Raw genomic sequence first — 142,661 nt, forward strand, 5'->3', positions numbered from 1 at the left:
ATCTTGTAGTTTTCAATATACAGGTCTTTCACCTCCTTGGTTAAATTTCTTCCTAGGTTTTTTATTCTTTTTGATGCAATTGTAAATGGGATTATTTTCTAAATTTCTCTTTCTGATAGCTTGTTATTAGTGTATAGAAACACAACAGACTTTTGTGTATTGATTTTATATCCTGCAATTTTACTGAATTTGTTTATTAATTCTAACAGTTTTTTGATGGAGTCTTAGGGGTTTCCTATATTTATGTTATGTCATCTGCAAATAATGATAGTTTTACTTCTTCCTTTCCAATTTTGATTCCTTTTATTTCTTTTTCTTGCCTAATTGCTCTGGCTAGGACTTCCAATAATATGTTGAATAAAAGTGGTGAGAGTAGGATTTCTTGTCTTGTTCCTGACCTTAGAGGAAAAGATTGTCACCACTGAGTATGATGTTAGCTGTAGGCTTGTCAAATATGGCTTTTATTATGTTGAGGCATGTTCCCTCTATAACTGCTTTGTCGAAAGTTTTTATCATAAAGGATGTTTACTTTTGTCAAATACTTTCTCTGCATCTATTGAAATGACTGTATGATTTTTATCCTTCATTTTGTTTAATGTGGTATATCACATTGACTGACTTGAAGATATTGAGCCATCTTTGCATCTCTGGAATAAACTCCACTTGTTCATGGTGTATGATCCTTTTTTAAAAAAATTTTTTTAATTAATTAATTTATTTATTTTTGGCTGCATTGGGTCTTCATTGTTGTGCGCTGGCTTTTCTCTAGTTGCGGTGAGCGAGGGCTACTCTTTGTTGCGGTGCTCAGTCTTCTCATTGCAGTGGCTTCTCTTGTTGCAGAGCACGGGATCTAGGTGCGTGGGCTTCAGCAGTTGTGGCATGAGGGCTCAGTAGTTGCAGTGCATGGGCTTAGTTGCTCCGTGGAGTGTGGAATCTTCCCAGACCAGGGCTCGAACCCATGTCCCCTGCATTGGCAGGCAGATTCTTAACCACTGCACCACTAGGGAAGTCCATGTATGATCCTTTTAATGCATTGTTGAATTTGTTTTTTTAATATTTTGTTGAGAATTTTTCCATCTGTGTTTATCAGGGAAATTGGCCTGTAATTTTCTTTTCTTGTGGCTTCTTTGCCTGGTTTTGATATCAGAGTAATTCTGGTTCCATAAATGAGTTTGAAAGATTACTTTCCTTTTCTGTTTTTTTAAAGAGTTTAGGAAGGATTGGTATTAATTCTTCTTCGAATGTTTGGTAGAATTCATCAGTGAAGTTGTCTGGTCCTGGACTTTTTATTTTTTTTATAAATTTATTTATTTTATTTTTATTTATTTTTGGCTGCATAGGGTCTTCACCGCTGCGTGCGGGCTTTCTCTAGTTGCGGCAGGTGGGGGCTACTCTGCGTTGTGGTGCGCGGGCTTCTCATTGCGGTGGCTTCTCTTGTTGCAGAGCACAGACTCTAGGCATGTGGGCTTCAGTAGTTGTGGCTCGTGGGCTCTAGAGCACAGGCTCAGTAGTTGTGGCTCACGGGCTTAGTTGCTCTGCAGCATGTTGGATCTTCCCGGACCAGGGCTCAAACCTGCATCCCCTGCACTGGCAGGCAGATTCTTAACCACTGCGCCACTAGGGAAGCCCTGGGCTTTTGTTTCTTGGGAGGTTTTGATTACTGATTCAATTTCTTTTATGTGTAATTATGACATATAGGACTGTAACACCCATCTTGTGAGATGCTCTCTCTGCTTTGAAGAAGCCAGCTGCCATGGTGGAACCTGCCCCATGGAGAGGTCCACATGACAAGGAGCTAAAAATGGCCTCCAGATGACTCACAGCAAGACGCTGAAGCCCTCAGCCCTACAACCACAGGAACTTAAGGATGTCAACAACCACACCAGCTTGGAAGCAGATTCTTTCCAATTAGAATCTCTGATGGGATCCCAACCCAGTTGACACCTTGACTGCAGCTTGGTGAGACCCTGTGCAGAGGACCCTGCTAAGCTGTGCCCCCGAGTCCCAACCCTCAGAAACTCTGCGGTCATAAACATGTGTTGTTTTACACCTTAAAGTTTGTGGTACAGTTGTTATGCAGCAATAGATAACTAATACAATTATAAAGAGTATGATGGTTTGCTTTTTTTTTGAAAACCACAATGGACTGAGGATGGAAAACTTTTCAGAACAGCTAAGACAAATGTACACATATCAGGACATCCTCTTAACCTCACAAAGAACCAGAATATTTTGTAATACTGCCTTTTGTCTGTTTGTTCTAGCCCCAGCGCTAACATCAGGTTTGGTCAAAATGTCCTTCCTGCTTTAAGTCATTTCAAAACCCAACTTGTCAGAAGATAGTAAATGGAACTGCTAAGTCAGTAAAATAGTCTTTCTGAACTTCTAGGACCTTGTCCACAGAATGATGGAATCTAATTAACACTATCATTCAACTATGAACCAGTTTAAAAACTGCTGAAAGCAGACCACTTCCTCAGGTTTTTTTTTAATGACATTCTCCACTTTTCCCTGAAGAAAATGGGGCTGGAAAATCATATTTATATTGCCACTGACTAACGGAACTCAAAGGTAATATTTCAGAATGTTCACCTTCATTTATAAAAACCTCACCTTTGTCAAATACAATACGAATGGAATATTAGATTGTTACCTCATCAATTCCCGGGTCTCCTAAAGCAGTCAGTTTTTCCATAAAATGAAGATATGTTTAAAGAAGCAATATAAAAATCCCTCAGCACTTAGTGGTCTATCTAGACGTCTGTTGGCATATGGACAGGTGTCTATCTATAGGGAAGAACAGGAAGGATTAAATACTACTCTCCTGCTTTCAGGAAGGATGATGGGACTCTCTATCCCACCAGAAATGAAACAAGGTGGATTCAACAGGACTGGAGCCTGGAGAGCTGATGGGGTGCTGGGAAGGGCTGCCTTAGCATTAGGCAGAGGACTAGGGGTCTGCATTACCCATGCAGCTAGTCTCCCGGTGAGCATTTGTTCTGCTGCAAATGGAAAAGGGGAGGTGGTATCTCTCTTTTTTTTTTTTTTTCTAAGTAACCCATTAACTTTAATTAATTAATTTATTTATTTTTGGCTGTGTTGGGTCTTCCTTTCTGTGCGAGGGCTTTCTCTAGTTGCAGCAAGCGGGGACCACTCTTCATCGCGGTGCGCGGGCCTCTCACTATCGTGGCCTCTCTTGTTGCGGAGCACAGGCTCCAGACGCGCAGGCTCAGTAGTTGTGGCTCACGGGCGTAGTTGCTCCGCGGCATGTGGGATCTTCCCAGACCAGGGCTCGAACCCGTGTCCCCTGCATTAGCAGGCAGATTCTCAACCACTGCGCCACCAGGGAAGCCCGGGAGGTGGTATCTCTTGAAGACTGTATACATGAAGCCCTCTGGTCAAAGAGATCTGCCCTTTGCCAGGGTACCTCCCTAAGTTTGCATTTCCTCTAGGAAGATACTGGAAACCCAGCTGCTTTATATAGATTACACTGGAAGAGTGGGTTCTTCAGTATCTATGAATGAGTTGGTTGAGGAAGAAGGAATGAATGAGATTGTTAAAACTCTATATTTTGGAGGGAATATTTGGAAAAGTGTTATGTAGTACCCAGTGCAGAGTGAAAACCATGGGAAATGAAGGGCCGCTGGGCTAAAGACAAAGCCCAAGGATGTGAAAGACGTCTCACTTCCCGTCTTCCTTCACAGAGTGACGCTCATCAGAGCTTGGCCAGGATGAGGATGAGTAGCAACGAAGCTCAGAGTCGAGCCCCACAGTTTGGGTGCATTTGGGAAGAGTCTGGCCTGGATTCCTGGAAACACTGACTTAGACATTCCAGAGGACTGACAGTTTGTTATTCCCCAGAGCTTAAGGAGGAAAGCTCAAGCTGTGAGTAGGGGGCCTCTAGGAACCATGGTGCCCACACACGGACCATTGCAAGGACACACTGAGGATCTCAGACAGACAGCCACTGGGCTCTGTCACTCAGTCCCACCAAGAGGAGTTCCTTCTGTGGGGTGGCACGCTTCAGGGCAGACAGCTCCGATTGTCAATGTCAAACTAGGGATAGAAAGAGCTCAAGCATCATGGTCAAGCTGGACGCTGAAACTCCTGGCAGTTGCATTCCTGTTTCTAGATGTTTGCTCTCCAGGCTGTTGTCTGTGTATTAACCCCGTCTTCCCATCAAGGTGACGAGTGAGCCACCACTCTTTGCTCTTTGCGTCTCTCACTGTGGCTGACAGGGTGGTCCTTAAGAGATAATGTTAATGTCTTAATAAATATTGGCTCATGGAGAATTTGCTGGAGCAAGCACACACACTAAATTTAAATTCTTCAGTTTGATAGAACTGAAAACAAGCCAATTCTCTCAAAGAGGTGACAATTGCCTTTCTCTTTTTAAAAATCTAGCTTGCATGACCTAAAATACACAAGTGGGAGGCAGTATTGTAGAACTATCTCAAGTTAATTAGTGTCTAGCTCTTTGCAAAGTATTCAACAGTCTAGATTGGTTGCTTCCGCACATTACAACTCAGCGAGATTTGGTCTCAAAGGCTCCACATGGCTGAGAAAACTCCATTCCTAGCTAGGATCCTCTGGAGAGGGCATCAATTATTCCCCATTGTTTTAACATTGATTGTACTGTCTAATTTGAAAGCGTGTAAAAAAGAAAATGTTACTTGGCATTAGTATCATTTCCCATCACTTTTGAAAGATGTGTTAAGGGAGTGTTTGGCCCAATCAGTCTAGAAAAGTATTTCTCCCATAATGACAAGCCAATTATTTCTGCTTTGAATTACAAGTATCTCCCTTAGGCCCATAGGGAAAAAATGAGTGACAAGCATATGAAAAAATGCTTGATATCATATGTCAGTAGGGAATTGCAAATTAAAACAACGAGATACTACTGCACACCTATTCAAATGGCCAAAGCCCAAAACACTGACAACACCAAATGCTGTTGAGGACGTGGAGCTGCAGGAACTCTCATCATCGCTGGAGGGAACGCAAAACGGTGCAGCCACTTTGGAAGACAGTTCGGTGGTTTCTCACAAAACTGAACACACTCTTACTATACTATCCAGCAGCTATGCTCCTAGATGATTGCCAACCTAGCTGAAATGAGTTGAAAATTTATGTCCACACAAAAACCTGAACATGAATGTTTATAACAGCTTTACTTACAATTGCCTAAACTTGGAAGCAACCAAGATTTTTTTTTAAAATTTATTTATTTATTTATTTTTGGCTGCGTTGGTCTTCGTTGCTGTGCACGGGCTTTCTCTAGTTGCAGCGAGCGGGAGCTACTCTTTGTTGCGGTGCACGGGCTTCTCACTGCAGTGGCTTCTCTTGTTGCAGAGCATGGGCTTTAGATGTGTGGGCTTCAGTAGTTGTGGCACGTGGGCTCAGTAGTTGTGGCACACAGGCTTAGTTGCCCCGCGGCATGTGGGATCTTTCCGGACCAGGGCTTGAACCTGTGTCCCCTGCATTGGCAGGCGGATTCTTAACCACTGCGCCACCAGGGAAGTCCCCAAGATGTTTTTCAAAAGGTAAATGAATAAGGAAATTATGGTACATCCATGCAATGGAATATTATTCAGAGATAAAAAGCTCTCAAACTACAAAAAGACGTGGAGGAAACGTAAGTGCATATTGCTAAGTGAGGCCAATCTGAAAAGTCTACGTATTGTATGATTCCAACTATATGATATTTTGAAGAAGGCAAACTATGGAGACAGTAAAGAGATCAGTGCTCGCCAGGGGTTGGGAGTGAGGGGAGCGTTGAGTAGGCAGAGCACAGAGGATTTTTAGGGCCGTCGAACTATTCTGTATGACACTATCCTAACGGACACATGTCATTATGCATTTGTCCAAACCCATGGAATGTACAACATCAAGTGAACCCTAATGTAAACTATGGACTTTAGTTAATAATAATGTATTATTTTTATTATAATTATTTATTTTAATTCATCATTTAAATAATAATTTAATTGTTAAATGTAAACGCTATTTAGGTTTTACTTTATTTAAATTATATTTTTAATATCATTAATTGTAACAAATGCACCACACTAATGCAGGATGTTAATAATAGGGGAAACTGTGTGTGGAGAGAGGGAAGGATACAGAAACTCCATTTTCCGCTCCATTTTTTTCTGTAAACCTAAAACTGCTCTAAAAAAGTAAAGTCAATTAATTAAAGAAACAATAGCTAAGTGGAAAGAGAGGGCATTTTGCGCATTCGGACAGGCCGTTCAGACGTGTGATGTGTGATGCCTTGGGGCGGTGCCCGCGGTAGGTAAGAGAGGCTGCTGGCACCCTGAGCTTCTGATGCTCTGGTTCTCCCAGGGCTGAGCTCCACTGCCCCCTGCTGAAGGTGCCTGGGGAAAATGGACAGGTAACTCATGAGCTGCTTCGCAGAGCTTTCTGCTGGATGAATTTCTCAAAGGCAGGTGCCTAACTCCAGCCAGGGAGTGCCTTCTCCAGAGCCGGACACATGTGCCCCGATCCGCACAGCTAATCCCCTTTGCAAGCTGGGCTCTGGGGAGGGAGGGCTGGTGGGGATGGCCAGGGCTGGGCAAGTTATAAAAATGTGCCCTTCCTCAAGACATTTCACGTCTACCTGTCAGAACATTGTCACAATGTTCTGATTATTTATTATAATTTATATACCAACAATAGTCACTTATTTTTTTAAGTGTAGTCTGTCTACTCAACACATTTTTTATTTACTTATTTAGTTGTCTATTTAGCCGTTCTGCGGGCATGCGGCATCTTAGTTCCCTGACCAGGGACGGAACCTGCACCCTCTGCAGTGGAAGCGCGGAGTCTTAACCACTGGACCGCCAGTCTTGTTCTTATTTTAGAACAAGACACTTGCATCTGCTAGAAAACTGTCAAGATAAATACAAACCTGCACTGTCCACACCTCTGATGGCACCTCCTAGATGTGGTGCCCCCCTCCGCACTCCCCAACCACCCAACAGCTCCTGGAATATCCATCCTGGCGGCTGGTCCCCTCTGTCCCCCAGGAGGCATCCTCTTCCACACTCACTCGCCCCTGCTTAGGGGCCAGGAGACCTCACAGATGGTGTTCAGAATCCCTTCGTGCAGCTTCCTCAGGAGTCCTTTGTTTCTTAGGTTAATAGCACAAAAATGGGCTACTGTTCCACATTTCTGTTTATTTTCATCAGTTAATTGGATCTGGCTCTGCCTGAATAAGAAGGTTTTCTCTCTTGGGCTCCTTGAGAAGAGAAGCCTTGGGGTGCCATCCTAAATCTTCAGGGCACAGACTCCCCGTATATCACCTTCCCAGTACTGAGTGCAGCGTGGGTCCTGAGAATGTCCAGTGCCCATAATTTACAGCTTTTTTTTCTATTATAAGTAACAATTTAATTCAGGACAAGAGATGTTATTCAAAGACATATAAATAATAGTCTCTACTAAGAATGTTCATTGTGTTGAGAATAAAGCACTGGGAGATGCAAGATTGGCAAGTGAATGCCAAGGCTGGTGGGGCTCGGGGACAATTTTCCCTCTTGAATAAATGAAAAGGAGCATACTGCTGCTTTCATTTTTTTTTAAGAAGCTGAATATTTTATTATTAAACTGTTTCTTGTTTTCCTGCAGGGCTGTTGCTTCATTGTATAAAAATAGCACCAGCAAACACAGTATATTGCAAAATTAAGATAGTAATGCTCTTCATTGGACACTATGCAACTAACAAACTTTTCTCCACTGCATTTATTTCCAGTGGGAATATCATTGGGTATTTTGACCCAAATCCAGGGATGGCTGTAAGCAAGTTACAATATTATATAAGGTTAAGATAACAATGTTATCGGGGCTTCCCTGGTGGCGCAGTGGTTGAGAGTGTGCCTGCCAATGCAGGGGACACGGGTTCGAGCCCTGGTCTGGGAAGATCCCACATGCCGCGGAGCAACTAGGCCCGTGAGCCACAACTACTGGGCCTGCGCGTCTGGAGCCTGTGCTCCGCAACAAGAGAGGCCGCGATAGTGAGAGGCCCGCGCACCGCGATGAAGAGTGGCCCCCACTTGCCGCAACTGGAGAAAGCCCTCGCACAGAAACGAAGACCCAACACAGCCATAAATAAATAAATAAATAAAAATTAAAAAAAAAAAAAAAAGATAACAATGTTATCCTTGAATTACATAATTTTTATAACTAGTTTTACCACAGATAATTTCAGGAATTCTGAATATTATAACTGGAGACTAGCCTAAAAATCATAGGGTGTTGTGAAAAAGATACATAGGGTTTATCTGACGTCATTAGGAAGTTAAGGGGTATTTTCTTCAGGCAACATTGTTGCAAGTAGTTTCTTTTGCTACAAGTTGCTTTTAAAAAATCTATCCACTACTAATTTAAGACAACTATGCTAGATTAAGTTGCTTCAAACTACTTTATTTAGGGGTTCCATTTTCACTCCTCAATAGATTTTATGTATTTTTCATATGCTTCTTCACTCATTAGTTCATCTAGTTCTGAAGGGTTACTCTGTGTCATCTTGATCAGCCAACCATCTTCATAACAAGATTTGTTGACAAGTCCTGGATTTTCTGCTAGAGCCTCGTTAATTTCAGTTACTTCTCCTGATAGAGGAGAATGGAGTTCATTAGCAGCTTTCACATTTTCCAAAGCACCAAATTCCTCTTGTTTGTTCAATTTTGTCCCAGCTTCAGGCAGCCTACCGTAAACAACATCTCCCAAAGCTTCCTGTGCAAAATTGCTGATTCCCACTGTTCCAGCACCGTTTTCTGTTGTTACCCATTCATGTTTGTCAGTGAATTTACTCACCGACGGCAGAGCGGGGCTGGCGCGCAGTGTCCCGACGGCGCCCGCCCGCAGTCCCCAGGGCCACTGCGGGCAGGACACATTGGGCACAGAGATGGCGCGCAGGCTGCAGACCACAGCTGCCACACTCCGCGCCGCTCGCAGCGCCATGTTCGCAGGGGTCACTACTTTCATTTTTATTCGAAAATATGCCTTATAATAGCTCCCAAGTTTTCTCTTTCAAACTGTCAACTGAAAAAAATGCACAACCTAAAAGTTGAGAGTTGTTTTATCCGGTGGACAAAAATGAGGACTTAAGCCGGGTACAAAGAATCTCAGATCACTCTGAAGAGACAAGGTGGGGAGCCAGGTTATATAGGAGTTTTTGCAACAAAGACTGGGTAGTGGGAATGTCAAAAGATTATTGTTAATTAAAGAAAACCAGACATCTCAAGTTAAGGAATTTGGTGCTTTTCTCTGTATGGGAAGATGCAAGAGTCTGGACTCACTGAAATCATTCCTTCGATAAGCACCTCAGCTGTCTGGGGCCAGTATCCTGTGCTTTCTCATCCTGAGTCTCCTCAGGGTGCCTCTTTGTGGGGTGGCTGCAGTAACTGAGGGCTTGATGGCGGGCATCCTGTTTCTATCCTGAGTTCCCTCAGGGCTCACCATCAGGAGACTGTAATGTGATGGCTTGATGGCTGCTACATCCTTTGTTTACTGATATGGCAGGCAGCATTTTTAGTTCACATAATAGAGAACACCCATCCTACCCTGCAGAGAGGACAGATTCAATGTCCACTCTCCTCCACTCGCCTCCCTCCCCTCTCAACATCCTCCTGACAAGCATTCATTCAGCTCTTGCCAAGTGGCAGGCAGAGCTCAGGCTCAGGTGATACAGAGATGAATACAGGACAGTTCTCAACCTTGAGGCACTCATTACCTGATGAGTCAATAAAATAAAATTTTAACACAAGGTGGCAGGTATGTGATACAAATTATGTTCAAGACACGTGTAAGTGGAGGGGGAAATGTTGGATTCTGCAAAGACATCAGGTAACATTTCAGACTAGTCTTTGGCAGAAATAATTCTCATTGTTATCAACCATTTAATTCTCTTCCTGTGCAACCAGGAGGATGACATTTACCAGCTCCATTTACACAAGAGGGGCTCTGAAACTAATTCCAGCCGGTGGGAGGTAGGCAGATATGATAGATGATACTTCTAGGCTGGCCCATAAAATACCTTGCACACCTGATCCTTTCTTCTCTTCTCCTGTAGCAAATCTAGAGCCACATGTTAGAAATGGCAGCACCTCAAGACAGAGGAGCCAGGATTACTGAGTCACTGCCTGAGGGAGGTGCCCCAACTGGAAAATCTGCACTGGATATCAAGTGCATGAGAAAGTTTTACTTTGTCGAGCCACTGAAATTTGGGTGTTGTTTACAACAACTAGCGTAATTTATTTAACACCATGGAAATTGCTGTTTTGCAGTGGGCTGTTTGGGTGACAAAAAATAGGTGGCTATTTTCTTAGCAGTTGGGCAAGAGAGGGTGAAGAAACAGCATGCTGGGTGACTGGACATCTACGTGATGTAGTGACAAATCATTCGACCAAAGCGTCACCTGCAGAGACTTGGAAGGCAGACCCCATCACGATAGGGGGTATACTGGAAAATGGAATGTTAGAAACGTGTTTTAATTGGACTTGGCTCTGTTTGGGAAGGCAATTCAAGGAAGAGATGAGCTCAGGAAATAGTTGGCTGTTTTTAAGCAGAAAATGAAAGGTAATAGAGAGTCCAGAAATTCAGGAACTTGTAAGGCTGCAAAAGGTAACTGTTTCTAGTCCCCAAACAGTAAGATATGGGAATAAAATGTAATTGAGCTGACTTTTCAGTTTTGGTGAACTTTCTGAGTGGAATAACATGACTCGGGACAAAGGTGTGAGTGAGCGGGTAGACTGTCCCCCAAGCCCAACGGCCTCCAAGAGGCTGCCTCTTTGTTGAGAGAGAGTCACAGGAGTGAGGAGGCCAGAAAACAAAGGAGATTCCAGAACAGTGCTTAGGAAAAGTCTTTGGGTGCAGTTATAGGTACCTGAGAGTGACTGGAGGCAAATACATCAGCAGTCACTAAGTTTTTGAGATGATTGCTTTGCCAAGAATACCACGAGGCAGTGAGGTAAACAGGGAAAAGGGGTCTGTCTTTATGCAAAAAGAAGGTTGAGAGATGGTCAAGATTCAGTGTTCTGGACACCTAGGGTCTGATCCTGTCAAACTGGAAGATAGATGCACAAGTCTTGACCTTTTCAGAAGGTAATTGGACTGTGGATCACCACAAACTTAATTACATGGTGACTCCAATATTAGCTGTTCTTTCAGACATGGTACCTTTACTGGAAAATATGAACAGAGCTCCTGGCATTTGATATGCAGCTATTGATCTGACAAATGCTTTCATTTATTATTTTCCAACTTGCAAGTACCAGAAGAAGTTTGCTTTTACTTGGCAGGGCCAACAATATACCTTCACAATCTTGCCTCAGAGTTGTATTCACTTGTCTTCTCTGCCATAATCTAGTCTGTGGAGAACTTGATTATTTTGATATCCTTCAGAATATCACACTGACCCTGTATGTGCCTGGAATTATGCAGATTGGATTTGATCAAGAAATAACAAGTACCTTCAATGCTATCTCAGTCAGCTCAGGCTGCCATAACAAAACAACACACTGGACAGTTTAAACATCAGAAATTTATTTTCTCACTTCTGCAAGCTACAAGTCCAAGATCGAGGGGCCAGCAGGGTTGGTTTCTGGCAAGATCTCTTTTTCTGGTTTGCAGATGGCTGCCTTTTGCTTGTATCCTCACCCAGCCTCTCCTTTGTGCACAGAGAGAGAGAGAGAGCCCTAATGTCTCTTCCTTTTATAAGGACACCGGTCATATAGGATTAGACCCAACCCTTACAACCTCATTTAACCTCAATGACCTCTTTAAAGACCTCATATCCAACTATAGTAATATTGGGGGTTAGGACTTCAATATATGAATCTGGGGGACATAATTCAGTGTATAGCAGATGTCATATAAGAACCATGACAGTTAGAGCAGGTGAGATAAATACAAGGAAAATTCATGGGCCCATTAACTTGATAATGTCCGTAGGCCTCTATAGTCTATAGCCCATCAGGATACTTTTTGAAGGCTAAAGAAAAGTTGCTGCACACAACTTCTACATAAAACTAAAAATAGATTCCATACTTAGGGGCACTTTCGGATTTTGGAGGCAACACATACCACGTTTGTGTGTGCTATTCCAACCTATCTACAGAATAACCAGAAAGACCACCAGTTTTCAGTGAGGTTTCAGAGCAAGAGAAGATTCCGTAGCAGGTACAGATTACAATCCAAACTGCCCTGCCACCTGAGCCTCAGGACAGAGCGGATGAGTGGTGTTCCCTGTGTGTGGCCTCTCTGGGAAGCCCCAACAAGAGGATCATGGGACAGAACCACACACTTTTGGAGCAAAGACCTCTCTTCTGCAGAGCAACAGACTTCTCTTGGAATAAAAACACCTGGCTTGGTAATAGGCCTTGGAAACTATGGAACTTTGACCACAGGATCGGTGTCCTTGAGACCTGAATGCCTCATTCTGGACTAGGTGCTATCTAAGCCACCAAGTGTGGGTGGGTGCATGAGTATTTCATTACCACGTAGATGTTGTGTCTAAGTGCTTGGCCTCTGGCTGGTATAGAAGGCACAAGGAAGTTGCATAAGTATGTGGTTCAGACTCTGACCTCTGTCCCTGCTGAGTTGCCTCATTTTGCTCGTGGGAGATTTGTTATGTCTAGTTGACTGGGGAGAAGCCCTCATGCCTGCTTTATAGTTGGTTCTACACAACGTGGAGAAACCCTTGATGTGGACGCCAGCCCAGCCAGGGGAGCCCCAGCCACAATTGCTCAACTCTGATGTCCTAATACAAAAGCAGCCAGAGACAATATGGCCCCAATACACATGGCTACGTCCCAATAAAACTTTATTTATAAAGACAGGCAGCAGGCTGGAACTGGCCCACAGTCCATAATTCTTGACCCCCTATCCATGGGAGACAGACAGTGAAATGACTGATGAATAAGATGAGTCACTGGCCATCAAAGACTCTCCATAACCTCTCCGAGAATATTAAAAACCACTTTGAGATTTGACATATGCCTGAGGCATCCATTTGCTATGAATTATTTCTTACCTGCATTTAAAAGGAAATCTTAAATTTACTCTTCATTTCTAAGAGGATTTAAAAATACTCTTAACGGACTTCTCTGGTGTTGCAGTGGTTGAGAATCCGCCTGCCAACGCAGGGGACACAGGTTTGAGCCCTGGTCTGGGAAGATCCCACATGCTGCGGAGCAACTAAGCCCGTGAGCCACAACTACTGGGCCCGCGAGCCACAGCTACTGAAGCCCACGCGCCTAGAGCCTGTGCTCTGCAAGAAGAGAAGCCATCGCACTGAGAAGCCCGCACGCCCCAACGAAGAGTAGCCCCCGCTCGCCACAACTAGAGAAAGCCCACGCCTAGCAACAAAGACCCAAACAGCCAAAAATAAATAAATAAATAAATAATAAAATTTTTAAAGGAAATAGGTTTTCTTTAAAAAGTAAATAAAAATACCCTTAAGACATATTTCATTATAAAATAACTTAATCTGTGACCCCCATAATAAATGCAGTAGTGATCGTTCTCAAGGAGTAATTCTTTGCTTTTCAAAGACATTGCTTTTGAATTTCTTTAAATATTTATATCCCTGCCTGAATTCACTGTGTTGGATCTGGCAACTGTAATTTCCAATAGAGGGGGTAAGTAGGTAGGGGAACATTTTTAACCTGATGCATTATAGTTAATTTATTTCAAAATGGCGAAGGGAGAGAACCAACGGAACAGCGGGGCTTCTCTGGGCCTTGAGCTGCTCGGTGTGTGTGTGTGTGTGTGCGTGTTCGAGGGCCCACTCTCTTTTCCTCCCTCTACCGACTGTGTGGCCACCACCGTCCTGGAGCTGGCCTTGGCCACTGCTGCAGGCCACGCAGTGGGCAAGGACGTCAGAGGCCCTGGGGAGGGGTGCACCCCTGCCGTAGCATCTCCCCTCAAGGCCAGGTTGGAATCCCTTTCTCACATCTTGCCCTCCACTGGTGGAGGCCAGTGTGGTGTTACAGTAACAGCCAGGAGCTCTGCACAGACTCCCAGCCCCACGCCTCACCAGCTACGGGATTCCCCACATCCCTTACTGCTCTGCACCTCGGTTTCCTCGTCTGTAAAGTGGGAACGATAGTAGTTCCCTTGCAGAGTTGTTGTTATGATTAAATGAGACAGTATCTGAGCAGCCAAACCAGGGACACCCCGCAGGCAAGGTGGCTCTTGGCCCAGTTCAGGGTCTGCTTCTGATATTTATTAAGCCTTCTTCAGTGAACTTGACCTCTCCTCACTCGCCTTCTTCAAAGTAACACTTGTCATTTGCACAGAGTGATTCAGTGGGTTCTTCCATGGTTGTTTCTCATGTTCTCCCCCTAAGAGAAAAGTGACTGTAAGGGCCGTGCCTCGCACTTCTGTGTGTTCACCAGTAACATGCACAGAACAGCTGTCAGTTTCATATTCAATATTGGTAATAAATATTGATACTTATTTTTATTTCAGGGAGGTGAGCAATTATTTGCCTTCCTTCCTTCCTCCCTTCCATCCTTCCTTCCTTCTTTCCTTCCTTCCTTCCTTCCATCCTTCCTCCCTTCCATCCTTCCTTCCTCCCTCCCTCCTTTCCTTCCTTCTTTCTTTTCTTCCTTCCTTCCATCCTTCCACCCTTCCTTCCTTCTTTCCATCCTTCTTTTCTTCTTTCCTTCCTTCCCTCCTTCCCTCCTTCCCTCTTTCCTTCCTTCCACCTTTTTGGACACAGGGCAGTGGCACAGTGGGCTCTGGCTTCAGCTGTGACAGCTCAGGATGCCCACCTCAGGTCTGGTGCTGCCCTCTGTCCACACAAACAGCTCTCTGCATGTCTGTGGGGACCACATTTGGCCCAAGGATGGAACAGCTCTTCGAAATCTCTGGAGCTGGGGACTGGACTGTCCTCTCTTCCTGCAGTGAACCTAGCATGCAGGCCAATGCTGGGCTCTGTGGTTGCTTCCCTTTGTACTTCGTTGACCCAAGGGGCTCAGGGGGTCAGTGGCAGAGCCTTGGGCTCAAGAACTGCTTTCCCAAAGTGTCTGTTCTTCCCCGACCACCGGGCACTGTGGAGAGGAGGCCACAGGCTGTTGGGCAGGCAGAGGGTGGGGTGCAATATTTCACAACCACAGGTCTGCTTAGGGGAAGTGCAGGACCAGCCACGGGGACAATGTACCAGTCAGAGTGCCACGGAGCAATATCCAACTTGGGATCTTTCTGTCCATCAGCCAAAATAACTAGGCCTCCTGTCCCAGCACCCCTCCTGGTACCCAAAAGCCTCTGCTAGTGGTCAGAGCTTCCTTGGTTGAATGTGAAGTAAGCGCAAAGGGGAGCAGGTGTTCTCTAAGGAGACATCGCTTGGCCTTCGAGAGGCTGGTTGCCAGGGAACTTCCTTTTCCCTTGGTCAGTGCCAACTTCCTCATCTCGTGGAGCCATCCTTCCTTGCTGTCGGCTCCTGGGCTGGTTGACCAGTGCATCCCTGATGATCCATCACACGTGGTTGTAGGAACAGACCCTGTTTGCCCCAGGCCCATGCCAAGTACAAAGTACTCTTACCCTTCATTTATTCACTCAACCAGTAGTTAATGAAGACCTACTGTGTGTGTGTTCCGGGCACTGTGCAAACATCAGTGAACAAAGCTCACATTTGTGGAAGAAGACAGAACAGAAACAATAAACACAGTAAAGAAGTGAATTCTACAGCACGCTGGGAGTTGCACAGTGCTGTAGGGAAAAGAATGACAGACTAGGGCAGGATTGGGGGGCATCAGGAGTGTGGAGGAGAGAAGGGCGTACTGATCAGGGCTACCAAGGCAGGCTTGGCTGAGAAGGAGGGGAGGGAAGGAGCCAAGGGAATATATGGAGGAGGGTTGTGGGCGGAGGGAGGGGCAAAGGTCTAAGGTGGGAGCCTGGAGGGCTTGGGAAGAGCAAGGAAGCCAATGTGGCCAGAGCCTCCAGAGCTGGGGAGAGGAGGGGGGGAGGGCAGAGGGAGCTGGGCCAGCTGCTGTACGAACATGCCACCACTGGGGTGGCTTATAAACGCAGAAATTTACTGCTCACAGTCTGGAGGCTGGAAGTCCGAGATCAGGGTACCAACGTGGTTGGCTGACAGTCCTCTTCTGTGTCATAGACTTCCTCCATCCTCCAATGGCAGAAAGGGCCAGGGAGCTCTCCGGCACCTCTTTTAAGGGCCCTGGCCCCATTCATGAAGGCTCCACCCTTATGACTTAATCATCTCCAAAGGTCCCACCTCCTAATAGGATCACTTTGGGCCTCAGGTTTTCAACATATGAATTTGGGGGGATGCACAGATTCAGTCTGTATGTAACAAGGCTGTTATAGCTGAACTCAAGGCAGAGGTGATGGTGGCTGGGACTGAGGTGCTCGCAGCAGGGATGCTGAAAGGGGGTGGGTCCTGGGTGCACAGGGAAGGAAGAGCCAGAGTGAAACAGAAGGAGAGGAAGAAAGCATGACTCCAAGGTTTTTGATCTGAGCAACTGGAAAGATGGAGGTGCCATTGTTAGCAAAGATGGAGGCTAAAGGAATGGGGGCTTTCTGGGGAGGAATCAGATTTTTTTTTGAAGTAGAGTTAATTTACAATGTTATGTTTCAAGTGTACAGCAAAGTGATTCAGTTATACATATATTCTTTTTCAGATTCTTTTCCATTATAAGTTATCATAAGATATTGAGTAGAGTTCCCTGTGCTACACAGTAGGTCCTGGTGTATAGCACAGTGATTCATATATATATGTATATGTATGTATATATATATATTTTCAGATTCATTTCCATTATAGTTCATTACAAGATATTGAATATAGTTCCCTGTGCTATACAGTAGGACCTTGTTGTTATCTATTTTATATGTAGTAGTTTGTATCTGCTAATCCCAAACTCCTAATTTATCCCTCCCCCCTCCTCCTTTCGTCACCATAAATTTGTTTTCTATGTCTGTGAGTCTGTTTCTGTTTTGTAAATAAGTTCATTTGTATCATTTTTTTTTAGATTCCACATATAAGTGATATCATATGATATTTGTCTTCCTCTGTCTGACTTACTTCACTTAATGTGATAATCTCTAGGTCCACCCATGTTGCTGCAAATGGCAGTATTTCATTCTTTTTTATGGCTGAGTAATATTCCACTGTATATATGTGCCACATCTTCTTTATCCACTCCTCTGTCGATGGACACTTAGGTTGTGTCCGTGTCCTGGCTGTTGTGAACAGTGCTGCAGCTTCAGATTTAAGCATGTTGGATCTGAAGTATCTACTCATAGCTGGTCCCCTCTGCTTTTCATGACTCTGCCTAGATTCCCTCTCAGAGAGTGACTTTATCCCCAGGTCTGCAGACCCCTCTCCAATAACAGTGGAAGGATATTACTTTTCCCCATAAAACTACAGGATTTAGTAATGAAAGTTGTAGCCACGATGTCATATGCATAAGCAATAAAAAGTTAAAAGTCATAGCTTAATATCGTCTATCAAAACTTTTTATAACATGTAGCCAAGAAGCATCAGTTACCTACTAGCAACTTGATTTAATCTCAGCCAGGTTTCTGAGGTATAAGAAAAGCAGAAAGTAAAGCAATTTTCCAGTACATTTTATTCAATTGAGAGAGAAGGTCAACCAGACAGCTCCACCGGAACGTCTATGCCTTGTACAGGTGCACTTGTTTGGAAACCTGCATTATATTTTAAATATGTACCTGTGTCAGTCAGGGTTTTGCAGAGAAATAGAACCACTAGGATGGTTGGATGGATAGACAGACAGACGGACAGACACACACACACACACAGAGAAATAGATACAAAAAGATTTATTTGAACAAATAAGCTTATGCAATCGTGGGGCCGAGAAGTCTGAGCTCCATCGGGCAGGCCAGCAGGCAGGACAGGCTAGAAACGCAGACAGGAGCTGGTGCTGCTGCCTTGAGGCAGGCTTCCTTATTCTCTGGAGAACCAGGTTTTGCTCTTAAGACCTTCAACTGATTGGATGAGGCCCACCCACGTTATCAAGAAGAATGTTTATTTCAAGTCAACTGATTGTAAATGTTAATGACACCTACAAAATACCTTCCCAGGAGCACCTAGATTCATGTTTGACCAAACAACTGGGCGCCGTGGCCTTGCCAAGTTGACACATAAAATTAACCATCCCAGCAAACTTCACAAGCAAGGGTCCTACTCTTCTTAAAAAATTCAGATCTTTTTTTTGTTTTTTGTTTTTTAACTCAGGGCTTTTATTAATGAGAGAACTGCTAAGACGTTACAATCAGCTCAAAGGAGAATCTGCAGAATAGATATATATAGATGAATTTGCCAAATGATGCCCTAGGATATTTGGAATCATCCTTTCTACAGGATAGAAAGCGCTTGAATCTTGACAGGACAAAATTCACCTGCATGTTTAATAAGGGGACTCCTCAGTTCTGCGCATGTTAACTCCTGTCTCTATAGAGTTTCAAAACGGCCCAGCCAGAGACAAGGGTGCTGTCCCTGTGGAGCACCTAAGCCACACATGTCCCCTCGACACACCAGAGTTCCACTGGAGAATTCAGATCTTGAAAAGATGACATATATGCAAAAAAAAAAAAAAAATACTAAGCTTACTTTTTTTTTGGCCACGCTGCACAGCACGCGGGATCTTAGTGCCCCAACCAGGGATCGAACCCATGCCCCCTACAGTGGAAGCACAGAGTCTTAACCACTGGACCGCCAGGGAAGTCCTTAAAATAACACCAAACTTTAATGGAGAGTAATTCATAATAAGAGTTTATAACAGTCCTGGGCCGATCTGAGGCTTCGGGAATTGTGCAGAGGCTGAGCTCAGGGCGGTGCAGGCGGCCCGGAGAAGCAGGGGCGCTTCGGAGGGAAGAGCCAGGGGCACAGGGCACAGGGCTTGCACCTGTTCTGCTTCCTCCACCCCCCATCCCCACTGGGGGGCTGTCATCAATCACACAGGCTTACTGGGTTTCCGCCTGCTGCCACGTACTTGGGGTCGGACCAGAGGGGCGCCAACAGTTAGGAGGGCAGCTTCCTGCTCTCAAGACCCCACCTGTGTCACTCTTCCTTTCACGGTGGATTATTCCATCCTTCATATTCATCGAGCACCTGCTGGGGCCGGGCCTGCAGTGGGCCCTGGGAATGTGAGGACCAGGAAGCCTGAACCCACAGTCAGAAGGGGGAGGCTGCCAGGTGGTGATGGTGGAGTTAGGGTAGCCTCAGGGTGCTGTGGAAGCTCCAGAGTTGGGGGGGGAGGGATGTTCCTACACCCCAGGAAGTTCAGGGAAGTCTTCTCGGAGGAGGTGACCCCTGGACAGTCTTGAGAATCCTCCAGCAATTTTGTAAAGATCAAACCACAGATGACCTGTGCCTGTTTGCTAAGGTTCAAAATGATTGCAGGAAAGACCTAAGAATTTTTCTATAACATGGTTATATAAATCGTCCCAGCTGAGTGTCACAATTTCCAATCCCAGTTGCTTACCCTTTTCCCATTCCTGTGTTTTATTTTTTTGGGGGGCCATACAGCTTGTGGGATCTTAGTTCCCCAATCAGTGATCGAACCCGGGCCACAGCAGTGAAAGTGCCAAGTCCTAACCACTGAACTGCCAGGGAGTTTCCCCATTCTTGTGTTTTTGACTTGGGGTTATCAGAAATTATCTTTAGGAAGGTCATAGAAATCTCTTCAGAAGAATTTAAACTCATTTCATGGTAGTACTATGAGGCCGCTTAAAATTGAACAAGTTGGGGGAAGTGATTAAAAATCAAGCAACATGGCATTTAACATTTCCAAAAAGGATGAAAATCACCGTTACAGATGTAAAGCGGGCCAACGCCACCTGAATTCGCTGAGTATATTTTAAAAAATCAATCGAGACATGTTTGGGAATCAGAGAACTGAAGAACCCACCGGGATTTCTTTGTATATTTCAGGTTTGAGCCTTTATACTTGAGGGAGAATTAATGAGTCGTCACTATGTAACTGTCATCTGTTGAGAGCCTTCTTTGCTGAGTCAGCGGAGGCCCCATTCACAGGGAGTTGTTAATGAGTCAGTACACACGTAAACAGATGTGTGGTTTGCACAAATGTCTGATTCAGGCAGGACTGAAGCTCCCGGGACCAGCGGTGGGATAATAGGTAGGACTCACTCTCTTAGTCAGCTGGGGCTACCCTTGCAAAATACCACATACGGGGCGGCTTGAACAGCAGAAATTCATGCTCTCACAATTCTGGAGCCTGGAAGTCTGAGATCAAAGTGTTTGAGGTTTGAGAACCCGCTGCCTCAGGGCCTTGTTGGTATCTTTTTTTTCCTGCGGAAGGCCAATATTTCATCTTTTTCTCAGGTTTTTGAAATATCACTTCTTTTCATTTCCTAGATTCCGAATCTACCAGGGTCTGTTTTGGCATTCTCTACTTTGCTTATTAATTTACTAGATACAAGATTCTTGGAAGACTATACTCTTACAGTGTCGTTTGATGTCTGGAAGGACAAGTCCCCCGTAATTATTTTTCTTTAAAAATGTTTTTCTTTAAAATTAAAAACAATGCTTCCATAAATTTATTCTTTCTATTATTTCATGTCATTTTAAGTTGATCCCACTTTAATTTTTAGCCAATGGAAGAGCCAAAACCACCCCATAATGCACTTTACCAGTGTGTAGTAAATACTCAGGTTTTCTCAGTGCAGGAAACTGAAGTGAGTTACAGGAAGATGGGCTCCTGCTGGCTGGGACATACAGCCAAAGCTGGGGCCTGAGAACGAGAAAATTGCAGATGTGATGTAGTGAGCACAGGACTCTTAGAATGTAAATAATGAGTTTATTCTCAATAGAGAAGTTTTAGAAAGTGAAAAATGGTGAAATTAAATGAGTGGATATAAGATGCCAGATTATATTTAAAATGTGGAGACATGGATGGGAGAAGATAGGATGACAATCAGTGTGGTGTGTGTTTGTGTATGTGTATGTGTGTGCAAAGGTGTGCATGTGTCCATGTGTGTATGTGTGTACTTGGGGGATTGGGTGAGACGGAGCAATAGATAGTAAATCAAAAAGTAACAGTTAGATCTTTACTCTGAGAATTAGGGAAGGCTAGCTCATGAGCTTATATTAAAAAGCAACAATATAACCATTTCCAGAATTAAAAGTCAGGATATCTAACTTTGAAATATAAAGCCCCTCCTCCATACCATCAAGAAAAAAAAAATTTTAAGGTAAGGAGAAAGAACAAAGACGTAGAAGATAAATCCAAAGAACAAGAAGACAGAAGCAAGCAATTATTTATCAACTAGAATAAAACATATAAATGGTGTAACAACCCAGAATCAGAAAGAAAACTTTCAGAAAGTTCTGAAAATGTAAGTGAGCACTATTCATGAGAGTCATGCCTACAAAATCTGATATTAGCAGATTGAAAGTTAAAGGAAGAAACTAAGCGGAGAAGGACTCCAGCTTTGTTCTGATTCAAGATTTTCTTGCTGCTTCAGCATTATGCATTTCCATATGCATTTAGGAATCAGCTCGCCAAGTTTCACAGTAGTAGACGTGCTGGAATTTTACTTAGGGTTGGATTCAACCCGCAGATCAATTTGAGATGACTGGCATCCTTCGCATATCGGTTTTCCCCGTCTATGGAAATGATGTACCTTTCCACTCACACAGGTCTGCTTTAATTTCCCCCAAAAATGCTTCATCGTTTTCAATGTAAAATTCCTGAACATATTCTGATACATCTACTTCTAGGTATTTTAGTTTTATGTTATTGTCAATGATACATTTTTAAAAATTCTTATTCTGCTTCTTTATTGCTGGTGTATAGAAATACAATTGATTTTTGTGTGCGTGTTGGTTTTGTCTTCAGTCACTCTTCTCCATTTGATTATTAATTTGAATACTTTGTAGATTGCTTTGGCTTATCTATGTACACAATGATGCCATCAGCAGATAATGAGTTTTATTTATTTCTTTATAATTCGTTTGCCTTTTTTTGCTTGGCTTGTCACAAACAGAAGACCTACCATATAATGATGAATGTGTGACAATGGACATCCTTGTCTCATTCCTGATTTTATGGGGGGAGTTTCAATATTTTATCATTAAGAGGTTTACTTCAAGGTTTTGGTTGATGTTTCTTATTAGATTAAAATGGCCCATTATATTCCTGGTTTTCAAGAGTTTAGTTTTTTTTTTTTTTTTTATAATCATGAATGGGTGTTAAATCTCATAAAATGCTTTTTTTTCCTGAATCTATCTAGATGATCATATGCTTTTTCTTCTTTTTAGGCTAATGTAGTAAACTAGGTAGACTGATTTCAAATCTTAAACCTTCTATTGTAATTAACCCAAATTTGACCTGACGTATCATCATGTTTATATGTTGCTAAATTTTGGCTCTGGGTCCAACTCGCGCTCCTGACTGTTGGTCCTGCTGAGAAACTGTGTCCCCAGGCCACCACCAGGCAGTTGGTTGTAGACCTGCACAGATGGCTGGACCCAGAGGCAGCGCCTCCCTTGAGGCAGAAGTATCCCTGGCCCTCACCAAGGGCTCGCCCTTTGTGGTTTCACTTTGGAAGCGAGACCTGCAAGCCCCCGTATGTCCACCAGCTTCAGATGAGCTGGTGAGTGACGGCTTCTCAGATCCTCCCTCCCCCTTCACAGACCTTCACTGCCCGAGCCTCTCCCACACCTGTCAGCCCTGGGTCCTAAAATAAGTCCCTCATTCTCATAACGCTCACAGTGGCTCTGTTATCCTGATAGAATGCTGACTCACCAGCGAGAAGAAGAGGATTGAATGGAGCACAGGGGTGTCATTTTACATTGTCAGATTATACAGTTCAGAACAAATATATAACTTTAATGACTCTTCAGTGACCAAACAACAGAGCTTAAAAAAGGCAACAACTATTTAGAACTACAAAACAGAAATTGATAGAAACACAACTTTATGCTATACAAGTGTGAAAACTGATGTTTTGCTAGAAAGATGCAGATAACTCAAATGGATTCGATAAGAAATAGAAAGCCAGGAAAGAACTCTTGAAATTTTAAAAGTTATCAAAAATCTGTCTTCAATAACATTGCTGTCACAAGATAATTTTACAAATCGTTGTCATGAAATCCTTAAGGAACGAATGTCACTATTTAAACTACATATGAGTCTCACAGATGCAAAAACTTTAATAAAATATTAATGTCTATTGTCTAGTGGTCTATTCCAGTAATAATCTACCATGTCTAAGTATATTTTATTGCTGGAATGTAAGAATGATTTAACATAAATTAAGTTGTTCTACAATTCTTTTTTTTTTTTTCTTTGTCTGCGTTGGGTCTTCGTTGCTGTGCACGGGCTTTCTCTAGTTGTGGCAAGCGGGAGCTACTCTTCGTTGTGGTGCACGGACCTCTCGTTGCAGTGGCTTCTCTTGTTGCAGAGCATGGGCTCTAGGTGTGTGAGCTTCAGTAGTTGCAGCATGCAGGCTCAGTAGTTGTGGCCCACGGGCTTAGTTACTCCATGGCATGTGGGATCTTCCCGGACCAGGGCTTGAACCCCTCTCCCCTGCACTGGCAGGTAGATTCTTAACCACTGCACCACCAGGGAAGTCCTTGTTCTATAATTCTTGAATGAATAAATAGGTCAAAGTAGAAAGGCTTTATGATTTTTTGATAAATATAAAAAAGGTGTTTAATAATATTCACTTCTGAATTTAAAAAAAAAGCTTCTAGAACTAGAAATAGAATGTCATTTTCTTAAAAATCTAACAACCTATTGGAAATAAGCAGGTAAATTTATTTAGCAGTGAAAAAATATGGGCACTCCCTTTAAAATCAAGAACAAGAAAAATGCCTACAATCACTGTTATGGTTAATCATTGATTTGAAAGTTTTAGACAATGAAATAAGATGAAAAAAACACGAAGCTGCATATTGCAAAGTAGGAGACAATGTTATCTCTTTTTACAGGCAATTTGACTGTCTGCCTGAAAAGCCCAAGGGAATCAACTTATTAAAACTATTTTAATTAATGACAAACTCAAACTGAGTGGTTGGTTAGCAATCCAATACACAGAGATCAATATCTTTCTGACATAGCAGCAACAGCAGTAAAGTTAAAAAATCATCTACATATTTTCAATTAAAAAAATAAAGATACTAGCAATAAACAGAATGTGCAGAGTCCCTGTCAAGTCACTACTAGCACTTTACTTCAAGACATAAAATTCTTTTTTTTTTTTTGGCCCACCTCACGTCATGCGGGATCTTAGTTCCCCAACCAGGGATAGAACCTGCACCTCCTGTGTTGGAACATTGGAAACATGGAGTCTTAACCACTGGACCGCCAGGGAAGTCCCAAGATATAAAATTCTTGAATAAGTGAAGAGACATAACATTCTTCGGGGTGGGAAGACTTACATTAATTCTTATATATATTTAATACAATGTAATAGAATTAATTTATAGGATCTAAAAATGTAATATAATTTAATACATTTGAATTTATAGAACTCTATTGGGTCTTTTTTTGACCTTGACAAAATTATTCTAAGATTTACCTGGAACAATACCTTTACTGAAAGATACAAGATAATTTGTTTCTTGTAAAGTAACATAAAATTTTGGAGAGGAACTGCTCCCCTTACCAGACATTAGACATACCAATGTACAATCTAATAATTAAAATGGTATTTTTCTGGTTGAAGAATGGACGGACTAATTATCAATACAGAAAGAAACTTTAGAAACATACTCAAGCGTTTGTAAAAATGTAGTATGTCACAATCACAGTAGTCAGAGAAATATTGGATTGAATGACTAATTATTTGGAAAAACTAAATCAGATTTCCTATCTCACAGTTTACACACAAATCAGTTCAAATGCATTAAAGTTTTAAATGTGAAATATAAATGCACATATTTATTTCCATTGTGTATGCATAATATAAATGCATACATATATGGTGGAAATAAATATATGTATTTGAATGGGTGAAGAAATTCTAAGTGTGACTCACAGTCAGAAAAAGTATTCTATGAATAGTTCATCCCTTCACTGTGGTTGATCATTATTCCCAAAATATTATACTAACCCATTGAATCCATGTTTTATTTTCATGATCCACCAGTTGAAAACAGTATACATGTTCTTCTCTTGAATTATTTTCTCATAAAAAATTCACAAATGTAGAAGATATTTTTCAGTATTGGGCTTAACTTTACCATAAGTATTTTTTCTCCCATGAAATTATACGTCACATTTTAGACGTCAGGAGACTGGGTCCTAAGGGGTCACAATTTGGATTTAAACATGTTTAGCTTTCAAAAATTTTAACTAGCAGCTCTAAGTAATGTGCCAGTGTTGGCAATAATTCTTCACAGCAATTTAAAATTTTTGAATTCCGGAAATGTCTTTGTCTCCACAGCATGTTTGTTTTGCTTTAGACATGTTGCAAACAAGATGCTTTTGGAATAAAACTTTCTAACTCCCCCGGAAAAAAAACTGATTTGTCATTTTATTGTTTAGACATGAAATGCATTCACCTGTCTGTTACTAGACAGGTTTTTATTAAGTAATGCCCTAATTACAGGATTCGTGCATATATTTTCTCTGACACTTTAAATTTTCACAAACTCATTCTTAGAAATTAGTGGTAAAGAAACGAGGTGAAAGTTTCTCCCATCTCCCTCCAATAGCTGTGTGCCTAGTGGAAGACACATACTCTGGTTTGTGTCTCTAAAACATGCTGAGTGCATTGTCCTGAAAAAGAGCCAGCTTCTTTGGGAAAAAACTTAGCCAAGATCACTTGCTAACTTTATGATAAAATGTAGTGTTTCATTATAAAGCACATATTCTGTTTCAAAAGGATGGGAAGTGAATTTTTAAAAAAAATTTTATTGTTGTATAGTTGCTTTACAATATCGTGTTAGTTTCAGGTGTACAGCACAATGATTCAGTTATACATATATATTCTTTTTCAGATTCTTTTCCCTTTGTGGCCGAGAAAGACACGGCCACAAAGACAAAGCAAAGCTTTGACAGTTGAAATGGTTTCTTTCTTGTTCAAATATTAAGTATAGTTCCCTGTGCTATACAGTAGGTCCTTGTTGGTTATCTATTTTATATATAATAGTGTGTATCTGTTAATCCCAACCTCCTAATTTATCCCTCCCCCACCCCCCTTTGCCCTTCGGTAACCATAAATTTGTTTTCTATGTCTGTGTGTCTCTTCCTGCTTTGGAAATAAGTTCATTTGTATCTTTTTTGGGGTTTTTTTTTGTTTTTTTTTTTTTTATGAGATTCCTCATATAAGTGATATCATATATTTATCTTTGTCTGGCTTCTGGAAGTGAATTTTAGAAATATTATTTGATTGAGCTAAGGATGAAAACAAAATAAATTGAGTATCTCCTTTTACTCTGAGACAACTTTTTGAAATTTTAGCACCCAGATAATCCGTGTCAGCAATTGCGTTGAGTTCACTGAATCCTACAAGCGACCCGTTTCAATCTTTTGATTTTTGCTCAATAAGAGCTTATGTTTTCAAACCAGTGTGGAAAAACTTCTCTCTTGTCCACTAAGTTGAGGTCTTCTGGATAGTGGGCAGCTCAGAGCCTGGCACCCTGATGTGGGGTGGTTACTCCTTAAATACTTACAGATTCAAGTGTGTTTCTGTCCTCAGATTCCCCCTTTTGCTGCCTGGAGCACTTGGAGATGAACGGTGTCTGTCTTCTGTTAATTTGAAACTTTTGTAGTTCTTTTAAAAGATCTCTACCCAATTGCGGTTAAGGACATTTCCTCCCCTGTGATACTGGGTTATCCCAGGCAGTGTCAGAAGGACCCGTGCCTGTCCCGTGAATTACAAAGGAGCAGAAAGGCAGCTGGAAACACGTCACACCTGCGTGGATTGAGCGCCTCCTGCCGGCCAGCTGAGGGACTGGGGCCGGTGCAGGGTTCAGATGATCAGGAGGTAAGACTCCTGCTGTGATGAAGCCTATGGTCCACCTGGGACACCGAGTAAAAGGGTGAAAAATCAAGGGATCCCACAGTTACCAAATTCCAGGCAGTGGGAGAAGCCCATCACTCCTTTTCAAAATCACTACGGTAACGTTCAGAATGACTGTAAATCTCCACTTCCTAATTCCATCACTTTAGGTTAATGTGGCCAGGAAAGCCTTGCAAAGGTTTTGGCTGGACCTGGGTCTGGGAGGTTTGAGTTGTACCGGGAGAGGCAAAGATGAGGTTGAGAGAAACTTCCAGAAAATTGGTGCACCCTGAACGCAGGTCAGAGACAAGAAAGACTGCGGCTCGCTCAGCTCAGGGGCTGTGAGCAAAAAACTCTGAGACCCTGGGCACCAGCAAGTGGCGGAATGGTTGGAGGCAAGGCTGGTCTGGAGATTGAGGTCCGGTTGGGAGGATCTTGAACGTCGGTTCCTTTATTCAGTTGACAACTGTGTATGGGACACCCCGCTGAGCTGTGCCAAAGGGTGTGCAGGTTGGCACTCTCCCTGTCCCCAGCCGGGGCAGCAGAAGGGGACGTCACCAAGGTCACCTCACTCTGAGATGTCTCGTGGCCCATCCCCTGCGCACATGGTTGGTCACACTGAGATTTTCTACCCAGAACTTTTAGCTCCTGCTCCCAAGCATTTGCCTTTTGCTCAAGGGTGGGGGTGGGGGTGGGACCTTCCCCGGGGCTGAGGAAGGTGTTTGACCCCGAGTCCTCATTCTGACTTTCTGATGGGAAGATGATCCTTGAGTTATTCTCTGCTGTCCATCCTGTACCCATCACATGGGGGCAAAAGGACTCCAGATAGGTCTGTTCAGTCATTGCATAATGAATGCACAAGTGGATGAATTTATCTACAGAAGAACCGAGAAAGACACGGCCACAAAGACAAAGCAAAGCTTTGACAGTTGAAATGGTTTCTTTCTCGTTTCCAAACATCTTGAGGTCAGAACATCCACTAGTCTTAAATATTTTTAAGATAAAAAGAAATGGACTTGTTAATGGCTGTTTTTAAACTAGCCAAACTGAGGCAATAAACAGCCCTGCATTTATTAGCCCAGAGTCTGCAAACCCCAGCGCCACCTTGGACCACAGAAGCATTGTCTCTGAGTGGGGTGGACCTCTGGTGAGATGTGGCACGTGCAAGGTGGCATCCTTTGTCCAGAGGTGGTATTGGATCTTCTTTATCCCTGATTGTTCTCTGTCCTCTGTCAGAGGATCATGCATTCCATCCTCTCCCTCGGGCGTGGCTTCAGCCAGCGGGGTGTGACTTGATGTGGCATTGCCACATTCCAGCAGAACCCTGAGAGCCAAGGTGTGGCTTGGCTATGTCTTCCTTTTCCCTCGCCGTGTGAGTTGGGGACTGATCCTCCGGCCAGGGTCCCCGAACGAAGAAAGTATGATGTGGAACAGCGCCGGGAGGGGCTGCCGACGTGTGCCGTGTTATTCCTAGAGGCCGCTGAGATGGGGGCTGGGGGGTGTTACTGCAGCATAAACGAGCAGAGCTGACTAATCAAGTGAGCTTTCTTTTCTTTTATTTCATTTTATGGCATTTTATGGCCACGCTGCTCGGCTTCCGGGATCTTAGTTCCCCGACCAGGGATCCGGCAGTGAGAGCTCTGAGTCCTGACCACTGGACCAACAGGGAACTCCCGCGATTTATATTTTAAAACGTTAAACAACATACTGTAGGCCAAAGGAAGCGTGTGTCAGGCCAGCGTGTTCTTTGCAACTCGATGCCCACACCCTCCCCTCCAGAACGGCTAAAGTGACCTCCGGCGCTGCCGGCCCATCTCTACCTTAGGGCACGGTCCTCTTTCAAAGTGTCTGTGCCAGGACAGGCACATGCATCACGCAGAGCCCCCCAGGCTGGAGCACCCTCCTTCCAGCCCCCTTGTGTAGGGGTATTTGCTCACCCTGCCCACTCCCTTCAAATCCCAAACTCTTGAAATGCAACTGTAAGTCCAGAGCAGGAGTCCGGCCCCAAAATACTTCCCATAGAAAGACCATGTTCTCTCTGAGCTGCACTAAGGCACCTCATGGCTAAAATTAAACACTCCTCCAATTCAAGAGAATTAATAAACGGAAAACGGCAGTGATTAGCATCCTGTCCTACACATTTTTTAAACCACGGTACTTCTCATCATTTCTTTGCTGGTGGTGAAACCCATGCCTTTTTCACAACTTGTGGTCTGTTAAGAAAGCACTGTGGCATCGTGTACTGGTTTGAAACTTCAGAAATGGATTCCTTTGATTGCTTCCGCATTTTCGGGGAGGAGGGTGCCCTGTGCTTCAGAGAAGGTGACCGTCCTGTGTCCTGTGACCATCCACCTACCATTTTTCTTTCATGAAGGGCTGTGGCCCTTCGTGATGGGGGGCTCTAGCCATGGTCCTGTCATGGCTCAAGTTCAGAAGGAAGGCGACATTAGGATGAGAACGCTTTCTCAACAAACAGCGGGTTGGTGGACTAGGAGATCCCAGGCACTGCCTGCATCCGCCCTTCTGGCAGCATGGAATTCACTAGAAACGCCTCTGCCGACAAGTCTCCAGGCCCAGCTCTGCCTTCCACCTCCAGGGCTGCTTGGCTGGGCCTGCGAGGCCTCACAGTCAGGAGAAAAGAACCCGCAGGTCTGTAAACATGCTATTTTTAGGCCTCGGTGGACCTAAGCCAGTTACCCGAGTGTATGTAGTAATTGCTGAAATATTTTATTGAATAGGGCCTTGAAAAATGACAACACACATCTTAAATCTACTCAGAAATTTGAACAGGTTTAAAATGCCATGCAGCGAATTCGCACGGCGACGAGCCGCCTTGCCCTGCGCCATCAGGCTGGTCCCACCCCGGCTCGGCGGCCCTGTCACCCACGCCCACCGGGCTGAGCTCACCCATCGGCACTACAGGCCAGCAGTGAAGGGTTCCCTCCCAGACACGCCTCTTCAGACCAGCTTCTCTTCCAAACACAGCACTTATGTGGCCAACCGCCTCCTGGGTATCCCCCGAGGATGTCAGGCAGGGACATCTCAAACCTAACGTTTCCAAAAGGGATGCTTCTTGCTTTCCCTGTGTCTCCATCTGGGAAAGGAAGGCTCTCAGTTGCTCGGGCCACCAACCCGGGTGGACCCTTTACTCTTCCCTCTGCCTCACTCCTCAGTCAATCCTAATAATTCTACCTTCAGACTCCGTGCTGGACCTGCCCCCTGGTCCCCGTCAGCCCCCAACATGCTGGGACCAGCGCCCGTATCTCTTCCGTGGAACTGCCGTGGCCCCAGACTGGTTCCCTGCCTGGATTCCTCCCTCCGCTCGGTTACCCTTCGCAGAGCACACGGGGCGACCTGCTGGGGGTGTAGGCGCCGTCTCCATCGCTCGGCTCAGAATCCTCTCGCCCTGGCCTGTGAGGAAGGACACGTGTCTGTGGGTCTTGAGGCCCCTCTTGTGTCTGGTTATTAAACGTCATATACAGAAGATCTTGACTCAAGTGATGGTTTAGCAATGATTGGAAACAGAGGTGCTTCCAGTCTACCCGCCCAAGTCCTGGTTTGCACAATAGAACAAAACAGACATCCAGAGGGTTTGTCTGGGACTGAAGAGAAATAGAAAAATGAATTAGTTCTTCAGACCTGCAGGGCAATAAACTATTCTCTTCCATCACCAGGGAAGTTGGATCCTGACCAAGAGCCGAAAGCAGGGAGCATGGCCTTTGACTGCACCTTCCCCTCAGTTAGAGGAGGAGATAACTAGGAAACTAAGGATGCCAGGAAAGTTCTAGCTTCTTTAAGAATCTCCGCGAAATAACATTGCGAACACGCATGTAGGACATGTGCTCTGTGCCAGTCACTCCGGTAAGCACTTCACATGTATGACTCTTTTAATCTGCACACAATCCTACGCATAGGTTACAACTATTGTCCCCATTCTGCAGATGAGGAAATCAGGGCCACCAAGGTTAATCAGCTTGCCCAAGGCCTCACCGTCAGGAAATGGCAGAGTGTTTGCAACGTGAGCTGCCTCCACAGCCCCTGTTCTTAACCAGAGAAACAGATCTGGGTTTAAGAATGCACCGTATGCCCCGTTACAGTCCTAAAGCACAGGGAAGTTTCAGCAAACTCCGTGAGACAGAGCGTCTGGGTTTACTTACCTATGACTGCCTCCCTGTATAGAGCTTACGAACGCCAGGGGCTGTGGCAGTAACGTCTGGACCTGGCTGCCAGTGGCCTCTGTCAGCGGCGGGGACAGAGCCCCCGGCGACTTCCGCTGCAGGAAGTGTCTGAGACTCTGGTGTGTAAAGTAAACACTCAGTAGGTGCTTCTGGTTGGAAAGGCTTCTCCAGGGAGTGGGAGAAACAAGAAAGCCAAGGGGCCTCTACTAGGTAAGAATGAGAACTGGAAAACGAGAATTTTCCTGTTTCACGTGCAGGCTGTCTTTTACATCGTAGACTTACATGCATTTATATCTACATTTCTCCCATAATGGGGTGCAGGGCACACACACACAGTAAAACAGGTGGTGCCTGTTAAGTGCTCTGCGGTGCTTTTAGGACAGCCCCGGTCAGACTCGTCGTTAAGGCCGGGCTCCCGCGTTCTCCGTCAGCGGGTCTGTCCTCAGGCTCCTCGCTGGAAACCTGGCAGCTCTCCGGCTCCTCCCCCTTCCCTTCCTCCAGGTGGAATCAATTACAGGGCCGAGGGTTTTACCTCCAAAACATATTCTATGGCAGAGTCAGTGCCGTGTGTTTACCAGACCCGTTTCCTTTCTGTTTGGGGCTCTCGGCTCGACTACACTTTCTAGACCCCCTCCGATTAGGTGGGTCCATGAGCCTGAGTTCTGGCCACCGGGATGTGGGCCAAAGATGCGTCGGCCACCCCAGGCCTGGCCCCAAACCTCCTGCAGGACCCGCCATCCTGCTCCTTCCCTCTCCTGCCGGCCCTCTGCCGAGAACCAGCGGAGCCTGCCAGGCCCCAGGGAACCGCTGGACTCCTGAATTAGACAGCCTGCATCCTTGAGGGACCCCGTGAAGTCCCTTCCCTCCCGACACCCAGGCCCCATCGGGCCCAGCTGGATGGGGATGTGAATGAGAGAGAAACTCACTACGTCCTGCCGCTGCGATCTGAGGGTGTTTCTTACACCATCTACAGCTACTGACCCGAACTAGTTTATCTTCTCCTAAATATTCCTTTGCAAACCTAATACTGTGCCCATTACTGACTTTCTAGTTCTCTCCCCAGGCCATGTTCTCCTAACCTCTGTCCCTCGTGCATCACAATTCCATCTCCTAAGGCAGAGTGAGCCTCTTAAAACACAGCTCAGACCCTGTCACTCCTCAGTGCAAATCTTTCCATGGGGACTCCGATAGCCTCCAAAGTGCTGCAGCGTGGAATATGGTCTTCCCAGGCCTGGCCTTGGTCTGCAGCGCCAGCCTCGTGTTAGATTTCTGTGGCCGTCCCCTGGGCCCAGATGCAGGGAGGGCAGGCGTGTCTGTCCTCAGGGCTGTTTCTCTCCCCAGGCCTGGAACATCCTTCATCTGCCTGCCTCTACCTCCCTCTGCTGGCTTACTTCTCTGCATCCCGCAGGATCGTCTAGCAACACCCCCTCCAGGCTCCCTTTTTCTGTATCCCCCTCAACAACCAGCACGCCATGCACATCACTGTGTTTTCTCCACCCAGAGCGTGTGGTTCAGAGACTGGGTTGGTCATCTTTGTGCCTGACACACAGCAGAGGCTCAGCAGCTACCCCTGAGACCTGACAATCACAAGTGCCTGCAGACGTTGCCAGATGTCTCCTGGGAGGCAAAATCCGCCCCACTTGAGAAGCCCTGCCTCTGAGTCAGGCGGGAGAAGGGACCATCCGCTGATCCTGACAAGAAACCAGAGGGCACGTTATCTCGGTGGGGTCACCCTGGTCAATGTCGACCTGAACCTGGATTTTATCAAAACAAGCTCTCAAGGGACCAAATTCAGAAGAGACTGGGCTGGCAGACACTGGGCTTACACAGTACCCACTGCCTGCTTCTTCTGAGCTAACAGACCCTGGTCTTTGTCAACATGGCCATACGCTCAGCACCAGCAATGTCTCACGATTGGTCTAGGCCTTTCTTGATCATTCTGTGTCTCAATATAATTTCCCAGCCTTTCTTGCAGTTAGGGGTGGCCTTATAATTGGTTCTAGTCAACGAGATATAAGGCGAAATCTAGTTTCTTTTTAGAAATTTCTGCTTTTCTGATAAAAAAGGGCCGCAAGCAGGAGACACCTCCCTGCCTCACCTCCCTCCATCCTTGACTGTGGACATGACGAGTGGGCCTGGGGCAGCCCTGGAGCAAAGGCCAGGGGAACCACGGGCAGGTCAGCTCGGACATCCTCGGATGCTGGACCACCCTGCCAGGGGTGCTTTTTCTCCTGACTCTTAGTTATGGGAGAAAAAGAACTCTTGGCTTTTGTGTAAGCCCCTGCAGTGGGTTGAATAGTATCTTTCCCCCGACCCCCAAATTAATGTCCACCTAGATTCTCAGAATATGACCTCATTTGGAAATAGGGTCTTTGCAGATGTAATTAGTTAAGGATCTTGAGATGAAATGATGCTGAATTTAGCGTGGGCCCTAAATCCAGTGACTGGTGTCCTTATAAGAAGAGGAGAGGGCACAGGGAGACTCACAGGAAGAGGGCTACGTGGAAAGACAGAGGCAGAGGAGGAAACAACGCAGCCACAAGCCACGGGACACCAGGAGCCACAGGAGCTAGAGAAAGCAGGGAGCGCGGCCCTGCCGACACCTTGATTTTTGGGCCTCTGGCCTCCTCAACTATGAGGGAGTGGATTACACTTGTTTTAAACTTCCATGTTTGTGGTGATTTGTTACAGGCAGACCCAGGAAACAAATACAGCCACTGTTAGTGAAGTTTTCCGCTGCTTTAAATGAAACTATTCTTTAAAAAATTTTTTTTAAATTTTATTTTATTGAAGTATAGTTGATGCACAGTGTTGTGTTAATTTCTGCTGTACAGCAAAGTGACTCAGTTTTTTATATATATACATACACACACATTCTTTTTCATATTTTTTTCCATTATGGTTTATCACAGGATATTGAATATAGTTCCCTGTGCTCTACAGTAAGACCTTGTTGTCCATCCATTGTATACATAATAGTTTGCATCTGCTGACCCCAAACTCCCACTCCATCCCTCCCCCCACCATTGGCAACCACAAGTCTGTTCCCTATGCCTGTGAGTTTGTTTCTGTTTCATAGATAAGTTCATTTGTGTCATATTTTAGGTTCCACATATAAGTGATATCCCATGATATTTGTCTTTCTTTGTCTGGCTTATTTCACTTAGTATGATAATCTCTAGGTCCATCCATGTTGCTGCAAATGGCATTATTTTGTTCTTTTTTTATGGCTAAGTAGTATTCCATTGTCTATATGTACCACATCATCTTTATCCATTTAGATGAGACTATTCTCAATGAATACACTAAGACACGGATGGAAAAACCAACTTAAAAATCACATTGGGAGATTTAATTCCAGGGCCCTTGTTTGAAGACAAGGGAAGGAGAGGAGAAGGTCAGCTGTTGTTCTAGGGAAGATGAAGCTGGTTTCTTTCACGTTCTAGGTGGAGCCTTTAAAAAAAATTGGCTCCAAATATTTACCACTGATCTATTTTTTATTATTTATCATAGAGACTTTAAAATGGTGGAGAACAACATTCATGGAATACACTTCATTTATCTTACATTGTGAGGATGTTAGATTTTCCACATAAAATGATTTTGCAGAAAACTGAGGCTTACCATTTTTTATGCTCACACACTTCTAATATTGTCAATTATACATTTATTTAGTGTTAATTTTGAAGCATTTTAAACATACATTTTCTGTTTTCTCAAAATCAAAATTTTTTCAATATGCTTGAACTTACGTATAAAGTTTTAAAAATTCAACCTCATTTCTTTGTTTATTTTACTTCTAAGGAAAAATTGTGCATATTTAAGGTATACAGCGTGGTGACTGGATACACCTGTACACAGTAAAATAATTACTACAGCCAAGCTGACATATCCATCTCGTCACATGGTTACCTTAGGCTTTTTAGGTGGAGCTTTTTGAAAATCTCCCTGCCCCCCTCAAAGCTCATGGTGAAGGACCACGTGTGTCCACCAGGGTCAAGGTGTCCATCCTGGGACAAGAGAGAGTCAAAGCATGATTATGGGGCTCCCTGTTTATAGATTCCCTACAGACCATTTCTCAAATTCTGTTACATATGCCTTACACAGGAATACTCCTTCCGTATTCCGTTATGTCATATTTGTGTGACATATTGAAGTTAATTCGTATGGGGTCTAACTGATGGGACTTGCTTAGCTGAGCCCCCCACTCCAGTCGACCCAATTGGGCCAGAATATTAGAAGTCTGGGTTTCAGGAAAGCCTCAGAGTCCTCATTCGGGGTTGTGAGGAGTTAGACCGGACGATCTGCATGGCATCTTCTGCGTCTCAGGTGGGAAGGGGCGTCTTGGGACGGCTGTGCCTTTGAAATGTGGTGACCCCGCCCTGGTGGAATAATGGACGGAGGGTCTTAGGCGATGCTCATCAAAGGCGCTTGAGGGACACAGATCCACCTCCGCCGTTGACACGCTTGCCAAAAAAGACCGAAGCCGAATGTGATCAAGACTCTAGATCCAACAGACCAATTTGCAGAAAAGAGAGATGACAGGGAACACGTTAGATGTTTACCACAGGGAGATATAACTGCAAGATCCAGACCGTGGGACAAAGGAACCAAATTCTTCAACAACAGACTGTAACCCCCTCAACCCTTGCAGGAGAAAAGAGAAAAAGTTGAGGGAGAAATCATAGATTAAAAACCTGGGAAGATACAAATCAACCATTGCAATATATAGAACTTTGGGGAAAAAACAACCTATTAAAATTTTTGTAAGATAATCAAAGATATTCATTAGATTATGGATCAGACGTTTGATGATATCAAGACATTATTATTACTACCTTGATGGGATAATATCATAGTTTTGTTCTAAAGCAAGTGTGCTTATAACTTAGAAATACCTACTGAAATATTATGGATGAAATGATATATTAGCTGGGATTTGCTTCAACGTATTTGGAAGGGAAGAAAGTGGGTGAGGATATGAGTGAACACAGTTGACCACAAGTTGATAATTACTGGATCCGGGTAATGGGTATACAGGGGTTCATTATATAGATTCTCTCCTACTGTTGTATAAATTTGAAAATTTCCATAATTCATGATAAGAGGAAGGTCATTCATTATACCGAAATGCTCACTTCCAAGATTTCTGTTTTTAGAAAAAAATTGTTGAAGCATAGTTGACTTCCAATGTTGTGTTAGTTTCTGCTGTACAGCAAAGTGATTCCGTTATACATATATATATTCTAGATTTCCTTTAAGGAGTGGCCCCAGTGCTTGCAACTTTCAAAAAGTCCAGCACCCACCTTTGCAGGAATATAGCTCTTTGAAGGAAACCTCTGATCATGAACACAGAATCACTAGGGCACAGCACAGGTGGATCGCTCTCTCGCTTTCTCTCATCTCTTTTTTCTCCATCATATTATTTGCCTGCCAGGGACCAGAGATTACCCGTAAGCTACATGTAACCCACTGACTATTCTAGTCTGGCTCTCACTGTATGGTAGCATTTTCTGAATTAAATTGCTGTATCAAGGTGATTTCTGCAGCAAAGTGTGACCCGTCCAGAAAATGCCTCAACTAGAGAGGGTGGTCATCACCTCAGATGCCAAGGGGTCTGCAGAGGGAGGCGGTGCTGTGGCTGATTCTGTTGCTCAGTGAGGCAACCAAGGGCATCTTCTTTCCATCATTCTGCTCGGCCCCCAGAGCACCGGTCCCCTCTCTTTTCTGGCCTCAGCGTGGCTGCAGCAGTGCCAGGCACCCTATATAACTGTGTCCAGCGGTGAAGAGGGGAGTTTCCTCTTGGATGTCTCTTTTATGTTCACCTTGAAGACTTTCCCAGGGGTGTCCGGCAGCCTTTCCTGCAGGTCTTGTCCTCTAGGACAGAGTCGTGTGCCGTGCTTATATTGGTGCTGGCAGGGAGAATGAGACCCCCAGGAGGGACGTAGATGCGGCATGATTCAGCCTCTGATCCAAGGAAGGTGGGCCCTTCCTGTGTACCTGGCCATGCTGACACCTGGGCAGAAAGGGGGCTCTGCCTGCTACAACAGAGGGGGGCAGCAGGGCCAAACGACTTGAGTGGGTAACCAGCAGCACCTGTCTACAGGTTGACATTTCAAAACAGGACATTTCAGGCTCATTTCTGCATTTCCAGTTTCCTGTGAGAAAGGCCATCTCTGGTACCTTGGGTGAGTCCTGCATTCCTGCCAGCTGGAGAGCAGCATCTGTGGTCCTTTACGGCAGGCAGGTGCTCTCCAGGGTCCCTCGTTCCCACCATTCCTCATTCATGTCACACTGTGGCCCTAATTATTCCCTTCATAGCATGACCCCTGAAATGTGACTTCAGCTCTTCTATCAAGGGGTGAAGGCTACTTCCCCACCCCTTAAATCTTGCCAAGGCCTGGTCACCTGATTGGGCTCATAGATTGGGAGGAAGTGGAGGCATGCCAGTCTGGCCTCATGCATGCCTGCTTGCTTTCTTGAAAGCCTATTCAGCCACCCTGAGAATGAGCTGGGGCCAACCTGAGGGGTAATGAGAGACACACGGGCTAGTCAACCCTGGTGTGCCAATTGCTAGCCAGCCAACTGCCAGCCCTGTGAGTGTGGCTACTCTAGATCAGCCAGCCTTCGGTGTACCCTCTAGCTGACTGAAGCATCTAAGTAAACTTAAGCCAGTTTCAGCTGTATCTGACCCAGACCAGCAGAACCACTCAGTTGATCCACAGACTTGTGAGCAATACCAAACACTTATTTTAAGCTACTGAGTTTGGGGGTGGTTTGTTACTCAGCAGTAGCTGACTAATACACACACGCACACGTGCGCACGCGCACACACACACTGATTTTTTTGTCAGTTACTTATATTACCTAGTCAGTTCCTGTGAGCAATTGAGTTTGGAAATCTTGGATTAGGCAGAGGTTTTCAAACTTTACTGTGCTTAAGAATTGTCCAGGGGCTTCCCTGGCGGCGCAGCGGTTGAGAATCTGCCTGCCAATGCAGGGGACACGGGTTCGAGCCCTGGTCTGGGAAGATCCCACATGCCACAGAGCAACTAGGCCCGTGAGCCACAATTACTGAGCCTGCGCGTCTGGAGCCTGAGCTCCGCAACAAGAGAGACCGCGATAGTGAGAGGCCCGCGCACCGTGATGAAGAATGGCCCCCGCTTGCCGCAACTGGAGAAAGCCCTCGCACAGAAACGAAGACCCAACACAGCCATAAGTAAAAATAAATAAATAAATAAAATTAAAAGAAAAAATTGTCCAGGGAATTTACTTAAAATACTGATTCCTGGGTCTCACTTCTAGAAAGTTTCAGTAGATTGGATGAGCCCCAGATCCCTGCATTTTAACCAGCATGTCTGATTCTGGTACAGAAAGCTCATGAAACATACTTTGGAAACCATTTGTTCGTGAGAACACTAAAACCATAATGTAATCTCAAATATCACCTCTCCTTTAATATCAGGAGAGAGAGAGAAGAGTGGGTTTTGGTCAAAAAGGGTAAATGTTGGGCTTACTGTGAAAATTGATAAGCAAAGAGAAAGACCTCCCCTGCCCAGAGTCGCAGAGACTGCATTTTGCCCTCAGTGTTGTTTCTTGATTTACATAAAGAAATATACTGCTTCTAATTTACATAAAAGATTTCTGATCAAATGCATACTTATCAAAATCTGAATATAATTACAAGAAGTTGACTGGTGGCTGATGAATCAGACTAAGGGGGATTAGCTAGAGGCAAACGGCAAAGACAGAGTGGGAGGTCATGGGGGGGAGCTTGAAATGTTGAAAACAAGTAAACAACGACAACCCGTGTAATAGATCCTGGAAGCTCGGCACGGCAACTTCCTGCTTTCATTCCCATTGGGTCGGTTAGGCGACCATTGGTCACCCCACCAGTGTTCACTGAGGACCTGTCATGTGCCAGACACCGTCCTTGAGTTGGCACCCAGTAGGGAAAAGGACAGATAAAAATTCTTCTCGTTGTGGAGCTTATATTCCAACGAGGTGAGGGGACACAGATGACAAACAAGGTAAACAATGTATATATTAGATGGTATAGTGGGTTGAATTGTGTCCGCCCCCACCCCCCCCCAAAAAAGAGATACGTTCAAGCTCTAACCCTGGGTACCAGTAGAATGTAACCATATTTGGAAATAGGGTCTTTGCAGATGTAGTCAAGTTAAGATGAGGTCAACAGCATGAGTCCCAACCCAATGTAAATGGTATCTTTATAAGAAGAGAAGAGACACACACACAGGGAAAACTCCATGCACCAATGGAGGCAGAGATTGGAGTGATGTACCTACAAGCCGAGGAACACCAAGAATTGCTGGCAGCACCAGAAGTTAAGAGTAAGGTTCTCCCACAGAGCCCTCAGAGAAAGCACGGTCCTGGAAACACCTTGATTTCAGACTTTTAGCCTCCAGGATTGTGAGAGAATAAATTTCTGTTGTTTTAAGACATCTGGTTTGTGGTATTTTGTTATGTGGCCCTAGGAAACTAACGGAGATAAATGCTAAGAAAAATAAAGCAGGGTAGGGTAGTAGGGAGTGTTGAAGGCTAGCTTTGTAGTTTAAACAGAGCCACTTGGAAGTCCTCACTAAGACCTGAGAGTGGGGAGGGACATCTCGGAGAAGAGCATCCCAGGCAGATGTAACAGCAAGTGCAAAGGCCCTGAGGTAGGAGTGTGCCCACTGGCTTGTGACTTGATCAGGCTAGGATAGGGCACCAGACAATGCAGGGACTTGTAGATCATAGTAAGGTTGAGCGAGAAAGAAAGCCACCAGAGGGTTTTGAGCAGAAAAGTGGCATGATCTTTTTTTTTTTTTTAAGTCCACATTCTTTTTTTAAAGGATCACTCAAGTGGCTGTAGGGAGACAATGCCAAAGGGGTAAGAATGGAATGGGGGAAACCAGCTAGAAGGCACTGTTTAAAATAGGCTAAAAATATTGGTGGCTTGAAGGGGGGTGTAGGTAGTGGGTAGGGTGGACTGAGGGTAGCTGTAGGGCTTTGGCTGTTTCCGAAGGTGAAGCCAAGAGGGCGTATTGGTTATGGAGAGAGAGGAGGCTGGGATGACTCCAATGATTTTGGCCTGAGTCACTGGAAGCAAGCAGTTCCAGAATAGTGACTGACTTGCTTGTGTACGATTTTCTGGAGTTTATTTAACTGGACATGTTCTAATCCTTGATCATAATTTCCACATGTACAATACACAGGTACTGAAAAAGTCTGAACCGAAATAGCCACTTTTATCAAGTAACATCATCTGGCAAAAAACCTTAGTATGCAATACACGGACTTCTCATGTCGGTACAAGGTTTGAGGCGTCAAGCACTTAGTAACGTCTACTCATCTCTGACACAGACGAGGAACAGACCATTTGAAATACGCCTTGTTCCCACACATTTAACAGGAATGGCGCCCAGGCGCTGTGGGAGTGAGGCACACAGCCTCAGGGTCCTGGCTCGGTGCCGTGAAGTCGCCTGGCCCGGGAACGCATTCCCCGGACTCAGGCCAGGACGCGGGGAGTGGGGTGGGGAGGGGGGTGCCGCGGGGTCCGGCAGGCAGTCTGGGCTCCCATGGCACCGGCAGGCTTGCTTTGGATCTCACAGACTGCGTGGTTAGCTTTGCATTCCAAACAATACTATTGTCAGACCCGGCTCAGAGCATCCTCTGGACACGGGGAACTCAAAAGAGCAGACAGCTGGGCAGTTCTCCAATGCATCCTGCCAACCCTGTGCCAGCTCGAACAGCCAAGGCCACGCGCCCGACACCCAGGTACACGGGCTGTTTCTCTGATGGGCAGCACTGCCAAGCTTGCCTCGGGAAATCGCTCCAGTGAGCTAAGCTGAACGTTTTAACACCCGTTTCTGCATAGAAAATCATTTTTAAAAGAAACTAAAATAGCCTGTGAGGAAACGGGCAGATTAGGGTTCTGCCAGGGCGCCCCTGGGCCCCGCTCCTGGCAGCCGCTCAGCGGCCGGTGCCGGCCGGGCCGCAGGGTGTGAGACCTGCTCCTCCGGGAGGACGCCCGGCGAGCACTTGTGAGGGCGCCGACACAGGGACCGCAGCGTGACCGGCGGCACGCAGGACCCTGATGGACGGGAGGGGGCTCGGGGCATCTTTGTGCTTTCCCTGGAGCAGCGACGGGACCGCAGTGGGACCCGTCAGTTCCCTACGCAGGTCTGGAGGGTCGGCCGGCTGAGGGCGAGGACCCCGCACGGGGTCGCGGAAACGTCCACCGGCAGCGCCGGCCTTGCGTCCCTGCGCACGCGCGGCGCGGCTAGGCGGCTGCCGGTACTCCAGGGCCAGCGCGCATGTCTCCACGCCTCAGCCTGCGCGCGACGGAGAGAGGTGGGGCTGTCGGCCGCGCCGAGGGCGGCGCGCCGCCTCGCGGCTTCTCCGTGCCCCACCGCAGCCCAGTTTGGTCTAGAAAGGCCCACGAAACCGCCGCCGTCGCCGCCCCCCTCCAGCCCCTCCCTGTCGCGTATCCTTCCGACGCGGTGCCCCCTTGCCCCCCCAGGGCCTCGCCGAGGAGAACCCCAGTACGCAGGCGCGGTAACCAAGGCGGCGGTGTCTAGTGAGGATTTGAAATCGGCCGCGCGTGCGCACTGGCGTCCCGGCCCCGGCAAGGGAGGCCGCGCTTCCTCCCCACCACTCCCCACCCGGCTCCCTCCCCGCCCCTCATTGGAGCGGAGGCGGCGGCGCCCCCTCCTTCCCCCGCGCCCTGTCGCCGCCGAGAGTGTCTTTTCGCCGCCGCCGCCGCCGCTGCCGCTGCAGGAGCGCGGCGCGAGCGTGACCGAGGGTCCGGCGCACGGCGGCGGCCCTCCCGCGGGTCCCGGGCTGCGCGGCGCCTGGGCCCGCCCCCTCGGCCCTGCCTCCCGCCCCCTCCGATGGCCTCTCCCGCCGGCCCGAGTGGAACGCCGCCGCCGCCGCGGCCCCCGCGCCCGCCCCGCGCCGCGTGAAGGGAGCCCGACAGGCCTGAGCAGCCCGCCGCGGCCTGCCCGGGCCCCGCCAGGCGGCCGCGAGCCGGGACCCCGACGGGAGCCGCCGCCGCGAGCCGGCCTGAGCCGCGGCACAGGCCCGCCCGCCCGTCCGTCCGCCCGGCTGCGCGCGGCCCGTCCGTCCGTCCGTGCGCGGCGCGGCCGGGGCTCGGGGCGCGGCGGGGGCGGGGCCGGGGCGGACGGGCGCGCGGGCCCGCGGGGCGGCGCGTGGATGGATCCGCGCGTGGCCTGGATCCAGCCCGAGCAGAAGGGGCCGGCCAATGCCCTGTGGATGCAGATCTGGGAGACCTCGCAGGGCGTGGGCCGCGGCGGCTCGGGCTTCGCGTCCTACTTCTGCCTCAACTCGCCCGCACTGGACACGGCAGCCGCGGCGGGGACGGCCGGGCTGGGTGACGGCGGCCTGGCGGGGCCCGCGTTGCCCGCCGCGTCGCCCCCGCCGCCCGCGCCGGGCCCCGCCGCGCTGCCCCCCGCGCTGCTGACGGCGCTCGGGCCCGCGGCTGAGGGCGCCCGGCGCCTGCACAAGTCGCCGTCTCTGTCGTCGTCGTCGTCGTCCTCGTCCAACGCCGAGTCGGGCACGGAGAGCCCCGGCTGCTCCTCGTCGTCCTCCAGCAGCGCCTCGCTCGGCCGGGCGGGAGGAGGCCGCGGCGGCGCCTTCTTCCACTTCGCCGACGGTCCTTCGAGCGGCCCCGGCGCGGCCAACGGGCACCCCGGGCCGCGCGGCCCCGCGCCCGCCGGCTCCCCGCTGCAGCACCAGTTCCACCCGGGCCGCCGGAAACGCGAGAACAAGGCCAGCACTTATGGCCTCAACTACCTGCTGTCTGGCAGCCGCGCGGCCGCGCTGAGCGGAGGGGGCGGCCCCGGGCCCCAGGCGCCGCGGCCCGGCACGCCGTGGAAGAGCCGCGCTTACAGCCCGGGTATCCAAGGGTGAGTGCGCATGGCGAGGCGCGGGGACCGGGGAGGGGGGCGGGGGCTGGCGCCCTCCCGTGGGGATCCCGGCCCGGCCGGGCGCGCCACCCCGCCGCGGGGCTCCCCGGGCAGCGCCGCGGGAGCTCGGAGGTCCCCATCCAGGCTCCCGTCTTATTTGGAGGATGGATGTTGGAGGCCATCGTCCGACTCCCTGGGAGGTTGTTGTTACTTCCATTTTAGACTCTTAACAAACGAGTGAAATGTCCGGATTCTTGCACTATCAGTGCAGGAAAGGGACCGTTGAGACCGATTTGTGCGGATGTTTTCATTTTCTCCCTGGCGAAACTGGAAAGGAGGTCGCCTAACTTTCTCTCCATCTCCTCCCACCCCACCCCGACAGGTTAGGGACCTTTTGTCAAAGTCGGGTGCAAATAGGTGTGGAGTTTTATGTTACCTTGCAGAGGATTATAGTATTGCCAGGAATTTGAATTACCTGGCAGGTAAATATTGGTTAAATGTAACTTTGTTTCTCAGCGGAAATCCATTTGAAAGAGGATTAGATTTTTGGTAGCGATACAATTTAACCAACAGCGAATTTAGAAATGACATTTTCGGGAGGGGGTTTCAATGTTACGGTTTAATTTTGTGCCAAAAGTGACAAATAGCATTATCTGCAGTTTTTTTTTTTTTAAAACAAGTTAGTTGCATTCAAAGAAAGTAAGGTTTGTAGCAAATACTTATTCTCTGGAAAGCGTCACTTCTGTTTTATGTATTTCCACATCAGCCTAAAGGGGATTAGAAGTTCCTTTTAGGGCTAGTGCAATTACAGACGCAAAGACTGGTAAAAAAGGTGGGTGTGTGTTGTGTTGGAGCAGTCCCAGGTGACGCTGCTCAGGTGTGAGCGCTACTTACCCAGCCCTCTTACCTTCCTGTGCTTTTCTGAGCACCTGGAAACAAGATATCTGTATGTAGGTTTTATGTTGGTATTTCAGGACTTAAATCATAAACTCTCCTTGTACAATCTCATGCTGACTTAAAGGGCACCTAATGATTTTCCTGGGTGTTAGGGTTGGAAAACATTAGAAACTTAGAAATCCCTCAATTGCTAGGTATTGAAATTATCTCTTCAAGTAACTTTTTCTCTTCATAGGTCTATTTATTCTGGTTTGAAGTGTGTTGTAAAACACTTAAGTTGATACTACTTTAGAGAGTGTATGATACCCAGTAACAGCTGCGTTCTGCAACTCGTCTCACCTGGTGTGGGTTGGAAGCATTACTTTCTTAAGTTCCTTGAAGCCTTGAGCATGCACTCAGCCCCAAGGAGGAGCCCAGACTCCTCTTCCCTCTCTTTCTCCAGTTCTTACTTGTAGAACTTTCTAAGAAGAGGTGGTGGGGACAGTTTCTTCCTTTCTTCCTTTCATTTATTTATTTTTTGGGCTGCGTTGGGTCTTCGTTGCTGCACACAGGCTTTCTCTAGTTGCGGCGAGCGGGGGCTACTCTTCATTGCGGTGCACGGGCTTCTCATTGCCGTGGCTTCTCTTGTTGCGGAGCATGGGCTCTAGACGCATGGGCTTCAGTAGTTGCAGCATGCGGGCGCAGTAGTTGTGACTCGCGGGCTCTAGAGCGCAGGCTCAGTAGTTGGTGGCGCACGGGCTTAGTTGCTCCGCGGCATGTGGGATCTTCCCCAACCAGGGCTCGAACCCATGTCCTCTGCATTGGCAGGCGGATTCTTAACCACTGCGCCACCAGGGAAGTCCCGGACACAGTTTCTTGATGTATGGCGTTAAACGTAAAAGTTCTTCGGGGGACCTGTAGGTTTCCAGCCTGTCTTGTAACTGGAATTGACTCTGTGTTTTAGCACTTGGAAAACAGAAGGCACGTGGTCTTTGCTTGTAGAGCATTTTTGGGCCCAGACTGTCTGGAGTCCCGCTTCTTCCTCTCATGAGGTGGTAGCAGTGCCAGTGTGATGCCCTTGTTGAAACTGCTCAGGCTCTGGAAGCTGTTTCCTCATCCATAGTTTCTAGTAAGCCTCAGTACATAGGTTGCTATCGCTTTCCTTAATAAATGAGCCTACCACCTGCCAGGTGCTGCCCTGGGATCTGGGGGAGGGGTCGGCATGGGGGAGACAGCGTCAAGATCCTGACTTGGAAACCTGAGTCCGGGGTGCCCGCACCTAGGGCCCATGAGCCCTGCCTGTTCAGTCTCTCTCTGCCTGTCCTCCTCACCGTCACGTGGCCGGCTGTCGTCTCTAGTGAGGTTGCTCACGAACCCCGAGGTGGTCATCACGCATTCTTGCCCCCCTTGGACTATTCCCGGCGTGGCCAGTGAGCTGCTCTCCTCTGGCAGCAGCTTGGGTCAGGTCCCACCCCCGGGCACCTCCCTCGCCCCCGTTAGGTTAGAGGCAAAGCCTGATACCCGGCCTGTTTCCCGGGTGCTGTCCCTCTGGGCCCTGCCTGGGGTCTCCACTCCCTCTCTGTCAGGGTCCCCCGCTTCCACCCCTACCAGCCTGTTAGAAGTCGGCTCCAAGTCGTGTAGGGCTGAAGAGTGGGCTCCGAAGCGGCCAGGAGTTCTGTGTTTCGGCCCACCTAAATAGGCGGGCTTTGTTGGCCGCCCTTCCTTGCCCGCCTCTATGGGTGGCCCTGGGCCTGTCCACTCTCTGCCGTCCCTGCCTCGAGGAGCAGCCTGCTGGGACTGCCTGTCACGTGCCTGGAAGGGTGAGTACCCTGCGCTTGCTTCGCTGCTCTGAATCCTAGCGGACTGCCCACCTAGAAGGGCGGAGCGGAGGAAGAGTGCACCGGAGGGAGGCGTCCTTCGTGAGCAGACATTTCCACGGGGCCCGCCGGGCTTCTCCAACTAACTTTTTGGTATCGAGAAATAGCTGTGTCTGGAACTTGCTCCAGGCTACCAGCTTACCCAGAGTGATGAGGAAGGCCCCCAGAAGGTCTCTCACTTGCGGCTTAGAAAGGGAAAGAACTGAAATAAGAGATCCTAGGCCAGCCAGCAGAAAAGAAGCTTGTTGATGAGAAGTTGCTCAGCCCATCTAGTGTCAGGACAGCATTTCCGGAAAGACAGTGTCTGCAGTCCTCAAGAAAGGGTAAGCGGTTGCTGGCAGGTGGGAGTGTGAGTAGCGTCAACTGAGCCCCATTGGGCCTTTGCCTGGTAGCCCATGTGGCAGCTGGCACCATCCCTTCTTTCTTGGGGAGGTTTCTGCCCTTGGGAACTTTGCCTGGCGGCCACCTTGTAAGGTGGCCAACCTGTTTTCATCCTTGAGTAAGACGAAGAGAAGGCAGGTGACAGTGGGCAGGAGTTAGTGCGAGAACCTTCGGAGTGGAGAAGGCCAGATTCTTGTTGTGGAGCTGCCGCTGGTTCTACTTCTTAGTCTGTTTCCTTGGTTGAGCTCTCAGTCTCGAGGCTGACCCTGAGCATGTGTCCTGGCCTCTGGCTGCCACCACTTTCTCCGGCCCTTGTCTCCTGACCCAGCAGTACTTTGTGACTTTGCCTGGGTCAGTCTCAACAGCTTCAGAAACCTTCCCAGTTGAAAGGTAAAGAGAAGTCCTGCTAAGTGAGAGTGGGCGCGTGGACCTCAGATACTCTGCCACATCCTTCCTGGTGCCCTGTAGACCCCCAGGAGGGAGATCCTGGAATGGGAGAGGACCCCGCGCCCTGGCGGACGCCTGCAGTCCGGGCCCTGCCCTGGCTTGTGTTCAGCGTTTGTCCTCTCAGGCCTGCCCGCAGTGTGCAGGGTCACACGCAGCACCCTCCCTGCGGGTCCCTTGACAGTATTTCATTTTTTTAACATCTTCTGTTCCCTCAAAGAAAATTCACTTAGCCTGAAGTTTGTGAGAAGCCGACAGATGTCGTTTCAGAGGAGTGGCCAGCGTGCCCCGCCGAGCCCCGGCCTGGGTTCTTTCTGACTCCACGCATGTTCTCTTTTCTCCTCTCTCCCGAGTCAGTGCCTGGAGAAGATTCAGGATCCCTTCTCTCCCTCTGTGCCCCCAGCCTGACGTGGCACTACCTACAGTCCAACGAATGGCCTCCCACGGCTCGTCCTTAGGGGACCAGTGGGAGGGCACAGGTGAAGGTCCAGCAGGACCCGCCATGGACCATGGCTGTCACCACTCTTGTTGCCTTTGTCTCATTCTCATCTCTTCCTGTAAACATCCGGGGATGCACAGGAATGGTTATTGTGAGATGGTGGCACACGTGGGCCTTGTTTTCTGAGTGTTCATCCTTGGAGGCCCCGAGGGTGACGCGCTGGGCACGAGTTTGCTGCTGCACTGACCGTTCATGAAATTAGCTCCCACTCAGACACTCCTCCCTGCGTGAAAGTTGCGTCCTTGTCCCTGCCCCTCGCGCCACGGCCAGTCTCTCTGCAAAGTGAAATTGAAAATCCAGCACAAGATGCTGGCTGTGACAGTCGGGGAAAGTGATGCCTGGGTGCTGGTAAATGAGGATGGGCAAAGCTAGCACGGGGCTGCCGAGGAGGAGGAGGAGGAGGAAGAGGAGGAGGGGCGGGACGGAGCTCTGGAAGTGGAGGGTCAGGATATTAGGAGTCCTCTGAAAAGTGGGCCCTCGAATGATCTTGTAGAAAATGGCCTCCTGACTGCTCCTGCTGTGGAGGTCAGGGTGGGATAAAGCGGACGTCCTGCTGCTGTGAGCTCTGGATGGAAAAGCAGTGCCAAGGCGATGCCATTGCTGCCGCTTAGACGTGACACGTGGTTGTGACTTAATTGCTCCTGAAAGTATTTTTAAGTGTTTTAAAGTAAACAGGATTTTCAGAATTTAAGATCTGTTTTTCAAAGTAAAGTCTCAGACCTTCTTTTGGTCTCTGTTTAATATGAAATTTTGGCCCCCATTTTAAATGGATTCGTGTAAATAGAAGGAGGGATAACAGTCATCCTTGGAAAATAAGGCTTTGTGTGCCGTGGTTAGGTCATTATGGCTTAAGATTTGGGTTTTTGGTTGTGAAGTAGAAGAGGGTTGTAGTCAACAAACAAACAAAAGCCTGTGATGTTCAGATTCAGAAACTTGACTTTGATGGTACAGCCAGAAGGCAGGCTCACCGGGGAGGGGTGACTGAATCTCACTCACTGGAGTCACAGGAGGTTGTCATAAGCCGCAGCGTCACCTGGAAATTGCCACTGGCCAGCACAGCTGTGCAGAGGCCTGCCTAGAGGACTCTGGTCAGCTTGTCAGGGATTTCTTCTCTCAGAAGGCCGCTGAGTGGGTGTGGCGCCCGGGGAAGGGCAGGTGGGTGGTCTCGGTAATCGAGACAGGTGCCCCAGACATCTGCCCCCAGTACGAACGAGCCTCCCAGTGAGGCGCTCACAGGTGCCTCTCCCCGACGGCTTGGGATTTGCACTGAAAATGAAATGTCTTATGCTAGGATTTCCATGCTGCACTGGTTTGCTGCTGCTGTGTAACAAATGTCCACGGGCTCAGTGGCTTTACAACAGCACTCATTGATGTCTCACAGGTTCTGGGGGTCAGAGGTTGGCGCTGGGGGCTGGGTTCTCTGCGCAGGCACGCCGCTGGCTGAAGTCTCGGGGCTGCCCGCTGTGTTCTCTGCCAGGGCTCAGGGTCCTCCTGCGAGCTCACTCCTGTTGTTGGCATGATTCCATTCCTTGCAGTTATAGGACTGAGGTCCCTGATTTCTTGCTGGCTGCCCGCTGGGGCCTCTCTCAGCTCCTTTAAGCCACCTACATCCTTTGGCTCTAGGCCCTTCCATCTTCAAACCCACCACAGGGCTTTGAGTCTCTAGATGGCTCTGCCAGCTGAAGGAAGCCTTCTGCCCTAAGGGCTCATGGAGTTGGGTCAGGTCCACCCACGTGACTGTCTGTGTTTAGGGCACGTAGTCATACAGCATAATCACAGGAGCAGTGACAATTTCATCACGGCCGCAGGTGCCGGGGGTCAGGGTACGGAATCTTCTGGGGGCTGCCTGCTGCACGTGCAGGTGTTCTCTCCTACGTAGACTTCTGTGCTGTGGGAACACAGGTTGTGTTTTGCTTTTCCAACACTTCTCTCCTTTGACTGGACTCCAGCCCATCACGATGACTCTTGCAGATTGTCTGTCCTCTGGTTTGGTTGTCACCCCTGAACTCAGGGACAGCCAGAGTGATCATAGCTGTGAGTGCCTTTCTGTGTCTTTCTCACGTGGACTGTTCTTAAAATATGTCATCTGAGAAGAGGTTATGTGAAAGCCATGTGGATGAACATACGGAAATTACAGTGATTGAGAAGTCCCGTTTGTGAGGTGTCCTGCACTGGTCAGCTTAGGAAAGGTGCCGTTCCTGTGCTGGGGGAGGGAGGTCGGTGACTCACCCAGGTCGCCTCCGGAGTCTGAGTACAGTGGATCCCCACAGTGCATCCTTGCTTTGCAGAGGACCCTGCACCGCTTGTCCTGCAGCGCAGGTTAATGGGAGCGGTGTCTTGCCCAGAAGCCCCGCCTCAGAGCTCCCTTCCCTGTGGAGTCGCTACTGCGCTTTAAAAACTGACCCCTGCTCTCGGGGGGGGGGGTCTCTTCGGGGGACGATGGGCTGCGTCCTAGCCTGCATTCCCAGTGCCAAGCATGCACCAAGCCGCTGCTGAGTAAGTGTCTGGTGAGTGAGTGAATGAAAGGAAGGAAGGAAGAGAGAAGGACTCGGGCAGCTTAGAGGAGCAAGTGAGGTGTGGCCGGTCTGCAGCGTTTAAATAAACCCAATGCTAAAAATAACTTTCGCTGTTTGTCTTCGAATTTCTGCAGACTTGATTGCCAACTCTGAAGTTATTTAAATGCAGAATGAAGTAAAATCTCTTGCAGTGTATCTGCCTGCCTTCCTGAAGAGAGTGGTTAAATCAGTTTTATGCCTTGTGACAGAATGTAAAAACAAAACATTCAACAAAAATTCTATTCTCCGTTAGAAAGGCATCTCCATTTAGTTCCACCTGGTCTTTTTCTTGCTATAAAATTAATACCTGACGTGAAAAGTTAGAAAACTTGGTACCTGGCGAGCGTCCTGTCACCTGTTCGCACGTGGCCTGGGCTTCGGAAGCCTGTGTTCCCTTTGCTGGTGGGAGGGGACGGAGGCTGGACCCCGCCCTGGCCTGCGAGGCTGGTGCAGAAGTTTGTCCTTCTCTGCGCTGACAGGGTGGACTTGACTGAGGGCTCTGAGGTTCCCCATGGTGGGGAGCGGCTTTGATTATCAGTACCATGCCTTATTATTGTGGGCTTGTGCTCTTTTTTAATTCCCAAGTCAGCTGCTCCGCACAATCATTTAAGCTCTCTGTGGTTTGAGATCAGAGTTAATTTCCTAAGTGATAACATGTGGATGTGTAGGTAGTTTATATCTTTTCATGTTTGAAAGAGATTTCAGGTGATCTTAACGTTTCTGGAATCCTGGGAATCTGAAGGAATGGCTAGAATGCTAGTAGTTAAAGGGAAATGAAAAATCGAACCATTTGTGTGTTTTTTCTTCTTCCGGCCCGTTAGCATCGGGAAGCATGCGCGAGGCCTTGAGCTTGCTGGCTAGACTGCATCTCGGGGACCCTGGCTCCCGGGTCTGGGCAGGGCTGGCTCCATCGAGGGTTCTGACTTCCGAGCCTCAGCGTCCCGCCCGTGGAGCGGGGCCTGCCCCATTGCCCTCGCGGGGCCTGCCCCATTGCCCTCGCGGGGCTTATTAGAGAAAGGGGACATGGGCTCGCTGTGTGAGTGGTCAGGTGGGGGAATTAGGAGGGCTGCTCCTTTCCTTTTTCTCCTCTCTTCTCGAAAGAAATGGAAACCAAACTTCTTGTTGCCAACCAGATACAGACAACTTTCCCTCTCAGGCCAAAACTTTTCTCTTGGAGAGACTGCTGAAGACTTGGAGTTGGTGTCTTCAGGGCAGGCAGCGGGCACAGCTGGAGACAGACCCACCTGATGCGTGGAAATGCTTTCTCCTTTTGAGCCAGGACAAACTTTTCTATTTTTAAAAATTTAAACAATGCCTGAGTCATGTGTCCTCTAGGTATGTAAGTAGGAATCTTGTCTTCCCAGAGCTTTCAGGTTTTTCCTGATGCATTTATCAGGTATGTGTGGGCTGCCCTGTGTAACTTGCTTAGAGTTGTTTGGGATTTTGGCCTTGTTCTGTGCAGAGTGGAAGGAGTGGATGTTGTGCTGTTCCTCTGAGCTCTTTGCAGCTTTTAGCACATGTTCTGTGTGTAGTGCAGGGGGCAAACGTGAGGGCCTGGGCAGGTCAGAACTAGAGCAGCACCATCTGTGGAGCGTTCTGTGAGGGTGGGGCTCCAGTCCGTGCTGCCCAGTGTAGTAGTCACCGGCCACGTGTGGCCGCTGAGCGCTTGACTGAGGGATTGAGGAACTGGGTTTTAAGTGTTTTTAATTTTAGTTGAAATTAAAATGGTCTTATGTTTGGACAGCGCCGAACTGCAGTAACTTTACATTCCTTACTTGGAACACAGATTCCTTACTTGATTCGGTAACTGCTGCCTAAATAAATCCAAACTCAAACAGCAGCAAAAGCTGTGCTACTCAGCAAGTTGCCACTGGAAAGCTCCAGAAATTGTGTTTCTGCGTTTCTAGTATAAATCCTTTTCAGAGGGCTGCTGTTTCAGTAGCACGTGAAGCATAACATGGGTTCCTACGGCTCGGGGTGTCTGGTCCAGCAGGCAGGTGGTGGTTCTCTGCACCTCTGCACACGGGCTAATGACGTAATCCGGCCTCTTGCCACCGGCCAGTGTCCTTGGGCAGCAGCAGCAGGGCGCAGGGACTCCAGCACAGGGTCGGCTGTCGGCACCAGGTTCCTCCCGGAGTCCTCAGAGCAGGCCCATGAAACGGGTAGTGTTTCTCTTGTTTTGGAGACAGAAAAGCAAAGCCTAGACAGGCTGATGTGATCTGGCCAAAGGTGCTGCATGTGGAAATGTCAGTCTAGCTCTGACATTGGGGAGCTGCAAACAGTTCTTAAACGAAGAACTTAAACGAAGGAGCCGTCCCCAAGACGCGGGGCTGGAAACTAGCGGCTTGCTCTGCAGACCTGGCTTTCGTGTGTCTGCCGAGGGCCATTTGCTTTTCTGCCTTCCTAGAGAGGGCAGACTGGGGGAGGGGGCCCAGGTCCTCCCGTAAGGACTTTGCCGCTCAGATGACCAATGACAGAGATGCGGGAGGTGGGTGGGGGAGCCCTGGGGGAGGCCCCGGGGACCAGAAGCCCGTCCTGCTGCTGCAGCACACGGAGTTCCCGCTCCCCCGACGCCCGAAGCTGCTCGGGGGCAGTCGTGGCGGAGGCAAGCAGGGCTCCTGCCGTCTGGGTTATTCTTAGAAGTTACACTTTATGGAAACGAAGCATCTGATGAATCGTTGGCTTGTGTTTTTTCTGGAAGACAGTGGAAAGGCCGAGAAGCAGGACCGGCGAGCGTTTGCCGACTGCCTCCTTGGTGTCAGGCGCTGCCTTCGCTGCACAGCCTGCTTTCTCCCAATTCCCCCCAGACAGTAACTCGTTTTAAGTCTTGGTAGATGAAGAAGCGTCTCGCCCAGGGTGCAACCAGAAGATAAAAGAACGGGCGCCTCAGCGCAGGCCTGCTTGACAGAAAAGCCCCTGTGTTCATTGCTGCCTCCCAGGAAGGGGTTGGTGCCCCCAGAGAAGGAGCCAGAAGCAGGAACTTGGTGAACTGGCGGGGGGGAGGGGGCCTTAGCGCCACGCAGTAAGGAGGATTTTGGTTACTGGCGTCTTTTCTAAACGTAAGCAAACAGATCAAAAAATTGAGGTATAACTCTGAAATGACTGAAATAGAAAAGAGGGTACCTTGCATGGCTTGTGAAATGCAAAGAAATTCTGAAGTATTGTTACAAGTATCTCCTATAAAAACGTGGGTGAAGAATCTGTTTAAAGAGTCGGTGTCTCTCAAAGACTGCCTCACAAGAGACAGACGAACTAAACCTAAGTACAAGATGATGGATAGAAATAAGAGTATAGAACTGAGACCAAATGCCAAAGAATGGGGACCTGTGAGAATTGTCACAGGCTAAGGCCTGGAATGAAAGGAAGCTTGCAAGATTGGTAAGAGTAAAAAGGGCCTCTTAGGATCAGAGTGAGCCCGTAGGAAGTAAGTCAGAAGCTGGGCTGGGAAGACGGCTCAGTGTTCCGGAGCCTCCCGTAGCAGCTGGATGCTTCCGCTTTTCCTTTGCTCCCATCAGGCGAGTGGTCCTCAGCACTTGTCATGGTATTAATCGTCACTGGCCCTACAGAGCCCTCGCCCCTCCCAGGAGAGGGAGAGGGTCTTGCCTCCTTACTGTGTAGGAGAGGGTGGTATAGGAGAGGGCGTGAGGCTCACACTGCCCATAGGTGCGGAGCTGGCGTGGGAGCCCAGGCAGTCTGATGCCACAGCCCGTCTTCTTAACTGCTGGACCCTCGGAGCAAAGAGGGGATTGTCCAAAGAGGAATAACAATAGGAAGAAAACACTTGCTTACGTTGAGTTCCAGTCTCTAGGTCAAGAGAAATGACTACTGGCTTCTCAGGAGGGGTAGCAGATGACATCACGAAGCTCCGCCCCATCCCTGTACATCTCTCGGGCACCCCGCAGATGGACCCAAGAGGAATCTGAGTAGCTTCCTGCAGAGCCAGCAGCAGGCCCTGGTCTGTCACCCTGCGGCTCTCCAGTGGCTCCTTTACGAACCGGTGACAGCACGGCTGTGCGTGACACCGTGCCTCTATGGTTCTGTTTGCTCGTTGCTTTAAAATGAGAGACTGATTTGGACTGTGCTTTATGCTGATTTTTAAATAATGGTATTGTTTTTATAAAACAGATTTGTGCGTATTTTTTGGTAAAAAGCAGAAAGCTTTAAAAATCGCTCAACCCCACCACCCAGAAATAACCACGGACCCATTAGGTGACTGCCATTGTAGACATCTCTCTAAGCCCCGTATGGACAGACACATGCATTGATCAACAGAAATACTTCTATTACAGTTTATGTTCTCCTTAAATACAATTTGCTAAATTATTAATTTTGCTTGAAAGCGAAAGTAATGTTCAACTTCAAAAAGAAATAATAGTTTCTAAGAGATGTTGCTGAGACTAAGAATATAAAGAAGATTAAAAACCTTATGTGGGGGCTTCCCTGGTGGCGCAGTGGTTGAGAATCTGCCTGCTAATGCAGGGGACACGGGTTCGAGCCCTGGTCTGGGAAGATCCCACATGCCACGGAGCAACTAGGCCCGTGAGCCACAACTACTGAGCCTGCGCGTCTGGAGCCTGTGCTCCGCAGCAAGAGAGGCCACGATAGTGAGAGGCCCGCGCACCGTGATGAAGAGTGGCCCCCGCTTGCCGCAACTAGAGAAAGCCCTAGCACAGAAACGAAGACCCAACATAGCAATCAATCAATAAATAAATCTTTAAAAAAAAAAAAAAAAAACCTTATGTGGCTAAGTGCAAAGAAAAGTTAAAGTTTTAATGAAATCACTTCAGTTTGTCTGCTGCCATGTAGGGTAGCGATGTTAGCCCTTGCTATCGACTGAGTTGTCTCCACTCAGATCATAGGTTGAAGCCGCAATGTGGTGGCATTAGGAGGTGCGGCCTTTGGGAGGTGATGGGTTTAGATGAGGTCATGGGTGGGGCCTCATCATGGGATTAGTGCCCTTATGAGAAAGATCACAGAGTTCACTCGTTCTCTCTCCACCATGTGAGGGCACATTGAGAAGTTGGCAGTCTGTGAGCCAGGAAGAGGGCCCTCCCCATAACCCAGCCTTGCTGGTGCCTGGATCTTGAACTTCCAGCTTCCAGAACTGTGAGACATAAATGTCTGTTGTTTAAGGCGCCCAGTCTGTGGTATCCCTTTACAGCAGCCCAAGCAGACTAAGACAGCCCTTTATGTAGCCTCCCAGCTCCTGATTTGCATTATGTTGTTTGTCTGCCACCATGAGTTAGGCATTTGTATTTTGTTCTGCAATTATGATCACTACCATTTGTTGAGCTCTTACTGAGTGCTAGACCCCATTTTAAATACTTTGTCTGTATTTGTTAAATCCTCCTGACAATGCCACGTGAGGGGGTGCCATCAGCATCCTCATGTTTCACATGAGGAGACTGAAGCCCAGAGCAGCTGAGGGTCCCGCAGGGTTTTGTAGCGGATTCTGCCATCCTGCCTTGGCCCTGAACACCACAGTTTGCAGTCGATTAGTCAGTCTGGGCTCTCTCTTTGCATAGACTTCATGCTGTGCGCCAGGCTCTCACCGGGACTCCGGCAGCTTTCCACGTTCTGATGGACATCTTCGGCAGGGCTCCGGGGGCCGTACTGCCCGGCCCCACTGTGGGGTGGGCTCTGTGCACGGCCCTTCACTCCACTCTGACCGGCCCGGCCTGGTAGCCCTCAGCCCACTCCATGGGTCCACGCGGCCCTGCTGCATTCCGTCTGTGCTGCGTGTCGAGAGTCGAGTGTGTACGGGAGAGCTCGTGGGCTCCGTGTTCCCCGAAGCCTGCCGGGTGCCTAGAGCATGGGGTCCCCGCTTCATGACCTTGGCGTGCTCCCCAACGTCTCTGGCTGCGAATGTTGTCAGAGATCTGCGGCAACACTGATCCCGCTTCAGGGAGGTGGTTTCTCCTGGATGCCCGCCTGGCCGCGCCTTCCTCTCGTCCTCACCTGGTCGTTTCTGCCGCGTTGGCCCTGCATCAGCCCTTCCTGGACCGCAGCTGCCCTTCCACCCGCAGGCCGGGCTCTGCCTTGCCTTTAGGGGCTGGTCCCCTGTCGGGCCTTCGGCACGGCCCTGGTTTCATCTTCCACCTTTTCCACGTGGACGGCTTGACTCGCTTTCTTTTCCTTTCTGTCCGTCTTCCTTAAACGGGCCCTTCTCAGGTATTGGCACAGCGGCTTCCCTGTCCTCTCCTGCAGCTCCTTGCCTTCTTTTCACCCTGTGTTTACGGCCACGTTCTCACTGAGGTTTTCTGTAGCACGAGGCGTGGGAGTGGGTTTTCCTGATCCCGGCTGGCCTCTCCTCCCACACTGGGGTCCTTGTCCTCATGATGTTCTGGGCCCCTTTCTCTTCCTCTTTGTTTGCTGTGCCACGTTCACGGGTTGCCATCTCTGCTGATGCGACCTGAGGGTGTTCTGAGCCCTCTGACCTCCCCTAGAACTTTCCCTCTCAGGCCAGGCTGCAGGTTTGAGAGACTGCTGTGTCTTTGGCCGACCCTCTGGGACCCGTCGGCCCCCAGGTGGAGAGTCGAGTCTTGGGGCGAGTCCGTGGGCCACCTTGTTGGGGGCCTGAAGTCTGTTCCCTGAATTAGTTCAGCCTCTTAGGGCCCAGCTCATCTGGCCCAGTCCTTTCATGGCCTCGGGGTCCTCAGAAGCCTGGTGTCGTCTGCTCTGAAGTTAGCCCAGGGAACAGAAGACCCTCACTGCTGGTGTGTCAGACTCCGGCTCCCCCTGTCCTCTAGGCCCTGCTGACTTCCTCTCAGGGCCTCCAGGTTCGTCCCCTGATCTTTGCACATCTGGCTGCTGCTTGCCCTTCTGTCTTGGCTCCAGTATCAGCTCTTTGGGAGGCCGTCCCTGACCACACGATATAAAGTAGCCATAAAGGCAGCTGTGGCTACCATTTGGAATCTCTGCATAGTGTGCTAATACTTGAGGTTGATTTTGGTTATTTACTTTGCTCCCTTCTCCGTGCCCCTAACCCAACTCAGCGAGCATGAGGGACCTGCTGATTTTGTCTTGCTCTCTCTATAGCCTGTGTCAGAGCAGCACCTGCTCCATCGTGGGTTGGCAGTAAATAACTGTACGATGATGACTTGCATCTGCTTTCTGTACTTCAGTATTGACTTAAACCTTTGGATCCGTTAAGTTCTGTGCTTTGCCCTCCCTTCCTCCCTGCCTTTCTATTTTTGCTAGTTTTCCAGCGCTGTTGTGTTGTCCTTTTTCTTAACATTTTTTTCTGGTCATCATGGTGGGGTCTTGGGAGGTTGATGTGTGCTCTTCCTGCCATCTTGAGCCAGAACCCTGGAGCCTGTCTCCTGAGACTTGAAGAGGTAGACATGCCTAGTTCGTGCTGAGCAGAATTGGTACAAATGATTTACTTCCTCCTTTACACTGGATGGAGACATTCCTGCTGATTGAATGAGAAGTAAACATTTGATAATTAAAAGTTATGTTTTTATTTTTCTGATACATATGCAAATATTGGATACAGGGAAGTTAAGTAGCTTTAATTACAGCAGACGCTCAGATATGCTGACACTCGGGCGTGTGGGGAGACCTGGCTTTCGTGTGGCCATGTGCACTGGCGCCTGGCGGTGACGAGCGCCCACTCTGGTCACATCTGCAGGCCGCACAGAACTGGACACAGGCTTAACAAGTGCTTTGCCACTCTTGGTGACGTGGAAGGGGATTGGCATGTCCTCCGTCAGGTGCGTTGCACACATGGGCTCTCCTGCCCTGAGGGTCATTGGGATGACTTGTCCTGCCAGGACAGTGTCTCGGGGAGAGGCTGCGCACGTCTCGCGTCCCCTGGCATCACCGCTGAGGGGTCAGGGCCAGGGAGGGCGCAGCCAGCGCCGGGGAAGTGGAGCTGAGGCCCTGGCCGGCTGCAGGAGGCAGATGGGAGGGGCCGTCAGTGGGGTGTGGAGGCTCCGGGGAGCGCTTGGAGCAGTGTGAGCAGAGACACACTGTAGAGCTCCGTGCCAGGGAGCTTCACGGCAGGCGTGAGGCCCAGGCTTCTTGTCCAGCCTCTGAGCATCTGTAAAACGGGAGGTGGTGGTGGTTCTCAGGATCGTGCTCGTGAAGTGTGTCCTACGCTGACTGGACAGAGCGGGCAGGTGGTGCGTGTCAGTTACTTATCATCATCATAAGAATACTGGGAGGATAGTATCACTAATGAATTTTAAGTTTCTAAGTCTGCATATAGCCTCAGAATCCTACTCAACACGGCTCTCTGACAGCACTGCCGTCGATGGGCGCTGGGACGGTGGGGAAGCCTGTTAGCTGCCCCTGGTGTGGTGTGGCCAGAGAGGGTTGGGGGTACTTGAGAGAACACCCCCTTCCTCACAGGTCTCTGGGTTCAGTCATCTACATCTGCAGAGGTTTTTCTGGGGTTGTACGGTAGCTTTTTCAGGAGCCCTGTCTTTTGGCGGGGGTGTATGCTAAACCAGTGACTTGGGGTGGCACTAGAACCAGAACTTTAGGGGTGAAGGGACCTTTAGCTTTGCTGGACCTTGGAGCTGAGCAGAGTCACACGAGTAGTTCCCTTGGCCCCCAGGATGCCGGGCATGGGCCGAGCCAGAAGGGAAAGCCCGCGTGGGTTCGGCCTTAATGTAAAGGCCAACGGCAGCCAGTCTCAAAGAAGACTTAAGCACAGCGATGTCTGCCCTTTGATCGTTGGAATAAAGTCAGTGTCAGTAAAGCTGACATGATGACACTTTTTCTTGGCTATGATTATAAAAGCAATAAAGTACTTACTGAAGAAACTTGGAAAATACAGAAAGGAAACTACCCATAATTTTCCTGTTGTTAACACTTTCCTGTTCTTAACAGAGCATATGTCTCTCTGTTATTTTTAATGTTACTTTAAATGTGTCATTTTTGTATGTTTGTTTAAATCTAACTCTAGATAAGTGATTCTTCCTGTCTTAAAAAGCTCTTTTAAACAATTTTTAAAGATGGAATTGATATATATTATTTCCTAAATAACTAGGGAGAGATGTTTACAACTTTTCACTTTTTGTAAACAGCCCATAGTGCATATTTCTGCATGTTTCTGTATGTTGGGCCACTTCCTGAGCGTGGCTTCACAGCCCTGTGGCTGAACGTCAAGATCGAGAGCTGCACAGCTCTGGGTTTGAGTCCTGGTCGTGGAATCTTGGGCCATTTACCATCTGTCTAATGAACAGTTTTCTTAAAATCTGTAAAATGGAGAAAATATTGACTAGTACTTGCCTCAGGGACTATTTGGGAGACTAACGAAAACGCTGGTAATGTGGGTGGCGTTGTGTAATATCTCAGGGTAGTCATCTTTTCAGGCTCTTACGCATGCTGCTTCCCAGAGGTTATCCAGCTCACCTTCACGAGGGTAAGCATCTCTGGAAACTACGACAGAGGATATAGCTGTTTTCATCTCAAAAAGGATCCAGCTACTGGAGCTAGCGAGCAAGGCCGGGCCACCCTGCTTTCAGACTTGGCGGTTCCCTCCGAGCACCGTGGCCTGCAGGGGTCTGTGCTGTGGCTGTCCGGCGAGGCCGCGTGGCCGGTGGCCTGAAGCAGTGCACGGGGCCCAGCCAGGCGCCTTCTTGGCACCCCCTGCCCCAGCCGCCCTCCCGGCCGTGAGCTCCTCCAGGTTGGGGGTCCCGGAGTGCACGGTGGCTTCCGTAGGACACCAGTGTTGGGAGGCTGAGGCCCACTGGTCGTTCTTGCCCGTGATGGGTTGAGGACGTGCCACGTGAGTGGGCTGCTTCCCTCTAGGTTGCTCCGGCTGTCCTGGCTCTTGGTGGGTCTGAGCCCTGTCTCTCCTGGGCTGGCCGTGGCCTGGGCCCGGAGCAGCAGGGCCGGGGCCCCAGCCCCGCTCCTGCCTGTCGCTCAGCTCTCAGGCCCTTCCCTGTGCAGCAGCTTCCCTGAGGGCCTCCCTCTCCCGTTAACATTTTAGAGGCTCTTCAGAGGCTCTCCCGCCAGAGAAGGAGCTGTGCACAGGTGGGGCGCTGCGGGAGCGGAGAGGGGCTGAGGTGCAGACCCCGCGGGCGGGCTGATGGGAGCGCTGGCTCAGCCACAGGAAGGAACGCTCTGGAAGCACACAGGCTTTCTGCTCTGCGGTTTCAGTCGGCTTCCTCACACTTTTGAGCTTAGATTATAAACAACCTTTGAAGGGCTGATTCAAGACTTTCTAAATAGTGGTACAGACATTAATTGGCCTGTAACAATTAAAGATAAATAAAATGATTTATAATTAGCTCATTAACTGTGTCAGGAAATGGGAGTTTTAAAAAGGATCGTCCATCCCCAAAATAGAAGTGATTCAGTCACTCGCTGCAGGTCTCACTGGTCGCTGCCCAGCAGCCCTTCTTTGCAGCGGCTGGAGAGGCAGCTGCTAACTCGGGACGTCTGGGCCGCCGGGGTGCTCGGACTCTGCCGTCTTAGTGTAAGTGCATCCACGCGGGCTTGAAAATCTACCGTAAAACCCCAGTAGTGAACTCCAAATACTTTCCCCAAGCCATTGTTTTTGGCAGAAATGCAGACAGTGAACATTGTGGAGCTGAGGGGAGGGAGCTCCAATTTCTGAGAAACCACTGGCTTTTTAAGGCTTTTGAGGGTTTTAAGAAGACTTGGAAGGAGTGGGAGAGGGAGAGAATAAATTAACAGTTGAAGTGAGTTTCTAGTGTTTTCTGTGGCATTTTACATTGTAATCAAAAAGCCTGGTTTTCCACAAGCACTTGGAGTTGAGCAGGTTCCTGGAGGGTGTGGAAGGGAGGAGTGACTCATGGTCAGCAGTAGGGCGGGGCCCTGGGGACTGGGAAAGCTGGATGAGTTAATACTTGAGAGCACAGCTCTGACTGACAGGATTGGGTGCTGACAGGTCTCGCGACCACATGGGAGGAGGCTGCCTTCATTCATCTGGCTTTTCTGTTCCGTAAAGCAGTGAATGAAATCTGATCTCTGACCGTGGCTTTCCTTAGAAAAAGCTGCGGGGATTTCAGATCTAGGGGAACAGGCAACCCTCTGTGCTTCCCCCTTGCAGACCCGCATCAGTAACTGCTTGGCCTGTTAGCTTTGCCCCTTTTCTGTCCACGCTGTTTTATTTTAAATGTACTTCATCGTCGTCGCTTCTGGCCCCTTGTGTCATTGTGTCTCTCACCTGCTGTAGTGCGTCTGCCTGTCCTCCTTGTTTGTGTACAGAGATGTCACCGTGGAACAACTTGCAGGTTGCGCTGGGCTGGGAATGGGAGAAGGAGCAGCTTTGCCTGGGGCTGGGCACCGAGGCTCCCACGTGAGAAGGCAGGGAAAAACCGGGGGTGGGCGCCACTTCCCCGGGGCCCGCCCTTCAGAACCAGCCAGCCTTCCCTGGCTTCGGTTCAGATTTAGACAGAGTCGGGAACCCTGCAACCCTGCCAGCCCAACTTCTAAAATCGAAAATCATCCTCCTGAAATGGGTCATCTCTTTTCATGAATAGCTTTGTTAGCTATGAAATTAGATAGTTTGGTTCTCTAACTTAATAATCCATCTTTTGCTCTTTAAAAAAGCTCATTGAGTTGGATTTCATAAATGTTTACAGCAACCAACCGTATACCAGCTGCTGAGATAGATACGGAAACATTGCTGATATTGATAATTTGGGACCAGAAGCAAAAATTAATTTGGGACATGTACTAAAAATTGAAAAGTCAGTCATTACCTTTTGAGTGGGTTTGGCCTCCTACAAGAGAGCAATTGTAAATGAGAAATGTCTTTTTTCATTTTTCAGTGAACTTTATTTTCTAATATCTAGATTAAAAGCATGCTTGTTAATAATGTTCAGAAGTTTGTTTTCCAATAGTTTCATGATGAAAACTAAAATGCACCGAAAACTCTGGTCTCACCATTTTCATCTTTCTTAAAATAGCCAGGAAGGGAATCAGTTCAGGGCTTGCTCCGCTGCGTTGTATCAATTTGAGATTCTTCCAGACTGACTCTCGGAGTTGCGTGTGGTCTGTATGGGCCAGTAGCCAAGGCTAGCGTGTCTCAGAATCCACTGCTCGGAGACAAGGCATCAGGCGTGCTGCGCTTTCCTGCCTCCGCTGCCGGCAGGGTTCCTTTTGCACACAGACAGCAGACCTTTCCCACCGTGCCCCACCTGATGAGACCACTTAAGAGGCTCGAGCCGCCGCCACACAAAGCCCCACACAAAGCCGTCCAGAGCACCGCTCCTTGCGGGCCTTATCCCTTTAGGGCCCACGGTGGCGCGGGCACTCGGGTCCTCAGCTTAGGATGAGGGCTGCGTTGTGCGGAGGTTTCCAGCGTTCGTTCTTGGCCTCGTGGCTGCAAAGTGGGTCCTCTCTGTCGCTCTTGCTGCCCTCTCCCCACAAGACGCCTTGCGGTCAGCTTCTGACTCCCGTATTTCTTTGGATTTGAGGTGCTATTATTTGCAAAAACCCAACCCATTCAAAGTTGTCTTTTTCTGCGGGGCAGAAATATTGGGTTGGCCAAAACGTTCGTTCGGTTTTAAGTAAAACTAAGAGACGCCTTTTTCATTTTCACCAAGAACTTTATTGAACAACATATTCATTAACTGAACGAACTTTTTGGCCAGCCCAGTATAAACTTCATCTAGACAACTTCCTACAGATCAGCCAATCTAAAGAGATGCACCGTTATGGAATGTACCATGAAGAAAGAGAAATATTTAACTTTGCATTGATTTAATGCTCAGCCATTGATGGAAAGATGCATCCCAATCTTAGACATGTTGAAATGTTAAGGAAAAAAGAGTACATTTTCGTGATGATGAAAGAATCGTCTTGCTCAATTCCACAGTTACATCAGTTACTTTGGAAAATGCTCTAATCAGGCACCATTGTTACTAACATCTTGTCAGGCTCTTAAATCCTAGTTTCGTAAATGGAGCAGTGAGTATGTGTTTAAATTATATCAAGAACTCTAATGCTTAGTTTTGACAGACATGGCTCTTATTTGTCCACATTTAGCCCTAAGATTCTAAAACGTTTACTTAGAGAACCTTTGAGAGCCCCCGGACCAGGGCGTGTTTTTATCCCTTGTCTCCCGTCGGAAGGCGCGTGGGCAGGGTGCACTCTCCCTGTGCCCCTTGGGGGCGCCGCCCCTCATTCCTGGACGGTGGCGTCTCGCAGGATGGAAGGAGTGAGGATCCCAGAGACGGCATGTGGTCCTGGGGCCGCCTGCTCTGCCTGTGCTGAGCGTCGCGTCGCTCAGCCGTGGGGGTGGAGCCCAGGGAGCTGCAGCCGCCAGCCCCACGTGGCTGTTGGGACTGAATGAAGTAAAGCTACAACCTGAGGCCCTCAGTCGCAGCAACCATGCCTCAGGTGCCCGGTAGCCACTTGCAGAACGGTGTGTGCTCACAGGAGTCCTGTCCGCAGCCTGTGCTGGGGGACGGCTGGGCCCCTCCCACCTTGCCCTCGGCGGGCAGCATCGCTAGCCTGTGCCACCCCACTCCGCATGGATTTTAGGGCCTGGCAGAGGTGCTGGCACCAGTAAACCGAGGGACTTGGAAACCTCGCTGCTGGTTAGGGGCGGGATGGGAAGAGTGGCGTCAGGGCTTAGAAGCCTGACCGACTTGATGTTCTTTTTTCTTTAAATTAAGCGATCAATATTCCTAATTAAAATTAGGAAATGAATACAAGCAAAAAGAATAAAAAAATTACAAGTAATCTTGTCATCTAGAAGTACAGTTGACTTTTTTTGTGTTGTATTGAATGTTTTGTTGTTTCCAAGTGTTAAATATAATCAGTGGTGTAATGAGCATCCTCTCGGGCAGTTGTTTTCCCTCTAAAATGTATCATTTTTTTCTCCTTTTCCCTTTTAAATTTATACATATGATGAGTACATTCTTGTAAAAACCCAAAATCCCAGCAGCGCCCGAGTGTAGAGTAGGAGGTGGCCGCTCTCTCACCAGCTCATCCGTCACCCGCCGCCCTGGCACGCGGGCCTCCTAGACCTTCTCCTGAGTTAGGTGCACGCGGGGCGTGTCTGTCACCTCTCTGTCACGGAGCCTCCCCTTGCTCTTCTCAGTGGGCGGACGGCGCCCCGTCCTGACCCACGGCCCTGCTGCGAGCGTGTATGTGTGGGTCTGGAGCCCAGGTGTCCAGGCGTGGGGTTCCGGGCTCAGCGAGTGATGCCTTTCTTTAGCCTTGAGGTGCGTCGTCAGCTGATCCCAGAGCGTGAGGTCCAGTCCGAGAGAGGCCTGGTCTTTCTGAACAAGTCCTTCCTGCTTCTGACATGTGCACTTGACATTTGCTTTTTAATTTGTTTACACTCCGCATGATTCTTGTTAGAATTTCTTGGTAATTATTTGACTCTCTCAGGCTTTGCGTTGTGATTGTCATTTTTGTGTTGGAGTCTGGAAAGGCCTCCTTCAAGTTCGAGAGAGCTGATGGTTCCCCTTGCTTTTTTCCCCTGACTTCTTCTATTTGATGTTTTCATTTAGTAATTTAACTCTGCATCTGTGTTATGTTTTCAAATGTAGAACAAGGCAGGAATCTAACTTCATTGTTTTTCCGCTACTGTGTCAGGATTAGGTTTGGCTACAAAGAGCGAAAGTAACAGAGTGATGGTGGCCTGATCCCAGGGGACCAGCCCACCTTCTCCCTCTGCTGCCTTTCTCAGCCTTGCGGGGATCACGGTTCTGGAGGCCGGCCGCAGGCCAACTCGCTGGGACTAGGGAAGGGGAAGGGGAAAGGGCTGTGGGAGCTCTCCCCTTAGGAAACCCTCCGAGAAGGTCTCCCCAGGGCCTTCCACTGGGGCCTGTGGTCACCTGCATCTGCAGGAGCAGATGGTCTCTGGTCTCTTCAAGTGGCCTGGGCCCTCCAGGTGATCGTCGTTCCTGCTGGTTTTGAGATACCACCTCTCTGACCCATGATAGAGGAATTTTTCCGTGATGGTCACAGCATAGAAATTTCCTTGGAAGATTTGGAGACTGAAAGCTAGTGGGGTGACGTGAGTTCTAGGAGATGCGGTGACTAAATTGTGAGCCATGGAGGAGACTTGGGTGTGGTTTTATGTAGATGTCTTGTCAGCTGTGAGATTCCTCTGATGTTCTGATATGTGAGAAGAGTAACTGTCCTTGTTTTCAAGTAGAAAAGATCAAAACTTTTGTGACATAATTCAGCAAAGCACTTTGGAGAACCGAATGCGTGTGTATGTTCAGTGTCGGAAGCAGTGGCTGCACATGTGGTCGCTGGCACTTAGTGTGAAAGCGTGTTGTCCTGACCATCATAGGTCATTTCTTAAAGTGATGAAACTACTTGTAATGTGGTACTGAATAAATAATCCCAGCTCTTTTATTTAGCACTGTTTACATTTTTTTAAAAGGACAGTTGACCATTTAAGTCATTTCTGCTAACAAATCAAGTTATCCGGTACAGGGGTAAACTATTTCTTGGATGTTGATTTTTGATGACATTGTACAGGGAAGGTAGATCTTAAGTGACAAAGTCATAAGCAAAATATGCGTTTTATCAAAACTTGATTCATCCCTCACATATTGGTTGAATGCTCACCACGAGCGAGCGCTGTTGGGGCGCTGAGATCAGGCCTTTGCTCCCGGAGGTCACCTTCCCCGGTCAGAGCCAGGCTGCGGGCGGTCACCACGCCGGGCGGAGGGCGGGGCGCTGCTTCTCCCGCCTGCAGGCTCTGTTGGGCTGCCCTGACCCACAGCTGCACTGCCTGCCCCACCCCTGCCAGCCCTCGTGCTTCCCCTCTCCTCTCAGCGTTCCTTCCACCAAGAGCCTGAGCCGGAGGAGGCAGCTGCAGGGCTCTCTGAATCTGCCCGGGCCTCACGATGGTTGTTAGACCTTCTCGTGCCTTTCTGCTGCACCGATGGTGCACCACCCTCCAGAGCCACGCGGTCCTCAGGCGGCCCCAGCGGTCACGCAGTGCCTCGCTGGTCCCTGCTTGCCTCGAGGAAGAGCCTGCAGGGGCTGGGCCAGAGCCGCGCTGTCCAGCCAGGCCGCAGCAGGATCCCTTCCGTTCCCAGAAGGCAAAGCAAAAATCCTCCTCCTAATATTTGTTACAGCCGTTGCCAATTTTTAGATGCAGTTTAATACAAATTTCAGGTAGGCGTTTCGTTAGTGTCTCTTGCCGCCGGAACCCAGCGCTGAAACCAGGGGGCGTGTGCTCCGCCGGCGCTCCGCTCTGGGACGTGGGCACGCCTCGGCCTCGTTACTCATCTCTCCTGGATCGGGCGGGGGGGCGTGCTTGCCGGTCACGGGGAAGGGGCGCCCTGCTCTGTGACAGGCACATCAGCAGGCACCTGACGACGGACACTGTCACCCTGGGTGGTGTCTGTGCCTCCCGGGCCTGGGGACGGGCCTCCTGGGAAGCTGACGGGCGACTTTGCGTGTTGCTCCTTCACATGTGACAGTTCTCGCCACCCTGCAGGCGCAGCCTGGCAGTGACATTTTGGCAAATCGGAATGGCCTGTTTCCTAGATGCTTTAACGTGTTACATTTGTGGGGTGTGGATAGGATTTTGCCACGCCAGGTTTGCTGTTCTTCTTCTGTGTCTCTGGGCCAGTTGCTTAGGTGCTCTAGGCCCATATCCTTATTTGACGTCTCTGTACTTCTCTACTCCTGGTGTTATCAGAACAGCGCTGAGCTGCAGGGGAGCGTGTGCTCTCAGTGCTTTGATGGACTGAGTGCTCGGCGAGGTGACGGCTGGTCCAGTGGCACGTGCTGTTGTCCCGAGGAGCCCTGTGCTGCCTCCTGACAGCGTTACTGTCACTTGTTAACAGGGGGAGGTCCCCGGTGTGGTCACTAACCTGACACATCTGGTCCTGCTGACGACAGTGCCGAGCGCTGGGAACCACGGGCCGCCCCGCTGACGTGACGTGCCTGCTGAGCTGCTGGAAGAGATGCGGTTAAAGGCTTAGGATGTAGTTGGCGCTGGGTGGTTGTTGAGATGTTAGAAGCTCTACCTGATAAATCGTGGAGTTGGGTAGATATTTTGGAAAAATTACTGCATTTTAATGTTGCATGACCTTCTGCCTTTTTGGGTTTACTAAAAACGGGACTCGTGGCTGAATCAGCAGCATGCTTGGGGTGAAGTTTTGCATGATTTAAAAAAAAAATTAAACGTGATAACGTCAGGACTCCAATCAGTGATGGCCTCACTGACCTTGCAGATGCACCGTGAACAAGCGTGTCGAGCGTGTATTTCCTGTGTGTGTCCCATGTGTGCTGTCAGTGGCTTCGAGTGGCTTTTAAACTGAGTGTTAGGATGGTCACTTCAATGAGTAGTGGGGGTGGCAGTCCTGAGGGTGAGAGAGTGAGGCTGGCCTTAAGCAAGAGCCGAGGGAAGGTGAGATGTTAGACGTCCTGTCCTGACCTTTGTCGCTTGGCACTGGAAGGTCTTGTTAAGTATTGTCTGCTGTCGGGTGGACTGTCTTGCTAGCTGTTGAGCTAACGTGATAGTATTGTTGAACAAATTTCATTTTGTCTTCTCTTTTCCTAGCTAATAATCAAACCTAGAATGGAAGCAGCTAGATTTGACTTGACGTAATTCCTAGGATCGGGTTACTTGCTTGCCCGTCTTTAAATCCCTAAAAGTACCTGAGGGTGACCTGTCCTTCCTTCCTGGGTCTGCGGCCCAGATCCTTGGCTGAGACTTGGCTCCCGTTGCCACCGCCGGGGACTGGCGGGGACGTGAGGTTTGGGGCAGGGGTGTGAGGCGGCTTTCGGCGCCCGCTCTTTCTCCTGAAACCACTGCTTTCTAGACCTTTGTTAGGAAAGACCGAGAGGGAGAGAGGGCCGACTGACTCGTGTCCCGCACACCTTGGTGCTGGCCTCCTGGCGGGAGTCTTGAGGGGGGCGCTCCAGTGCTGAGTTGAGTGGGGCTTTCTGCCCGAGAGACGTGGTCGTGGGCCCTGCGTGCTGGGTCTAGGGCGTTGTCCGCTGGTGGGCCGGGCAGACCTGGCTGTTGAGACTTGGGGCCGCCAGGCTGCCGAGGACACGTGTCTTCCGGGCCTGTCTCAGACCCTTTCGTGAGGTGCCCGTGGGCGCAGAGCACAGCCCGGACAGGGTGAGAAGCCCCCTGGGTTTCCCTGCGCTGCCTCGGTTGGGGTCACCCTCCGTCCTTCACGGATGGAGTTCTCTCAGTTCGTTCACGTAAGGTCCCTGAAATGTTTCTTTTGAATAAGCCTTTAAATGCCAGTTGAAAGTTTTGATATTTATATCAACAAAATTCGCTCGTGTTACTCTGTGGTGCTGAACCGTACCGTGGAATTTCATCCACCACAGAGTGTTCATTTCATTATATACTTTCAGAGGAAACAGGAAACTGGATTTTAAGTGGCCAGAAATATATTTTAGTGTCATGCTGATCTAATAGCAGAATGAGAAGTGTGGTTAAGTTTAATTGTAACTCTAGTGTGTTTCTCTTTTGTCCGCTAGACTTCATGAGGAAATAATTGACTTTTATAACTTCATGTCCCCTTGTCCTGAAGAAGCAGCCATGAGAAGAGAGGTGGTGAAAAGGATCGAAACTGTGGTTAAAGATCTTTGGCCGACGGCTGATGTGGGTATACCCTTTGCACTTCTGTGTCGCTACAAGTTCATGTCAGCACCCTGTGGCCACCTGTGTCTGTGGGTCTGTGCCGACGTGGCGGAGGCCACGCTTCCAGGTTCCAGGGGGTCCTGAGATGGGTGGCCGCCCTTACCGAGGAGCTGGTTAGAGACGCACGTGCCCTGCCCCTGCCCAGTCAGAAACGCTGGGCCTGCCCGGGTGGGATCTCTGCCGAGCTTGGGTGGCTCTGACACCTTCAAGTGTGAGGACCATCGGCCCGAGGGAGTTCCTTTTTGGAACAGTGTGGTTATTTTTCCTGGTTTAAGTTTACCTTAAGATTAGAAGCTTTACCTCTTCCCTGCATCACCCATCGCAGCGTGTGTTCCGTTTTGTGAAACTACACACCACCGTTCCAGAGAGCGAACGCGTGTGCGTTGAGATGCGGTCCGTGGGCACTTGGAGCGCGGGGCAGCGGGAGACGGCCCTCGGGCCAGCCCCGGGCTTCCCCTCCTGTGCACAGTGACACACGGGACACTTTCGGCTCTGCACTTTGGTGCCCTGGGACAGAGCCCTGCCCTGTGCCTTCCGCGGGCTTGAAACCGGCTCTCAACAGGCCCCGGCTTTGCGGGCTGCGGGCGAGGCCAGGAACTGTTAGGCCCTTTAGTGCTGAGTTGTTAAAGACTCCTTTCTGGGGCTGGCGTTTACCTTACAGACCCAGAGGAGTTTGTGTGACCGCTGGGCCCTGGCGGCAGCGCGGCGGGAGAAGGGGCGGGGCAGGGCCGTCCGCGTGGCCACGTCTCAGGCGCTCGCTCTCTGTTGCAGGTGCAGATATTTGGCAGCTTCAGCACGGGCCTCTATCTTCCCACCAGGTGAGGCCCAGCTGAGCCACCGCGCGCGCGCGGAGGACCAGGGTTGGGTCTGCATAGCGGGTGTGGGGGGTGTCTGCACGTGTGTTAAGGCTAAAGTAGGTTCCCTGCATTCAAAGCTAAGGCTAGAGACGCGAGCGAAAGGAAGAGACGGTGGAGCCCGGAGGGGAAATTGCAGGAAATAAAAATTTAATGACCGTTTTGATAATTGACTGCTTTGCATTCTTCCTCTTGCACTTAATGTGGTGGGATACCGAGCACTGGCTCCTAGGAGCCGGAGGAGGTGAGAGCCGTGGGAGCAAGTGCAATAGAAGACGGTCGAGACTTCTGGATTTGTTTTTGAAAGATTCATCTTATGTTTTAATGAAGGTTCAAGCAAACTTCTACTTGAACCATATTTTGTAGGGATTTTTATGGGATAGAAAAACGTCAAAGAAGTTTGCATTCTAAAGCCGTTCTCCAGTGTACCCTTATCAAGGACTCTTCAGTATGTTAGTTTTATGTGTATCATTTTATTAAAAGCGTATATTCTCCCAAGCCACTGTTAACGCTTGGAGACTAAAGAGGCCACAGTCTCAGGATTTGGGTTGGCGTTGGCAGGGCCAGCGGGGAACTGGACAGATTCGAGGTGTCCAGGAGCCCGGGCCAGCGCAGCCGTGAGGGCCTCGGTTGCCTCGGGGTGTGGGACACTCGGTCAGCGTTTGCTTTCCACCTCTGTTATGAGTGGCTCGTAAGCTGCCCTCTCTCACCGAGTGGGGGGGGGGGGGGCTTCACGGCACTCCGTCTGCGTCTCGGAGGACCTGCGGGCCTGTGCCGGGGGCGCTGGTTCGCTCAGCCGCGTGCGCTGCTGTGTGGGGAGGCGAGCAGGGCTCACACTCGCTTTTCTCCCACCCAGCGACATCGACTTAGTGGTCTTTGGAAAATGGGAGCGCCCTCCGCTGCAGCTGTTGGAGCAGGCCCTGCGGAAACACAGCGTGGCCGAGCCGGGCTCCATCAAGGTCCTCGACAAGGCGACGGTAAGTGCGGGTTGTGGGCCCCGTCCCCGGGCCCGTGCAGGGCCTCTGCACGCCCGCAGGCAGCCTGCGTCCCACGGGGTCAGCTGATGTGGACAGCGGTTTCTGGCTGCGTGTTTGAAGGCTTCCCTGCTTGTAGTGTAAACGCGCTTGTATTTTTTTTGTGGCTAGGAGTTCAAGCTGAGAATGTTTAGATACCATCTGAAGTACAAGCTGTGAGAGCGCCAAACTGTTCCTGCTCTAAAGTGTACGATGGGGTCGTCTCTCGTGAGGCCGCGTAGGGAAAGGATGTTAATACCCGAAACGAGACACATCCAGAGGCTGCCTTTTGTGGAGAATGTAGCAGAATGATTAGACTGTGGCATTTATTACGTAGAAAAAGATTACCATTTGCCAAGTTATACTTCAGAGAGAGAAACTTGCCTGTCCTTTCATCGTTCCAAAACTGTACCTGTGTGAAAATTGTGCTTCTCTCGGGAGAGGATGGAAGATGAGGCGGCTTTGGATGCGCGGGCCCAGGTTCACCCTAGTCCAGGGCTGCCGGCGGCTCAGGAGCCCGGGGTTACCTGCCTGTGGGTGCTGGTTATTGGAGCCTCAGCTCTGCCCTTTTGTGGCTCTGCCGTTTGTCCGTCGCGTTGGCCCCTCGAGAGTGCACGGTGGGTGGCCGGTGGTCTCTGACCGGGTGTCCTTGTTGGGGTGTAGAGCAGCTCAGGAGGCTCAGCCTGATTGTCCTGGGCTCCAGAACGTTCTGGAGGACAGACCGAATGCTGAGTAGCTGCTGCAGGAGCCGCGTGGCCAGGTGGCCCCCCTGCTGCCCCACGCCTCCGCAGCTGCTGGAGGCCCGTCGTAGGCCGAGGGGCGGGGCCACCTGCTCTCCTCCACGAGTGTCAGCTGTTGCCAGGCAGGCCCCTGCTGGCCAGCCTCGCCGGCGTCTCGTCACGGGCTCTGAGCCCGGCGCGAGAGCTGTGTTTAAGGTGAAAAGTGGTCTGTCTTGAACAACCACCAGAACATAAGTATTGCAGTGTTACTGCCAATCTCCAGAATCTGGGGCTTCAACACATGAGCAGGAGAGAGAGAGAGACTGTGTGTGTGTGTAGGGCAGGAGGGTGCCGGGAGTGATGTGGGGAGAAAAGTCAGTGCATACAGAAGAGGCTTCCTAGCTGTGTCCAGAGGTGCTGGGGAAGATGCTTGCCCCTGAGGAGTTTACCACGTCCGGGAGGCGTGGGCCCTTGACCATGGGCTCCTAAGGCTGAAGCAGTTTTGATCGGTTCTTTGGGAAAGTGTTTTGTTTCCTCTGCCTGCTTGGACCTCGCCCTGCCTGGTGGTGGAGGTGATCTCCAGGAGAGACTGTCACCACCTGCTGGCCTGTCCCTCTCACACGTGTCCTGGGCAGTCGGCCCCCAGGTGTGTATGTTTTAGAGCCCAGAGCAGGTGTGGACTTCCAGACATTTTAAACCTTTCGTGAGACCCCGATTGTTTTGGCGGAGGGAATGTCCTTTTTTATGCCTTAGAGGTTGCCTTTTTTTTCTGGAAGAACACAGTTTTGTGTGGGGCAGGTGTGGTCTGAATGGTTGCTTGGGCAGCTTTTATGACGCCGGTTTTGAGTGCCTTTTGGTGATGATTCTTGTTACTGAGAGTATTTCCAGAATAGCCTTTTATTTGATTTTCAGGGGAAAAAAATTTAAGTTAAATTGTCTTAAAGAGTGAAAACCCACAGTAGAGTTGTTTGGAAAAACAATATCAGTACAAAATATAATTTAAAAAACGGCATTGAAGTTACTTTGAATGCTTTTAGAAATTCTAGCAAATGTGATTTGGGGACCAAAAGCTCCTGCCATCCCCAGGCCCTCATGGTGGGACAGGGCCTCAGCTGGCTTCCCCTCGTGGTAGGCAGGCTTGTGGAGCACAGGCCCTGCAGAGAGCAGGTGGTTGGTGCTCGGTCACCAGTGAGGCGCCGGGTCAGGTTGGCAGGGCTGGGCGGAGATGAGCTGTTGTCGGATGGGGGGTGGCCTCGGGGGCTCCTGGCGTTGATGCTGGGGAAGTCCCTTTTCTTCTCATCTTTACAATCCGGGGTTCATGATCTCTAAGCCCCTTTTGTGTATAAGGAGAAGACCCCTCCGTACAACTTGGGAAACATCTGATGCATGACCGTGGAAAACGTTGCCTATTGAAGCACAATTTTCTGTTTTCTAAAGCACAATTAAATCTTTGCAGGTACCGATAATAAAACTCACAGACCAGGAGACGGAAGTTAAAGTCGACATCAGCTTTAACATGGAGACTGGGGTCCGGGCAGCAGAGTTCATCAAGAATTACATGAAGGTGCTGTCTCAGCAAGTTAGCACAGTGAAAACAAGGGGGTGGTAATCTTTAATGAGAAAGACTGTAACAGTTGAATTTATCTTACAGTACTATTTCTAGAGACACTTTGAAACTACAGAGCTGTTTTGCAGATTTGCCTTCCTTGGCTAACCATTTCATACACTCGAGCATTATTTTAGAGCACTTTGTTGAAATATTCTTTCTAGTTATTACAAAATGACCATCCCTGTAGCTCAGCGTGCCTGATTGGAAGTTGAGTACATCATAGTGGAGTGTAGGTAGATGTGCTTACTTTGGGTCGTCTCAGTGCCTAAGGATGGGACGCCTTCACTGGACTCTGACCAGGTGTGTGGTCCAGTTAAGTGGAGAATCCTTCCCTCCTGTTGTCGCGGAGGTGGCGAGGCGACCCCAGCACCATCATCTGGACCCTGCCTCTGCCCACAGTTTCGGGACCGTGCGCCTCCAGAGCTCCCCTTCCCTCTGCACCATCAGGCTTGTCTGAAGGGCCATTTCTACCCCAGCAGAGCAGGAAAAGTAGCAGAAGCTTCCACCTCCCTCCACCCCCTTCTCAGCCCCTCTGCCCTCCACCCTTCGCCCTGCGTTTGGCGATGTTGCCTTCAGCTGGCCTCCTGCTGCCCTGCCCCCCTTGCTCCTCTCACGGGTGCTTCTGAGTGCTGGCGTTTGCACACTGCTGCACAGCCGGTGAGCCCTGAGAGCCCTGCGCTGGGCACCGGCGAGCGGGGAGACACTGGGAGGAAATGCTCATTCACTCCCCAGCCCCACTGGGCTTGGGGTCTCCATGCAGGCTCCCCACCTCATCCCTGCTGAACCGTAACCTGGGGAGGGGCCCCCCAGCGGGGCCCTGACGAGCCCCTCACGTGATTCATTCTCAGGCCCCTACGGTGTGAGGATGATTGGCCTTGAGCCTTCCGAGGGGCAAGAGGATGAAGTGAGCTTCCTGTCTGCCATGTGGAATTTGTTGTGTGAGAAGTCTTCCAAGCCCTAGAATCTAACCAGATGATGTTTTTCTTTTGGAATTTACAGAAATATTCATTGCTGCCTTACTTGATTTTAGTACTGAAACAGTTCCTCCTGCAGAGGGACCTGAATGAAGTTTTTACAGGTGGAATTAGCTCGTACAGCCTAATTTTAATGGCCATCAGCTTTCTACAGGTGAGTGTGTTTTCTCTCGAGAACTCTTGACCCTGAGGCTTCCGTGGGAGTATCCTTGATGTTCTTTACCGGTTGCTTCACGGGTTCCAGCTCCTTGCTGTCCCTTCAGTATTCTGTTTTGGTGTGGTAGAAATTGACTTCTAATCTTCATAATAAAACTCTGTTTTGATCAGTACTTTTTCCTTTGCTCCTTCATAGCTTATTTTTGTATCCGATTTAACTGTTGGAGGGAGGGCTTATCTCGTTCTGTCAATCGGGTGTATATTGATCTATCCTTGAAGAAACACTCTTTATATTTAGAAAACTTTCATGCCTTGAGGGACAGTGAAAAACTGTTTTTCTCAGTTCTTGACTGTGATTTATACTGCAAAATTTGTCTCAGAAAAAAAGTTGGCTACCACAGAAAGTAAAAAAATACTTAAGAGGGCTTTTTTTTCTGAGTGATGAAAAATCAGTATTTTGTCTTTAATTATCTGTTGCCCTTATTTTGTTGAGTACCATGGAAAAATCAATCAAGAGAGAACCTCCCTAAGTATTAAATGCTGTGATGCAGTGATAAACTATACTTATACTAATTTTTAGACATATATTCTCTAAGTTAACGGAGACATGAATTGCCCCGTTTACATTTACTGGGATGAAGGACCGCGCCTGTGTTCTAGCTGCACAGCACCGTCCTCCATGTTTACCAGCAGGTTTGCGTTTGTGGTTTTATGTCCAGAATTTGGTCGTTTTTCTCAGTGTCATTAGTACAGCTGACAGTAGGATTGCTGGTCACAGCCCATGTTGATTTTTTTCACCATGTTGATTTCACCATGTTGATTTCCTTGGCATGTTTTTGCAGAGGTGCTGTAAGAACGGTGAAAATGGAGTTCCGCGCCTGTTTTCTTACCGTTCTAATGACACTGCCTTGGCCTCCCCTTTCACCTCGGAGATGCTGCCCTTGTAGCCGTTCTTCCTGAGTTTTCGGACATTATTTTGAACAGAGCACAACCTTGTGTGCTTAATTTATCTCCTCCCTTTTTCCTGATTGGAACTATTCCAGTAGCCTTGTAACAGACCACTGCCCACTTTCGTGGTGCTGGGCTCCCCGTCTGAAGTGACCACGGAGGCCACACCCGGCCGGGGCGGGGTTGCCCCTGTCCCCTGCCCATCCCTCGGTGCCTTGCCCGCCCTGCCTCAAAGCCGTGACTGCTGTAGCGTCTGTGTTCATTTCACGGCTCATTGAGGTCAGGAGGCCCAGCCTTGCCCCGGGTGGGCTCTCAGCTGGATGATTTTTGACTAAGGCCAGGAAAATAAGGAAGGGAGAAGGTAAGGCAAAAATAAGAATGTAGCAATGTGCCTTTGTAAGGTCTTCCGAACCCTGAAAACACCTGCAGGCCTTAGAAACCATATTTCCTTGCAGAGCCCTGTGTTATAAGCATTTTCAGCCCTTGTGCTGCCAGGACCTGGACTTTTACATCCTTTTGGACTTGACCGTCCTTTTCTTCATTGCCGCTGTCCAGTGTGACTTGCTGTGTGAAGGCAGTGCTGTCTGCTCGGTCCAGCAGCATGGCCGTGTGTGCTTTCAGGGCGCTGGCAGTGTGGCTATAGCAGCCCAGCAAACTGAATGTTTAATTTGTTTGTTTTAATTCGTTTAAGTATAAATACTCACATACGGCTCGTGGCCGTCACAGTGGGCAGAGCAGGTCCCTGTTGCTCACATTCGTGAGCCTCTTAAATTAGGGACACTTGGGTGGGGTCAGTAGACAGGGGCTTGGAGCTTCACAGTAAATCCATTACCTGCTTCAGGAAAGCGTGGTGTGGAGCTGAGGCTGACGTGCACCCGTATGCCGGGCAGGGATGTGCGTTTGCTGTAAACATCGGGATGCGGTGCTGACTGCCATACGCGGTTTACATGAACCCTTTCACGTGGCGCTGTGGTGCTGTTCAGTCTCACACTGCCCCCTGTTGGCTGCATTTCAGAATCATGGAATTGGGATTAGAATCTGTGAAAGTACCTCCACCATCTAGGCGACTAAATTGTGCAGAATATGACCCACTTATTTATCAGTGTTTGGGAATTTGCGGTTCATCAGACGTCTGTGTAGGAGGTAGCTATATGGGTTACAGATTTCAAAGAATTAAAGTATAATTTAAAAATTCAGATGAGAAGGTTTTATTTCTTTTGCGCACTCTTGATTGGCAAAAGATATCCAGGCTCAGTGGGTGCCTCCTGGCTGCCTCTGCGAGCGTCCTCGCGGTGCTGGTGAGCAAGCGAGGGCCACCGACTGTGCGCACCCTCGGCTAGCTAGCCGACGCCCCCGCGCGCTGCTGTGCATGGAGAGTGACCGGAATCCCTGCAAACCGTGGATGCCTTGCTTTTACAGTTGCATCCGAGAATTGATGCCCGGAGAGCTGATGAAAACCTTGGAATGCTTCTTGTAGAATTTTTTGAACTCTACGGAAGAAATTTTAATTACTTGAAAACTGGTATTAGAATAAAAGAAGGAGGTGCCTATATCGCCAAAGAGGAGATCATGAAAGCCATGACCAGCGGGTACAGGCCATCGATGCTGTGCATTGAGGACCCCCTGCTGCCTGGTAAGGACCCTCGCTTTGCACTCGCCCCAGCATGGAGGCGTCGCGCGCCAGCCGGGTGTGGAGGGGCATGCACAGGCCCCCGCGCCCCCCCCCCCCCCCCCCCCGCCCGCGACCACCCCAGCCGAGGGCACGTGATCCGATGATGCAGGTTCCTGCTGTACTAACAGAGTTAATGGTGGCACGTTCAGAATTTGTTCTTAACGCTTCTAATTAACGTACTGTAACGTTGCAACTTTGTTTACTTTCTGTAATCAGAAAAATGTAGAAAGTGAGAATTAAGAAAAAAAATTTACTTTTTCTGAATAGAAAAGTGTTACGTATCCATCATAAACCATCTGCTTCCCAGAAGTTTGTCACATAGAAAAGTGAAGTATGCCATAATCTCCTCCCTTTTGATGTGTTTTTCTCCAGTTTTCCATATGTGGATATTAACATTGATTGTTGCCTCCTTATTAATTGAATGGCGTCACATAATACCAACAGACTGCAGCTTGCAGTTTTATTTAAACAGTACACCTGAGACCCCTTTCCTGTGTTCACGGGGAGTGTTGGTTGTAAGGGCTTCCTCCCCAAAGACCCCGAGGCAGGTTAGGGCGCTTTACACCCGCACCTTTGGCGGCCGTCTTCTAAATCTTTGCCGATCTGATGAAACCGTGCAGGGCACACTGTCACGCGCCTTACGGCTCTTTAATGATGAGTGAGGTTAGACACAGGGTTACTGTCAACCGCACAGATGTTTGTCGAGCATTTATTAGGTGACACACTGTTCTTACTGTTGGTGATAAAGTCAGTGACAGGGAAGGAGGTGGAGATTGTTAGCTCCAGGTACACTACCCTTGGTGTTACTTTTTGTGTGAGCTCGTGTGCTTTGTCCATCTGTCTGCTGGACTGTCCCCACTGACTTTGTAAGGTCCTCTGTGGGTCAGGGAAGCCTTTCTTTGTTGACATGCTGTACTTTTGTCTCTTGTGTCTGTATTTGGTATTTTTTATTGTTTTGCTCCTGTATATGTTTTCCAACATCCTCAAATTTATGATTTTTGTTTTGTTTTGTGGCTTCTGGGGTATGAAGTTTATTTCTCAACAGTCTTTCGGAAGGTTCTCCTCTGTGGTCTGTAAACGCTGTGGCCCACACAGTGCTTATCCCTCAGCCCAGTAGGACAGGTTTCTCTCACCGGTTTGTCTGTTTGGATCAGTTAAATGGCAGCCAATTCCTTGGTCTTCAGTGTTTGCTGAAATGTAACTGAAAAATGAAAACCCACATAGTTACTGGGTTACATTATTATTAAACCTGGAAAGGAGAAGATTCCAGTACTTAAGGATATGTCTCCTAAAAAACACCCTCACCTGAATTGTGAAGAACGAGTTACGTGTAAAAATTAAAATTGGAAACTCTGCCATTCTTAACAAAAGTCAGCTCCTTGCCTGTAGCTCACTTGCCGACTTCAGTGGCGGCTTCGTTTTTATTTGCCGTCCACCCGAGAGTTCGGCCTGGCACCTTCTGTCCTCGAGGGTTTGCTCCTGCAGGTCCCCTCGGTGCTGACAGGTGCGGGACTCAGGCTGACCTGTCCTTTCGGTCAGGCCCTGGCAGTCTGGTTAAGGTTGTGCTTTGGCTCCATTGAGCTTTCTGCCATCCGGGGGGCGACCCTACTGTTTGAGGAACTGTCACTCTGTCTCCACGAATGACAGCTCTTTTAACGGAGATGGATCCTGATCTGATGGTGAGATGGGCCCTCGGGCCGGAACACCCCCAGCTGCCCACGGCGATGGGCGCTGTGCACTTCCTGGCACCTGATCCGGCTGTGCTGGGGGGTCTGGAGGGCGTTTCAGGGCTGGGGGCCCGTGTGGGAAAGGCTCACGCAAGAGGACCACGCGGCTGGGTAGCGGCTCCCACGGCAGCCTTTCTGTTTCAGGGAACGACGTGGGCCGGAGCTCCTACGGGGCCATGCAAGTGAAGCAGGTGTTCGACTACGCCTACATCGTTCTCAGCCACGCCGTGTCGCCGCTCGCCAGGTCCTATCCCAACAGAGATTCCGAAAGGTAGCCCCGTCCTGGGTGCCGCAGCCTCTGCAGCACCGGCGCCCTGGCCTCTGTCGTTTGTTGATGGGTGTGCCACCCTATCTTGGGAGAACTGGGAATACTGGTAAAGGAAGGCCTTCCAGGAGTTCAGGATGGTCGTCGTGGTCAAGAGTGGAAAATTTTTATTTAGGGAGTTAACATTTTCTCAGGGTGTTAGTTTTGGGGAGATCACTTCTGGTTTTTAAAGCTGTGGCACGTGGTGCTTTTTCTCAGGCCGTCTTCAAGATGTGGGTGCTCAGCTCCGAGGGACACGTCCACCCCCTGCCCCGGCCCCTTCCTGCACACTTGTCCCCCATTCCCTGTTTTGAGTGCGCACTCTCGTGGTGTATGCGCTGGGAAATGGGACCCCCGTGGTCACTGGGGCTGGGGAGGGCGGGCTTCCCTACTCGGCCCTGGGCTTCAGCAGTCTTCTGTAGATAGACGTAGGTCCAAGGACTTGTGCCTAAGAGCACCCACTTTTTCTGTACTGTGATCGCAAAATATGTTTGGGCTCAAACACCAGAAGTCATACAGATTTTGTAAAATTATTTCGGCTCTTTACCCACCTTTCACTTAGCGAGGCTCTGTGTTAAAATGTGAAGTAGCTGCTGGGAAGGATTGTTGACTCCCCGTGTCTTCTTGCTGCAGCACCTTAGGGAGGATCATCAAGGTGACCCAGGAGGTGATCGACTACCGGGCATGGATCAAGGAGAAGTGGGGCAGCCGGGCCCATGCGGCGCCAGACCCCGGTGAGAGGCCAGCCCAGGGCCGTTGCTGACCCGTCGGTGCAGCAGTGTCCCTTTGTCCCTTGGTGGTAAACTGTTCACTCTAAGGACACCTCGCCTTCTGTAAGAGTTTCATTTAAAACTGTTAGGGTTAGGCCAGTGCTGTCCAGTAGAAATAACGTGTGTGCCACACGTGCAGTTCTAAAGCTTCTAGTGACTGCATTGCCAGCGTGGAAAGAAGCAGGTGAAATTAATTTTGATAATATATTTTATTTAACTTTTAGTATTCAGAATATTAACATTTGAACAGGTAGTCAATATACAGAGTTACTGAGATTTCTTTTTGGTACTGCCGTCCTTGAAATCCAGTGTGTTTTTATACCTAGAGCACATCGTGATCAGGGTTTGTGCAATTTCCAGTTGAAACTGTACATCCACCTTGTTCCAGGCATATTTAAATGTTTTCCAGTAACTGAAGCGTAACTTAAAAAATTAATGGAAACTAAGAAAATTAGAAATGCAGTTTGCCAGGCCCCTGAGCAGCATTTGAGGCGCGGCGGGGCCCTCGGGCTGCGGTGCGTGACGGCTCTGCCTCCCCTCCGCAGACGACAGGATCCAGACCGCCGAGCGGGGGGGCGCGTGCGAGCGGGAGCAGCCTCCGCGCCGGGACCCCGAGTCGCCCTGCGGCCCGCGCCTGGCCCTGGCCCTGCCCAGCCCCCAGCTGCTGTCCTCCGGCTCGTCCGCCTCCTCCGTGTCCTCGCTCTCCGGAAGCGACATCGTGAGTGTGTCTGCTGGGGGCGAGTATGTGTGGAAAATGCCCGCAGCCGTGAGTTTAAACTCTGCCCCCCTCGTTTTATCGCTTGCTCTGTGTGCCTGAGGCCACCCCGCGCGCGCGCCCGCCCAGTGGTCCCCGCTGTGCCGAGAGCCTCAGGTGGCGGGCACGTGGCCCCTCGGGAGGGTGGGCCCGCGCAGCGCGGCTGCCGTGGGTCGTGTCTTACCCACTTACTGGGAGATGAGACCTTGCAGTCTGGGCGTCTCTTCTGCATTTCCTTTACGTTCTTCTTCAGTTTTGACATGACTCGGGGGAGACCTGGGCAGACCGGGGCTGCCTGCATCCTAGGACCCTGGGGGCTCACCCTTGGCCGCTCCCGTCGATGTGAGGGGCATGGGCCTCGGGTGTAGCCGTCCTCTTGTCCCCCCAGGATTCGGACACGCCCCCCTGCCCGACGCCCAGCGTGCGCCAGTTCAGCCTCCAGGCGCCTGCCCCTCTGCCGGCCAGCCTGCCAGCCGCCCTGCCCGTGCCGAGTGGCAGACCTCAGCCCGCCACGCCCAGGACGCTGGTCATGGCAACTAATACCCAGGTAAGCGGCTGGTGACGGCCCCGGGACCAGCTCCCAGCTGCTGCCTGCGCTGTAGGACTGGCTGATGCGGTAGAACTAGAGAAACAACTTTAACAATCTTTGGAAGGTCCATTTCTGTCTTGTAGGAAATTCTCTGGGTGGATAGGATGTAATTCTTGTTCTATAGATGTCCGTGCAGCTGAGGCCCACCATGTCCTGTGTTTGCAGTGAGGGGACTCTTGGTTCCCGGGCACTGAGGTGGCTTTTGACAAGGTCCACGTTGTTTTTCTGCAAATTACATTGGCACCCAGCGTGAGACGACCGTCCTGGGGCCGTGCTGAGAGAGGGACTCTGCTGCTGTCCCTGGCTGGAGACGGACAGTGTCCTTGCTTTCCCCTCAGATTCTCAGTGTTTACACTCTCACTAAGTTTTGATATAAACTTTGACTTCTCCACGTTATTCATTAGGCAGTATTTATAGGGTTGTTTTCTATTTGAATATGTCCTCTTTTAAAAAATTTAGACAAAATTAGAGCGTAAAAGTTAATTTTAAATATTTTGAATTTGTACCTACTTCCCAAATATACATCAATTACACGTATATAAAACCCGTCACGTTAATTTACTCCTAAAGTAGAGCCAGTTTCTACAGTGTGGGTTACAATCTGAGTGTAAAGCAACGCGGATGCGTGCGAATGTATTGCCGAGCTCCTCTGCGTTGTCCAGGCAGGGCGTTCTCAGGACACGCCCCAGGCCGCGGGGACTGAGGGCAGCGGGTCCAGGGTGCGTGGCGGCGGCCATCAGCATAGCACCCCCAGAAACCTTCAGTTGCTGCGTAAGCGTGAAATGAAGAGGCAGGTGCGTGCACTTGGAAGGAAACTCTGCCACAAATGATGAACTTGGCTCTAACCTCTCCTTGGGCTCAGCTCCCTCGAGAGCTGCGTGCCGATCGATGCTGCCCGTGCTCTTCCTCCAGGATGCTGGGAGTGTCGGGCGGATGGTCAGGACCACATGCTGTGCCCGGTCCCATCTGTCACCCGCACGGACAGTGAGTGAGGCAGAAGCTAAGATCATTCAAGTTTTAAGACGAGGCTCAAAGCCCACTTTCTCATTTTATTCCCAAACTTCAAACATTACTTGCAGTGGAGTAACTAAGGGAAATCCCACTCGAAAACCTCACGTGTACAGTCTCCCCTGCCCGCTCGGCGTGCAACAGGGACTTAGAGCTGGGGCCGCGGAGCCGTCAGAGGTCCCGGGAGTGGGCTCTTCCCGGGGCCTCGTGCCCCTGGGGGCGCAGAGCCCCCATGGAGGAGAGGCCGCGGGTGTGCTCAGGCCCCGGGGGGGGGAGGAGGTGTGAGGAAGGGGCGCTGTGTGGGCCCTGCAGCCCCCGAGCGCACCCCTGAGGCCCCAGCTCCTGCTGCAGCCGCTGCCCTGGTGGCCACGGTCACTCTCCAGAGGTCTTTGGGGCAAATGCATACAATTCTAAGACGAGAGCAGTGAGGTTGGTGAAAGTGGGTGGAGGGGCTCCCGCCAGCACCGCTGCACCGTGACGGGCCGGTGATGCAAAGACGGAAGCGTTGGGAACTGGCGAGAGCGGGGAGGGTGGCCACCCCGTCTGCGGGCCTTCGCTCGGGCCGGCCTCACGCCTTTCATCTGCCTTGCTGAGGGCTCTTTCCGGAGACCAGGGGGGGCAGGTATTTTGATGACGGTAGTTTTTTTGGATTGTTTGGTCTTCAGTGAATATTAAAACCTCACGACTTGGGTGACTGGACGTACTTCACGTCGTCGTTGCTGTTTCAGAGTATAGAATGTGTCCGATTCAAAACAAAATGTTGTAGTCGGACACAAACTAAGGAGCCTGTTTGCAAATGGCACCCTCGTCGGTGCCCGTGGTAAGAACGGGATGGTTTAGCCTGTGTTGCGTTGGTGCCTCATGGATGTCTCTGGTCGTTCTCTCCCAGACCAGGTTTACGATACCTCCACCAACGCTCGGGGTGGCCCCTGTGCCCTGTAGACCAGCTGGCATCGAAGGAGCTCCGGCGCTGAAAGCTGTCCACCACGTGTCTTCCCCGGCCGTCCCATCTGCGCCCCCCAACGCGCTCGCCAGCCCTCACCTGTATCACAAGGTACGGGTCCTGTCCGCCCGGGTCCTGGGTTCCCACCAAGCAGGTTTGTGATAGCCCGGTGCTTAACACTTTCTCCACCAGAGAGGGAATTCCACAGAGATTCTTTTTTTTTTCTTCTCTGATCATTCAGCTTCATGTTTGCTTTCCCTGGTAACAAAACTTTACAAGCGTTAAGAAATTATTTTAAAATTTCGTATAGTTTAATTCATCATGTATCTCTTTTTTCTATTGAATTTGTTAGCATAAAAATTATGTTTGAAGGGAAGAATATTTTGATTTCCCATTTTTCTGTTAATGTACACGCTAAAAGAACTTTGGTTTGCAAGAAGCAGATGATGAAACCAGGAACGATCACGCCCGTTTGCAGTGTTGTCTTCCCACTGTTTCACTCCCTCCCCGTTCTTTGCCGTGGGTGCCCTGGGCAGAGGGCCCGGCAGGGCCTGCGTGCGATTGGCTTTCTAGTGACCGGGGGGTCCCTGTGAATGCGTTTGTCCATTGCCCTGTGGCTGCCCTGAGTCCAGATCCCACACGTTAGAAACTTGGTATCAGGAAGACAGGTCGTTGTTAAGGCGCCAGGATGTTGGAAAGAACCATGGCCACGTCCAGGCCTGGGGGTCGGGGCGCGAGGTCCACCTCCGCCCTGGTCAGCGCGCTCTGTTGCTTGTCTGATCACGTTTGCCAGTAAGTTTTGATGCCTGGGGGTTGGCTCTTTGGACCTATGTCACTGAGTCCTGCTTATCTTTTTTATTTAGAGTTAAGTAATAGAACGTTCCTTCCTGGATTTATCCAGTCTGTCGCTACGTGGCTTGCTACGCTGATCTGTTGGAAATACTCAGGATGAAAGTATAACTTTGCAGAGGGCAAAAGCACTCTTCCTTAATGGCATTTTGGCTTTCCTTCTTAACCCCCTTCTGCTGGTTTTGCTCTGAAACCTTCCTGAGACCAGCCGTGTCTTCCCTGGTCTGCTGTGCGTGGGGCTTGGTGGCCTGGGAGCGGCCTGCACACACCCCGCTGACGTGGAATCTGCTCATGTGTTTCCAGAATGTCATGGTCGAAGTCTGGGGAAGAAAGTGAGAGGGACCCTCTTAGCTCTGTGGACACGTAGAAGCAGCTAGAAGTGAGATTCTGGACGTATTTGGATACGAACGCGTGTGGTTTCAAACAGGCCCACAGTTCTCGTGTTGCCGAAGCTCTGGGGTAGGGGTAGTTCTCCGTGTCTGGAGGTAGCGACAGGCGTCCCTGCGAGGTGTGAGCCGTGGCCCGCTGTCGGTCCCGGCGCGTCTGGGGTCGCGTGCACACGCGCAGCGGGCCACCGTGCGCAGCGCTGCAGCCCTCCCCGCGGGCCCGCCAGCGGGGTCGTGGCTCCTGCTTGCTCGGGCTCCCAGCGCACGGAGGCGGCGGGTCTCCACGTGGGCCCTGTCCAGGCCGGCCGGCCTCCAACCCTGTGTCCCTCTCGGTCCCCTCAGCAGCACAGCGGCATGAAACTGTCCATGAAGGGCTCCCACAGCCACGGCCAAGGCGGCAGCTACAGCGCGGTGGGCAGCGGAGGAGTGCGGCCCCCCGTGGGCAACCGGGGGCACCACCAGTACAACCGCGCCGGCTGGAGGAGGAGGAAACACGCACACACGAGGGACAGCCTGCCCGTCAGTCTCAGCAGATAATAGTCCCGGTGGCGCCACCCGGCCCACACCTCCCAGACTGGAGCCGGCGGCCTCGGCGCCCCCGGGGCCCGAGACCCGCGCCCGGCACGTCTGCCGGGCCCCCGGCGCCCTCGGCTGCTCGCCCTGCATGTTCCACGTGCGGTGGCCACGTCCGTCGTGAAGAGCGGCTCCCGTGCTCGTCTGTGGAGCCTCACTGGACGTGGACGCTGCCTTCTGCCTCCCCAGGAGTCTCCCTCCACTGCTGGAGCAGGTCTGGCCCGGGAACTGCGGGGACGGACGGGGCCTTGGCCTTTCTCGGTACCGTGTCTGTCCTTTGCGTTGGTACTTCATTCCATGTTGTCAGAGCAACGGAGATCGAACCCCGTTATTTGTTGGGTGGTCATCCTTGTTTTACTGCCCTCACATTTTGTTTCAAATTTCAGAACTGTTTTTCTATGTAAATATTGGAAATTTATGATTTGTGCAATAACTCAGATATTTTTTATTTAATTTCATATTTTCACATAAGTTATATTTAAGGGAGGAGGGAATTTTTTTAAACAAGCTTAGATCCTTTCCCGAGTTGCATTTTCTAAGTTGGGTTCATCCTGTCGGCTGGTTGTCTGATGAGCATTGTTACGAACACCGCGAATGAGGGGCTTGGGGTTTACTTTTATGTTCCTTCTTTTGGTCAGACGTGAGGCCTCTCAGTTCGTGGTGAAGGAGCTGAGTCCCCGCCGCCCCCAGCGGGTTTCCGAAGGGGTTTGGCTCCGAAGCCTTCTGACCAGCTGCCCGCCGGCTCTGCCGTCTGGCCTGTCTGTTGTCGTGCTCTGACCGTGGAGTTTTAATGTTTTGGGTTTGGTTCTTTTAAACTAGACAACAGACCCAGCATTTAGAGTGCCAGAGTGTATAACTTTCTATGGGGAGAAAAGGTTGTCACATTTATAAAATCTTAAGCAAATGTGGACTTTGGAACGCCTCAGTGTTAGTAACACAGCCTGTAAATGATGGGTCTGGTGAACATCGTCACGGACAATGGTACCCAGTTTTAGGAATGTGGAGAAAGGAATTATGTTGATTCCATTGTGGAATCTGTCGCAGTATGCATTCGTTCTGTTAAGAGCAAATATAGGAGAAGTACTCGAGCTGCTCAGTGCGCTGTGGAGGGGTTTTTAACGCATCACAGGAGAGCACAGCCCAGCGTCGGGCCCCGGAGCGGCTGGCGCCCGACTCGAGAAGCATACAGGTATACTATGCAAGTGTATTCTGCCATGACAGCCACTGTCTTTGTTACCCATTTTTGAACACTAATATACCCATCCTGCCTCACCCTGAGTTTTTGGAGCACCACAGGTGCCCTGGGAGTTAGGTGCCTCTCCTAGGTCATCCGACCCCCATTTTTAAAATGGGAGTTCTGGCCCTGCTGACGCTACAGGTGGGATGGTCTTTGAAGTCCACTAGCAGAGAAGGTTGGGACGAGAAGCTTACTGCCCTGACCCCGGTGACATGCAGAAGCGGGGCATCCTCAAGTGGGCTCTGAGTGTGGAGAGCCTCACCGCGTCTGCGGGCCCCCTGGAAGCAGGACTGGCCCCCGTGCGTTGAGAGCGGCCGGCCGCGCCTGCAGGCTCCCTGGGAGGCGCCCAGAGCCGAGTAGCACACTTTGTCTGCAGTTCTTGATGATCGGAGGTTATCAAAAATATTTAAAGATATTTAAATCGTGAACCTATTGATAAAGAAATATTTATAAAAACTGATCCGTAGGCCTGTACTAATCTCTACGCGTTAGCAATATTGACTGTAACCCTCCTCCAAGGAAACGCTGCGGGGGACCGTGGGAGCGCCCTTGGGTGTGCCTCGGGACCCTCAGTCCCTGACCCGGGCGCCAGGCTCCAGCCCCGTCACGGTGAACCAATGAATTGGCCCGGCCGCCTGTGGCCACGTGCCGCAGGCCTGACAACAGGATATCATGTTTCGATTTTTTGTGTGTGTGGACAACAATGTGGAAGCTAAAATTGACATATTTTTATGTAAAGTTTTTCTATTCTTTGATTTTTAATAAACTTTGGAAACCAGGAGGTGCTTGTGTGTGAGTGTGTCTTTCCTTGCGGGGTGGGCGGTGGCTCCTGCAGTTTATGTTCTTGACTTCTCTAAGTTCGGAGGGCGAGCCATCGTGTTACCACTGGTTCGGTGAACTCAGAACCTGGTGAGGTTGCAGGCCGAGCGCAGGAGAACCAGAGCTGCCACAGGCGAGGCTGGCAGGATGTGCCAAAGCCATGTAAATGATGCTCTTCGTGCGCGGCTTCTGACAAGCTGGTGTGACACTGTACTTAGACTTCCCGACGACGCATCTGTTTCTTCCACGTCTCTCTTAGGTCAATGTCATAGTACTTCAAAATAACGCATTTTAAACCACCGACCATCACGGTGCGGCTTAATGTAGCTGACGATTAGGATTTATAAGGAAACGTATAACACTTCTTACAGCAGCGAGTGACTGAGCTGCTTGTCCCGGGCTGCGCGGCCCCCGCGGCCCCCGCGAGTGGGACGCTCCAGGACCTCGTCAGTAGGGCCTGGCGCGCTGTAAGGCCGGTGTCGTGGGTCCAGTGCTCCTTCGGGTCCCTCCACAAAAGGCTTCCGAAGGCGCTCTGGGCAGGTGCTGTCTGCAGCTGCCAGGCCTGCTCCTCGGGCACCCACGTCCCAGTGAGGTCGCAGGAAACCTCCGAGAGCCGCTGATGCCACGTGGCCTCGGCAGGGCAGGATGCCGTGGCTGGAGGTGAAGAGTGACGGGTGTGTTTTTCTGAACAGGACCACCTGGGGCGGCCTTGAGCCCGGGACCTGAGTGGCGCCAGGGAGCTGGGTGCATCGGCGCAGCAGGAGGCCTGACGGCCGAGGCGGGGCGCAGGAGCAGGCTAGAGGGCGGTGGGCTGGGCGAGCCCCTGGAGGCCGCGAGGGGAGGTGGGAGGCTCTCCATGCCGCTGTGGCCACCTCCGGAGGATGGGCTGGAGGAGGGTGCTGGGATGGTCCAGGCGAGAGAGGACGGCTGCTCGGGGCACTGGACGGGCTGTGCACTGCGGGTTTAGGATCTGGGGTCGGTCTGGAGGTGGAGCTGGTAAGGCCGCCTGGTGGACGGGGTGATGGGGGGGTCGGGGGGGGTCGCCCGTGGCTGCCTCGGGGTTTCCGCCCACAGCTTTCCGCAGGAGCTCGGATGGCGTGACTCCAGAAGCTCGAGGCCTCCCCGAGGAGCAGGGGCTGAACAGGCCAGTTGCACGGGGAGCCTGGAACCCGGGGGCGTGGAGACTGCGGTTACCTGAAGTGTAAGCAGGGCCTCGGGGAGCTCAGAGGGGAGGCGGTGCCTGTGCTGTCCCGGCGGGGCCCTGCGTCCTCCCGGGACTTGGCGAGCCAGTGTCGGCTGTCGTGAGGGTCCCACCGCAGCTCGGCCTCAGTGTGACCCTCTGCCCGTCCACCACGTTGTCTCAGGGCCCATCAGCGCTGACTCCCAGGCTTCCAGATCAACCCCTCGTGGCCAAGTCTCCAGGACTTCCCTTTTCATTTGTTTGTTTGTTTGTTTGTTGAGACTCGTGGCTTGTGGGATCTTAGTTCCCTGAGCAGGGATTGAACCTGGGCCCTCGGCAGTGAAAGCGTGGAGCCCTAACCACTGGACCACCAGGGAATTCCCTCCACGATTTCCTCTTTGAGTTGCTGCAGGGTCTCTCGTGCCCTGCCTTATCCCCGTTCGAGGTACCTGGTACGTGGGCCCCAGACAGCCTGTGTGCACGGTGGCGGTGACATTGGTAATTCAGACACGCATACACATTTTTGTTTCAGTCACCTTGTGATGATTTTTTAAAACTTACTCTTTATTTTTCTAGTGAAGTATAGTTGACTTACAATATTAGTGTCAGGTGTACAGCACACTATTTCAGTATTTTTGTAGCTCATTTTCCATTTAAAGTTATTATGAAATATTGGCTGCATTCACCCCCTGTGATGATTGGATGAAACTTTGAGGAGGGTGGGACGTTTATCCTTACACTTCAGAACTTGCAAAGCTCTTGCCAATCTTTAGGCGATCTAGGTGACCAGAGCAAGCCGATCACAGTGGATAGTGGTTACCATGAAGCACAGAGCCCCCAACGCCCCACCCTTGGGGCTAATTCCCGTCGGTTAAGAGCGACTCAAGAATAGGTTTCATTACTGTGTTTCCTTGGCTGCGTGAGGGCGGGGCAGCTCCCCAGCAATTGATGAGGAGGGCACCTTGGCCACACCGGCTGGTGTCACTCACTGTCAGTCTCCCAGCATCACAGGGTCCTGGAGAAGGACCAATTCGTGATTCACAGGCCCCAGAGTGAATTCTGGGCAAGATGGATAAACCCGGTGTTCGTTAGTGGGGTTTTCAGAAGGTAGGGCGAGTTCTGCCTTCAGTGGAGCCGCGTGCCAGCCTGGAGCGCCTCAAGGTCTCCCGTGATCCCCAGAGAGACTGCTGACTTTAGGCTGAACCCCTTCGCCTCACACTGGTGTTGAGGGCCAAGCCGGAAGCCCCCCTGGGTTGATGTGTTCAAATGGTTATGAGAAAACCACCTGGACTTGGTTTTCATGGCCAGTGTTTATGTCGTGAGATAGTGGCCCTCATAAAGACGGATTCCGGAAAGTGCACTCTCCGCCCACCCTCTGGTCCTTCCGGCTCCTTCCTGACGGAGCCCGTCTTCCTCTGCCCCTGGCGCCTCCTTTCTCATCCAGCTAAAAGCGCACTCAGGCCCTCGTGGTCAAATCCCTCACCGTTGTCTCTCAATTGCGTTCTCCCGGCAAGACCTGCACCCGAGATCCATGCCCCTGCCGGCCCCTCGGTCCTGCGTGCAGGGGAAGGAACACCGGGGGCGGGGGGGGGGGTCAGCTAAGGCCGGGGCAGAGGGTCCGCAGAGACCAGGCTGACGTTCTAAGTACTTAGTGGGCCCGGATCACCCTGTGACGCCGCCAGCGCTGTGGCTTTGCACGCCTCCACGCCGGGCACAGGTGACGTCCCATCCGCAGGTGAGTAAGGGGAGGCGCAGAGGTTAAGGAACTCGGCCAGGGTCATCTAACAGGTGTGGGGTGAGATGGGACACAGCTCCCCGTACCCTCAGGGCTCAGGTGCTCCTTCCCCCTTTCTCAGCGAGAAGGGTCTCAACCGCTACTTGGTTCAAATTCACACCCCACCTCCCTGCTCCCCTCCCTCCCCTCTCAGACATGGCCTTGCCTCCTGGGTCAGAAAGCAATCCCGGGCCCCAGGGTGCCTGCAGCACCGGCCCTGCTCCTTCCCTGACATTGTAAATAAACACAGGAAGTGCAGCCCGGCCCTTGCTGGGGCCCACTTGTCCTGTCCTCTGCCTCAGACCCCTGCTTCTGCCTCCCACCAGCCTCCAAATCCTTCGGGTCTCCCCCGTCTCCTCCCTCTCCGGAGGCTCCTCGCCTCTTCCAGCTGCCTGCATGGCTCTCTCCACCCTCTGCCTCCCCCCTGGGCTCGCGTCCCTGCCACTCCGTGAGACCTCGGGGCAGCCTCAGCTCTGCTTCTCTTGGGCTGGGCTCCCAGGACGCCCTCACCTCCTTGGCCTCCTCGACATCGTTTTCTCTGCATTTTCCCGTCTCCCAGCTCTGCTTGTGCCCTGGCTGGATTCCCCAGGAGCAACTCCCAGGGCCCGGCCACACTGGTCTCCTCCCCTCCACCTGTGTCCTCACCTGCTTCCAGGGGGGCTGCCCTCAGCCTTCCTCCATCATCCTACCTCGTCCACTGGGCATCTGCCGTTCTCTAAATCTGCTACCTACAACTCCTCAGGACCTAGACCCATCCCTTCCTCCTCATCCTGACTGCCTGGGACCGCCCTACCCGCCTGGTCCTCCCCGCTCTCCCTGTCGCCCCGCCCCACCCCACCCCGGGCCCGCCCTCATCCCCGCCCCTCTCCCGGACACCCCGCCCTGGGCCCGCCCTCCCCTCCCCCTCCCCTCTCCCTCCCCTCCCCTGGACGCCACTCCAGGGGTCAGCCTTCAGTCCGTTCTCCAACCTCCCTCCACGGAGCACCATTGACGATCTTTCAAAAACACAACCTCAACCCTGTCTCTGCTTCTCAAATACCGGCATGTCTCTCTGGGGTCCTCAGGACGGCCTTCCCCAACATCAGGCTTTATAGTACTGAATAGTTCCTTCCCAGTTTTATCTCTCTGCGTGTACTGCCTGAATTGTTACTTACCTCCTTTTTTTTTAACGCAGGTCCACTTATGTAGGAAGGAAAAGATATCCCTTCTTAAGTGGTTTGGGGCTGAGACTTGCAGGTCGTACAGATGCTGCGGGGCTGGCCAGAGCACTGTATCCTGTGACCGGAATTGGGAGCTTCCTGGGGTTCTGCACCCCCAAACGCGCCTGGTCCAGAGAGGAACAGGGAGGAAGCCGGTCACCTCTCATTTCCTGTTTGCCTCCTCATTCTCAGGGGACACTGGCCAGCCCGGGCGCTGGGGCGCTGGCTTCACCACAGCCCCACGTACGTTTCCCTTAGAGCTCGGCCTGAGCCTTCAAGAGCCCTGGACAGTCGTGGCTGGCTGGTGGGACCACCCTTGCTCCCCTGTAGGGGGCCGGGCAGCCCTTCTGAAGTGAAGGCCGCCCTTTCCGATGCCCTCTGAACACTTGTCTCTCAAATGGTCTGTACTGAAGGACTTGTGAGTTGTTTCTTTTTTAGTATCCGGTCAGCCATTTACCAATAGTCATGTAAAATACAATAAAAAATGAATTAGTAGAAAAAAGTGGAAAAGCAAAACCCTGCTTATAAATATACAGATTCAAAGCTCATGTGGTTCGTTACTGGATCCGTCAGACCTAAGCTGTGCTGTCAGGTGTTTGGGTGTCTAAATGTTCCCACCCATGTTCATACCTCCCTATGTGGCCGTGGCTGGGCTTTGGGGACCCAACTGGTCCCTCACCTCGCTCTGAACGGCGGCTCCCACCCATTCTCAGGTCTCTCCACGGCCCTCCTGGGGAGCATTTATCCTTTGGGAAGGCCCATGACACTTAACACACGATTTGCGGTGTTTTCTTCTTGTGGGTGGCCATCGCGTGCCCACGTTACACCACTGCTCTTGACAAAAGTGATTGGAAGACCTGTGTGGGCGTCTACACGGACCTGGCTGCCTGAGCCCCACCTGTAGGGATCTGAATTAACTGTGTAGACGGAGCCTGTGCCCACCAGCTTTAAGCCTCAGGGGATTCTCCTGTAGGGTCAGGCTGAGACCCATCGCCCAGAGCATCATGTTTCCTATTTCTACAACCACCTCACCAAAAGGAATACATGTTACTTTGCCGCCACGTACATATGACTCTACAAGTTAAATGAACCACTGCCCATGCTTACATGTGGGATCGATTCTGTTCTACTCTATCCTGCTCTAGCTCATTACAAACAAACAAAAGGGGAAGGGGAGGGATAAATTGGGAGATTGGAATTGACATAGACACAGTACTATATATAAAATCGATAGCTAATAAGGACCTACTGTATAGCACAGGGAACTCTACTCAATACTCTGTAATGACCTATATGGGAAAATAAAAAAGAGTGGATATATGTATATGTATAACTGGTTCACTTTCCTGTATAGCAGAAACTAACACAACACTGTAAATCAACTATACTCCAATAAAAAATGAAAAAATAAAAACAAAACAGAGTGCTGGTGGCCTCACCCACTGCATCTCTCTCGCCAGCCCTGATGGTCTGGACCCATCATTTGAAGCACAAGACCCCGGAGCCCAGAGAGGACACGAGCTGCCCCGGTCGAGGAGGATGGGAAGCTAGCGGAGTGCAGCTCCTTCCTGGGGTCCCTGAGCCAGACCAGCATCCTCTGTGCTGCTTTCAAGAGAAACTGGCTGGGTGGGGTCCGAGGGGCTTGGCCCTTTGAGAAGCATCTCACTGGCTGCAGGTGACACTGTGGTCACAGTCTAAATGCTGCTGACTTCTGTTTGGGGTGCAAAACAAAGAGCGGTTGGGAGTTTTTTTGGCTTCCCTCCCTCCTCATGTCCTGAATTTCCAGCTCGCTGTGAAGGTGTAGAAGCCCAGGTAGGTCTGGTGCAGGGCAGGGGGTCCTTCCTGAGTGTGGGAGGCCCTGACACCCCTGGCCTCCACCTGTGTGTCCCAGGTCCCTCTTGGGCATAGGGAAATGTTGGCTGTGGTTGGGGGTGACTGGGTCCTCCTTTACTCTATCCACTTATTCCAGGCCCGGCTCCTCCGTCCACACCCAGCGGCTCCCTCCTCTGCTTGGAGCCTCCTGGAGGGTCAGAAGGGCTGTCCGTCTGCATGGTGCTGGGTCCCGTAATCGTCATTGGTCAGTCAGTCAACTTGCTTTCTGATATTTACTATACCGTGGTAAGAAGGTAATATTTCTTTTGTGCTGTTACTTTTTCAATTTTATCTTCTTTACTCAGTAGATCGTGAGCTTTCTGAGGTGGGTGTGTGTGCGCGTTTGTGTGTGTGAGTTCGCGTGCCTGTGTGTGTCCCTCACAGCCTCAGTGCCAGGCGGGACATCGCGAAACTGCTTGCTGAGATCTCACTGGTTTATGGGGAGGTGCACATGCTTCTTCCCTGCTTCTGTTGTTACACAGGGAAGAAAGAAGCAAATAGCAAAGCTGCAGTGAGTTAAAAAGAAAAAAAAAAGCTTTTATGTGGAAAAATGCAGCAGGAAATAAATAGTAAGACTCCAGGTTCATTTTAGGAAAATTGGAGTCTAGATACACACTAGAATTTAAAAGAATGTCCAGTCCTCCCTTTAGCCGTACCACATCTCACTGCGGTGTTGCCCGTCCTGGAGAGTTTTGTGTGGTTCTCTGATACCCTGCCTGCCAGCTAGTCGGCACGGGAGGAAGAAAAGCTGGAGCCACAGTGAAGCCGGACAATTGTCAACGTTTTGTTTGGCTGCTTTGTTCCATCGCACCCCACCCCATCTCCAAGTTCCGGGGTGGGGTGTCTCCTGGCGGCGAATCTGCCTCCCTCACAGGTGCTCCTGGCCTTCCTGCCGCCGCCGCCGCCTGCCCGGAGAGGGGACCTCTGCGCGACGACCCGGGGTTCCGGGCGGGCCTCGCTGTCGCCCCCGGCCTGGGACTGTCCCCTGGGAGCTGCTTTGCCAGCCCTTCGCAAGGCCTGGCTGCGGGAGCCTCGCCCCGCGGAGGAGGGAGGGCGCTGCCGGCTCACAGCCGACGCCCCGGCCCAGCGCCCCTGCCTCCCTCCCTCCCTCCGCCCGGCGCCCCTGCCTCCCTCCCTCCCTCCCTCCCTCCCTCCGCCCGGCGCCCCTGCCTCCCTCCGCCCCGCGGGAGGGTCCCTTTACCGACGGAGGGCGGCCCCCTGCGGCGGGCTGTGCGCTCAGTTAATACTTGGAAAGAAACCACGTGCCCAGGTCTTACAAAAGCACAGGGAAACGGGGCAGCAGATCTTTGCTTCTACCGCGACCAGGAGAGGTCTGGGACCTCCCAGCAGTGACAGTGCGGGTGGGGCCGCGGCCGCTCCTGCCTCTCCGGGGGTGCCCGTCGGGTCCGACAGGGGGCGCCCCGAATTGCCGAAATCAGGCGTCCACCCTCCGTGCAGACCCGACGGCGTGTCTGGCCCGGGCAGGGGGTTGGTGGCCCTGCTGTCCTCAGGTCCCCGACGGCGACGATGTGCTGCGAGGGAGGCCGGGACGGGGGGGGGGGGGGGGCAGCTGCCGCAGAACAGCGGCTGGACCTCGGGGAGGGGTCCGTGGTGGAGACGGCGCTCAGCCCCGCAGGAGCGGAGCGGGGAGCATCTCCTGGGGGGAGAAGAGTTTCCCACGCAGAGAGGGGGCACTGGCCCCGGGGGTGGCGTGGCCCTGGGGAGCCCGTGGGCAGTGCGGGTGGACAGAGGTCTCTGGAGCTGCGGCCGCCACCGCGGGGAGGGGAGGGTCACTCGGCCCCATTGGAGGGGCTGCTTGTGGCCCCGACCTGCAGCCGAGGACGCCGGGGGCTGGTAACTCGGAGGGTCGTTAGGTTGATGGCCGCGTTCTGAGAACAGCCCCGTCGGCAAACACTCTGCAAATAGATGCAAGGAGCCTGAGCTGGTGGAAGAAATATTTCTTATTCTCTCTCTGCTTTTCCTTCAGGGACCTCGGCCTCCCTCTGCCTACTTACGTCCTGGGGGCGCATTGGAGGCCCTGTTCCCACAGGCCTGGTGCCTCCATGGGGCCGGGGCCTCCCACGCCCTCCCCTCCCCTCCCCTCCCTTCCCCAGCAGACACAGCCCCCCAGGTCCACCAGGGGGGCTCCAGGAAGTCCTGCTTTCTTCTCAGAAACCCAGCTCGTCCCAGAATCCAGTTTTTTGTGTATCTGACAGTTTGAAGCAAACAACTGTGAAAGCTAGTTTTTAATATACAATGTGTTTTTATTTTATTTTTTATTTTTTAAGTATTTATTTATTTATTTATTTAGGCCACACCGCGTGGCATGTGGGATCTTGGTTCCCCGACCAGGGCTGGAACCCGGGCCCCCGGCAGCAGAAGCTTAGAGTCTTAACTGCTGGGCCACCAGGGAAGTCCGTATGAAAACTATCTTACTTCACAAACGTCCAACTTCTTTTTGCTCTTGGTGACGTTATCGAAGTCACAGACCAGGCGGGGCTCCCGGCCTCCCTCTGCCGGCCTCATTCCTCCCTCCCCCACTTCAGGACGAAGGTGGGTGCAGCACCCAAGCCCCCGGGGGTGCATAGCAGTTGGGAGGGTGACCCAGGAGAGAGGGAGGGGGTGAGGGGGAGTTGACCCTGTAAGTGGAGGGAGTGAGTGTGGCCTGACCCTTTGTCTGAACCAAGCTTCTTTTAAGGCTTCCCACCTGTGGCCGAAGTGCCACCCTGTGTGGACCAGCACGCTGGGGACACCGGTTCCCTTGGCCTGGGGGCTCCTTGGATGACAAAGGGCAGGGTGGGGTCTGTGTGGCCAGCGCACCCCACAGGCAGTGAGCTCAGGTGATGCTGGAATCCACAGGGTGAGTTCCAGACGTCCAAGATGCTGGTGCCCAGCCCGAGGGCCTCTGGTTGGGAGGGGCCAGGAGGGGCTCCCACTCCACTTCTGTCACTGGCTGGAAGGAGATGTGTCTTCACGGTGGCTCAAAACCAGTTTCAGGGAGACTGTCCTAACCAGGCAGAGCCTAGGTGGACCAAAGCATCACTGTCACTCAAATCCCTACTTGGGGCAAGTCCGCTGGACTCAGCGATCACCGTCATCATCACACGAGAAATCCACGTTACATTTTTCAGCGAAGGGACAGAAGGATTGTCAGGTGCTTCACCCTCATTCCAAGGGTGGTCACCGTTTGAAGGGTGGTGGGGAATGCCCTCCTGAACTCTGTTCCCCAATCACGTTAACAGAGTGTCTCACCCATGGGCTCAAAAAGAATTTGAAGACATCGTCACTATAAAGTCCTGAACAGGGGGTCACACAACCATTTCAAACACATAGCTTGATATAAAAAAGTCAGGCTGAGAGAAATCCACTCAAACTTTCTATTACGAACATAGTAAAAGCTTTGATTTGGAAATTTTACACAAATTCAACATTTATTATCTCCATATACTGTACTGCATTGTAAAATTATAATGATATACAAAAGGGAATAAATAACTTTTTTGCCACACTTCATGTCGATGCCCCCAATTTTTTCCAGTTTACCCAAATGTACTATAAAAATACAGTAAAATAATAGTTTCTGTGGACTCAGAATTTGCTCTAATTATCACTAGTATTGGGAATCCCTGTCTTAGAGGGCAGTGAGTTTTGTGGTCACAGCTTCATAAGAGTTCTTATGTTACCCTTATATTTATACTGCTTTTATTATAAAAATCTACAACTGATGTGGGATAAAAACTAATGAAGATATGAAGCATGTTTGCTTTTCACTACCTGTGAGATTGCTGTTCAAGGCTCTAATTACAGGACCCGGGTGGGTGAGAGCTTCTTTTCCACCCAAAGAAGAAACCTTCTGAGGTTCCATAATGTTAAAAGCCCAGTCGGCGCCTCACATCCACAGAAACACAGGGGGTTAAATTGGGCAGGTCCGGACATGTGGTTCAGCTGGGGGGCTGGATCCTGGCGGCTGTGGCTTTGGCAATAAAAGCTCTGGAGCTGGGCTCTGCGGAGAGAATCTCCCAGTGGGATGGGCCGTGACAGGGCTTTTAGATGCACAGGCTCAGTATACAGGGAAAGGCTCACTCAGCAGGGTGATAAACCCTGCACATCCTTCCAAAAGTTGTGGTCCTCGACCATCCTAGGGGGTCACCTCTAAGCCCCTACGTCCTGCCTGATGAGGGGGTCTTCGGTTATCTGGGGCTTTGGGCCCTGGTAGATTGTCAGGCTGGCAGTGTGTTTCCTGGGGTCCTTGGGTCACGCTGTAATCAGTTTGACCTCTAGAGGGTCCAGAGACTGAGGATCCAAGGTCAACCCCCAGGGAAACCTGGGACACAAGGCTCAGGTAAGCTTCCCTGGTTGGCGATACTTTACACTGTGGTCCCATGTCACTGCTGGGAGGATTCAGCTCTGTCCATACAGCTCTGTGGACACGGCAGCTGGAGGCTTATGCGTTGTCTCTCCTGGACTCTCTCAGGAGCCTTTGCCTTCGCCGATTTTAGTCTGTATCCTTTTGCTGTCGTAAACTGGAGTAATTCAGCTTTTCCAGGTTCCATGTGTCCTTCCAGCAAATCATTGAACCTCAAGGTGGTTTTGAGGACCGCAGCAACACGTGGGGACCCTTCTTCTGCTTGTTGCCATTTTCAGATAGGAAGAGGAGGGTGAGGGAAGAGATTCAGCACAAACACACTGACATCCATGTTGCTGGGACCCAGGGATTTCCTGGGGGTCCAGCGATCTCCTACAGAGATGCAACCACTAATTGTCTTGGTGAGGGAGGCCCAGGGATGGGGGCTCTGGAGGTGAAGTGCAGGGGTCTCACTGTCATCAGGGGCTATCCGTGGGCCTCCTCTTCAGTGACAGGCACAGGTGCAAGCCCACCACGCTCAGTGCTTGTAAGGAGCTTCCTGGGTGGGGACCTCTGCGTGCTGATGCAGTTCGAGCTCTGTATCTGGTGCCGACGCTGGCCCAGGTGAGGTGGCAGTTAGAGTGTGGACTGTGGGTTGAGATGCTGGAGAAGCACAGCCCCCGCTCCTCAGCTTGTGGAGGATAAAATCTGGGGGGACGGTGGTCCTGTGCCCCAGATCACGCTGGGCTGGCTGTGCGGGTCACCCACACAGTGCTGGGCTGAGGAATGGCCCCAAGATGCTGTGTCCGTTTCCTGAGGCAGCTGTGACAAAGCACCACAGACGGGGCAGCTAGACAACAGAGCTTTATTGTCTCTCAGTTCTGGAGGCCGGAAGTCCGGGATCCCGGTGTGGGCAGGGTGCGTTCCTCTCTGGTCCAGGCCTCTCTCCAGCTTCTGGTGGTCTGCTGGCAACCCTTGGCTCAGAAGCGTCACCTGGATGTCTGCCTTCATGTTCAAGTGGTGTCTCTTTTCATGCACGTCCCTGTGTCCGAACTTCTTTTTTTGATAAGAACACCTGTCAGGTTAGGGGCCTGCCCTGCTCCAGTCTGACCTCATTTTACTAGTTTCATCTGCAGCGACTTCATTTCCAAATAAGTTCACATTCTGAGGTTCTGGAGGTCAGGGTTCAACATATGATTTGGGGGAGGGAATATTATTCAGCCCATAACAGCTGCCCATGTCCTAATTCCCAGAACCTGAGCATGTTACCATGCACGGTGAAGGGCACTTTGCAGATGTGATTAAATTAAGGATTTAAAATGGGGAGATTATTCTGGGTTGTTTGGGTAGGTCCTACATGTAATTGCAAGTGTTCTCCTAAGAGGAAGGCCGAGGGAGATTTGACTACAGAAGAGGAGAAGGCAATGCAGTGATAGGAGCAAGGGTTGGAGTGATGTAGCCACAAGAGGAGGGACGCTAGTGGTACCTGAAGCTACCACTAGCTTCAGGAAGAAGCAAGGAATCTCTCTCCCCAGAACCTCCAGAAGGAGCCAGCCCTACCGACCCTCAGCGTTAGCCCCCGACACTGATTTTGGACTTCAAAACTGTAAGAGAAGAAATTTGTGTTGTTTTCAGGCACCAAGTTTGTGGTCATTTGTTACAGCAGTTGTAGGAACTGATATGGCACCACTTCCTCTTCCTGAGGCAGAAGGAAGGGCCCTGGAGCTGCGTACCTGCTCCTTTAAATTGGTTTTTCCATTCGTTTGGTTCAGAGGAGGGCATGAGAGACTGATAGAGTCAGTGAAAGAAGGTTCTAGAATGAGCTTGGTTCACTTAGGTGAAAAGTGCTCCATGTCCTGAGGGATAATAAAGCTCTAGCCTTGGGGATGCTTCTACCACCTCACAGAAATCCCTACAACTTGTCAACATCCACAAGTTAGCACGCGGCTTGCCTGGTCTTCACCAGCAGTCACGAGGGGGTCACAGCCGTGTGTGTCCTGTGTCCTCCGGAGGGCCGGCCTCGGGCTGCTCTGATCTGACTCTGCAAGGACACAGGTGCTGCCTCTGCTTCACTTCCCAGCCTCGCAGGGTTGTCTCCTCTCTCGCTCAGACATGGCGTCACCACATGGATGGAGCGATCACGGCGTGGCCTGGGCACGGAGGCAGGTCCCAGGGGAGCAGAGAGGAGCTGCCGTCTGGCCGCCCCTCAGCGTCTAGGAGACGGTACCGAGGACAAGGGAATCACCCCTGTGTCTAGACTGGCTCTTCCCAGGGTCTTAGAAGTGCTTTTAGGTACAAGGCAGCGAGTCTGCTGCTGGTTTATGTTGTGCCATCAGCATTCTCCGCACGCGCACACCTGTGAACGGACCCGCACCCTCTGCCCTCTAACCGGCCGCCTCCACTGCCGGGGCAGAGACCGGCTTGCTTTCCCCGAGCCTCTGGGTGGATGCTAGGGGCGGGGCCGGGGGCTTTGGCAGAGCTGGCTCACGTGCGCTTCACCTCTGACCACTTGTCACCCAGCACTGCTGCGGTGGCCGAGCTGGAGGTGAGCTAAGCTGGGTAGTGTGGGGGGCTTCACCCCGACGGGGACGCTCTGAGAGCCAGATGCTCAGCCGCTGTGAGCCCCTAACACTTACTGTCTGCCTGGGGTTTTGGGGGGCTTGTGTGGGATCTCCACAGGGCCACCCCAGCTCAGGGATTTGCTTGGAGGACTCACAGGACTCAGCATGCGATCGTACTTGTGGCTCAGATTTATTCCAGCAAAAGGATACAAAGCGACACCAGCAAAGGGAAGAGGTGCACGGGGTGCAGTCCAGAAGGGACCAGGCGTGAGCTGCCAGGAGCCCTTCCCAGGGAAGTGCTGTCGTCCAGGGAAGCTCAGCCGTCCCGGTGCCCAGGGCTTTTCCTGGGGGCTGGTCACGTGGGCACCCACTGCCCAGCAGGGCCGGAAATTCCAGACCCCAGAAGGAAGCAGCTCTTGCCGGCACGGTCTGGACACAGTGAGCCCCTCTGGTCAGTGAGGGGTGGTGGGACCCTGCAGCCGAGCCTCGTGCCCGCCCTAAGGAGAGCTGTTTGTGTGGGCACTTAGCTGCAGGAGCCGAGTGGGCAGGGGACACGCCACTGGGCTCTTTCTGGCCCTTCCGAGCTCAGCAGACATCACCGGCACTTAATCCTGAATCTCTGACCTCCCCCCGGCATGGTGGGTGCTCAGCAGATGTTCGTCAGGAAGGGAGGGAATGACGGAAGGTGCGGGGAGCTTCCAGAACACTCCTAGGGGCTGCTCCTCCACCCCGTGCACCTTGCCAGGAATCCCTCAGCCCCACGAAGCCCGGCTCTGGCCCAGCCTCAGCTGGATGGGGAGTTTCAGACCACACTCAACTCACCGGCCCCCTCTGCCTGGTGTGGGAGCCCTGAAGCAGGGCTTTAAAAGCCTTTTACTTTGCTTTCTCCACGGCTGAGTCCTGAACGCTGCCCGGCACACAGATGCTCAGAAGAGCCAGTCCCTCAAGCAGCCTCTGTGGTTAGAGGCAGGTGTGTCCCCATTGGCTCAGCTCGGACCCCAGCTTCCCTGGGGCCTGGGGGAGAAGGGAGCATCCCTTCAGGAACCAGAGATCCCGTGGGGTGGGGCTGTCCCGGGGAGAATTGTGCTCTGTGGGTATAACATCTGACCGTCCTCTGCGGTGAGCGTGCCTGGGCTGATTTCTGCCTTGAGCTTTCGCCTCTTTGTTCCGGGAGGAGGGAGAGAGCAGCCCTGAGGACGGGAGTCGGGGGTGGGGAGGTGGCGGGTGAGTGGGCTGGTGGGGGAGGTCGGCAGCTGCAGGAGGGCTGGGCGGTCGTCATCTCTGCCAGCAGGAGACCTGCAATCCCATCTTCCCTGTTCCTCAGCCAGAGGCTGAAGCCACGGCCGGCCAGCGCTGGGCTCTGTCCTCGCTGGAGTGGGTGCTGCCGTCTGTTGCGTGAGCTCGCAGGCCCGGGCCTCTCTCTGCCTCGCCATCTGCCCTCCAGCTTCTCCGTGGTCCCATTCCATGGGCTTTGGCGCCACGGGGCTCCCTCCTCTGGCCTCTTTGGACTGTCCCGCCCTGCAAGGGTGACCCCCCGCTGGGCCAGACCCCCCCCCCCCCAACCGCTGCTCCTTGGGATCAACTCTGGCCCTCCCAGCACGTGTGTCTAACCGGGAGCCCGGGAGTTTGATGGGCTCCTCGGGGCGCTTCGGCTACACAGAATCTTCTCTGCACGAGGGGCCTGGCTGAGGGCCACCTGCGGCGGGGCTGTGTCTGCCCAGAGGAAGGGGCATCTCCTCCTAGTTGTCACAGCGGCGTGTGTGGCCTAGCGGGGCAGGGGGACCCGGGCACAGCCGGGTGGCATTTGGATGGTGGTCTGTGGCCCGGATCCCGGGCTGCTCCTGCCGGCTCTGGCGCAGCCCCAGCACTAAGGGTGCAAGACGTAGGGGCCTTGGCGCTGCCGAGGGCTCTCAGAACTTTCCCTCAGCACTTGCCAGCCCCGGAGAGGCATCCCTTCAGTCCCGATGTTGCTGAGGGTGGTGACTGGGGGGGACCCACCAAGAGACGGGCAGGTCGAGCCTGGGCTGGTGACCACGGCCGTGAGGACGGGTTGTGAGGCTGACCAGTGTACCTGCGGGTCCAGGGGGCTGGGTGGGCGCTCATGCTGGCTTCACCACGAGGCCCAAGTTCTTTCCCTGTGCTGGGAGCTCTTCTCCTTGTCCATCTGCAAAGCTCTACTGAGTCTCCAAGAGCCACCCGATGTCACCTCCGCTGTGAAGGGACTTGCCCCGGCCTGACTCTCACAGCCAGAATTAGTGACTTTGAGAAGAAATGCTCACTCATCCCCACCTTCCTGGCCCAGCATCGTGCAGTCATGACGCAACCTGGGAAAGGCGTGGATGATGGGATTGAGGGAGCCGTGTACGTGTGTGTGTGTACACTCGTGTGTGCCTGTGTGCGTGTATATGTGTGTTTACCTGCACACATGCAGGAAAACACACCCTTAGGCTTAACGCAGATGCTGCCAGGTAATCACCCAGGGGCCTGTCGATTTTATCCTCTTATAATTACATTTTTTTTCCCGAAACAATTTCCAGTTAAATTTCTGTTTGACAAGGTACCAAGTGAAACCCATGTAACCCAGAAAATGACAGGAACACGTTTAATCTTTCCAATTTAACCTTTTCATCCTGACTTAACCTTTCCCTTCTTGACATAAATGGAGAAATTAGGGCTCTTGACTTATCGATTTAAGGAGACGGCAGAGGCGCTGCTTGGGAGAAAGAGCAGGGCATTTAGCTCCCCTGGGCCGTGGAAAGAGGGTGCTCGGCGTTTGGGGTCTCAGACCCCCGAGAAGAGGCAACTCAGCCAAAAGCACAGCCCTGCTCGTGGCCCTATAGGACATGCGGGCAGTCTCCACGGAGGCCGCTTACGCACCAGGTGCAGCTCCGAGCACCAGGGAAGGGCCGGTTTATCTGACGCTCAGCAGATCCTAGGACGTGGGCACCGGAGTTGTCAGCAGTGTGTGTGTGTGGTGGGGGAGGGAGGCGGGAAGTGTGCGTGAACCGCTCCCCTCCCGGCTGGCAGCAAGCCAGGCTGGGCTCCGGCTCCGTGGCTGCTCCCGTGGCTCCCGTGGCCCCCTTGAACACCCCTCCCCCCCCAGAACACCCCTCCCCCTCCCCCAGCACAGCAGCACCCACGGGGCGGGCGAGGGATGCCGCCAGCCAAAGGTGGTGCTCCATCAGGGTTGAAGGCTGGGTGAGCCAGTGGTCCACACGAATGAGGGCATGTGCACAGCAATTCACTAGAGGCCATGCTGGTGTCCTAGGGCTGCCCAGACAGCACCACAGGCTGGGAGGGCTGAGACAGCAGACAGTAACCTTTTCATATTCTGGAGCCAGAAGCCTGAGATCAAGGTGTCAGCAGGCCCACGCTGTCCCTGAAGGTTCCAGGGCAGGAGCCCTCCTGCCTCTTCCAGCTTCTCATGGTGGCTGGCAATTCTCACGTTCCTTGCCTTGTGGAAGCATCGCTTCGTCTTCACATGACCGTCTTTCCTCCGTGTGTGTGTCCAAATTTCCCTCCTCTTATAAGTACACCAGCTTTGGATGCGTTTAATTTACCTAATTACATCTGCCAAGACCCTATTTCCAATTATTGTCCTATTCTGATGTTGCTGGTGGACCTGGATTTTTGGGGGACGCTGTTCAACCCAGTACAACAACCAACTACTCACTCACCCCCGTCCTGGTCAGCCTGGCGGCCACAGCAGAGTACCACAGCTTACTCTGTGCCTTAAACAGCAGACGCTTATTTCTCACGGTCCTGGAGGCCAGATGTCCAAGATGAGGGTGCCAGCAGATTTGGCTCCCGGGAGGCCTTTGTTCCTGGCTTGTGCACGGCCATCCTCTTACTGTGACCTCATGTGATCTTTCCTTGGTGTGTGCCCATGGAGGGAGATCTCTGTCTTCCTCTTCCTGTGAGGGCACTAATCCTGTAACAGGAAGAACATTTTGCATTCTCTTACAAGTCCGTCACTAAAGGGATGTCGCCTATAAGCTTAAATGACACATCATGGCCCACCTCTGGGAGCCCTGCCTCCCACGTAATGAGCATAAAGCTGAAATACCTTTGTTTAGCTCACAGGAAACATCCTGACCAGGCCCACCAGTGAATGGCTGCAGGAAGGAAGAAATGAACACATGCCCTCCGGAAGCTGATGCAGGAAGTGTTTGACTTTACTCCCTCCCTTTGTAGTATAAAAGGAGGCTGAATCCTAACTCAGGAGAGATGGCTCTCTGGGGCAGGAGCCCACCGTCTTCTCGGTTTGCTGGCCTTCTGAATAAAGTTGCTGTTCCTTGCTCCAGCACCTCATCTGCACCCCAACTGCTCATGTGAACAGCATGAGCTTAGACTCGGTAACAATCCCATCGTGAGGGCTCCGCCCTAATCTAACCCTAGCCATGCCTCAAAGCCCCGCCCCCAAATGGCATCACACCGGGGGTTAGGGTGCCACATGTGGATTGTGGGGTCCCAAACCTGCAGCCCAGAGTGCTCGCTCACTGGCCCTCGGAGGAGGTAAGCAGGGGTCTCCTAGTGGGCATGGCCCAGACGCCAGCTTCTGTAGACGTTGCCTCCCTGATGGTACAGAAGGGACTGTCCAGTGATGGGGCTGAGGGAGAGGAGGACACGGAGGACTGGGGTGTCTCGAGGGGGTGAGGCAGGTCAGCTGTTCAGCTCTCCGGACATCTGTGATGCCAAGGCTGTGATGTGTGGTCAACCTCATCGGGCATTGGACCACGGGTCTGAGTCTTTGGCGTGTGAGTCAGCTTGGGGACCGCTTCCCTGCTCCTGTGGGTTTCCTGCGTTCCCATCCTCTGAGGGAGAGATCATGGTGGGTGCAGGATCTAGCCTCTCGACTGGCCTTTGTGGAAATCGGGGTGTGAGTGCAGACGTCTGGGGCCAGTGTGAGTGGGACCCTTTCCATCCGCCCTCGGGGCACGTGCAGTCAGGACGGGAGCTGCCTCCTCATCCTCACCACCCCGTCATCTCCTAGAGGTGGGGTCCTGGCCTGGGGTCTTACCTTTTGCATCTGCGAAATGGGGGTAAAATAATATCCACCTCCCAGTGTTGTGGTGAGGACGAAGAGTCAATTCTCGTTCAGAGAGAGTATTCAATGCAGCTATTTGTTGTTGTTATTACTTTCCCCACTATTTTCACACACTCTCCATCTGCTAACGTCCTGTTCCTATAAATGGAATCATGCAATATGTCACCTTCTGTGTCTGGCTTATTTCACTGAACATAATGTATCAGTGCTTCATTCCTTTTTTTTTTTTTTTAATTAATTAATTAATTTATTTTTGGCTGTGTTGGGTCCTCGTTTCCGTGCGAGGGCTTTCTCTAGTTGCGGAGAGCGGGGGCCGCTCCTCATCGCGGTGCGCGGGCCTCTCACTATCGCGGCCTCTCTTGTTGCGGAGCACAGGCTCCAGACGCACAGGCTCAGTAGTTGTGGCACACGGGCCTAGCTGCTCCGTGGCATGTGGGGTCTTCCCAGACCAGGGCCCGAACCCATGTCCCCCGCATTGGCAGGCAGATTCTCAACCACTGCGCCACCAGGGAAGCCCTGCTTCATTCCTTTTTATGGCCAAATAACGTTGGCTTGTGTGGGTACCACATTTCATTTACCCTGTCAACGGTGGATGGATTTGGTGTTTGTTTCTACTTTTTAGTCACTTTGAATAATGCTGCTATGAACGTTCATATACAAGTTTTTATGTTGACATATTGTTCATTTCTCTTGGGTATATACCTAGGAGTGGTGTTTCTGGGTTATGTGGTAATTCAATGTACGACTTATTGAGGAACGGCCAAGGAGTTTTCCAAAGTGGCCTCCCCATTTCACATGCCCACCAGCCATGTGTGAGCATTCTGATTTCTCCACATCCTCACCAACGCTCACAATTATCTGAATTTTTTTAAATTGAAGTATAGTTGATTTACAATGTTGTGTTAGTTTCTGGTGTACAGCAAAGTGATTTAGTTATACATATATATGTACGTATATATATTCTTTTTCATATTCTTTTCCATTATGGTTTATTACAGGATAATGAATATAGTTCCCTGTGCTATACAGTAGCACCTTGTTGTTTATCTATTGTATATATAATAGTTTGCATCTGCTAACCCCAAACTCTCAATCCATCCCTCCTCCACCCCCTGCCCCTGCAACCACGAGTCTGTTCTCTATGTCTGTGAGTCTATTCTGTAGATGAGTTCATTTGTGTCATATTTTAGATTCCACATATGCACGATATCATGTTTTACTTGTCTTTCTCTTTCTGACTTACTTCGCTTAGTATGATAATCTCTAGGTCCATCCATGTAGCTGCAAATGGCATTATTTCATTCTTTTTTATGGCTGAGTAATATTCCATTGTATATAGGTACCACATCATCTTTATCCATTCATCTATCGATGGACATTTAGGTTGTTTCCATATCTTGGCAATTGTAAATAATGCTGCTATGAACACTGGGGTGCATGTATCTTTTCGAATTAGAGTTTTCTCCAGATTTATGCCCAGGAGTGGGATTGCTGGATCATATGGCAACTCTATTTTTAGTTTTCTGAGGAACCTCCATACTGTTCTCCATAGTGGCTGCACCAATTTATATTCCCACCAACAGTGTAGGAGGGTTCCCTTTATTCCACACCCTCTCCAGCATTTGTTATTTGTAGATTTTTTAATGATGGCCATTCTGAATGGTGTGAGGTGGTACCTCACTGTGGTTTTGATCTGCATTTGTCTAATAATTAGCGATGTTGAACATCTTTCCGTGTGCCTGTGTCTTCTTTGGAGAAATGTCTATTTAGGTCTTCTGCCTATTTTTTGATTGGGTTGTTTGCTTTTTTTGTTGTTGTTGTTACCGAGTTGTATGAATATCTGAGTTCTTGATTCTAGCCATCCTAGTGGATGTGAAGTGGTATGTCACTGTGGTTTTGATTTGCATTCGCCTAATAGGCAAATCCATGATGAACTCATGTCAAATACCACAGAACACCCATGTGCTCTGGTGTCTTAAGCATTCCATACGTGAGTGTTTCTCTGCGTGGTGGGATTAAAGGGGATTTCATCTTTTAAAATCAACTTCATTTCTCAAGTTTTCTAAATTTAGCATGCATTTATTTTGCAACAATGTTTATTATTTTTCTAATGCTTATAAAAGACAATGAGAGATATTCTTTTTCATAAGGGTAGTCCCTGGAGGAAAACATTTATTTAAATTTATTTATTAAATTTATTAATTAGCTCAAATTCTCGTAAGAACTGATGTCTTACGAGGTCAAATATTGGTTTGAGAAGGTGGATGATGGGAAGCACCAGAGAGAGAGAGCAGCAAGTACCAGCAGCTAGTGGGGGGGCCTCCCTTCAGAAGGATCCAGGAGCTCACCTGTGTTTGTGACCGTCCACTTTCTTAGGTGACTACTCAACCCACACAATTATGTGTGATTCCCAACTTGGGGATCAATCTTATGTCCATGGCAACCTATGAATCCCCATGAGGACTCTTTCCCTTGGGATTTGTCCAGACCTTCTCTTCACCCAAGACAAGTATCTTCCCATCCTTACGTAGGGGGACCCCTGGCCCCTGCGAGCTCCTCTCTCTTCCACTCAGCTCCCCTGCCTGGAAGGAGGCAGAGTTGCTGGCCTCACTGACAGGGTCCAGAGAATGGGACTGATTCACAGCTCACTCCATCCTTTGCCCTCTCCTTCAGCTTCTTGTGTTTGAAAGCAGACCATGGAGGCTGGAGGCCCCGAGTACATTTCTTTGCATCCTCGAGGGCAGCCTCTGTTGGGTACCATATCCAGGTGTCTGACAGCTGTGCTGAGGCCCCTGGCAGTGCCATTGGCACCACAGGGAGAGTTGATGCTCTTGTGTGTTTCCCAGGTGGCTGGAGGTGCCTGGGGGTGAGTGAGGAGACACTCCCCGTGGAGAACAGAGGTGGCAGGAAGGTGCCCAGGAAGCTGGCCGAGCTGTCTGCTTCCATTAATTGTGAGGTCCACCCGGCTGCGTGAATCAGTCACACGACAACTATGCTGGGATGAAAGACAGGTTTCACTCGGCTGTCACCATCACAACCAGAGTGCTTTTTATGCTCAACTTCCTGAGACGCTGTGACCCAGCAGAGCTCACTGCTGCTTCGGTGACAAGATGCTCATCGTCTGCAGGAAACAGAGGAAATGAAATGCATGCAGCAAAGGACAGCGGTTCAGCTGGGAGAATCGTTCCGTGTAGTGTGCAGGGGTGTTTGTGAAAGAATACACCAAGCTCTCCCTTAGGTAGTTTTTAAAACTAGGAGACAAGCATCTATGCCACTTTCCAAAGTGATTCTTGCACAGGTAAGCTGGGATGACTTCTCTGAAACATGACACAGACTCATGGTTTAGTCAGGTTTGGGGGATGGAGCGTGGGGTCTGTCCTGAGTCCCTGGTCCCCCGTCTCCTCTGGTGAGGATGGAGCCTGGTGTGCCCGCTCGCAGCAACCCTCACGCATGGGAGATGTGTCAGCTGCACACATCAACTGGGCTCTGGACTTCCAAACCGCGACAGAGTTCAAACCGCCTGAGGGAAGGAACCTGCAGCTGACTTTTATTCACTTCTTTTCTCCACGCTGCCATTTGGAAGCAAGTCGGCAACTTTATGCTATTTTACACCAGATATTGCTGTCACTTGCAGGAAATTAACCTCAGCCTGGTGTTGGCAGCCCCAACACAGGGGATGTGCCCCAGATCCCTGCTTCAAACCCTGAAGGACGTCACAGTACCTGCTGTTTGAAGCCTTGCCCTGGGTGTATGTTTGGCGAGGAGCGGGGTGGTGGGGGGAGTGTACCAACAGCGGGCCAAGGGGCTCCCTTCAGAAGGATCCAGGAGCTCACCTGTGTTTGTGACCGTCCACTTTCTTAGGTGACTACTCAATCCACGCAATTATGTCTGATTCTCAACGTGGGGACCAATCTTATGTCCACGGCAACCTAAGAATCCCCATCCAGGACTCTTTCCCTTGGGAGTTGTCAGGACATTCTCTTCACCCAAGACAATCAGCTTCCCATCCTTCTGTAGGGGGTGGGCCTGACCCCCTGCAAGGTGTTCCTCTCTCCTCAGCTTGGCTCCCCTGCCTGGACACCGACAGACAGAGGTCAGGGGTCGGGGCTAACTACGAACTCGAGAAGCCCGCCGCGTTCCTCTGTGCGGCTACTCACCTCTGAGAACAGAGCAGTAGCCAAGGCCGATCCTTGGTGTCCAGGGAGGGACTGCAGATGTGTGGGAACCTGGGGGCCTAGAACCACCTGCTGCTCCTCGTGTCTGCAGGGGTCCCTGGACTCTTTTTGGAAGAAGAACTTTTACTCTGTGTGTTGGCAACTGGGGTTCTGTTGGCTGCGGTCTCCAGACTGGGGGTAGAACTCAGCTTGTGCCTCTTTCAGTGTGTTCCAGATCCTTCAGGGTCCCAAGTGGAGCTAAGGGGTGATTCTGCCATGAAGGCGTATCTCCATCTGTCCCCACGGGAGTGACCCTGGCTGTGTAGACACTAGCCTCCTGGGTGTGGAGGGGGAAGTTCTTCTCATGTCTGAGCGGGGGCCTGTTGCTGAGGATGCACCCCATTAGGCGGGTTCTAGTTCAGTCTGGCTGGCGTAGAGACCACGGTCTCTGTTTTGGGCTGAATTGTGCTCCCTCAAAAGATAAGTTGAAGTCCTAACTCCTGGAATCCGTGGACGTGCTTTAATTTGGAAATAGGTCTTTGCAGATGTCGTCAAGTTAAGATGAGGTCATACTGGATTACGGTGAGTCTTAATCCAATGGCTGGTCTCCTTAAAGAAGAGAGAAATGTAGACAGAGGCACACAGAGAGGAGAATGCCATGTTAAGACAGAGGCAGCAATTGGAGAGACCTGGATTGATGTGTCAACCAGCTAAGGGTTGCCGGCGACCATCAGAGGCCATGGAGGGGCGTGGAGAGGAGTCTCCTCTAGAGCTTCCAGAAGGACCCAGCCCTGCTGCACCTTGATTTTGGACCTATAGCCTCTAGAATAGTGAAAAAATAAATTCTTGTTGTTTTAAGCCATGCAGTTTGTGGTATTTTGTTACAGGAGCCTTAGGACTTTATAGCCCTCTTCCAGACTTTGCTAACCAGGTCTGAGGCTGCCCCCAAAGGCCTGAGAGGCAGGGCTGAAAGTTTCTGGTTTGGGGCTCTTTCCCACCTCCTCCCCATCCCTGTTCTTGGCCATATTGATGGTTGAAACATAGTATCTCCTTTTTTTTTTTTTTTAATCTTCATTTCATTGATTACTATTTAAACATCTTCTTATATTTACTGGTCAGTTGAATTTCTATATCTGAGTTGCCTATTTAGATTTGTTGTTTGTTTGTAAATTCTTTTTCTCATTGTTCAGAAGCTCTGTAAGGTTAAGGTTGTACAATGTGTTGATGCGATACACTCACACACTGCAACTTATATACTGAGTTGATTTGTGTGTGTGGTATAAGACAGGAGTCCAGTTTCATTCTTTTGCACGTAGCTGGCCAGTCTTCCCAGCACCATTTATGGAAGAGACTATCCTGTTCCCATTGTAATTTCTTGGCTTCTTTGTCATAAATCAATTGACCATGTATGTGTAAATTAAATTTTAAAGGAGACAAATTAGAATGCTTTTTCCTTTTACATATATATATATATTTTAGAAAGGCTTTTCTACTCCAATACCTTAAACATCATTCTCCTATACATTTTTTTTCTTATTTTCATAGTTTTGTGTTTTATATTTAGGACTTTAATCGATGTGAAACATTTTTTTTTTAATTTGCTTATTTTATTGAAATATATTTGATATACAATGTTGTGTTAGTTTCAGCTGTGAATGTTGTAATGTAGGAATTTACCATTTTTCCCCCAATAGCTTGCTGATTTTGCACAAACCATTCATTACCTGTCCACAATTCCTTTCTTCCCTTCCTTCCCCCAATTTGAGGTAACAGCTTTCACACAGACAGTGCACTAGAATATAAGACCCAGGCAGGAAGGGATTGTGTCTATTTTGTTCACTGCTGTATTCCCAATGCCAAAAACACAGTGGCTGTCAATTTTTATTGTTATTTATTCTTGAATGAACAAATAGATGAGTTTCTGGGCTTTATCTGTTCTGCTGAGATACGCAGCTCCCCCTGAGTCCACGCATCACTATATAAATTTGTAATTTTTTAGGCAGAGCATATATGGTAGAGCAAAACTCCCCTCTCCATTCCTCTTTTTAAAGGTCCTGACTATTTTTACACAATTACCCTTCCATTGTACTTTTTTTTTTAAAATAGATCTTTATTGGAGTATAATTGCCTCACAATACTGTGTTAGTTTCTGTTGCACAACCAAGCGAATCAGCCATATGCATACACATGTCCCCATACCCGCCTCCTTCTTGAGCCTCCCCCCCATCTTTCCTCTCCCACCCCTCTAGGTCATTGCAAAGCACCGAGCTGATCCCCCTGTGCTTCCCACCAGCCAACCATTTTACATTCAGTAGTGTATATATGTCGATGGTACTCTCACTTCGCCCCAGCTTCCCCCTCCCACCCCACGTCCTCAAGTCCATTCTCTATGTCTACCTCTTTATTCCTGCCCTGCAACTAGGTTCATCAGTACATTAGCATACGGTATTTTTTTTTTCTCTTTCTGACTTACTTCACTCTGTATGACAGACTCTAAGTCCATCCACCTCACTACAAATAACTCAGTTTCGTTTCTGTTTATGGCTGAGTAATATTCCATTGTATATATGTGCCACAGCTTCTTTATCCATTCATCTGTCGATGGACATTTAGGTTGGTTCCATGTCCTGGCTATCGTATATAGTGCTGCAATGAACATTGCGGTGCATGTCTCTTTTTGAATTTTGGTTTTCCCAGGGTATATGCCCAGTAGTGGGATTGCTGGGTCATATGGTAGTTCTATTTTTAGTTTTTTAAGGAACCTCCATACTGTTCTCCATAGTGGCTGTATCAATTTACATTACCACCAACAGCATAGGAGGGTTCCCTTTTCACCACACCCTTTCCAGCATTTATTGTTTCTAGGTTTTTTGATAATGGCCATTCTGGCCAGTGTGAGGTGATACCTCATTGTAGTTTTGATTTGCATTTCTCTAATAATTAGTGATGTTGAACATCTTTTCATGTTTTAAGTGTAGGGTTAGATTTTTATTTGAGATTTTTCTTGTTTCTTGAGGTGAGATTGAATTGCTATAAACTTCCCTCTTAGAACTGCTTTCACCGCGTCCCATAGGTTTTGGGTCATCGGGTTTTCATTGTCATTTGTTTCTATGATTTTTAAATTTCTTCCTTATTTCTTCAGTGATCTCTTGGTTATTTAGTAGCGCACTGTTTAAGCTCCATGTATTTGTGTTTTTTACAGTTTTTTCCTGTAATTGATTTCCAATCTTATAGTGTTGTGTTCAGAAAAGATGCTTGATACAATTTCAATTTTCTTAAATTTTCTGAGGCTTGATTTGTGACCCAAAATGTGATCTATCCTGGAGAATGTTCCGTGTGCACTTGAGAAGAAAGTGTACTCTGCCACTTTTGGGTAGAATGTTCTATAAATATCAATTAGATTCATCTGGTCTATTGTGTCATTTAAAGGTTGTGTTTCCTTATTTATTTTCTGTTTGGATGATCTGTCCATTGGTGTAGGTGGGGTGTTAAAGTCCCCACTGTTATTATGTTACTGTCGATTTCTCCTTTCATGGTTGTTAGCATTTGCCTTATGTATTGAGGTGCTCCTATGTTGGGTGCATAAACATTTATAATTGTTATATCTTCTTCTTGGATTGATCCCTTGATCGTTATGTAGTGTCCCTCCTTATCTCTTGTAACATTCTTTATTTTAAAGTCTATTTTATCTGATACAACTATTGCTACTCCAGCTTTCTTTTGATTTCCATTTGCATGGAATATCTTTTTCCATCCCTTCACTTTCAGTCTATATGTGTCCCTAGGTCTGAAGTGGGTCTCTTGTAGACAGCATATATATGGGTCTTGTTTTTGTATCCATTCAGCCAATCTGTGTCTTTTGGTTGGGGCATTTAATCCACTTACATTAAGGTTATTATCGATATGTATGTTCCTATTACCATTTTCTTAGTTGTTTTGTGTTTGTTTTTGTGTCTTTTTCTTCTCTTCTGTTTCCCACTTAGAGAAGTTTCTTTAGCATTTGTTGAAAAGCTGGTTTGGTGGTGCTGAATTCTCTTAGCTTTTGCTTGTCTGTAAAGCTTTTGACTTCTCCATCGAATCTGAATGAGATCCTTGCTGGGTATAGTAATCTTGGTTGTAGGTTTTTCTCTTTCATCACTTTAAGTATATCCTGCCACTCCCTTCTGGCCTGCAGAGTTTCCACTGAAAAATCAGCTGATAACCTTATGGGGATTCCTTTGTATGTTTTTTTTTTTTTCCCTTGCTGATTTTACTATTTTTTCTTTGAATTTAATTTTTGTTAGTTTGATTAATATGTGTCTTGGTGTGTTTCTCCTAGGATTTATCCTGTATGGGACTCCCTGTGCTTCTTGGACTTGGGTGACTATTTCCAATACCTTGGTAGGGAAGTTTTCCACTATAATCTCTTCAAATATTTTCTCAGACTCTTTCTCTCTTCTTCTTCTGGAACCCCTATAATTCGAATGCTGGTGCGTTTAGTGTTGTCCCAGAGATCTCTGAGATTGTCTTCAGTTCTTTCCATTATTTTCTCTTTATTCTGCTCCTCGGCAGTTATTTCCACCATTTTGTCTTCCAGCTCACTTATTCGTTCTTCTGCCTCAGTTATTCTGTTATTGATTCCTTCTAGTGTATTTTTCATTTCAGTTATCGTGTTGTTCACCACTGTTTGTTCTTTAGCTCTTCTAGGTCTTGTTAAACATTTCTTGTATTTTCTCAATCCGTGCTTCCATTCTATATCCAAGATTCTGGATCATCTTTATTATCATTACTCTGAATTCTTTTTCAGGTAGATTGCCTATTTCATCTTCATTTATTTGGCCTTGTAGGTTTTTACCTTGCTCATTTATCTGTGACATATTTTTTTGCCATCTATTTTTTTTTTTTTTTATGAGTCGGATTATGTTTCTGTTTTACTGGTTGTTTGACCTGAGGCTTCCAACACTGGAGTTTGTAGGCTATTGGGTAGAGCTGGGTCTTGGTGCTGAGATGAGGATCTCTGTGAGACCTCACTCTGATGAATATTCCCCGGGGTCTGAGGTTCTCTGTTAGTCCAGTGGTTCGTACTTGGAGCTCCCACTGCAGGAGCTTCCTCCTGACCCTGGGCTCATGAACCAAGATCTTGCAAGCCACGTGGGGTGGCAAAAAAAAAAATAAAGAGAGAACAATAGCATAGTAAAAAATAAAATTAGACTAGGAAACTAACAGGTATGTTAGAAAGAATATAAAAATAAAAATATAGATGAATCAACAACTGGAAGGTACATCAGTACCATAATAGTAAAAAAGAGGAGTAGGGGATTCCCTGGTGGTGCAGTGGTTAAGAATCTGCCTGCCAATGCAGGGGACATGGGCTCAAGCCCGGGGCTGGGAAGATCCTATGTGCCATGGAGCAACTAAGCCCGTGAGCCACAACTACTGAGCCTGTGCTCTAGAGCCCACGAGCCACAACTACTGAAGCCCATGCACCTAGAGCCCATGCTCCGCAACAAGAGAAGCCACCGCAATGAGAAGCCCATGCACTGCAATGAAGAGTAGCTCCCGCTCGCTGCAACTAGAGAAAGCCCAAGCACAGCAACTAAGACCCAATGCAGCCAAAAATAAATAAATAAATTAATTAATTTAAAAAAAAAAAGAGGAGGGAGGAAAAGAAAAAAAAGGGCGGGGGGAGACCTTGGCTGTGGAGGGAGTGGCCTAAGCAAGGGTGCAGTTTGGGTGGTGGGCGGGGCCAATGATTAGGACCCACAGGGCTGGAAGAGGCCTGGGGGCTGTGTAGGTAGGAGCTTAGGCTTAACGAACAGAAGGGGCCCTGGCGTGCCCCCCACCACTGGTCTCAGAGGGCAGGGGACCTCACCTGGGAGCCCAGCAGGCTTCCCGTGCCTGAGTGGACGGTGCAATCGCTCTCTGCTCCTCTCCCACCCCTCCTGGAGGGCCCCTCCACCCCCCTCTCCTGTTCTCCCCTCGGCCTCCTTCCTATGCCCCCAAGGAACCATGTGGTCTGGAGGGTGCTTTGGAGGGCAGGGGACTGGCCTGGGAACCCAGCAGGCTTCCCGGGCCTCAGTGGATGGCGCAATCGCTCTCTTCTCCTCTCCCCCTCCTCCTGGAGGGCCCCTCCCATCTGCCTCTCCTGATCTCCCTGGCCTCCCTCCTCTGCCCCCAGGACCCACGCTACCTGGAGGGGGCTTTGGAGGTGGGGGGTACCGACCTGGGAGCTCAGCAGGCTCCCCGGCCCGCGTGGGCCAGGCGATTCCCTCCACCCCTCCGCCACTCTTCCCGGGGAGTCCCTCCCACCTGCCTCTCCTGATCTCCCCGGCCTCACGGGCACCGATCCTGTCTGGCCTCCACTTCTCGTCCCCCCTCAGTCCCCCTACATCCTACTGGTTCACTCTGGGGTTCCTCCCGTCTCCTTGGGCATCAGAGTCCCCCACCAGTGGCTGGCAGGCGCCCTAGTTGTGGGGAGACCTAACTCTGCATCTTCCCACACAGCCGTCTTGACTCTGCCTCCCATTATACTCTTACACTCAGCTTGTTCAGTTGCTTTAAAACCTTTGCACTGTTGAGTCTTTTCATTCGTGAACAGTCCATCCCATAATATATTCTGGTCTTTCAAAAATGTCTGTCAGTAAGGTCTTATGGTGTTCTCTGTAGAAATCATACCCATTTCTTGTTAAGTGTATTTGTAGATTCATTGTTTTAATTTTTATTAGGCAAGAGACCTGTTCTTTTCTATTACACACCTAATTGGTTTTTTAAAGTGTATAGAAAAGTTGATATTTAAAAAAATGTTGATGTTGACTAGGACTTTCTTTATAGCTATTGTTTCAAATACGATGATCTATTTAAATGCTATTTTCTAAGGGAAGTTGTGCAGATTTTACAAGGTAGTGGAACCCCAAACAGTCAGGCTTGCACACGTGGTGAAGGAGTTACATTGTGCAAAGCTGTAGGGCGAATGCAGGAAGCAGAGGGATTCCTTTTTGGAGGGAGGGGCTGGATGAGATGGGGGTTCACACTGGGAGACTGTGGCATAAATGTGTCCTCTGACGCCTGGTTCTCAGATGGGTGGGGGGTGGATAGTGGAGGGAGCCGGGCACCCTGGGAGCAGGGAGATCAAGGTCTCCTCCAAAAGAGGAAGCTGGAAGCTGGGTGAAGTCCCATCGGGTGATGGACTCCAGCTGTTCTGAAACACCCCAGTTGGTGGCTGTGTCTGTCCAGGGCTCCAGAAGAGCTAAAAAGCAGGAGGCTGACCAGTGCTGTGGTCCGCGTCTTAGAGATGGGGAGAGCCAGGCTGAGAGAGGGCGCATCGCCTGTCCAGGGCAGCTGGGGGCGAACTCCGCAGCGCCTGAGCGCAACGTGCCTGCCAGTGTCCGCACTCTGGGCCCCCTGCTCACACAGACCCTGCACCTGGTCACCATTGGCGTCCAGCTTTAAGGCTGCACTTCTCAGCTTTTGTTCAGTATGAAGAATCCCTGGAGCACTTTCTAAAAATGCAGACTTGCTTTTTTGATTCTAGAGACACTAATTCTGTGGGTCTGGGGGTAAAGCCCAGAGCTCTTCATTTCTAAAACACACCCCAGGTGATTTTGAGGATGGCACTTTAAGAAATACTGGCCGTTTTCATCTTGGCTACATGCCAGTTGCTTCTGGTCTTAAAAAAAATCAAAGAGAATTACATAAACATTCCATACACAGCATAAATTATGGATGATTATTCAAATTTCTGCTTCTGAATGGAAAATAGTGAATATAAAGCACTGCAAAGAAGAGGCTGAGTGATGAGACAGATGTCTTGGAACAATCTAGAAAGCAAGTAAGAGCAGGTTGGAAAGCTGCCTGTAGCCATGGGAGGATGAAATGGTGGGGTCAGAGGTCCCGCGGCATCAAACAGTCCGGCCTCGCCCCCCAACCCTCCCTGTGCGCGTCTGTGTGCTCCCCTGGGGTGGAGAAGGACACCTGCCTGGGAAGGTGTCTCCCGCCTTCTGACCTGAGCCCCTCTTGCTGCAGTGAGAGCCCCCAGCCCACCTGCACACGTCACGTACTCAACAGAAGATTCAGGGCTTTCTTCTCAAAAGTGCTGCTCCTGAGGGCGTGCGTTGGTGGTCGTGAGGGTTCCGGGAACCAGACACTCTGGGTAGAGATTTTGACAGCTGCAGAGATGAGTGGGCAGCCCCACCCATCCTGCACCACCTAGAGCATCACACAGGGGAAAATCCATCTGGAGACTTCTCTGAAGACCAGAGGTCTGCTGTTGACACCTTAGAATTTATTTTCTCAGAGTGTTTGGGATTGGGCTAAATTGAAACATGGAACGTTCAAGTAACCATTATTTGCTACAATAGAACTGCGCGTGTCCTACTCAACTAAATTCTCAAAGGCCAAAATTTAAATATGATTAACTATTACCATTTTCTTAATTGTTTTGGGTTTGTTTTTGTGGGTCTTCTTCTTCTGTGTTTCCCGCCTAGAGAGTTCCTTCAGCATTTGTTGTAAAGCTGGTTTGGTGGTGCTGAATTCTCTTAGCTTTTGCTTGTCTGAAAAGCTTTTGATTTCTCCATCGAATCTGAATGAGATCCTTGCTGGGTAGAGTAATCTTGGTTGTAGGTTTTTCTCTCTCATCACTTTAAGTATATCCTGCCATTCCCTTCTGGCTTGTAGAGTTTCTGCTGAAAAATCAGCTGATAACCTTATAGGGATTCCTTTGTATGTTATTTTTTGCTTTTCCCTTGCTGCTTTTACTATTTTTTTCTTTGGATTTAATTTTCATTAGTTTGATTAAAGTGTGTTTTGGTGCGTTTCTCCTAGAGTTTATCCTGTATGGGACTCCCTGCACTTCTTGGACTTGGTGACTACCTCCTTCTCCATGTTAGAAAAGTTTTCCACTATAATCTCTTCAAATATTTTCTCAGACCCTTTCTTTTTCTCTTCTTCTTCTGGGACCCCTATAATTCGAATGTTGGTGCGTTTAGTGTTGTCCCAGAGGTCTCTTAGGCTGTCTTCAATTCTTTTCACTCTTTTTTTCTTTATTCTGCTCAACATCAAAAAAATCTAGAAACAATAAATGCTGGAGAGGGTGTGGAGAAAAGGGAACCCTCTTGCACTGTTGGTGGGAATGTAAATGGATACAGCCACTATGGAGAACAGTATGGAGGTTCCTTAAAAAACTAAAAATAGAACTACCATATGACCCAGCAATCCCACTACTGGGCATATACCCTGAGAAAACTATAATTCAAAAGGACACACGTACCCCAATGTTCATTGCAGCACTGTTTACAATAGCCAGGACATGGAAGCAACCTAAATGTCCAATGACAGATGAATGGATAAAGAAGATGTGGTACATATATACAATGGAGTATTACTCAGCCATAAAAAGGAACAAAATTGGGCCATTTGTAGAGATGTGGATGGACCTAGAGTCTGTCATACAGACTGAAGTAAGCCAGGAAGAGAAAAACAAATATTGTTATTAACGCATATATGTGGCATCTAGAAAAGGCATGCTGGGTGCAAAGGGGCAGGAGCCGCCGACCTCTGCTACATTGTTGAATGTAAGGCAAGCATGACCAATTTTCCACTTTTTAAAGACAGCCTGAAATCTGGAATTTTGTGAGACATTTTCTAATTTTTATGTGTTAGAAAGTATAGGCATATTTTGTTTTATTGTGTTTTGCTTTACTGCAGTTCACAGACACTGTGTTTTTTACAGATTGAAGGTTTGTGGCAACCCTGCGTTGAGCAAGTCTATTAATGCCATTTTCCCAATAGCATTATTTTTAATTAAGGTACGTGCATTTTCTTTTTTAGACATGATGCTATCGCACACTCAGTAGACTACAGAAGAGTGTGAACATAACTTTTATAAGCACTGGGAAACCAAAACATTTCTGTGACTCACTTTATTGCCATATTCACTGTTGCGGTGGTCTGGAACCGAACCTGCCACATCTCTGAGGTCTGCCTGTAATTAGAACATTTGTAGACCCTTGGCAAGACAAGCAAAGCAGAATAGCAGCTCAGAGTTGGACCCAGGCTTATAATTTACCATGTTTGTTCTTGGGTTATCATGGAAAATCTTAACAATTTGAGCCATCAGTTCAGTGGATTGCAGGTGAGAAAATGAGATGGTTAGGATAATCTATCACCACTCCTGGCAAAGTGAGTTCAGTCCACGGTGGACCAATGGCAGGTCTGTGCATCATCTCATAGGTGGAGGACACTTCATCGTCACAATATGATGTGCAATCGTTTACCATCGGAAGACCTCCCAAGGAAGCCCATGAGTCAGGCTTCCCTGGCCTCTCCCAGGGACCCCCTGCTGGTGGTGGAACAGGTATTGTATAAAGAAAGGTGATTCCCTAAAAATAAGACATCCCTCACTAAATGCAAGAGCTTTCATGCTCTCAGGGTGGGTTTGATCAACATACACCAGTTATTTTCAATGGGGATGATTCCCCCCACCCAGGGGCATTTGGCAAAGTCTGGAGGTATTTTTGGTTGTTACAACTGGGGGGCTGCTCTTGGCATCTCAAAGCTGGAGGCCAGGGGTGCCGCTAAACACCCTGCAATGTGCAGGGCAGACCTCTACCACAAAGAATGATCTGAACCCAAATTCCAGCGGTGCCCAGGTCGAGCAGCCCCAATCTAGAGCTATGACCTGGATTGCCATGGTAATAAAGCCAGGTGCAGAAGTGACACATAGGTCTGTGTTCTACTCAGTGAGTGCAGTGACATTGAGCATGGTTGGCGGGCTCTAGAGAGTCAGTTTAATTCACTAATTCTTAACCTCTTTTGAGGAACAATGTTGCCTTTGATGTGTTCACAGCCTATCAGGAAAGCTGGGACAGCTGCTACATCCTGGTACCCAGAGGTTCACACTCCTGCCCGGGGGGAGGCGGACCCACAGAGGAGGGAGTACCACGTGGCTGGGGTCGGGGATCTGGCCTCTTGAGCAGTTTTGGAATTTTAATTCATTCATTTAATTTAACGAAAATGTCCACTGTTTCAAAGGATTTGCTTAAACTTTATATGTGAAAGCAATGACTTACAGGGAGCAATGGTTGAAAGTGACAGCACCAGTGACAGGACGAGTAGCAAGTTGCTTCGTACACGTGTCGGTGGAACATTGGGGGAGAAGCTTCAGGTCTCTCTGGCCCCAGGTGCCACTGGGGGCGTGGCCACCACCGAGTTCTGCGGGCAGGACTTTGATCAGTGCTGTGGGAAATAGAACAGACCATGGAGAGGAGAAAAAACATCTCACTCTGTCTCATTTTTCCATCCCTATTGAGTTTATAGCATAAGAAATAACACTTTTTCTTGGACTTATACACTGTCAATGAGACAAGAAAGTCATTTGAGGGAAATGTACTAGAAAAGAGAATTTCATTCACTTCCCCAAGAGAATCACTGTGTGTGTGTGTGTGTGTGTGTGTGTGTGTGCAAGTGTCTGCACAGATTAAAGACAAGAAGTGAAAGAAATAAAAATCTTTATGTTGGAGCTTCAAACAAGCCAAGTATGACCTGTTTAATCCCAGGCTACTTGTAAAACAGTGTTTGGGGGAATTCCCTGGCAGTCCAGTGGTTAGGACTCCGGGCTTTCACTGCTGAGGGCCCGGGTTCAATCCCTGATCGGAGAACTAAGATCCCACAAGCTGCATGGCTCGGCCAAGAAATAAAAAAATAAAAAATAAAAATAGCTTCATCTTATTAAAAAAACAAACAAAAAATAAAACAAACAAACAAACCAGTGTTTGGGATCCACAATACTGGTTCCCTGCAACTGGGGAGAAAACATCAATCAATACAGCTGATCAAGTTATCAGCCATTTGCTACTGACATCAGCTTAAATCCTTCTTCTGATTGTAAACGTGATGTACATGTTCATAAGAGCACAGTTGGAAAATATAGAACACTATAAAGATTATCAAACCTCCTAGAAGTCCAACATGCATTGACAACCACTGTTAACCGTTGGTCTATTTTAGGGCGTGGCTCAGTAAACTATGGCCCATTGGCCACAGCTAGGCTGCTGCTTGTTTTTATAAATAAAGTTTTATTGGGATGCAGCTACACATATTTGCTTACATATTTTCCAGGGCTCTTTTCAAGCTGTGGTGGCAGAGCTGAGTGGTGGTGACAGATACTGTACACCCAGCAAAGCTTAAGTTATTTACTATGTGGCCCTCTATAGGAAAAAAGTTTGGCCACCCCTGCTTAGGGCAGTCTTTATCTTGGGGGTGTGTGTGAGTGCACATGTGACAGACACATTGAGTTGGAGATGAGGAACCAGGAACTCGTTTCAAGATTTCTGGGGACATCTGAGCTGAGCTTTGGCCATGCTGGGTGTGAGGTAGGCGGCCCGGAGAGAGCTGGGGAGATACTCCTGGGGAGTGGAGCGAGGAGAGTGGTCCGGGAGGGCATGGAGTGTCCCGGTAGTGGTGGAAGCTGGGGGCGTGAATGAGGATGGACCTTCGGAGTGAAAGGAGATACCAGAGATGGGCTACGGGGTTTCGATGTGGTGAGCTATTCTTGTGCCGGAGGCGGGTCCGAGAGGAAGGGGACAGGGAGCCCTACTCCTGGGAGGCGAGTGTCACCAGCAGTGACAAACGCTGCAGAGAAGGCAACTGAGCTGAGTGTGCAGGGGCCACGGGACTGGAAATCAGCAGGTGGTTAGTGAGTTGTGTGCTCACACATGCTACACAGAAATGCCTGCCAGATGGCGGTGAGGAGCAGGGTGCACAGATGAGGAGGTGGTAGGGAGGAGCCAGAATGTTCTGGAAGACAGTACGTGTTGCGTGGAATAAAAAAGTGTGCCGAACAATTGTGTGCCCAAAGCATAAAAATCCACCCGTAAAAGATTTCTTCCATGGGGCTAAATTCATTTCTGTAATGATACTAGCCCCTGATTTGGTGGCATTAGCTACTGGAAGGTTCCTTTCCCATTACTTTAATATCGATCTGAGTGTAGTCTTCTCAGTGATTTACAGATCTATTTTGAATCAAGATGCTGCTTCATATATGTAAGGAATTTTAATATGGTATTATTCATTGATTTACATATAGGTTCTTTTGCCTCAATGTGCATATAAATAAAATCTATATTTTTAATAGCCATAAAGAATCACAAACCCTAGGGAGAGAAATTTTAATACAAATCATTTTACAAAGTCGGTAATTGCAACCCAATTTTGTGTGAACCTGTATTTTAGCATGGAGTTTCACTTAAAGAGATGCATATCTTAAGAAGTTTAGGTAGTAAATGCTTAATTTTAGAAAGGCATTGAAATGAACTTAGTTTAGAATTTAATGAAAAATTTCCCTCCATTTAAAATAAGTAAATGGCGGTCCAGTGGTTAAGACTCTGCACTGCCACCGTAGGGGGCGTGGGTTCGATCCCTGGCTGGGGAATTAAGTGACCCCCAAAACCCCCCAAAAAACAAAAAATAAAAACTAGAACTGGATGCCATTATTTTGAATGTCTTAAATTTAGGGTCACCTAATGAGGTAGTTGTGTGATTTTTAACTGTTCCATGATTTTTCTTAGATCAAATGTTAAAGGAATAGTAGTTTTTAATTTTTAAAAACCCCGCAAGGCCAGCAGGCCAAGTAGAAGGGTCTCAGGGGTGACTGTGAGAGAGGAAGGATGTATGTGCGGGGTCAAATGTCTCTACTTGTGGAAAGAGCTTAGTGGGCGGTGGGGGATGGGGGAAGGGGGATGCTTTAGAGAAGCTCCTTGAGGAGGTGAATACCTGTAATTTCACCACCAAGAGCCCACTTTACATTCAGCGTGCAGTCAACAGGCCTTGATTTTTCTAATGATGCCACCACAGGATGGGGTGTGCTGGGACTGGACTGGGAGAATTACCTGAGCCCTCCCTCCCTGAGGTCATCAAGAGGGGAGGGCTGCAGAGAGGTGGCCAGGAGGCAAAGACACCCTGTCTCACCTGCCCTGGTTTCCCAGGGAGCTGGATGAGCTGGGAGGCACCAGGGCGACTCCTCCAGGCCCTGCTCCCTCCTGGCTCCATGCATAGAGCCTGTGAGGATGCTGGGCCACCTGCCAGGTGTGGTGTCGCTCTCAGGCCCCCAGGAGCAGGGAGGCTCTGCAGGGGCTCCCAGGGGGTCTCCAGCCCAACCCGGAGACCAGACTGCACAGGGGTCTCACGGCAGAGTCCCTAACCCCGCCCGGCGTGAGGACCCTGAGCCAGTCAGGAGAGGTCCAGCCAGCAGGCGCCTCCCAGGGGAGCTACCCCTGGCCTGGGAATCTCTCCAGGTCGCTAAACCCCAGAGACGGCGTGCAGTGGCCATGCCAGTTCATCCCTCCCGGGAGCGGGGGACATGGCCCAGGGGCTGTGTAACTGCTTGTTTCTGGCTGAAGTCGGATATTCAGGTGTGACTCTGCAGCCTGGGAATTCTGGGTGTCGGGATGCACAGCCCAGCCCAGACAGCGCCGTGCCTCTGTGGAGAGATCTGCAATCTTGACTAAATTTATCCAGAATTTCCCGCTGTGCCAGATCCATTTCGACTTTGAACTTTAAGAAAACAGCTTCTTGGGTTATGTAACTGGCATCGCAGTGGATGTGGGATGGAAGGAAGTGAGAGGAAACCTTGGACGCGGAGCAGAGGAGCTGGCCTCCTGCGCCAGGGCCGCTGGTGACGGGCTGCGGGCCCCGTGGGGCTGGGATCGTGGTCCCCCGCCCCCGCCCCGGTCAGGAGCCTCTGGGAGGCGGGGCCCCCAGGTGGGTGGAGCTCTTCCACTTCCCACAACGCTCACTCCAACTAAACTCACCCCTCCACGGCCCAGGGCTCTGCAAAGGGGTTGGCAGATGGATTTGAAGGGAGCCGAAGTTAAGGCTGTAAGAATGTGATGCATCGGTTTTCTCAGCACACTCACCTGGGGAGCTGGTGATACCACTGCTGCGGGGCCTCGTCGCCAGAGACTAGGATGGGATTAGGTTGAGGCTGAGCCTGGGTGTCAACGCTTCAAAGCATTTCTGCTGTGCGGCCCGGGCTGAGCTCCGCTGATCCGAGGCGTTACTTTCCCAGATAACATCTGTGGATCCACAGACACCTCGGAGCCTCAGCTTCGGAATCTGCAAACTGAGGATCTCAGCTGGTGTGATCTCCCGAATCGGCTAGTCCCAGCGCTTTATGATCCTGATGTTCAAGCGCTATGGGAACCCTAACAGTGCTGGAGGCCGCAGAACTTCCCCAAATGGCATTTTAATGTTGGCTGTATTAAGAGGCCGACAGGGGAATGTCTAAAGTCCTGGTGAGCTCATTTATGTGTTGCTTCTTACTTCCCTGGTCATCGAGCATGCGGCCCCGTGCATTTTCACATACCGACAACGTGCATGTCCCTATCTGCTGGCCAGAGCAAGACATGAGCTTTGCCAGCCCCTAGAAAGAAAACCAGACATCTCAAGTTGAGGAATTCAGCACTTTTCTCTATATGGGAGGATGCAGGAGTCTGGGCTTACTGAAATCATTCCTTTGAGATGCACCTCAGCTGTCTGGGGCCAGTAACCTGTGCTTTCTCATCCTGAGTCTCCTCAAGCTGCACCGCATTGGGGGGTGGCTGCAGTCTGATGACTGCTAGATGGTGGGCCTTCCTGTTTCCATCCTGAGTTCCCTCAGGGCTCACTGTTGTGGGTGGCTTCAATCGCTGATGGCTGAGACATCCTTTGTTTACTGATGTGGCAGGCAGCATTCTTAGTCCATATTTGTATCCCCCCAAAACTCCTATGTTGAAGCTGAAATCCCCAGTGTGATGGTACGAGGAGGAGGGGCCTCTGGGAGGTAATTAGGTGATAAGGGTGATGCCCTCCTGAATGGGGTTAGTGCCCCCATAAGGAGATGAAGGGACCAGAACTCTTGCTCTCTCTCCACCATGTGAGGACACAGTGAGGAGTCAGCCATCTGCCAACCAGGAAGCGGAACCTCACCAGTCACAGGGCCTGCTGGCATCTTGATTGTGGACTTCCAGCCTCCAGAACTGTGAGAAACGAATGTCTGCTGTTGAAGCCTCCCAGTCTGCTGTGTTTTGTTATTACCCTGAACTGACAAACATATTATGCCACACTCCATTGTCTGAATATTCCAGAATAGATTTGTCCTTTTTATTTATTTATTTGGTTGTGCCCGGTCTTAGTTGCTGCAGGTGGGCTCCTTAGTTGCGGCTCACGGGTTCCTTAGTTGTGACTCGTCAGCTCCTTAGTTGCAGCATGCAAGCTCCTAGTTACGGCATGCATGTGGAATCTAGTTCCCTGACCAGGGATCGAACCTGGACCCCCTGCATTGGGAGCGCAGAGTCTTACGCACTGCGCCACCAGGGAAGTCTCAGATTTATCCTTTGTCTTGATGTACATTTGGGTTGTTTCCAGTTTGGGGCTGTTTTAAAGCTGCTAGTAACATTCTTGCATTCATCTCTAATTTTTAGCAAACAGTGTTAACTTGGATTTGTTTCATTAGAACTTGAAAAGCTGGTCTGGACATTTAGGAAGATTGTACAGGAAATGAGCCCACAGGAATTCTGTTTGGTTTTGATGCAAAATGCAGAATGAAGCATGATCATTGCATTCAGATTTAATTGAGCTACTTGGTTTTTGTTGTACTACTAAAAAGTGGACGAATGGAGTTGGTACGGAGCAAGGAGTAACTGTGGCGTTGCTGTGGCTTATTCCCACTCCTCTGGACCTGGGAGATGAACGGGTTGGAGCCAGAAGTGACACGCAAGATGGGGCGAAGGCAGAAGATAAATTCCACCGCTGGAACACGCGTGGATTATGTATGTGTATCCCACAGTGCATGAGGGCAACCCCACAGCTCTGAATATGCTTCCTGCTCGAGCTAAATTTTGCCTTTTGAAAAATAAAATGAGTGTTTAAAGATGAATTTTGAAAACCATATAGTTAAAGCTAATGACTATATTTTCTAGAAGTTTTCCAGGTTTATGGTTGCATTGGGAAAAGTGGAGAGACCTTTACTCTATAATCCTCAGTCACTTATTTAACAAAGGAAGTGTGTGGAAACCTTGTTAGATGCAAGAGTGAAGCTCAGTTTGTCATGGCCCTCCTTCGCCAACTGCTGGGGGCACTACTGCATGAAGTGTTCTTTTTTTTTTTTAATTGAAGTATGGTTGATTTACAATGTTTCAGGTATACAGCAAAGTGACTCAGTTACATATATATATACATATATATATATATGTATATATATATATATATATATATATATATATATTCTTTTATAGATTCTTTTCCATTAGAGGTTATTACAAGATATTGAGTATAGTTCCCCGTGCTATATAGTAGGTCCTTATAAAATAGATAAATATATCTATTTTATATTTAGGAGTGTGTATATTTTAATTCCAAACTCCTAATTTATCCCTCCCCTACCTTTCCCCTTTGGTAACCGTAAGTTTGTTTTCTGTGTTTATGAGTCTATTTCTGTTTTATAAATAAGTTCATTTGTATCATTTTTTTAGATTGCACATATAAGTGATATTATGTGATATTTGTCTTTGTCTGACTTACTTCACTCAGTATGACAAATTCTAGGTCCATCCATGTTGCTGCAAATGGCATTATTTCATTCTTTTTTATGGCTGAGTAGTATTCCATTGTATATATGTACTACATCTTCTTTATCCATTCATCTGTTGACGGACATTTAGGTTGTTTCCATGCCTCAGCTTTTGTAGCATGCAGTGTTCTTTGTTTCTAATGGTCTCAATGATCCTTCAATAAGGATTCAGCAATCAATAATCCTTCCCTTTCATTGAAATTTAAATCATCAGATTGTCTCTGTGTTGGTCTGATTGATGGCTTTTCCAGTGCAGAGGGTGCTAGATTGGATTCCTTCAGGGTCGAGTTCATTGAGACTCACCCAGGGAGCTGCCCCTAGTTGTCCCACTTGGCCTCCCACAGAGCTTGGCTCTGCTGTTGCCTGAGCTGCCATATTCATAATGAGGTCCCTAGGTGTTTTGTTTTCTCTTTGGAATCCTCTTTATCACTTTTTGGTGTCATGTTGGCCTCATAAAACAAGTTGAGGAGATTTCCACTTTTGTCTATGGTCTGGAACAGTTAGATAACATTGGAATTCTTTTTTTTTCTTTTCAAAATAACAGCTTTATTGAGATATAATTCACATACCATAAAATCCCCCCATTTTAAAGTATACAATTTAGTGATTTTTTCCCCCCTAGGATTGTAGTACATTTTTTTTTTCAGTTACACATATACATGTATCTATTCTTTTTCAAATTCTTTTCCCATTTAGGTTGTTACATAATACTGAGCAGAGTTTCCTGTGCTATACAGTAGGTCCTTGTTGGTTATCTATTTAAAATATAGCAGTGTGTACATGTCAGTCCCAAAATCCCTAGCTATTCTCCCCCTCCACCACACCCTTCTCCCCTGGTAACCATAAGTTCGTCCTCTACATCTGAGAGTCTGTTTCCGTTTTGTAGATAAGTTCATTTGTATCTTTTTTTTTAGATTCAGCATATCAGTTATATCATACGATATTTCTTTCTCTGACTTACTTCATTCAGTATGACAATCTCTAGGCCCATCCATGTTGCTGCAAATTCTTTGTTGTGTTTGGATAACATAGAAATCCCTTCCCCAGAGGCCCACACCGCTCCCTCTGTCACTTCGTTTAGCTAGCAGATGGGTGTCAACGTGCAAATGGTCCTGGAAAGCTGATGCGACTAGCACTTCCTCTAGCATCTGTGCCCCCCGTGATGTCTGCCTTCCTTCTAGCCTTTACAACCATCTGCTACGGTGTGCATCCATTTCTTCCTGCCCTGTTTTCTCTGAGTGTATTCTAAATGATACAAGACAAAGGATTTAATTTTGCTTATTGCTCTATCTCTAGTGTCTAGAATAGAAGTGGCATATGGCAGGAGTTTAATAAATATTTGTTTGAGTGATTGAATTCAGCTGTAAAACCATCAGGCTCTAGTCACTTTTTTTTTTTCATTATAGAACTTTTATAGACTATTTAACAATTGTAATTCTTCCTGGGTAAATTTTTATTTTTATATTTGACCAGAAGAGCATCCATTTCCTCCAGTGTTAAAATTTATTGATGCAGCATTGCATCAGGCATTCTCTTGTTTCTTTAAATCTCTTCTTTATCTATGGGGATGACTTCTTTTTTTATATCTAATCTTGCATTTTTTAAAATTAATAAGCCAGTCCTTGTATATCTGGGATGCTTTGCAAATCTTTACAAGTAAACTACTTTTCTCTTTAAAGTGATATTACCTGAGTTTTCTTTTCATGTGTAAGATCTAAACCCTCCTCAATTTTGGTTCCTGGTTTGATCTCCTGATGATCCTACTTTCCCACCCTATGGCCCAAGTACCAAATCGTCAGTCTATGCAATTCAAGACTAACCTCTTTAGAAAACTTTCCCAACTCCACCAGGGCAGAGACCAATTTTTGTTCACCCTCTCGGTCCATAATATCCCAGGCAACCCTGGGTGGATGTGTCAGGCAGTTCACTCGATGTACCTTATGACCCCATCCTTCATACCCCATAGAACAATGGGTGAAATCTAACCCAACAGGCACAGCCCTTGCTTCCAATTAGATTCTTTCTGTCAGGAATTTGACCTAAGTTGCACAGAAACCATACATCAGCTGGAGCCATCCCAAACGTTGGCAGTACACTCAGGCAGCTTGGAAGAGAAGCAGGCTTCATGTATTAGAAGAGACACTAAGAGAAAAAAGGGCATATCTGCAGTTTGTGACCTCCTCTAACTGGACAGAGACCAAGGCCCTGATGACGCTGGTCCAATTCTGGAGCCCGAGCAGGACCCTGCACCCCAGAGTGTGGAGGAGCTATTCAGGCCCTGTTCGTGCACGTACTGTGCTTGTTTTGCTACTGTCATTGATGGAGATTTTCAGCAACTACTGGACACTGCTGACTTGCATTAGTGCCTTTAGCACGTCATACCTCTTCCCGTCTCAGTTTCCTTATTCATGTGTTAGAGCTGATAACACCTCTCTTAGAAATGAGACCGTGAATGTGACTTATAAAGTGCAAAGGGCTCTACAAATGCACGTTATTATTATTTAAGTAAGCAATCAACCAATCCATCCATTCATCCATCAGTCTTGACCTAGGCCCTCTCCCATCTCTTTGTGTGAGTGTACTTTAGTATGGTTTTTTCAGAAAGGCAATCTGGCAGTATGATCAAGAGTCTTTAAAATACAGAGAGCAGCCAAGATAGCAGAGTAGGAAGACACAGAAAAACCCGAACTTTCTGGTCAACCCAATATATATATATATATATTGGGTAGGACCTGGATGGACCTGGAGGGTATTATGCTAAGTGAAATAAATCAGACAGAGAAAGACAAATACTGTATGATTTAACTTATGTGTGGAATCTAAAAAACAAACAAATGAACAAACACAGCAAAACAGAAACAGAGTTATAGATACAGAGGACAAACAGGTGGTTGTCAGAGGGGAGGGCAATGGGGAGAGGAAAGTAATAAGTGAGGGAGATTAAGAGGTACTAAGTCCCAGCTGCAAAATAAATGAGTCATGGGGATAAAATGTACAGTGTGGGGAATACAGTCAAGAACTATGTAATATCTTTGTATGGTGACAGATGGTAACTAGAATTATCATGTTGATCATTTTGAAATGCATAGAGATACCAAATCACTATGTTGTAGAACAGGAACTAACATAGTGTTGTAGGTCAGTTATACTTCAAAAACAAGCAAACAAACTCACAGAAAAAAAGACCAGATTTGTGGTTACCAGTGGCAGAGCGTGGAGGAAGGAGGAATTGGATGAAGGCAGTCAAAGGGTACAAACTTCCAGATAAATAAGTACTAGGAATGTAACATACAACTTGATAAATAAAATTAACACTGCTGTAAATATGCATATGTTATATATAAAATAAATATATATTTTAAAATTTCTTTATTTTTGTATCTATACAATATACATATTTAATATACATCCATAATTTTAATTTATTCTTCTGTTAGAATTGGTTGTATTTTCTGAGAAATTTGATGTCATACAAACTGTCAAATTTTTTGGAGTAAATTTGTTCATAATATCTTTTTTTTTTTTTTTTTAATTAATTAATTAATTTATTTATTTATGGCTGTGTTGAGTCTTCGTTTCTGTGCGAGGGCTTTCTCTAGTTGTGGCAAGCGGGGGCCACTCTTCATCGCAGTGCGCGGGCCTCTCACTATCGCGGCCTCTCTTGTTGAGGAGCACAGGCTCCAGACGCGCAGGCTCAGCAATTGTGGCTCACGGGCCTAGTCGCTCCGCGGCATGTGGGATCTTCCCAGACCAGGGCTCGAACCCGTGTCCCCTGCATTGGCAGGCAGATTCTCAACCACTGCGCCACCAGGGAAGCCCCATAATATCTTTTTAATGTTAGTAGGATCTATAGTTTTAGCTCATTTTTTCTTATTTGGCCATTTGTATTTCATTCTTGTTCTATTTTGCTGGGACTTATCATTTCAAAGAACTAACGGTTGGCTTTGTTGATATTTTAATTGGATTAAAAAATTTTTATTGAAGCTCTGCCCTTAGCTTTATTACTACCTTCCTTCTTAAGTGAGATTTGATTTTTCTTTCTAGGTTCTTGAGATGGAAACTTAAATCTTTGACTTTTCAGCTTGCCTTCTTCTAATACATGCATTTAAGGTTATAAGTCCCCTCCCTCCTTTTTGCTTTTATCATTTCTTTTGAGAAGTTGCTATTAGTCTTATCTTGACTTGTTTGAAGGTAATGTGTTATTTCTTTGGTTGCTTTTAAGATTCTCTTTCTGTCTTTGATTTTCAGCAGTCTGACATTGATAATGTGCCTACATGTAGTTTTATTTATATTTGTTTAGCTCAAAGTTTGCTGAACTTCTTGAACATGTGGGTTGATGTCTTTCATCAGTTTGGGCCATTCTCAGTCATTATCTCTTTGAATATTGCTTCTGTCTCATTTTCCCTCCTCTCTTTCTGGTTATTCAATTATATTAATTTAGGTCTTTTGAATATGTTACACCTATCTCTCAAGTTTTAAAATAAATTTTCTTACTTTTTGATCTCTATCCTTCAATTTGCATATTTTTTATTTAACACCTTTCAGTTCATTAATTCTGTGTGTTTTCTGTGTGCAATCTGTTGTAAAAACTATTAATTGTATTCTTAACTTTGGATTTTGTATTTTTCAGTTCTGCCATACCCATTATTTGAAAAAACAAATTCCAGTTCTCAGTTGCAAATTCCTATCATTTCATGTATGTTGCCTCTCATTTCCTCTGTTTTCTTGTACATATTAATCATACTTATTTTTAAAGTAACTGTCTGCTATTGTTACTGAACCAAACTTGGGTCTGCTTGCCCACACACAGTAAAGCCAATCTCCTGACACCGGGTTGTGGTGAAGGAAAGTGCAGCGTTTATTGCAGGCACCAGGCAAGGAGTCCAGGGCAGCTAGTGCTTAAAAGATCCTGAAGGCTTTCAGTGAAAGGTTTTTAAAGATAAGATGAGGGAGAGGGGGTTGCTAGGTGTGTGATCAGCTTGTGAACATTCTCCTGATTGGCTGGTGCTGAGGTAATTGGGAGTCAACATCATCAACCTTCTGGTTCCAACTGGTCTGGGGTCTAGGTGTCTGTGGACAGCAGACAGTTAACTTCCTCCACCTGGTGGGGGTTTCAATATCTGCAAAACAGCTCAAAGGACATGGCTCAGGATATTATCTATAGTCCTTGAGGAGGAACTAGAGGTCCTTGACTTTGTTTAATGGCTAAACTATTATTTTGTCTTATTTGACTGTTTTCCCTTCTTTCTGCATTTTCTCACTTCTCTGATTAAATTTACTCTTTGGAACTCAGGGAAGGCCTAGGAGGCTACAGTTTTCTACAAACAAGAGGCGGGTGGAGGACACGGGGGCAGGGGTAGTCTGTTCTGGGAAGGCCCATAGGGTCCCGTTCTGTTACACTATCTCCAGTATCTGGGTCAACCGTGAATCTAATGCTGTTGATTTTTTACTGTTTAGCATATGGTCTTATCTTTTCATACACCTCGTGATTTTTCTGTAAGCTGGATATTGTATCTAAAATACTGTGAAAGTAGATTGAGAGAGGAGGTCAGTTTCCAAACTCTAATCAGAGATTGAGCTGTGAGGGGGTCAGGAGTCCAGAGAGCTGAACTTAAGCCTCTCAAGGGCAAAGCTGAGTCACCCACAGTCTGTCAGAACTGAGGAAACAAGGATTTTCCAACCTCTCACAGAGGCAGATTGAGTCTGATCAATCATAACTTGGCAACTGTCTTGATGGAGAGAATGGTTACGTGTGTGGTGCCCTCCAGTCTCTAATTTTGTCCCGCTTGAACATCAAAATCCTTGCTGATTTTTCTGTTTCCCAGCAGCCGGTTTTTGCCAGTGGCTGAACCTTGATTCTCAGCCTAGAGGCAACACCAAAATTTGACAAGTAGCTAGACTTCCTGCTGTCAATTCACCATAGGCTTTCATCTTCTGTCTGTTTTCTTTTCAAACCCCTTCCCTCAGGAGATCTTTGATCTTAATCACCTCAATATTCATGGCAATTTTATTCTCCTTTTCAAAAACTTTCTGCCTAGCTTTTTAGGGTCCACCCCCCGACCACTCAGCCAAAAAGGTGAGCAAGCGTCTTGTGGATGAAATCAGCTATGCATTTCAGACCCCTCACCTGTAGTATGATTTATCACCTTAGCCCTACACCACCACCAACAGCATTTCTCTTTCTCTTTCCCCAGCAACATCCTCTACCTGGCCCACGTCTGATCATCAGACTTCTATCTAGACCTGGAAGATGCTTCCAGGGAAAAGTGGGTATCAATCATCCACTTTTGTCTCTCTGGAATTTTAGTTCATTTAGTCCTTATTAATTCCACGGCTCTCCAATGCTTTAAAATGATTTTTGTAATTTATCCCTTAAAAAAAGTTTTGAGAGCAGGAGCATTGGCTGTGACCTACCATATCCTCATTAGAAGTGGAAGTTCAGGGCGCAAGTTTTGACTTTCTTTTCCATAGTTTGATGACTTGATTACAGATCAGCATACTCTATACTCTGCATTATTCATGGGACTCCATACTTTTACTTGTAAAACTATTGCATTGGAGGCATTTTCAGTGGTCACAGGCTAGGATTTTCTTTGTGAAGTTGAGTAGTCCTTAAAAGACTGGAACCTTTGAAACTAACTTTATCAGAATTATGACATCATTCTTAACTTTTGGACCTTATAGCTCAAATTGGGGCCTGATTTCTTAAAGATTCTCCACTTCATTGTAAAGTCATGTCGGGGTCGTGCCCTTTGATTACTGCTGTTCCTGGGGTTTTTACCTTTTGAAGTTTTTCCTTTTAAGGCATGAAGATGGAGGAGAGATTTGACTAGGGTTTTGGGCTTTTGGTTTGTGTAATTTATGAAGATTGGGGGAGTAAGTGTAAGCCTAGGGAATGTAGAGACGGAGTTAGATCCAGTCTGCGCAAACTTTTCATGTCGATTCAAGCAGAGTTCACTTTTCCTCTTTTCCTCTACAGGCTGGCTATTCACTGAGCAACCTTCATTGCCACTCTTCATTTTGGAATCAATTAGATATTTTTTTCAATTACACTTCAAGAAGAACTGATTTCACCACCTGGGTTACAGGCTTAAGCAACTGAAATCTTATTGGATTATTTTATAATCCAGAAAAGCATGTAGACTCATCTTTTCAGTAATGTTGTCAGTGAAGAAGCGGAAACTTCAGGGAAGGTTCTCTTAGGGTGTAAAAGAAGGAGCCAGCTGCAGTGGGACCAAGTCTATATGATAGTATGTGGTGACTACTACAAGGTATCGAGAAGTGGCTTGAGTTCTGGAAACGAGGGCTACACAGTTCCTCTGAGAGGGAAGGGAAAGAGGCAGGACTGATGCTCATGGAATGCCATTCCCCGTGACCAGAGGGCAGGAGTGGGGAGCCGAGGGAGTTCCGTGGGCTGAGACTGTGTGTCTGTTCTTCGCACATGCCATCCAACTAGACAGAAATTATTCCTCTACTTCTATCTTTCACATGTGGCTTGGAGCAACTGACCCTGCGTCATAATATCTCCCGATTCCCCAGTTGGCAGACATCCCTCTCACTTTTTCACTCCTAAAGCACATGGCATTATTTATGTATCACACTACTTGTCACTGTACTCAGGGGTGAAAATCCTATCTATCTACTTGGTGGTAGAGCGTCAGTAGGGTAGTATTTTCTAGTTGTTGTAAGAATGAGCTCTAGATTCAGATTTCCTGGGTACAAATCCCTGCCTCTGCTCTCAATAACTGGTATTTAGGACAAGGTAAATTTTCCCATCTGTAAAGTGAGCCAGATCTTGGTAACAACTTCAATAAATTTTGTGAGGATTAAACAAGTCATTATGTAATTAATTAATATGTACAAAGCATTTAGAATACACTGAGTACTCAATAATGCTAGCTGCTACTTTTCTTACTACTTCCCTTGAATTAATATACACAGAGCATTGAGAATACATTTCCCTTTAAATAAATGTTATTTTTCTTACCTGATTGTCAGCTCTTTGGTAACAGAGATTGTGTCTCAGCAGCAGTGAAGGACACCACAGTAGCTGCCCTTACACTGGAGTGTTAATAAAGCCATGAAGAGCATCTTCGTAAAAGGGCCTCCAGGATCCCAGAGAAAATATCAAAGGGAATTTTGTAAATGATGGTTAGGCTTCCAGATTCACATGGATCTTACTCATGAACTGTGAGAGCCCAAGGTCTGCAGGTCTAAAGGGGTGTGTGTGCTCACTTACAGACTCTCCTGTTTAGAGTTTCCTGAAAGAACTGCAAGAACTACGATGCCCATGGAGGGGTGCCTGGAGGATTGAGGGAAGGGTGAGGAGCTTGCAGTCACAGTGAGGAACAGGATGGGAACAGGAAATAATGCAACTGCCATGGTACCCTGTGCCAGAACTGGCCTCTGAGGCTGGTAAGTGGAGGAAACACAGCCCCCCGTTTCACCTTCCACGGGACCCATCGCTGATGCTCAAAATGAAGTGGCTGAAAATATAAGTTCAATGACCTGAGGCTAAACTATTATTCAGGCTCTTAGGAGTCAGCCCTTCCCTGACTCCTGCAGCTGCGGAAAAGGCTTGCATGTCACTCGCCCCGTACAGAGGGTTGTCTCAGGCAGAAACCTGAGGGTGCTGGCAATGCCAGTGCAGATGGGAGGGCCTGGCTCTTTGCGTGACACTGGCAGCTCTGCCCTGTCGCAGCGTCAGCCACTGGACAGCTGTCCTCATGCCAAGGAAATGAGTTTACATAGTGAGGCAAATCAAATTGTAGAGAACAATGTGATTAGAGGAAATAAATTATCTTGCAGTCCCAGGATGTGATATATTCATGGTTCAGGACTTTTTAACGAAGAAATAATAATAATAAAATCCTTTAGAAAAACAAACTGACAAACATTTGTAAAATATTTATAAGATGCAGGGCCTTTTGATATACAAGAATTTATTAACTAATTTTTTATTCCACGAAGGACTATTTTTGTAATCAATGACATTGTTCTGGAGAAATAACATAAATTGGTGAAGATTTAAAAAAACACAAGACAGCCAAGACTTTAATTATTGTGACAATTATATTTCAGGCAGGAAAATTATGCAAAGCTATTTGCACTTTTAATATTTTACCAGCTTTTTTTTTTTGTTTCACATTGATGACAAGGGTGAACTCATTCAACCTAGCAAATAAAGAAAAAAAATCTGGGAAGGAATCTGGCTAAGCTAAAATTGCTTGATCTCTAATTCTTTTGCGATGTGAACCCTCAGTAATGCAGATTTATATCACCCAATGAGTAAACATCCTGATTTGTAGAATGTTTAAAAATAAATGGTGTTTATTTCTCTTTGTCCAACTTTGCTGTGTAATTACTGCAATTTCTGAGCAAGTTACTTGATCAGAGACATTGGCAAAAGGGAGAGAACAGAGTAGAGAAACCAAGGGATAGTGGGTGATTATAAACCTTTTGCAAAAGGAACAGTTGAAGAAATGGGGTTCTTTACATAAAGAGTGGACCACTGGGTGGGGACTCATGGGCCAGCCCTCCAATGTATGAGAGTTTCAACGTCTCCCATCTCTCACTGTGCTCTTCCTGGGAGGAGCTCTTGGCCAGATGGATGAGAGAATAGCGCATACAAGTCATGTTATGGAATGTAATCAAAACTACCAAGAAACATGTGTGTCATGTGGCTGCTTTATCCTAAAGAGACATAAAGCCTCAGTTTTCCATAGGACCTGACACGTCTGTCCTTGGGATGGACATCGAGGTCCCCTAAGAGATCTCACAGTGGTCTACAAAGGGGGCCACACCAAGATGGATTTAGGAGTTTCTGTAGCTCATCCAGCCTCAAGCCATGGAGGGAGGTGCCTTGTGCCTTCTTGCAGGCACCCCAGCCTCTAGGAGTGATTCCTTTGGAGTCTCCCTTGCTTTTCCTTAGATGGGGATGTGGAGAAGAAAGGCACATCCCTCCACATTGGACCACCAATTGCTCTCCTGGTTTTCTTCAATCCTCTGTGCACTTCTAGTCTTCTCTTACCTATGCTGGGGATGACTGTAGGGGCATGATACTGACCTGCAGGGGTGCATTTGTTATTTTTCTGCAAGTTGGTCGCAGATGTGTTCATGCCTCTCTTTAGCAAGTAGGTGTATTTACTGCTTCTTGTCCCAAGCTCTGTGGCTTTAGGCAAAATTCTTAGAGACTAGGAAATGGCCCATTTAACACCCTGCTACATTAGGCTCTAACTGGCCAATGCACTGCTCAGTATGGCGATTGGTTTATTTGTGTGAGTTAACAGAAGTGAGAGTCACTGAACTCAGTGAGGTGTGGTTCAAGCTCTACTGAGTCTCGAGGTCTAGCAGGTGGTCCCCTAGTGGGATGTTGCTTTGTTCTTAGGACTTTTAGAGACAGTTGTTGTGGAATTCACCTACTGGGTGGATACTGGGTTTGCTGATCTCAAGAGCTTTTTTATTGATCTTCTGGGTCTCTGACTAAGCAAAGAGCTGTCTGTCCTCAGTGGTGATCCTTGTTCTTTGACACACGTGGAGGTTTTCTTGGTCAGTTATTACCTATGATTGATTATTGTAAAAGTGTGCTTGAGAAAAAAGTGTTTTAAAAATTGGGAGATATAGAACTTTGTATTTGTCCATTAGAACAAACTTCTTAATCATACTGTTCAGCTATTCTTGCTGAAATTTTTTGCCTGATTGATGACCAATAATTGCAATATCAATCTAATATGATGGTGAAGTTATCAACTTCTTTCTGTGGCTTTAACACATTTTGCTACATTTTGTGAGTATTTTTTAGGTATGTACATTTAACAAAATTGTTATATTATTTGAATAAATTGAATCTGTTTTATTAATGTTGTGATCAGGGCTGTCTCCCTAATGCTCTATTTTGTCTCAGTGTCTCTTATCTAGCATGATTACAGCGATATTAGCTTTCTTTTTTGTTGGTAGGCATTTATGTCTTTCATCCTTCTTTTCTACATTGAACCATAAAAAATTGGAAATATCTATCAGTTTCATATGGTTTAACCAATGCTGTCAAACTTTACACGTCTCTATGCTTTAGGTGGGTCTTCTGTATATGTAGAGCATCTATGTGGACCTTAGTTTTTATCCCTTCTTTCAACCTTTACCTTTAAACTATGAGTTTAATCCATTTACATTTACTATAACCTTGGTATATTTGGACCCACTTCTACCCTCTTGATATATTATTTCTGCTTGTTTTACCTTTCTACATTTTTAATTGATATTTTTATTTCATCAATAATGAGACTAGAACTCTTGTATTTCCACACATTCACTGGTCTCATCCTCTTACAAACGCTGCCATCATGATGTCCTCTATTTCAGTGCTGGCTGATGGAACTTTCTGTGGCAACGGAAATGTTCTATATCTAGGATGTCCAATAGGGTAGCAGCAGCTATACTGGGCCTCTGAATGGCAACATCTCTAAGATCTTGTAAACCTGGTGATATTCTTATTTGAATGATGGTTTAACTGTATGCAACAATCTAAGCTATTCAATGTTTTGAAAACACTGATCCATTTTTTCCTTATATCCAATGTTACTATTGAAAAATCTAATGTTGACCGAGTTCTTGATCCTTTGTATATGATCTGTTCTTTATCTCTGGAAGCTTTAAAAATTTTCTTTTTGTCTGATATTTTGAAATTTCATTAAATGTGTTTAAATTATTCTCCTCTTTTGGCCCTTTCAATATCAATTTTTTTTATTTCTGGAAAATTTGTATTTCATTTTTTCAAATTTTACTAGTTTCATTTTAATTTTTCTCTCCCCTCCCCTGGGGGTCCTTTTATTTGAATTTAGTGCATCTATTTCTTTTCTTCATATCACTTTTATTTTTTCCTGCACTTTCTAATTCTTTGTCATTTCTTTCTTCTTTCTGGAATTGATATTCCAGTTTGCTATGTTATTCCTCAGCTTCATATTTATTGTATCTGTTATTATTATCTGTTCATTATATCTATTATTTATCCTATTCCATCCATTCTCTATTTCAACTGTCATATTTTTCACACCAAATGTTTCTGTTTGTTTTCTATAATATTTTCTTTTTATTTCATATTGCTAATATCTCTTTTCAAATGTTTATTAGTTTAATTGTAAATCCTTGGTCTAATATTTCTGCTTCAGATGGAATCTGTCATCTAGTAAGTTTTTTTTTTTTTTTTTTGCAAAGGATATGCCCCTCAACGGTCTTGCTTTTTTTCCCTTTTTATCCTGAAGTGCATTTTTCTCTGGGATGTCAGCTACTCTCTCAGCCAAGCAGATGGAGGAGGCCCGACTCCATTGCCTCAGCCCAAGTGAGCTGGAAGCATGGGGGTAGATAAACCTTATGGACAAGAACCTGGCACCAGAAAACACAGTCATGCCCCCACCCCACAGGACCACGCGTCAGCTCAGGCCTTCACCTCCTGCCCTACTGCGAGAGGCGGCATTAGGGAGAGGCGCTCTTAGATTAGAATTTACCAGCCCTGGGGAGATGGGCAAGCTACTGCCTGAAGTTTGTCAGTCTCAGCTCCTCGTACGTACAGAGCATCTGGACCTCCCTGAATTTCCTCCTGTGGCCATCTGGACCAGAGATCAGAGTTGCCCAGTTATGGCTCCTCTTCTATTTTTATCCTCCCACAGTGTGCCAGGCTGCCCCTGACACGGGTCAAATCCATCACCCCGTGTTCAAAACAAAGCTGTCCCCACCCCATTTCTTGATGTTTTATCCCCAGACTTCTCCAGCTTAATCTTGGCCAGGGCAGCCAGGGTCATGCCAGTTCAGCATTTGATAAGAACCAGAATCCTTCTATACAAAGAAAACATTTTAACAATTAAAGTCTCATTTGTTTGTATATAATTAAGGGCTACAAAGACTCTGTTCCCAAACAGATAAACATAGCTGGCACCAACCCAGACTCGAGCCTAATTCAAAATGTGAATAATTTGGATAGAGTTTGAGATGTTTTACAATATGTTATCTCTTTGAATGTTTATTTTTAACAAAAACTAAATGGCGTATTGGCCATGGTCAGTCTCAAGGTGATTTATATGGAATAGTATGAAACAGGTCTTCCCTTCAGATAAAGGTGGTGGGAAAATGTCTCTCCCTAGGACTCCGACAGTTAAGCTTATGGAACTGACTTTGAAATGCAATTAGTTAGCTTGGGTGTGGTTTTAGTTCCTGGTTGCCATTAGTTAAAGCTTAATTTGGGTCTGAAGCAAATAGTTCTTTTATCTATGAGATAATTAACAAAACGTGAATTTTGCAGGGCAAGAGGAAAGACTGTATTTCTGTTTCTAAATTTAAGCCTGGAGACAGTTAACTCAGGGAGATGATGAAGAACACGTGTAAGACAACTTCAAAGACTTCTGTGAGATCACCATTCAAAAAATCTATAACTTACTTAAGATCATAATGTTTACATTTGAAGATTTAAAAACTTAGAGAAAGTATGGAGGCATACACATCCATGGTTTAGCAATTGTTAATACTTGGGCACTTTTCCGTCATGTCATTGTTTTTATATTATGTATAAAATATACATATTATACATACATACATATTTTCTGTACTTAGAGCATTAAAAAATGGTCACATAGAATGTTATAAAGGTAACCATGGTTGTGAGTTCGGTGAATATTCTTCAGCGCTGCAAAGACAGACACAGAGCAAGGAGGCAAAGACCTAGGGGTCTGTCCATTTGTGGATGGATGTGTGTCTGTCTGCTTGTATTGAGACTGCATTGGTTTGGTAATCACCTAAGAACATACATCAGGTAACCTGGGAAGATTTTAACACGGGATTGTATAATCTCAGTGTTTGAAGGGCTTTGGGATCACTTAGTCTGACACTGTGGTTTCCAGATGGGGAAACTGAGGCGGGGAGGTGAAATGATGCTAAAAATGTTGTATTATTCCAGTAACACAACTTCGTTCCCTGAAAGTCACCTACTGAGTAAATTGAAAATTATAGCCATGGTTTGGGAAAACATTCTGATTCATGAGGACACCTTGAGAATGTGTTCTAAATGGGAGATTTGGAATAATTTATTTTTCTAAATAACGATGTTGAAACTGTTCTGTTGTGGCCTCGCAAATGCACAAGCCAGAGTCTAAAATCAGCCTGGGCTGGAGCCCCTCAGCATTCTCTCCAGGGAACTTTTGGGGATTTAAAGACATCAATTATTAGTAGGTGACAGCATGGCCTCCAGCAAACAGAGAGTTGCGTGCGGTAGTCAATTTTTGTGCATGTTTGATTAAGAAAGTTATTAAAAAAAACAAAACAAAAACAACTGTGGGATTTTCAGATGCTTCAGACGACAGCGTGCAGTGTTTCCCAAACTCACTTAATCTGAGTTCCGTTTCTTGTAGTACATTACAGGGTGGTGCCCCATAGAATCTAGGTTAGGAATGTCCTAAAGGTAAGAAGATGTCAGGAGGGGGATACTTCAGGCTTTAGATGAAAATTACCAAGTTGTATATAAAGTGCTTTATATGCAACAGAGCACTGAGTCTTCACAACAACTTTGCAAGGCAGATACCGGGTCACAGGGGAGGACAGAGAGGCACGGAGGTCCCTCAGGATTCGTCAGTGGGCTGCATCTACGGGGCTGTCAGCTCAGCTCCAGAGCCCAAGATGCTGAGCCCAGACCTCTGTGGAACTCCTGGGCTCCCAGGCCTGCCTGTTTCTGGGAGTCAGATCTACCCCACCCCATCCCTGCACCGTCACGCTCTGAGCTCTGGACTTTTGGCCTCATTTGAATCCCTCCAGTGAATTGTGCAGCCTCTTCCTCAGGGCCTTTGAACATGCTGTTCCCTCTTCCCTTTGTTCCCCGTTAACACCTATTCACCCTTCAGGGTTGAGCGCAATGTCACTTTCTTGGGATGCCTTTTCTGACCCATCAGACTAAGTTTTGTTCTTCTGTTGCCCACCACCATGTCACTTATCACCGGTCTTGTAAAGATGTGAATAGGGCCGTGGACTGATGCCCTTCCCCTCCCCCACGGACAGGCAGGAAGCAGGGCTAGTTTGCGGCATCCATGTACGTGTGTGGTGCTGAAAGCAGGGGATCAATTAATACAGCGAAGATGAGTCTCCCTTCCTACTGGTTAGTCTCTCAGATTTACAATAATGCAAGAGACTGGAAAATTCATTGGTTGACTGATGATGTGTTTGCCTTGTATCCTGGAATAGTTGAAGCATATTTAATGTTTATTATGGTTTGTGGTCTTAAAGTCTTTCTCTTCCAAATGGAGAATACACACACGTGACTTTATATTTCTCTGTTTTTAAATAACGAAAGCTATGTCCCAAAGTACAGCTCTCTTTGACCTTTACTGTTGACGGTATTTTTAGATATGAATTTTGGATCTGGCTCCTATATAGTAAGAAACAAAACACCATCACCGTCCTGTTAACAGAGCTGACAGAAAATACTTCTCTCTATTAACAACTTTCAAGAATGGCATTCTGAATAGAATGAAAGTTGTCACTTATTTCTAGCTTTATTTGCTATTATGAGATCTTTCTCTAAGGGTCAAGTTACTATTTTACATATTGCTCTGAGAAAATAGGAATGAACACGGCTGACCCCAACCTGCCGTGATTACGAGCAGTAACAAGGAAAACTGGTTGGAAAGCGCTTGGCGGATGCCAGATGTTACATAAATGCTAAATGATTAATTGCCACCGTTCACTCCCCATTGTGAACTCCCTCTGGCAATGGTAATTTTAAGATGGGAATTTTTCTTCATATGGTTTAAGGAAAGCTCAGAATCAAAATCTAGCTTACAAATGTCTTTTGTATTTGAAAAGTGTCTTCACAGGATAATATGGCAGGTTTTCTTTTCCTCCCACGTCTAAGGCAGAATGACAAGGTTATCAAGTGTCCCCGTTGTCTGTATGCTTTGAAGCTTTTGTCTGTCTGTCATTTCTGCAAAGATGGTCTCTCTCACTGCACGTCATGGCCAACCTTCAGGACCTAATGGAAAGTACACCTATGATGCCCAGCTGTCTGATGTCCGGACCTACCACTGCTTGTGTGCGTACCTAAGATTCCTAGGTGGGGTCCCCAAGAAGAGTGAGAGGCAGCACCGACCTGGGGGCGGGTGGAGATGGGCATCTTACACAACCCACCCCCGTGGAAGACGTTGTTTCTACTTTCAGACTTGCCAATCTTCTCCGTGTCTTGGAGATCAGACGCCTTCCCTCACCAATAAACCAGTGTGTGGCGCGTGAATCACTGACCTCAGGTATCAGCAACATCTACCTTTAATCCCAATCTGTTTACTCCTGTTCTTGGGTGCAGGTCATGTGTTTATAGCTCAAGGAGATGAGATGAGGTCCTTCTGAACCATCTTCAGTTGGTTGCTCCTGAAGACCTGGAACTCAGCACCACCCTTGGAAAAATGATGACTCTTTGGTTAGTGGATCCATTGTAACTGAGTGAGGACCTTAATGATAGTTGCCGTCTAGTAGAAAGATTAGCTGAAGAACCTTGGACTTCCAAGAACCTAGGAACTGCAAGAACCTTGGTTGGGCCTTGGGAATTTGAGATCAACATTGGGCTCATGCAGGCATACAGGTGTGTATACACTGTGTGCATATATATAATACATATGTGTTTAATGACCCTGTTGAAAATTTGCAGAGAGAACACCCAGATACAGAGAAACTATATAAATACGAATTAGCAATTTATTAAATTTGAAATGCTTTTAACTTTATTTCAATGGTTTCAATAAAAA

General features: G+C 48.7%; 1 protein-coding gene, 1 long non-coding RNA gene and 1 pseudogene across 4 annotated transcripts; 1 reads left to right on the plus strand and 2 right to left on the minus strand.

Annotated features, from left to right (window-relative positions):
- Positions 1-8,147: 8,147 nt before the first annotated feature.
- LOC309623444 (glycine cleavage system H protein, mitochondrial pseudogene) lies at positions 8,148-16,522 on the minus strand (annotated as a pseudogene). Its single transcript has one exon. The product of its transcript is annotated as a glycine cleavage system H protein, mitochondrial pseudogene (transcript).
- An 18,101-nt stretch (positions 16,523-34,623) lies between these two features.
- LOC309623537 lies at positions 34,624-43,068 on the minus strand. The gene is made up of 2 exons (XR_014241397.1): positions 42,960-43,068; positions 34,624-35,649 (listed from the first exon to the last, which is right to left on the minus strand). It is a non-coding gene; the product is annotated as an uncharacterized lncRNA (long non-coding RNA).
- TENT4A (terminal nucleotidyltransferase 4A) lies at positions 35,823-86,141 on the plus strand. 2 transcript variants are annotated; one of them, XM_082380483.1, is made up of 13 exons: positions 35,823-43,072; positions 68,113-68,236; positions 69,047-69,093; positions 69,986-70,106; positions 72,318-72,425; positions 73,470-73,598; positions 75,968-76,181; positions 78,092-78,218; positions 78,885-78,985; positions 79,567-79,739; positions 80,164-80,322; positions 82,262-82,426; positions 83,893-86,141. In XM_082380483.1, the coding sequence occupies exons 1-13, from the start codon at positions 42,360-42,362 to the stop codon at positions 84,085-84,087; spliced, it is 2,376 nt and encodes a 791-aa protein (XP_082236609.1). In that variant the 5' UTR covers positions 35,823-42,359; the 3' UTR covers positions 84,088-86,141. The 2 variants fall into 2 exon arrangements, with proteins under 2 accessions (XP_082236609.1, XP_082236608.1); XM_082380482.1 differs by having other exon boundaries at positions 41,223-43,072; positions 83,896-86,141.
- The last annotated feature ends 56,520 nt before the right edge of the window (positions 86,142-142,661 follow it).

Source organism: Balaenoptera borealis (genome assembly GCF_965194805.1).
Source record: "Balaenoptera borealis genome assembly, chromosome: 2".
NCBI lineage: Eukaryota > Metazoa > Chordata > Mammalia > Artiodactyla > Balaenopteridae > Balaenoptera > Balaenoptera borealis.

Coding starts and splice junctions, on each gene's coding strand:
- TENT4A (XM_082380483.1), top strand. CDS start 42,360: ATGGATCCGCGCGTGGCCTGGATCCAGCCCGAGCAGAAGGGGCCGGCC. Junction 79,740..80,163: donor CGCTCTCCGGAAGCGACATC/GTGAGTGTGTCT, acceptor TTGTCCCCCCAG/GATTCGGACACGCCCCCCTG. Junction 82,427..83,892: donor GCCCTCACCTGTATCACAAG/GTACGGGTCCTG, acceptor CGGTCCCCTCAG/CAGCACAGCGGCATGAAACT.